This window comes from Culicoides brevitarsis, chromosome 1, assembly GCF_036172545.1.
Source record: "Culicoides brevitarsis isolate CSIRO-B50_1 chromosome 1, AGI_CSIRO_Cbre_v1, whole genome shotgun sequence".
Classification (NCBI taxonomy): Eukaryota; Metazoa; Arthropoda; class Insecta; order Diptera; family Ceratopogonidae; genus Culicoides; species Culicoides brevitarsis.
In genome coordinates, this window is record NC_087085.1 from 5,914,560 (window position 1) to 6,045,083 (window position 130,524).

The 130,524-nt window shown below is 27.2% G+C and overlaps 14 protein-coding genes across 18 annotated transcripts; 5 read left to right on the forward strand and 9 right to left on the reverse strand.

The window, feature by feature from the left end:
- Window positions 1-8,837: 8,837 nt before the first annotated feature.
- On the reverse strand, window positions 8,838-10,359 carry LOC134834829 (nucleosome assembly protein 1-like 1-A). The gene is made up of 2 exons (XM_063849620.1): window positions 9,271-10,359; window positions 8,838-9,056 (listed from the first exon to the last, which is right to left on the reverse strand). Exons 1-2 carry the CDS (start codon window positions 10,258-10,260, stop codon window positions 8,919-8,921), a joined length of 1,128 nt encoding a protein of 375 aa, XP_063705690.1. The 5' UTR covers window positions 10,261-10,359; the 3' UTR covers window positions 8,838-8,918.
- A 166-nt stretch (window positions 10,360-10,525) lies between these two features.
- LOC134830161 (proteasome subunit alpha type-7-1) lies at window positions 10,526-11,509 on the forward strand. The gene has a single exon (XM_063843590.1). It carries the CDS (start codon window positions 10,675-10,677, stop codon window positions 11,422-11,424), a length of 750 nt encoding a protein of 249 aa, XP_063699660.1. The 5' UTR covers window positions 10,526-10,674; the 3' UTR covers window positions 11,425-11,509.
- A 776-nt stretch (window positions 11,510-12,285) lies between these two features.
- Window positions 12,286-19,410, reverse strand: LOC134837113 (general transcription factor IIH subunit 1). 2 transcript variants are annotated; one of them, XM_063852435.1, is made up of 5 exons: window positions 19,263-19,410; window positions 15,693-15,932; window positions 13,519-14,871; window positions 12,666-12,841; window positions 12,286-12,601 (listed from the first exon to the last, which is right to left on the reverse strand). In XM_063852435.1, exons 2-5 carry the CDS (start codon window positions 15,841-15,843, stop codon window positions 12,473-12,475), a joined length of 1,809 nt encoding a protein of 602 aa, XP_063708505.1. In that variant the 5' UTR covers window positions 15,844-15,932; window positions 19,263-19,410; the 3' UTR covers window positions 12,286-12,472. The 2 variants fall into 2 exon arrangements, with proteins under 2 accessions (XP_063708505.1, XP_063708506.1); XM_063852436.1 differs by having other exon boundaries at window positions 18,886-19,395.
- A 1,692-nt stretch (window positions 19,411-21,102) lies between these two features.
- On the forward strand, window positions 21,103-24,587 carry LOC134837965 (uncharacterized). Its single transcript, XM_063853366.1, has 4 exons — window positions 21,103-21,196; window positions 21,252-21,633; window positions 21,688-21,976; window positions 24,398-24,587. The coding sequence occupies exons 1-4, from the start codon at window positions 21,103-21,105 to the stop codon at window positions 24,521-24,523; spliced, it is 891 nt and encodes a 296-aa protein (XP_063709436.1). The 3' UTR covers window positions 24,524-24,587.
- On the reverse strand, window positions 24,499-29,489 carry LOC134827255 (uncharacterized). Its single transcript, XM_063839838.1, has 3 exons — window positions 28,764-29,489; window positions 26,524-28,701; window positions 24,499-25,472 (listed from the first exon to the last, which is right to left on the reverse strand). The coding sequence occupies exons 1-3, from the start codon at window positions 29,265-29,267 to the stop codon at window positions 24,666-24,668; spliced, it is 3,489 nt and encodes a 1,162-aa protein (XP_063695908.1). The 5' UTR covers window positions 29,268-29,489; the 3' UTR covers window positions 24,499-24,665.
- Window positions 29,490-29,559: 70 nt separating this feature from the next.
- Window positions 29,560-36,857, forward strand: LOC134836725 (FHIP family protein AAEL005291). Of its 3 annotated transcripts, none has more exons than XM_063851928.1 (9): window positions 29,560-30,291; window positions 30,355-30,821; window positions 31,679-32,075; window positions 32,499-32,696; window positions 33,597-34,419; window positions 34,484-34,662; window positions 35,607-35,898; window positions 36,036-36,083; window positions 36,253-36,857. In XM_063851928.1, exons 1-9 carry the CDS (start codon window positions 30,145-30,147, stop codon window positions 36,540-36,542), a joined length of 2,841 nt encoding a protein of 946 aa, XP_063707998.1. In that variant the 5' UTR covers window positions 29,560-30,144; the 3' UTR covers window positions 36,543-36,857. The 3 variants fall into 3 exon arrangements, with proteins under 3 accessions (XP_063707998.1, XP_063707999.1, XP_063708000.1); XM_063851929.1 differs by having other exon boundaries at window positions 32,523-32,696; XM_063851930.1 differs by lacking the exon at window positions 36,036-36,083.
- A 1,000-nt stretch (window positions 36,858-37,857) lies between these two features.
- Window positions 37,858-50,200, reverse strand: LOC134838518 (proton-coupled zinc antiporter SLC30A1). The gene is made up of 5 exons (XM_063854062.1): window positions 49,915-50,200; window positions 41,148-41,664; window positions 39,127-39,273; window positions 38,043-39,021; window positions 37,858-37,936 (listed from the first exon to the last, which is right to left on the reverse strand). Exons 1-4 carry the CDS (start codon window positions 50,101-50,103, stop codon window positions 38,300-38,302), a joined length of 1,575 nt encoding a protein of 524 aa, XP_063710132.1. The 5' UTR covers window positions 50,104-50,200; the 3' UTR covers window positions 37,858-37,936; window positions 38,043-38,299.
- Window positions 50,201-60,220: 10,020 nt separating this feature from the next.
- Window positions 60,221-69,789, reverse strand: LOC134837048 (ubiquitin-protein ligase E3A). Of its 2 annotated transcripts, XM_063852360.1 has the most exons (5): window positions 69,555-69,789; window positions 65,406-65,795; window positions 62,005-63,766; window positions 61,003-61,465; window positions 60,221-60,944 (listed from the first exon to the last, which is right to left on the reverse strand). In XM_063852360.1, the coding sequence occupies exons 1-5, from the start codon at window positions 69,590-69,592 to the stop codon at window positions 60,748-60,750; spliced, it is 2,850 nt and encodes a 949-aa protein (XP_063708430.1). In that variant the 5' UTR covers window positions 69,593-69,789; the 3' UTR covers window positions 60,221-60,747. The 2 variants fall into 2 exon arrangements, with proteins under 2 accessions (XP_063708430.1, XP_063708431.1); XM_063852361.1 differs by lacking the exon at window positions 65,406-65,795.
- A 61-nt stretch (window positions 69,790-69,850) lies between these two features.
- Window positions 69,851-71,826, forward strand: LOC134837050 (T-complex protein 1 subunit theta). The gene is made up of 2 exons (XM_063852362.1): window positions 69,851-69,997; window positions 70,138-71,826. Exons 1-2 carry the CDS (start codon window positions 69,938-69,940, stop codon window positions 71,713-71,715), a joined length of 1,638 nt encoding a protein of 545 aa, XP_063708432.1. The 5' UTR covers window positions 69,851-69,937; the 3' UTR covers window positions 71,716-71,826.
- Window positions 71,827-72,812: 986 nt separating this feature from the next.
- On the reverse strand, window positions 72,813-73,943 carry LOC134837051 (aminoacyl tRNA synthase complex-interacting multifunctional protein 1). Its single transcript, XM_063852363.1, has 2 exons — window positions 73,810-73,943; window positions 72,813-73,754 (listed from the first exon to the last, which is right to left on the reverse strand). Exons 1-2 carry the CDS (start codon window positions 73,927-73,929, stop codon window positions 72,936-72,938), a joined length of 939 nt encoding a protein of 312 aa, XP_063708433.1. The 5' UTR covers window positions 73,930-73,943; the 3' UTR covers window positions 72,813-72,935.
- Window positions 73,944-73,966: 23 nt separating this feature from the next.
- On the forward strand, window positions 73,967-74,889 carry LOC134837052 (translin). The gene is made up of 2 exons (XM_063852364.1): window positions 73,967-74,126; window positions 74,188-74,889. Exons 1-2 carry the CDS (start codon window positions 74,052-74,054, stop codon window positions 74,794-74,796), a joined length of 684 nt encoding a protein of 227 aa, XP_063708434.1. The 5' UTR covers window positions 73,967-74,051; the 3' UTR covers window positions 74,797-74,889.
- A 741-nt stretch (window positions 74,890-75,630) lies between these two features.
- On the reverse strand, window positions 75,631-76,763 carry LOC134838030 (arrestin domain-containing protein 17-like). The gene is made up of 2 exons (XM_063853477.1): window positions 76,702-76,763; window positions 75,631-76,645 (listed from the first exon to the last, which is right to left on the reverse strand). The coding sequence occupies exons 1-2, from the start codon at window positions 76,761-76,763 to the stop codon at window positions 75,631-75,633; spliced, it is 1,077 nt and encodes a 358-aa protein (XP_063709547.1).
- A 3,583-nt stretch (window positions 76,764-80,346) lies between these two features.
- LOC134836787 (DNA fragmentation factor subunit alpha) lies at window positions 80,347-95,917 on the reverse strand. Its single transcript, XM_063852005.1, has 4 exons — window positions 95,650-95,917; window positions 87,672-87,884; window positions 83,360-83,595; window positions 80,347-81,804 (listed from the first exon to the last, which is right to left on the reverse strand). Exons 1-4 carry the CDS (start codon window positions 95,680-95,682, stop codon window positions 81,591-81,593), a joined length of 696 nt encoding a protein of 231 aa, XP_063708075.1. The 5' UTR covers window positions 95,683-95,917; the 3' UTR covers window positions 80,347-81,590.
- A 3,282-nt stretch (window positions 95,918-99,199) lies between these two features.
- LOC134826995 (D-beta-hydroxybutyrate dehydrogenase, mitochondrial) lies at window positions 99,200-119,542 on the reverse strand. Its single transcript, XM_063839517.1, has 8 exons — window positions 119,114-119,542; window positions 116,605-116,856; window positions 106,974-107,177; window positions 100,806-100,959; window positions 100,668-100,742; window positions 100,436-100,617; window positions 99,789-99,890; window positions 99,200-99,722 (listed from the first exon to the last, which is right to left on the reverse strand). The coding sequence occupies exons 1-8, from the start codon at window positions 119,129-119,131 to the stop codon at window positions 99,561-99,563; spliced, it is 1,149 nt and encodes a 382-aa protein (XP_063695587.1). The 5' UTR covers window positions 119,132-119,542; the 3' UTR covers window positions 99,200-99,560.
- Between the last annotated feature and the right edge of the window lie 10,982 nt (window positions 119,543-130,524).

Sequence of the window (130,524 nt, forward strand, 5' to 3'; positions counted from 1 at the left end):
AATTTCATTTGTTTATTATTAGTTGTGAAACGGAGATAATATAATGGAACATGAAATTAAAAAAAAAATACAAATACATCGATAACAACTAAAATCATGATGAAATGAACCGTACTTACGTTCGATGACGAACGAGACGTGATGAGTAAAATGTTGGAAAAAAAAATAATAATAAAAATTTAATAATAATGCGTAAGTAAGTAAGTATGTGTAAGTTTATGGCATGTCATGGCATTGATGTTTTGTTGGTATTTAAGGTTTTTTTTGTGTGTATCTCGTTGTGGATAAATAAGTAGAGTATTTGTAAGAGTTTGTCAAGTATTTTAATAGGCGCAAAGCGAAACAAAGAAATTTTTGTAATCGTTGTTTTAGGTTTAGGCGGAAATGAAGAGAAAACGCTTCTCATGGTAGTAGCTACAGCAACGACGACGAAAAAATGATGAGTTGTGACATTGTATGTGATCTAGATAAGATTAGTAAACAGTTAATGAACTTTTTTTTGAGTGCTCATTAAAGTGTAAGTTCAATGGAATTTTTTTGATAGTTTAAAATTTTTGATAATTGTCAAATAATTTTATTGAATATTAAATTTTAGAAGATTTTTATATTATTTTATAAAATTTTTAAATATTTTTTAATTAATTTTTAGAATATAAAAAATATTCAATAATTAAGATTTTTCAAAAATTAATAAAAAATTATTTCAAAATTTATTTGTATGGATTTGATTTAAAAAAGAAAAAAAATTATTAAATTCTGAAAAACAAAATTCATCAAAAATAATAAAATTAAATTAATTTTTTTTTTTAATTTTCATTAAAACTTTTTTTTTATTACCTATTATTTTTTTATTTATTTATTATTTTTTATTTTAATATTCAATAATTAAAATTTTTAAAAAATTGACTTATGAAAATAATTAATTTAAAATTATGTCATTTTTTTTAAAGATTTATTTATGGTGCATTCCATTCTAAAAAATACCAAAATCACGGTTTTGATTTTAACCGATTTCTTCATAAAACAGTTATAGAAATGAAAAACTGAATAGTTTATCGTGATGTCCATCAAAAAAGAAGAAATTTTTGCTTTGGCGAAATTTTTTTACCCTTATTTTTAAAAATTTTATGATAGTTTTAAAAAATTTTTATCGAAAAATCCGTGTAGCGAAAAAAAGGTCAAAATTTCAAGTTTATTATTTTAAAATTTTTGTTCACCAGGATTGTTTGTCATCTCGAGTACATAAATTTTTGCCATGGAACATATGGTTCAGAAAAGCCAAAAATTGATATTTTTGCGTTTTTAAAAAATTTTGAAATGATAAAAATTTTTAAAATTCGAAAATAAATGTTGTCTTAGCAAAAGTTTCTTATTTTTGGACATTAAATTAATAAGATTTTTTTTATAGGTAAATTTTTTAAAATTATTTTTTTGCACCTTATATTAAATTTTATTTATTTTTATAAAATATAAGTCTAAATTTCAAAATTTACCTAAAAAAATAAAATTTAAGAAAAATATTTTTTTTAATATTTTGAACTATTTATTTATTTTTTTTTTTTTTTTTGATTAAAATTATTTTTTTTTTTAAATTTAATTTTATTTTTTTAATCAAAATTTATTTATTTTTTATTTTATTTATTTTTTTTAAAATTTTATTTTTTTTATTTGTCAAACAATAAAATGTCATTTAAAAAAAAAAAAAACAAATTTTTAAAATTTTCTCGAAAATTCGTCATTTCAAAAATTCTCATTTTCTCATAATTTAAGGTTAAAAAAATTAAAATAAATTTTTATTTTTCTTTTGGAATAATTTTTTCTTAAATTGAAATTTATTTTTTTAAATTGAAATTTATTTTTTTTAAATAAAAATTAATTCTTTTTTTAATTAAAATTAATTCTTTTTTTAATTAAATTTAATTTTTCTTTTAATTTAGATTTATTTTTAAATTATTTTTTTTAATTTGTTAAAAATTAAAAGGTCAATTTTTGAAAAAAAAATTTTTTTTTTTACTTTTAGGTTTCAAAAATTCAACAAAAAATCAACAAGGACACCTCATTGTCGTTCCTTCACACATGAAAAAAGTTCAATGGTCTTAAAAAAATGCATCGTGAACTCTTTTTTTCCTCTTCTATCAAATAATAGTTTCACATATTTATTACTTTTACTCCAACAGAACGTGCTTCGACACCATAAAGAACAACAACGAATGAACAAATCCACACTCGCAATGTACTTGCTTTTAAAAATGATTAACTCCGTACTGAACTTGTTTCTTGTCGTAGATCGAGTCCATCTTCACGGTAAGAAATTATCTCTCTTACGCTCATTTATCGTATCACATTACTACTATTTTTCTCTTCATCACCATTTATAACAACTACTTGACTAACTGACTTACTCGAAAAAAAAAAAAATACTTTATCGCGCTTCTATTGTGCGGTGAAGTAACTGGTTTTTTTTTTTTGACGGAACTATGAACATGTGTGTGTTTTTGTGCTATCGTGTGTGAAATGAGTGATTAAATTTTTTCTGCTTTATTTTAAATTTTTGCACATCAGACAGCAAATTTATTCAAATGACCTGCGTACGAATGAGATTCCTTGAAAATGATGATGAATTTGGTCAAAGTCACGAACGAAGAGAGGTAAAGTCAATTCCCAGATAATTTATTCGTAATATTTTATCAGAATGTACACTCACACATTCGATGATTAAGTATTCGGTTCTGCTTAAGTGAGGACTGGTTTTAATAAATTTATAAAAATTATTGTTGTTTTTTAAAAAAATTTACCTTTTGCACACCAAATGCACTTAAACAAAGAAATCGATCGTCTGGAACGAGTTTGTACTTGCACATGATGAACTGAAAAAGTGTTCAAGAGACATTAAATGAACTGAAATTGTCTCTTTGAGGTCTTAAATGAAGGATTTTTTTTTCAAAATGAACCAAATATTTTTTTTAAAAGTCAAAAATTAACAAAAAATATCTTTTGAGGTCTTAAAATGAACTAAAATTATCTTAAAATGAACAAAACTTTGCTAATTGGGTCTTAAAATGAACCAAATTGATTATTTGGGGTCTCAAAATAAACTGTAATCGACTATTGGGGTCTTTAATAAATGAAAATTTTACCTCAAAGCCCAAAAATTAACTTCATTTTTCTTTCAAGAATTTAAAAATATTTTTCAAAGGTCTGAAATGAATAAAAATTTTCTATTTGGGGTCTCAAAATGAATTAAAATCGAATTTTGGGGTCTTAAATAAATAAAAATTCAACTCCAAAGCCTAAAAATTAATTTAATTTCTCTTTCAAGTAATTGAAAATATTTTTCAAAGGTCTGAAATGAATAAAAATTTTCTATTTTGGGGTCTCAAAATGAATTAAAATCGAATTTTAGGGTCTTTAAAAAATAAAAATTCTACCCCAAACCCTAAAAATTAGCTTCATTTCTCTTTCAAGAAATTAAAAATATTTTTCGAACGTCTGAAATGAACAAAAATTGTTGTTTGGGGTCTCAAAATGAATTGAAATCGAATTGTGGGGTCTTAAATAAATAAAAAATTACTTTCATGAACCAAAATTGAACAAATATTATCTCTTGAGGTCTTAAAATGAACTAAAGTCATCTCAAAATGAACGAAATTCATTCTCAAAAGATCTAAAATGACACAAAAAGGATAAAATTATCACTCATATCATTGCCGCTGATAAATTTACTTACCGGATATGGTTTGTTCATCATCAGAAGCTCACTCCAGATAAAAAAAATGAAGTTATCCAAAAAAATCAAACAGTTTTGCCGAGAGGATACGAAATCATTTCTCTGCTTCTCAAATTGTTTCCGGTCCAAACATGCACAACAGGATCGTTGTCGGTGTTAGTCACAACACAAATATTTAAAAAATATTTTTGTTATAGTTTTGTCATCACACATCCATTCATCCATATTCCGTTTTCGGTGTCTCCTTTGCCGTCTTTCTTTCTCCTTCATTGTGTGTGGGTCTCCTCTACTTAACACATGTTTCGGACAACCGAACGATACGGATAAAAAGGAGACAAAAGAGCCGTTAAAGAGTACATCTCTATATTCAGGCGAAGAAGCAAAAGTTGACGAAACAAACCGAAAGGTAGAACGAATTTCAGACACAAAAAGAACATATTTACATCTTTTTATTATATTTATTATTTTTTTTTTCGATTCCATCGCAATAAGTTGTTTAGTCACACACTCACACAAAAACACGAACAAAACAATGAACTCTCTGGCAAAATTTTCAATAAAATAACGAAGATTCTCAGAAGGACATCTTGCATGCATATCAACGCAGAGAAAATTTGTTTGCGCCAAATTGGCACGTAGACAGACGATGTCTGATTACTTATTTTAATTTTTTTTTTTACAAAAGTTCAATATTTGCATTAAAAAGCTTCCTCGAACTTCGTAACATATTTTTCAAAAAAAAAAAAAAGAAAAAAAAAATTAATTTAAAAAAAAATTTCTATTTTAATAATTTTTTTAAAAATATTATGCGACACATATCTGATTGCACGTCGTCATCGTCGTTCGTCGTTATATGAAAATTGATGCAAAAAAGCAGTTATTGGTGTACGGAACTTTCACTTTTTTTTAGGTTTTTTGAACCTACATTCAACAAATCTTGTGTTTGAATTCACCTACACAGCACAATTTGTACGCGCGCGAAGAGTAGAGTGAGTTTAATTGCACACAAACACAAGTTTTTTTTGAGAGTAGAGTGACATGGAGTTAGATATTTTTATTTAAAAAAAAATAATGTTTAGTTTTTAATGATTTTTCGTGAAAAAATAAAATTTTAATAATTTTAAATATTTAACGGAAAATTTTTTAAATTGAAATTTTTAAAATTTTTATAAAAATTAATAAATTTTAAGAAAATTATAACTTATTAAAGATATAAAAAATAAATGTTAAAAAAATTTCCGTTAACATTTTACAAATTTTTTTAATTTTTTTTTAATTTTTTTTTCTTTATATTTATTTTAAATTATATTTTAATTATTTTTTGTATAAAAATTTTAACAAAATTTCTTTGCAAAATTTTTAAAATTCGTAAATATATTTTTTTTTTAATTTCCTTAAATTTTTTTATTGCAAAATTTATGAAAAAATTCAAATTTTTAATTTTTTTATTAATCTTCTTGGAAAAATAAAATTTTACTAATTAATGTAACTTTAACGGTAATTTTTTTAAATTGACGGTAATTTTTTTAAATTGACATTTTCTAAATTTTCATCAAAATTATTAAATTTTAAGAAAATTGTAATTTTTTAAAAATATTAAAAATTATTTTTAATAAAAATTGTTTAAAAAATTACATTTTCTCCAAAATTTATAAAAAATTTGTAAATGTCAATTCAAAAAAAATTCCGTTAATTTTATTTTTTTTTACAAAATTCATGAAAAAAAAAATAAAAATTTTAAAATTTTAATGCAAAAATAAATTAATTAAATTTCCATAAAAATTTTTTGTTCACCCTCCTTCCTCATATACTCAGGTAACAGTCTGCAAAATGCATGAAAAACCGAATCACTATTGAATTATAAGCTTATTTTTTTCATCATATATATTTATATTTATTGTGATTTGCTAATACAATAAATTACTTTTTTTTTAAATGTAGTTGTACGAAAATAACTAACATTACTCCAAAAGCAATGCAAAGTAAGTAAGCAAGTAACTGAAAAGAAACACGATGTTGTTTGTGCAATAAAAATACTATAATAACAGGCCAAAACGGTATGCCACAACAACGGCATACACAGCAAAACAAAAGTTGACGTCGCATGAGTTTGAGTATCTAACGCGAAAGATACATTATGGCTGTAGTATAATATTTTAATATAGTAAAAAAAATAAACGACCTCAATTTTCACACTCAAGTGTATTGACCTTTTTACTGTTTCCATTATTTTCTTATTTATTTACTTCGTTTTTTAGTAAAAATATAAAAAAAAATAAATATTTTCATTATGAAAAAAACGATATTTTCATCGTTTTATTGGTAGTTGATTTGACACAACTGTGTTAATACACATGTTTCATTTTTTATTATTAATTATTTTTGTTTTCTTAATGGAGATTCGATGATGATGTAATGTTGACGTTTCTTTAAATAGATTTCGATGGAGGTTTTGGAGAAAAAACTACCGGGTTTCTCCATCGAATACGACAAAAATTTACAAATGATGAATATTTTATAAGGTTTAATTTTTAAATTTATTTTAATAATTTTTTTTCTTGAGAAAATTTATTTTTTTTTTTTAATTCAATTTAATTTAAATTAAAAATTTTTTCTTTAATTTTTTTAATTTATTTATTTAATTTAAAATTTTATTTTAATTGATTTTCATTTTAATTATAATTTTATTTAATTTTTTTATATTTAATATTTTTTTTCTTTAGTGATTTCCTGTAATTTTAATAATTCAATTAATTATATTAAAAAATTTATTTTTTCATTAAATTAAAAAAATTATTTTTTCATAATTAAATTAATTTAAATTTTTTAATTATTTTGTTTTATTTTATTATTTTTTTTTTAAATTTAATTTAAATTAAATTTTTAATTTTTACATTTAATTTTTTTTTCATAATAAATTAATTAAATTTTTTTTATTTAATTTAATTTTGTTTTATTTTAATTTTTTTATTTTAATTTTTTTTTTTAATAAATTAAATAAAAATTTATTTAAAAAAATTATTAAATTTTCTTACATAATATTTTTTTTCTAATTTTTTTTAGATCCAAAAACGAAGCAAAAGAAAAATACTGAAAAAGGAACAACGAAAAAAAGGACAGAAAACCCAATTTTGGCATGACACCCACTCATAAAAAAGGAAAACAATGACGTCAAACAATGCAAAAGTCTTCAATTATTCACGTTGCTTACGTTCGTACGACACCGAAATCGAGCGAAAAATTGTAACAAGAAACTGTTAGCACCAAAGAAATGTTATTAATTTCAAATGGCAAGCAACAACAACATCCAAACAAGTTGAAACCTTGTAATAACGAAAAAAAAAGTTACGTTCATAGTACGATAATGACGTCACAACTCGTCTTGCCGTACACACAAAACTCAAACGAATGTAGCGCGTGTTGACTTTTTTTCCCTCTCTCGTCGTGTGTTCCGTACAAACGAGCCAAATTCGCATATACAGTTGACGAAATGAAAAAAAAAACTTCAATGAACGAGCGAATGAATGAAAGCACGCGACCATGATAGTGTTATTTTATCTATGAGTGCCAAACAAGTGTCGACGTCACAAAAAGCGGCACTCTTTGCCTTTGCTTGCTAACGGGGCGACGACGAACATGTGTAACGTTGGGTGTTTTCTAACAAGTCTAATAATTTGTGGAGTTATTCTCTCTGGTTGTGTGTGGGATGCAAGACACAATTGCACACATTCACTCGATTCACGATGAAAATAAATTTGCTGAATAAAGACATCAAGGTTTCTCCTCGTATGACATGAAAACTCTTCGAAATGTACGTCATTCGATAGATTTTTTTTGTGGTAATTGAGTGATAGTAGAACATGACGATGCGAGATAATCTCGAATGTTTACAATGATTACAAGAGATTTCGGATGGTTTAAGTAATATTAAATTAATGAAGGTAATTAATTGAGGAAATGGGAAGATTTTTATTGTATTACAAGAATTTTTTTCATTTTTTTGTTAATTTTTTTTTTTATTTTTTTAAAGAAAATTTAACGTTTAAAGAACATTTTATATAAATGATTGTAAAAAATCATAAAAAATAAAATTTAATTTTTTTTTAATTTTTATTTTAATTTTTTTTTAATTAAAATTTTACCTTTTTTAAACTCTTTAAAATTAAACTTTTAAAATTTGCTAAAAAAAAATATAAAATAAAATAATAACGAAATTTAAAAATTTTTTTGAGTTAAAATTAAATTAAATTAAAATCTTTAATAAAATTACGAAAATTGAAAATAATCAGATAAGTAAAAAAATTAAACTTAAAAAAAAATTTATGAAATTCTTGAAATCTTGAAAAATCTTGAAATTTTGTTAAATTAAATTAAAATAAAATTTTAAAAATTTTAATAAATTTACAAAAAAAATTAAGATTAAAAAAAATATTTTAAAAAATTTTTAATGAAACTCTTGACCATAAATTTATTTTTTTTTAAATATTAAATTAAATTTTAAAAATTTCAATCAAATTACAAAAATTGAAAGTAATAATTAAAAAAAAAATTATAAAATTCTTGAGCATATTTTTTTTTACAGAAAAAATATTAAATAAATTTTGTGCAAAATCTTACAAAAAAAAATTTTTGATAAATTTTAATACAAAAATAAAAAAAAAATATAAAAAATATATAAAAAAAAATTTATGGAAAAATTTTAATGAAATTTTGAGAGTTGATAATAAGAATCTCATTAAAGTTAATAAGAATTCTTTTGAATTCAACAATTTATTTTTTCTTATAAGAATTGTGAAGTCATATGGAAATCCCAAAAAAATTAAAAAGCAATTTTTTGTTGGTTCAAACGTAAATAGTTGAATCAATTCTTTATTTTATTCCTCTTTACACAATTGAATTAATTTTTTTTTGTGATATTCTTAAAAAAGTTGAAAAAACGAAACAAGTTTATGCACATGGAGTGCTTGATTAATTAACATTTTTTGTATTTAATAAAAAAAATTCTAACTTATCTAACTTCGTTTCTTTTTTGCAACAGACTTATTTTATTTCATTTTTAGCACTTCGTTTTCTTCTTATTTCTCGATAATAATTGGTATGTATTTTTATAAAAAAAATGACGTTTGAAGTCATAAAAATAAGGAAATTAGTAAATGTACGGATAAATTTTCAATAGTAAAAAAAAAAGCTTTTAGGATTGTTTGCATTCAGCAGGTTGTTGACCATCGCCAGCTGCTTGTCCTCCCTTGTTCTTGTGTGCAGGTTTTGCAGGACGTTCATCGTCTTCATCTGAATCTCCGGTTTCTTCATCCGTTGCTTCTTCTTCTTCCTGTGAAAAAAAAATATTTAAAAAAAATTAAAATAAATAATTATTTAAAAAATTAAAATAAATAATTATTTAAAATTTTTTAAAATAATTAAAATAAATAATTATTTAAAAATTATTAAAAAAAAATTAAAATAAATTAGTATATAAAAATTATTTAAATAAAAAAAAAATTGTAAAACGTGTCGATTTAAAAATAGAATTACGTTTTACATACCTCTTCGTCAGACTCGTCATCTTCGACGATATCTCCGCAATAGTACAAAACAGCCCTATTGATGAGACGAGAGCGCAAAAAGTGCCCAATCTCAAAGTCTGTCGTCAAAATAGCTTCCGACTCTTCATCCATATTCGAATCATCAGCTGCCAAGGGAGGTGCGAAAAAGTTGAAGAACGAATCGTTCGGGACTTGCTTCGTAATTGTACGAACGGCGCCACGTGCCTTGTGTTTTTGCTTCTTTTTAATCGTTTTAACACAAACATTCTTGCCCGGCAACCAATTGATGATGCAACCCGTGCATTTGATGATTTCAGGTCCCTCGAACCCGAGCGGATCATCTTTATTCGATTCGCAACGCAGAAAATATTTCTTCGTGAGAACGGCATCTTTGAAATACTCGTTTGGCGAAAAATGGAATTCGATCGTGTACGCCATGTCGTTCGCATCGTGCACAATTTTGAGGTCTTGCAAGTGTTTCAGAATGGGCTCGTCATGCGGTTGAAGCATATCGGCGATAACTTCCGTACTTTTGAACACTTGCAACCAAAAATCGGGAATTCCGGCAACGTTTTCGTCAAATTTGGGCAAACCTTTTTGCAGATCCAGCGACATTTGCTTCAACTTCTCCGACATTTCCTCGTCTTCCTCTTCGCCAGCTGATTGGTAGGCCGCTTCCTCATCCGTTGGTTCAACATTGCCGGCAATAATCTCCCTGCGTTTATCCTTAATGGGTTGATAGAGTTCGAAATATTTGCGTTCAAGTTCGTACATTTCCTGATAAAACTTCGCCTCGAGCTTCAAGTGATCCAATTGGAGATTTTTCAGCGCTTTTATCCGACGTTGTACTTTGTCGGGCAGCGATCGCACCATTGTCTTGAGCAATTGGCGTCGCATGGATGCGGTCAAGAATGCCTGATTCTTCAGCAAATCCTCGAAGACGACGGTATCGTGATCGTGCTCGTCTCCGGACGACTCCATGGGATCCATTCTGCCGATATTTACGATGAACGCAATTGGAAATTCCTGTAAAATATGCGAGAACTCGAGAATGTGGTTCGAATCAGCACGAGTTCGGAAATTTTGACGTTAAATTAGTTCCAATTCATGCCGCATATCCGTTTTGGGGGCTCCAAACCTGTCAAATTAGCTCCAAATTTTGCCGCATTTCCGTTTTAATGTCGCTTTGACAACCGGAAATGAATTAGCACGAAGGCAATTTGTAAAGTTATCAATTTCATTCGTCTCAAAATTTGACAGACGTCAATTTTCCGCATAGTCATTTCAAAAGAGCCTTTAATTATTCCAAAATATCGAAGAAAATACGCTTCTTCCCGAAGTAAAAGAATAAAAATCTTTGAAAAAACTTTGTGATCCGCATTTCCAGTTGAAAATCTTTCAAAAATGTCTGCAAGATACGATCGTGCTGTTACAGTATTCTCTCCGGATGGGCATTTGCTCCAAGTTGAATACGCTCAGGAAGCTGTTCGCAAGGGCTCTACCGCTGTCGGAGTTCGTGGCAAAAATGTCGTCGTCTTGGGTGTCGAAAAAAAATCTGTCGCAAAGTTGCAGGAGGAACGTACCGTTCGAAAAATCTGCTTGTTGGATCATCATGTCGTCATGGCATTCGCTGGTTTGACTGCCGACGCTCGAATCCTCATCAATCGTGCGCAAGTCGAGTGTCAAAGTCACAAACTCAATGTCGAAGATCCCGTAACGCTCGAATACATTACGCGTTACATTGCCCAGCTGAAGCAAAAGTACACACAAAGTAACGGAAGACGTCCTTTTGGCATTTCCTGCTTGATCGGAGGCTTCGATTTTGATGGCACAGCACACCTGTATCAGACAGAACCGTCGGGCATCTATTACGAATGGAAGGCAAATGCGACGGGACGATCGGCGAAGACGGTTCGAGAGTTTCTCGAGAAATATTACAAGCCGGAGGATGTCGAGACGGAAGACGGAGCTGTGAAACTCGCGATTAAAGCTTTGTTGGAAGTCGTTCAGTCGGGAAAGAAAAATCTTGAGATTGCCGTGATGCGGAAAGATCAACCGCTGAAGATGTTGGATCCAGATACGATTGGAAAATATGTTGAAATTATCGAGAAAGAGAAGGAGGAGGAAGCTAATGCGAAGAAGCAAAAGAAATAAATTTAAGATTTTTTTTTTCGTTCAATTATAACTTTTTTTTGAGGATAATTCAGGCTTTTGAATAAAGTAAAAAACTGTTTCTAAATTTTTTTTTTTCATATTTTTATTTTTTTCATCCTATTACTCATCATTTCTTATTTTTTTTTCAGGAAAACAAATTTTCAGGCATTTTTTGAGAATTTTTTGAAAGGTAACTTTTGATACAAAAATGGATTTTTGAACAAAATATTGCTTCATTTTTTTTTAAAGTGTAATATTTTTTTTGAAAATTTTCATCAAATTTTATTTAAATTTTTAATTTTTGAATTTTTATAAAAAAAAATAATTTTAAAAAATTTTATAAGAATTTAAAAAAATTATTTTTATTTATTTAAAAAAATTACCTTATTTTTTTTTTAAATTTTCAAAATTTGATTTTTAAAATTTAAATTTAAGTTTAAAAAATTTTATTAAAATTTAAAAAAAATTTTGAGATTTTTTTTGTGAAAAAATTTTCATTCAAAAAAATTATTTTTCTTTTTAATTTTCAAAATTTTAATTTTAATTTTAATTCAAAATTTTAATTTAAAAAAAAAAATAATTTTATAAGAATCTTCAAAAATAATTTTTGGGATTATTCTTTGTTAAAAAAAATGTTCATTTAAAAAAATATTTTTTTAAAAATTTAAAAAATTTAATTTTTTTAAAAATGTTCACAAAAAAATAATTTTTTAAAAAATTTAATTTTTAATTCAAAATGAAATTTCAATAATTTTTAATGAAAATTTTCAAAAAAAAATCATTTTTTTGATAAATATTTCTCAGAAATCAATTTTATTGCATTTTTTGCCATATTATTTTTTTTTTCATCAAAGTCGTAAAAAAGAGAGAAGGACCTTAACATTAAAAAAAAAAACAAAAGAAACTCAACAGTACAAAAGTGAGAAATACTACAAAAGAGAGAAGCCAATTTTTGGCGTGAAAACGGGAAATTTTTTTTGGATCACGAATGTATTTTTTTGTCTCAATTTTAATATTTTTTGTTATTTTCTTTTCTCTATTTCTAAGGCTACCTATTAGATTGACGCATTTTTCGTTCCTGCCACGATACAAATTTATTTTTGGCTGCTTGCAACAACTGATTCAAATGCTGCGTTAGCGTTGCTCCGAGAGGTTGGAGTTCACGCATGGCACGATCCTTAAAAAAAAACAAAAAAATTGTTAAAAATTTGATTTTTTTGGGAAAAAGATGAAAAATTTACCTCAAATGGTTGTAATTTGGCTTGTTGAAACCTCTGTAATGCTTCGTGCATTTGTACGGCTTTTTGTTCCTGTTGCGGAGTGATTGCCGGAAAACTATTCCAAAAATGCTTCAGCAACTCGGATAATGATAAATACAAAAATCTAAGCTCTTTTTCGACGTCGGGAGGCACTAATTCTGCAAAGAAAAAAAAATTGAAGAGTTTCACGTTAAAAATTTTATAAAAATAATTAAAATTTCTTATGAATTTTATGATTTTTTTTTATAAAATTGTAATAATTTTTTTAAGTTCATTATAATTTTTATAATATAATTTTAAGTTCATAATTTTTTTTTGCATTTCAAAATTTTTTTTCAAAGTTAAAAATTATTTTCGAATTTTTAAATTTAATTTCGATTTTTTATTTTTTGAATTTAAAAATTATTTTTGAATTTGAATTTTTATTCGAATCTTAATTTTTTCGAAATTAAAATTTTTTTTTTGAATTTAGGTATATTTTTTTTGTTTTTGAATTTTTTCATGTTAAAAATTTTATAAAAATAATAAAAAATTTTAATGATTTTTTAAAAATTTCTAAATTTAAATTTTTTAATAAAATTTTTATAATTTTTTAAAATAAATTTTATTTTATTTTTTTTGAAGTTCAAAATTTATTTTTTCAAATTTTAATTTTTTTCTTTTTCGAATTAATTTTTTTTTTGTAGTCTTAAATTTTTTTTTTAAATTTATTTTTTAAAGTTCTTCTAATTTTTTTTAATTAAAAAAATTTTTGAAAATTAATTTTTTTTTATGATAAAAATTTCATGAATTTTCTTAAAATTTTCAAATTGATTTAAAAGTAAAATAAACTTACGGGCAAGAGATTGTTCCTGAAATCCGCGCATTAGTGCACCGCCAGGACTGAGTTCTCCGAGCGCATGAACCGCTCCATTTGCTGAAACGAGTGCTTTATAGGGCGTTCTTTGCATCCACGCTTCCGTACTTCGCGCCAGTTGACTACAAACGGTATTCATGTCGACATCTTGCTCGTCGTCTTCATCCGCTGACGAAGGTCCCGTCGTCGAAGGAACAGGCCCGTGCAAATATCGTTCTACTTTGGTGAGATTTAGCTGCGGAATTGTCACTTTTTCCGCCGGATCTGCTTCGAGATCTTCAAAAATGATTTTTTCCATGATGCGAGCTTTTTTGTTTTTCGGCTCGTCTTCGTGAGATGAAGCATCGAGCAAATTGTTCCCGTTATGCCCATTCGTGAGTTTATTGATGTTATTGTTGTTGATATGAGCTCCGTTTCCGTTGTTGGCACCATTTGTCGTCTTTTCGGGCGAGGTTTGTGCTGACGAGGCATTGCTATTGGCAGTTGTTGCATTGCTGCTATTGAGTGTTTTGACATCGGTGCACGTTTTCAGAACCATGAACGAATGCTGGTTGAATCGTTTGATCATGTTCTGATGCACAATGTTCGTGCTGTTGTTGCTTTTGTCGTTGCCGGCAGACTTTTCGGTGGTTGATGCCGAGCAAAAGCCCTCGGCCAAGGAACTGTCTTCGAAGAGACGCAAATCGAGCAACGGATCTCCCGCATTTTCCGAAACCGCTTGCTCCAAGGCTTTGTCGTCGATGCGACTGCATTCGGTAAAAATGTCTTTGGTTCCGCTTGTAAGGCGATCTCGGTGAAAGTAGTGTGACTGAAAGAATTTGGTCCAAAATTCCGATTCGCTGAGCTTCGTTGGCACATTTTCCATGTGTTTCTTCTTCACCGCCGGATACGTTTTGAAGATGCAGTCGATTATGTCGGCAGTCAGGTTGTATTTAAGGCCGTTGCAACCATCCGTTTGTGGCTTGATATCCGCAAGAAAGGCACCCGAAACGCCAATTTCCTGCTTTTGCGTGTTGTCTTTCTGCGTGTATTTTTTCGCGTGCGATTCCCAAAATTCCTCGCTCGTTATCACTTTTGTTATCACCAAATCCTTGTACAGTTGCAGTAGCGCCGGATTTTCCGTCAACAGTCGATTTTTCTCCTCCAATTCCTTGTCTACTTTTCGTTTGAAGTTCGGCAGTAATTGTTGCAACAACTCCTTTACTTTGTCACGATCTTTCATTTGTGCAGCTGTGCCTAATTTGTTGACGAAATGAAATGTACTCGAATTTCCATCGTGCAAGACAACTTGTAACTGTATTTTAGGCTTTCCTTCCGGTGAGATTTTTTGCACTAAAAAAGAATAAAAAAAATTAATTTAATTTAAAAATATTTAAAAAAAAAATGATATTTATTCAAAGAAATTATTATTTTGTTAAATTTTTAAAAAAAATTTTTTTTAAATTTTATTTTAAAAAATTTAATTTTTAACAATTTTTTTAAATTTAAAAAATTTTAAATTTTTTCTAAATTTTAAATTTCGAAATTTTTTTTTTTAAAATGTTTTTAAATTTTTTTAAATTTTTTTTTTATCAATAAAAATATAAATGAATAATTTTTTATTTAAAAATTTTTTTTTGAAATTTAAATAAAAAAAATATTTTTAAATAATTTTCTGAATTTAAAAAAATTTTTTGAATAAATTTCGATTTTTTTCCAAATTAATTTTTGTTTTTTTTTTGAATTTAAAAAATTTTTAAATAATTTTTTTAAAAAAAATATATTTTTTAAAATGAAATTTTCGAAAATTAAATTTTAATTTTTTTTAAAAATTTTTAATTTTTGGAAATTTTTCAAATTTTAAAAATTAAAAATTATTTATTTTATTAAATAAAATGAAATTTTAATTTTTTTTTTTAAAATTTTTGATTATTGAATAATTTTTTATTTTTAAAAAAAATTTTATTGAAGTAATTATTAAAATATTTTTAAAATTTATTTTTTTTTTTTTTTTTTTAAAAATTTTTTTTTTTTTTAAATAATTTTTATTTTCTGAACATTTTTATAATTTTATAAAATTATTTATTTTTTAAATTTTTTTGTTTTACAGAAAAAAATATGAAATTTTTGAAAAAATTTTCAAATTTATCGTAAAAAATAAAAATTTTACTCACTTTTTATGTCCTGAAACCGATGTGACGCAGCAACAGTATCTCTGTGATCTGCCATCCAGGCAATTCTCTCGCGCATGAGATACAACGTGCCATCGCCCTTTTTGAAACGGACTTCGCCTACTTGCAGCAACACATCTTCACGTGTTGTCATCTTTCTTCAGATCTGTGTGTTTGTGTTTTGTTTTCAGTAAAATATCAGAGGATGTCGCTATGGAGGCTGCGTTGGATGCACTTGAATCGCTGCAAATACAAAATTAAATGTTTTTTATTAAATTAACTTTCAATTTAATTCCATCCCCCATCATCCATCACACACGCCGCCGACCATCGAATCAAATTTGTCCCCGAAGTGAATGACATCGCGCGCACTCCAATCAACTCTGTGTGCACCAAATTGAGCGATAAAACGTCTATTTTTACTTTTTTTCAGCAAATTTTTAAAACACACACTCCAGAAATTTGCATCACACATCGCCGCAACGTTACATCTAAATAATAATAATTTTGCCTTTATTTCGGTACGAGCGCGAACACTGATGCAAAAAACGACAAAATGGTTCTCTCTGGCGTATCGATTAACGCGACTTGCTAATATTTTGCCCTTTTTCCGTAAATATGTCGGCAATGTACATGCGGAGAAGATTCACGAACGTACGACGAGTTAATAATAAAATAAATAAAATGTACCTCCATATTGTCGTATAATGTGAATATTTATATGGAAATCATAAGAATATGTAATCATAATGATGAAAAATAATTCCGAGGTTGTTTTTTGTTCTTGTTGTTGTTGTTGTTAAGTTGTTAAATGGGCATGAAAAAGAAATTCCGTTTAGTGAACAGCACTAAATAGAGGTGAGCAGAAGGAATTTGTCGAATGAACGACGGGAATTAATTAGAAAATAACAAACCATGACATGAAAATATGATTTGAAGCTTTAATTTCATTGAAAGCTCAAGTTATTGACAGGTTTGAGAATTTTTAATTTTTTTATATGATTTTTTTAAATTAAAAAAAAATTTACAAAAAATTAAAATTACAAAAAAAAATTTAAAAGAAATTTGAATATCAAAAGATTAAAAAAAAATTTAATTTAAAAATTTTTTTTAAATTTTTTAATAAAAATTTAAAAAATATTTAATTTTTAAATTTTCAAAAGATTAAAATTTTAATTTTTCTTAACTTAAAATTCAATTTAAAATATTTTTTTAAATTGCTTTTAAATTGAAATTTTAAAAAAAAAAAATTACTTTTTAAATATAATAAAATAAAAATTTTTTTTAAAAAATAAATTTAAAAAAAAAATTTTTTTTTTAATTGTTGCTAAAACAAAAAAACTAAAAATTTCATAAAATTTTAAATTATAAAAATTGTAGTCAAAAATTAATTTTAAAATTTTTTTAATTTTTAAAAAATTTTTATTTTTTTAAAAATATTATTTTTACACTTTTTTAAATTTTTATTTAAAAAAAATATTTTTTAAAAAATTTTTCATTTTTTAATCGTTTTCAAAAAAAATAAATTAAATAAAATTTTAAAATAAATTTATACAAAATAAAAATTTAAAAAAAAAAATAAATTAATTTTGACTCAAAAATAAAATAATTTATTTTTAAATTTTATTTATTTTTTTTAAAATCGTATTTTAAAAATAAATTATTTTTTAAAATAAAAATTTTAAAATTTCTTATAGAAAAAAATTCAAGTTTATCAATTTTTACCAAATTTTTAAAAAAAAATTCAAATTTTTTCGTTTAATAATTTTTAAATAAATAAATAAAAATTTTAAAAAATTTTAAAGTTAATTTTTGTAAAATTTTTAATTTTTATGAAAAACTTAAAATTTTTAAAAAATTAAAATTTGTTGATATTTTTTTAAAATCTTTTTAATGAAACCGCATATTTAGCTTTAAATCATCAAAATGAAATCATTAAGCTCTAATTTCTTACAAATCTAACGATAATCACTCCAGACAACTTATTGACACTCTTCGTTATTTATTATTACTCAAATAAATTAGAACATCACGTCTCTGCTCTATTCATTCCATTCTTTGATGAATTTTTCTTTTCTTCTATTTCCTTCTCGGGTCGACATGTCATGTGATTTTACAACTTTTGTGACATAAAAAGTTGAAAAAAAATTAAAAATGGAAATGGAGTTGATTGAAATATTGAAAAAGGAAACATTTTAACCTTTCATGACATTTTTTGTGTAAAAAGATTAAATCTACTTTGTCATGTTAGTTTGATAAAATTTTCCATAAATTACATAAATTATATAATAAAATAATTAAAAGTTTGTCTCAAGGTAACGAATCAAAATTAGAAAATAGTCTCAAGTTGTTGCGTTTTTGCTGCTTCAGCGGTAATTGTTTGACTCTCCGACGAAAATTTTCCATAATTTTACGTCATCTAAGATGTGACGCATGCTAAAAAAGGGATTTCGGAAGCTTTGTGGGATGATAAAAAATTATTTTTGATTAAAAATTCATTAAAAAAATTCAATTTTTGTCACAAAAATGTCGCTTGAAAGTTTTTTTACATCAAAAGTTGATTTACACGTTGAACGAAAACTGGTTCAACAACCGAAATTTAAATAAAAATGTCTTTGCTTGCATTTGTCTTATCATAATAACAAATATTTAATTAAATTTTAATTAATTAAATTTTTTCCATAAAAATTAAATTCTCCCGAGGCAAGTTTCGACATGGAGTCTTATCAACGTAACTTTGATTGTGTGTCAATAATAATATTTTATTTTAAAACTATGATTTTTGCCTTGAACGAGCAAATTAAAATTAATCTTTGTATAATTAAATGTCACCGAAACAAAAGTTCATACGTGTACTTTTATCAGAAATCGCAAAAACAAGTCAGTAGTTGTTTAAAAAAAAATTTTTTTTTTGTTCAAATATTTAAAGTTGGTATTTTGTGTACAAAAATGGCATGAACGATTCTCTCTACTGAACCTAAAAAATTTTCGTATTTGAATAAATACCGTGAAAAAAAATGAAATTGCGGAGAAAAATTGAATTCGTTCTGTTTTTTCAACGCAATTTTCATTTTTTTCTTCTACTTCATCGATGATTGACATTTACGCAATTCTCTTCGTCGTCGCCGTCGTTTCAAATGACGACATTTCGAAATTTCATTAAATTTCAGGTTACTTATGTAAATTAATTTTTTACCACTTTTTCCATAATTTCTTTGGATTTTCGTCAATTTCTTCATTTTTTTTAAAGCACATCACATTTTTTACGATTTTTTTTTTTAAATTTGCTGCTGTTGTTCTCCCGTGTGTCATATGCACAATGTCGAACACGACGAACACTCTTAAATGACGACGATGAAAAAAAAACCAGAGACTTGTATTGCTACACACAGAGAACAAAAATTTAGTCTCCACAGTGAAAATCATTGAGGAACAATGGTTGGTCCCGATATGTAATTCGCGTTTTTCTGCACTTTTTCACGCATTTCCGGCTCTTTTGCGGCACTTTACGGACACCGGATGCCCTTATTTGCACTTTAGACACTTTTTTGGCCATTTATCGGCACTATTTACCTGCAGTTTTAATTTTTTTCTGCAGAGATCCTCTTAACCATGTCGTAAAACGGCAGCCATATGCAATCGTTTGCACAGAAAATTTATGAATTTGGTGAGACATTTCTTTGCCGTTTCCCCGTAGAATCTATTAAACCAAAATACTGAATAGAGGACGTGAACATTGACGAACATCAAAAAAGCAAGTTACCATCGTTACTCGGCGAAATTGCCTCGAAAATTTCCTCGAGGAATTTTTTGTTCCCCTTTATTAAATTTCAACTAATTTACAAATAAAAATCATTAAAAATTTAAAAATTAATAAACTTTTAAAATTAAAAATAATTTAAAATTTTTTTGATTTTTAAAAAATTATTTTAACATGAAATTTATCGAAAAAATCACCAAAAAATAAATTTCCTTTGAGGAAGTTTTTAAGAGAGATGGCAACCTTTTCCGATACACGAATGAAACCGAAACATGTTACCGTTAGAGGAGCTGCGATCGTCTGTCATGAAAAAATCCCAATGCAAATCACTATGAGAAATTTGCTTCTTTCATGGCATAAAAAATCATGACTTGCTCATGTTTTGTCTTGATTTTTTACCAAACTAACATGATTTCGAACTTTTTACTTATTTGACTTTGAAGATAAATATTCAAAGATATTTATGATGATTTTTCGTAAAGACTTGTAGAAGAAAAATCATGAAAATATTTCATTTGAAAATTTTTTAAAAATTAATTTCGTATGAATTCATTGTAGAAGAGGGTAATTTTTGTTCAATTCAAATTGACAGTTGAGAAAAAATATTGAAAAATAATTTTAAAAAAAATATTTAAATTTAATTCGAATAATGGAAGGTAAGTTTTGGATAAAATGTCTTCGATGAACGTTCTTCTTCTTTCAAGTGTCTCCATATTCAGAAGTTTCAATCTGTTTTCATATGATGGTAATGTGAAAGTATCATTTCGCCAGCCGAGATTTCTTAGAGCAAATAGTAGAAATTGTTTCTGAAAGAATTCAATTTTTTTTTGCACATCTTTTGACAAAACCAAGAGTTTGATGACTTTCGTCGACAATTCTATAATCATTGAAGTTTAATTAAGAGTTGAACGTAAAATTGATATCAAATAAAATTTTGAGATTTGATCGACGATAGTCACGCATATTACATGAAAAATTATGTATTTTTAATAACTTATTATGAGTTTTCGATTTTTACTGGTTGCTTTTCTTTCATCGATTTCATCAAAAACTTAAATTGGTTGAGTTCTTCTTGCCATTAGGATGTCAATTTTTATGTCTAAAATGAAAAAAAAAATTTTTTGAGAGCCCATTTGATGATTTATAAGCATAAAATTGATCAAAAGTTATGAAAAATGCCTTTGGATGTCTTTTGGATGGTTCTCAAGCTTGAAAATTGAAAAATAAAAAATACGTAATTTTTTTTTGAATTGTTCAGTTAAAAAAAAATGTTCAGCTTATCCATAACAACAAATCCAATTATGACTAATTTTAATACAATAATCATAAAAAAAAGTTATCGTGCTTTACTCGTTCGTTATCATCCATTATCAAATCATTATTTTGTCCTTACCTGCTTAAAGGAGGATTTATTTGCAAGTTACAGGTAACTAATTTGTTGTATTTATTTTTATGAAAATCCGTAAATAATAAAAAATAGAAACAAGCACAAAAAGGCGTACTTATAATGAAAGTAATTGTCTTTGATTAGCATTTTAACTGCGACCTTGATAATGGATTCGCGAGTTGTTTTTGTCGTTTTTGTGAAAGGAAAAGGATATTTTTACTTTTTTCATCGTCGTGAGTGGTTGTGATTTTGATTTGGGTCAAAAAATGGTTCAAATTGTGCTTTATGAAAAGACACGTGATGAAATTCGCGAAGATAGGAAGGAGTTTAATTTAATTGTGAGGCGTTGTAACGAATTAGGTGCTTAAAATTCGCTTTTTTAAGAATTTTAACTTAATTTTTTTGTCTTTTTCAGGATTTGAATATGTTCTCAAGCCACAGGAATTCACATCGCGTGGTTTGTGTTTCGGTTCAAAACTTCCAAGAGAGGTTTTAGCACAGAAAGGACCAACATTAAATTCGTTCATGAGAGCTTTTACTCCCGAATCCAATTCAAAAGTTGGTCCAGGAAGTTATTCTTTGCGAAAACCTTCGCCGCACGTGCCAAATATTTATGGATTGGTATCGAAATCGTTGAGATTCACGCCCGTTATTGCAGATGACATCAAGAAAAAGTTCATTCATGCGGATTTCTATGAAGTTAGAGACATTGGCAAGAAACGCATCAAAAGGGATTACAAGCCGTTCGGATCTGGATGTGAATTGAGAGAAAAGGAAAGCTTCAAACAAATTCCTGCGTAAAAAATTTTGGATTTTTTAATGAAAATTTTTTTTAAAATTTATTTTTTTAGTGTTGGTACTTACAATGTTCCCCCAAAACCGAAGAAAATGTTTTATCATTATTCGTTTGGAGGCAAAATTATTCCCATTTGTCCTGTGAAAATGATTTGTCAACCTCAACATTTGGATAAATGCAGCATTTGTGAGATTTCTCCTGAAAAGGACTATTTCAAGCATGTCACAGACGAAAAATGTCTTTGTCTAAAGTGTATGGTTGCTGAAAGAGATAAAGCTAAATACAAGTCAAAATCAAAGTCGGAAAAGTTAAGGAGACTTAAGGAGCTTGAAAGTCAATTTCAGGTAAAAATTCAATTTTATTTAGAAAATTTTAATTAAATTTAAAAAATAAATTTTTATAACATTTATATTGAGTCTACTCTACGAGATCTGTTGTGACGTTATAACTCGAGAACGATGCGTCTCCGAACATATGTTTCATGGAGAAATATTATCTACTCGAGTCAGCGCACAATGTAAGCGAAAAAAATTTTTCAAAAAAAATTTCACCTAAAATTCTTAAAAAATAAGATTTTTTATAGTTTTGAAAAACTACAAAACTTAACACTATAAAGTATGAAATAAAAAAAAATATATATAAAATAAAAATAAAAAAAAAATATTTTAAAAAAATTAAAAAAAAATAAAAAAAATAAAATAATAAAAAAATATAAAAAAAAATAAAAAAAAAATATTAAAAAATTAAAATTAAAAAAAATATATTTAATGAAGCTTTCAACTTATAAAAAAAATTATATTGAGCAAAAACAAATTTATTTTTTTTATTTCCTTTCTTTTTTGCTCAATATATTTTTTTTTACAAAAGTTTAAAACTTCATTAAATATAAATATTTTTTTAAATATTTTTACCGCATTTCGAAGAAAAAATGCGGTATTAAATTCGACTTTTCGTCTGTGTGTGTGTGTGTGTGTGTGTGTGTGTGTGTGTCAGTAACGCTGTGCCCCAAAAAAATTTTTTTTTATTTATTTAAAAATCTTGGAGATTTTGATGGAAATCATCTTTAGAATGAATATTTATTCAATTTTAGGCTTAAAAGTGATCAAAAAATGACTTGCAAAAAAATCAGAGTTTGAACCTCCAAACTCTGATTTTTTTGTTACGTCAAATATCGACCCAATATGAACAGAAATGAACTTTAGAATAAATATTTATTCAATTTTAGGCTTAAAAGTGATCAAAAAATGACTTGCAAAAAAAATCAGAGTTTGAACCTCCAAAATCTGATTTTTTTGTTACGTCAAATATCGACCCAATATGAACAGAAATGAACTTTAGAATGAATATTTATTCAATTTTAGGCTTAAAAGTGATCAAAAAATGACTTGCAAAAAAATCAGAGTTTTTACTTCCAAACTCTGATTTTTTTGTTACGTCAAATATCGACCCAATATGAACAGAAATAAACTTTAGAATGAATATTTATTCAATTTTAGGCTTAAAAGTGATCAAAAAATGACTTGCAAAAAAATCAGCGTTTTTACTTCCAATCGCTGATTTTTTTGTTACGTCAAATATCGACCCAATATGAACAGAAATAAACTTTAGAATGAATATTTATTCAATTTTAGGCTTAAAAGTGATCAAAAAATGACTTGCAAAAAAAATCAGCGTTTTTACTTCCAAACTCTGATTTTTTTGTTACGTCAAATATCGACCCAATATGAACAGAAATGAACTTTAGAATGAATATTTATTCAATTTTAGGCTTAAAAGTGATCAAAAAATGACTTGCAAAAAAAATCAGAGTTTGAACCTCCAAACTCTGATTTTTTTGTTACGTCAAATATCGACCCAATATGAACAGAAATGAACTTTAGAATGAATATTTATTCAATTTTAGGCTTAAAAGTGATCAAAAAATGACTTGCAAAAAAAAAATCAGAGTTTGAACCTCCAAACTCTGATTTTTTTGTTACGTCAAATATCGACCCAATATGAACAGAAATAAACTTTAGAATGAATATTTATTCAATTTTAGGCTTAAAAGTGATCAAAAAATGACTTGCAAAAAAATACCTCCAAACTCTATGTTACGTCAAATATCGACCCAATATGAACAGAAATGAACTTTAGAATGAATATTTATTCAATTTTAGGCTTAAAAGTGATCAAAAAATGACTTGCAAAAAAATCAGCGTTTTTACTTCCAAACGCTGATTTTTTTGTTACGTCAAATATCGACCCAATATGAACAGAAATGAACTTTAGAATGAATATTTATTCAATTTTAGGCTTAAAAGTGATCAAAAAATGACTTGCAAAAAAAATCAGAGTTTGAACCTCCAAACTCTGATTTTTTTGTTACGTCAAATATCGACCCAATATGAACAGAAATGAACTTTAGAATGAATATTTATTCAATTTTAGCTTTGAAATCCATCGAAAGTTGATTAAAACTTGACTTGAAAAATTTCATGACCGTTTTTCTTCTTTTTCGAAAATGTGAAATTAGGGGTACAAAATTATGAAATATATGCATTTCAATGGAAAGTCTGTAGTTGATAAAAAGTTCGTAAAATTGAAATGAGGAGTATGAAATTGTAAAGTGAGGACAACAATAAAGATATGTATGTAATATCAAAATGCGGTATAGTATGTCGTTCTTTAGACGACTACTTTTTCTAAATATTTTTTAATATTTTTTTATTTTTTTTTTTTAATTTTTTAAAATATTTTTTAATATTTTTTTTACATTTTTTTAGCTTACCCGTTATTGCGGATTTTATCATCAACATGAAAACACAACTGCCAAAATTCGTTTGCTTGAGCCACGTGACTTGAAACTCAAACTGAAACGTGAACATTATTTGAGTCAATTCATCAATTAAAAACGGATTTTTTTGTAAATCACACCAAAAAAACGACAATCAGCCACTAAATTTATTATTTTTATCTATAATAATATTAAATTTTCAGTAATTGCTTTAAAAAAAGTTGTTAAGTCTTCGCTTAAGTAATAATACGGAAAAGTTATTCAGGTTTTTCGTCGCCTTTTCTCGTCCATTTGTCATCGGAAAGCGACGCTTCTTGGAACGCTTGTGATAAATTTCCGATGCCTTGTTGCGATGTCGATGGAATTGCTGCGTCTCCATTGTTTGCCGACAAAATGCTCTTGAATAAATTCACACTTGTTTCGATATCGCCCAATTTCAGTGCCGTATCGAGCTCTTTTTTGTCAGGCTGTGAATCTTTCGCGGCACAAAATCCCGCAGCAAACATGGATTTATCGTCGCCAAGCCAAGCGAAATCTGCGCCGCCCGCAAAATCATCTTCATCCATATCAACTACGGTGTTCAAATCCCTCTCGAATTCGTCATCTGGATCAAAGTCGTCATCTTCATTCTCAGCTGTCACGTCGAAAAGTCGCGCTTTGAGTCGTTGACTGATTTCTTCGAGCTCCGTGAACTTTCGTTTGAGTGCTCTGCCAAGTTGATTCGTGAAATCGTTGTCGTCAGTTTCGATCGCAAGCGGAACGTTTGACGGGACTTCGGGTTTTTCTCCTCCGCGGATTTGAGATTGTTGATATGATTGATTGGAAAATGTGTTGGTGCCGGGAATTTTACTCAAAAGTCGAACATTTACGCGAATTTGCCCGTTTGTTCTGCCGGAAAAGTCGATTACGTTGTACCAACTTGAAATATCGGGCACGCCAGAGATAAAAGGGCGCAAATTGACAGCTGTAAATCCAATAACGGCATCTTGCAAAGGAGTTGGAAGGGGATTTGTATCTGATGGGTTCGATTTTCGCCAAATTTTCAGGATGAAATTCTTTTCAGTCTAAAAAAGATTAAAAATTTTATTAAAAAATTAATTAAAAATTTTGAAATTCTTTAAAAAAAATGAGAAAACTATAAAATAAAAAGAACTGAGTGAATTTTAAAAATTATAAAAAAAAAAAAAAAAAAATATTTAAAAAAATTTTTTTTTGAAAATTAAAAAAAAAAAATTTAAATTCTCATCCAAATTGTGAAATATTAAAAAAATATATAAAAAAAGGTCGATTTGAAATTAAAAATCTTAAAATTTCTTAAAAAATAAGAAAAAAAAATTAAAATTATAAAATCAAATGAATTGAGTGAATTCATTAAAATTTTAAAAAATTATGAAACAAAAATATTAAAAAATTAAATTTTCGTAAAATTTGTGAAAAATATGTGAGTTTAATTTTTTAATTTTTTTTGAAGCATAAAAAAAATCATAAATTAAAATTTTATGTAAATAATAAAACATAAAAAAAAAATTCAAAAAATTAAAAAAAAAATTATGGAAAATTGTTAATATTAAAAAAATTAAATTTTCACAAATTCATTTTTTTTTAAACTATAAAATATCAAAACAAAAAAAAATTAATAAATTATGAAAATGTGAAATTAAAAAAAAAAAATAATAAAAATTGTGAATATTAAAAGAAACAAAAATATGAAAAATTGTAAAATATGTAAAAATTAAATTCTCATACAAATTGTGAAATATTAAAAAAATATATGAAAAATGGTCGATTTAAAAAAAAATAATTTTTTTTTTATTAAAAATTAAGAAAAAAATGAAAATGTAAAAATAATAGAATTAAATGAATTGAGTGAATTATAAAAAAATTATGAAACAAAAACATTCAAAAATTAAATTTTCGTTAATTAAAAAAATATGACAATTGTGAATTTAATAAAAAAAATGTTTTTGAAGCATCAAAAAAATTCATAAATTAAAATTTTACAAAAATAATAAAATACAAAAAAAAAAAAATTCAAGACAAAATATCGAAATTTAAAAAATAAAAATTATGAAAATAAAAAAAAACTTAAATTTTTAAAAAATTAAGTAAACTTACATTCCACAAAATATCCGCAGGAATGGAAACTTCAAAAGTTTTCTGCCACACAGGATCACAATTTTGTTCTATCACGTGCGTGGCGTAAACAATTCCCTCATGAGACTTAACTTCATCCGCAACGGGACCTCGAACAGCTTCAAATGTCACATACGCACTCGGTTCAACATCCATTCCTCCCAATTTCCCCTTTCCCTTGTTATTTTTCTTGTTCTTCTTACTCAATCGAATTATCGGCAGTTTCCGAGCACAATCGATCTCCACAGCGATGCGAATGTATCCGGGAGTATCTTCAACAATTTTATTATTCAACGCATTACTTTGCGCCGTAAGAGATGCCAACGGAGTTGGAGGCTTGAAAGGCGTCGGAGTCGGAATTGCTTCAGAAAAAACGTTATTTTCAACTGTTGGTCTCTCCGTCAAAGCTTTTTGAAGCATTTCAAGCAGATCTGCGGTATTTCTCTTCATCTCGGGACCCGATCCATTCAAATTCGGAGCTTTTTGATTGACATCCGGTAATTTATATGCCAAAGATTCGATGAAATTCGACAATAATTTGCTCGTTTGTGTATTTTTCAGCAATGGAGGCGCTTGAATCGCTGCCGGAGGAACATTATTCTCGATTTGTGGCGTTGACATGACCGTTGGAAGGGCATTCGTGGATAATCCTCGAGAAGTTTTGAGCGTTTCAATTTGAGTTTCGGTGCCAACTGCCAATAAAACTTGCAATTGACCGAAAACTTGATTCGTTCCTTCCGTGGAAATGAGATTATTCCATCCATCGATTGAAATTACGGGCAACTTGGCTTTGCTTAAATGCGTTTTAATGTCATTGTCGCGAAAAGCGATGTAAAATTGGTGCAAGGGAAGCTTAATTGTGGCTACTTGCGTCGTATACTTGAAAGCTTCGACCAAAATGTAATTATGTTTCATCTTGTTCAGGAACTCTTCGTTGATGAAAACGGGAAAAACCTTCAAAAAATTGAAAAAATTCCCGGATGAGAACTCCGTTCGTATTTGTTCGTTCGTGAAAAGATCAAAATACGACAAATAAATCTCGAGATCTTTCGTTTCGAGCGCATCTTTGACACCCCCAAAGTACAACAAACTACTCATGATCTCGTCACTTTCCATTTTTTGCGTTTCTGGATGAGGATTTACTGCAACGATCGAATTTTCAGTCGTTTGATTCTGACTTTTTGGTCCTGAACTAACATTTCTACCAACTTGCGACTGTTCCTCATGCGTTTTTGTGACGTCCTGCGATCGTTTTTCTCGATTTTGACCATCGTCGCCCTTATCTTGTGCTGCTATCTCGCTCCCAATTGATCCAAAAAGAGTTTTTCGACATCCAAGTTCCGCATGAAAGCTTAAAACTCCCACTGTGACGTCAGTATTGATGATTTTTATTGCCGTTTTTGCACTATAACTCAAATTTTCCTTCAAAACTTGTCCCAATGGAATTCGGGAAGCACCCAAAATGTATGAAATTTTCGACTTGCAATCTCGGATCCACAAAACTATGGTTAATCCGACATTTTTTGAGCTGAAAAACGTTTTTGGGTCTTTCAATGCGCGGAAATTTTGTTTGTTAATGTTGATTTTTTCGATTAAGTCATCTTGTTTCAAGGGTTTCGAAAGGAAATACATGGTATTGTTGTCATTAGCCTTCGTTGGACCCGAACTAATTTGACATTCGATCGCTAAATTGAAGTTTTCCATGTTGTTCGAGGAGAAACGCTTCATAATTTCTTTAATTCCATTTTTGGTTGCGACAAATCCATGCACTGCGAAGCGAATTGAGTCGAAATCTTTTAAAAATTTTGATTTGTTGATGTTTGGAAGGGGTTTTTGAGAGTTATCTTCTTGCGTTAAGATATCCATGAGACTCGCAGCGGGTGAAATGTTCAAAATTTCCTTCAAAATCGAAGATTCCGTTTCTTTTGGGACGTTTTTGCCCAATAAATAGTTCATTATTCCTCGTTTTTGGGGTTCGCTGTAGTCCTTGAGCGATGAAACAGTGGTGTATGTGTCACTCGAAGTTATTGAGGGGACATTATTTATCACGAAATCTGAGAAAAGGGAGTCTTTCGTGGGTTTTTCTCTCATGATGAACGTATTATCCAACGGGATTTGAACAGGATCACGTTGAGTTGGCATGATTTCTTGAATAATCGACTAAAAATGAAGAATTTTCATTAAAAAATTGACTTTTTATGATAAAAAATCATAAAATTTACCTCGTCGTCTGATTCCTTCTCCTTCAAAGGCGTCACAAGATGCACCCTGATACTCCAAACGACACTTCCGAGAATAAATCCTTGTGCACTGAAGATGGGACTTGCGCCGTTTCCAATTATTTTTCCAACTACGTTCGGTTTGAGCTCCCTTACTGCATCCGGAATCGCAAACGAGCAACTTCCAATCAAGTTATTTGTCTTCGTTGACACCAATTGCACTTGTACCGGCTCCGAATGCTTCAAATACGATCGAAACAGCTTCGATGTCGTCACAATGCGATATTTTAAGGTCTCTGGTTCACGTTTTCCGTCGAAATTGAACCAAATTGCACCCGTTTTCTGGCTGGCTTGACCCCAAAACTTCACTTTCGCAATGAGCAAGTTGAATTTTTTGTTGCCTCGCCACTTGATATCGTCAATTCGCAGCTCCAAGTATCCGTTGTAGGCACCTTGAACGTCGGGCGGCAACACTAAAGTCGGTAATTTCTTGTTTGTGACAGACATTTTATCTCTTGAGACATTTTCCTTGGCAATTTACACAAACAGGCTCATAAATTATGGATGACTGTTGTTTGCTTTTATCCGTTTTCGATGGATTTGATGCGAATTTTCAACTTTTTCGAGTGAATTTTTTGTTAAAAATTACTTTTCGCAACAAAAATTTAGTTTTTTTGGAGTATTTTGGGAGTTTTTCATGTAAAATTTAAAAAAAAGCTCCAATGTTTTTAGTTTTGAGTGAATTAAAATAGTGACTGGATTGCAGAAAAATTTTGGCAAGTCAGTCACGCACCTCCGATTGACAGATAATCCAAAAGAAACAATTGCGAGCTAATAAAATGTAGTTTTTTCTACTTTCTCGCCCTTATTTTAACTCTAAAACGTGCAATGCAGTAACTTTACGCCGCATTTTCATCGGAAATGATTTGTGATAATCGTCTCGACATCGAAAACTAACAAAAAATTAACTTTGTAACGAGTGAAAATAACATACGTCGTACTTCGTACACACGTAAATCGAGTGATTGGAGCACTTTTATCTTGTTTTATTTATTATTCATCGCTCTCGTCGACTTGGAAGAGACTTTCGCAGCAGAAAAACGTAGAAAGACACGAGCTGTGGTGCCAAAAAGAAATATTTTACACTCTCTCGCGGGAAAATCGGACTAATTACGCTCCATTCTATGCTAATTACTTCGTTCAAACGCTGCGCTGTGAGAATTGAATGAATTGAATTGCAGAAAAGTAGAAAAAGAAATTAATTTACCGTGAAATCTGTGTCTGTCTATTTAGTAGCGTCATCGTCAGTCAGCGACAAGCAACGACACATGCTCTGAAATTGCTCAAATTCGTTTTCTAAACTCACAAAAATAGAAGGGAAAGTATGAGTTGGCTTCGTGGCTCGCCGTTGCGACAAAGTTTCAAGCGTGGGCGTGCGACACTTGACTCATCGACCATCGAATGCGATCCAAAGGCGTGTTTCGACAGTTTTCGCAAACATTGGCAACAGGCGTACGATGTCATGCAAAAAGTAAGAACGGAAATCCTCTTTTTTATTTTTTGATAAGCTCTAAAAAAATTTTTTTTCTTTTAGTCGAACAAACGCCCGAGTCATGAAGATGTTTGCGGTGTCGTCCTTCAACTCGATCACATGGTCACACTTTTGCTCGTCGAACTTCACAACAGCAACAAACTAAAATTACAGAATCAAAATGTCAATGCGCCGTGCTTGGAATACGCGTTGAGCGAAAATTTGCTTGATAAATTGTACGAATGGGGAACGACAACGGGACGATATTCGGATGCTGTGAGATTAGAACTTTTAAAATTGTTTGAATTGCTTGTTAGTCATTCGAGGCATCAACTTCTCGTGCATGAACCGTTTCTTCGACCTTTATTGAAGTTGTTGGGATCGAGTCAAGATGAAATTTATCCGCCGGATGTTGAGAAACGACTTGTTATCTTGTTGAATCAACTTTGTGTACTTCTCATGCAAAATGTCGATTTGCTGGATTTGTTCTTTTTTTCGACGTCACAGCATCAGCAGCATGGAAAAGCAAAGTAAGATATAAAAATTTGTGTTTTTAAGAAATTTTGAAGTGAAAAATGTGTCTTGGGATAAAAATTTAGAATTTGCATTGGGCAAAAGTTTAAATTTTTGCATTGGGGAAATTTTTTAAAATAATCTTTGAATTGAAAATTTAAATATTGCTTTCAAAAATTATCAAAATTCGAAAAAAACTTTTTAAAAGGCAAAAAAAATATTTTTTTTTCACATTTGTTTAGAATGTGCATTGGGTCAAAATATAAAATTTAAAAAAACTCAATTTCAATGAACAAATTTTAATGAAATTTGAAGCAAATATTTGTTTGGAAAAAAATTTAAAATATACATTGGGTTAAAAATTAAAAATTTGAATTGGGAAAATTTTCAAAATGTGTATTGGGTTAAAAGTTTAAATTTTTGCATTGGGGAAATTTTTTAAAATATTCATTGGGTTAAAAATTTATTTAAAAAAATCAAAAGTTAAAAAATGTGCCTTGGGATAAAAATTTAAAATGTGCATTGGGTTAAAAGTTTAAATTTTTGCATTGGGGAAATTTTTTAAAATATTTATTGGGTTAAGAATTTATTTTTTTTAAATTAAAAATTAAAAAATGTGTCTCGGGATAAAAATTTTAAATGTGCATTGCGTCAAGATTTTAAGATTTGCATCAGGTTCAAACTCAATGTACAAATTTTTATGAAATTTAAAGCAAATTTTTGTTTAGAAAAAAAAATTAAAATATACTTTGGGTTAAAAATTAAAAAAATTGCATTGGGAAAATTTTTAAAATGTGCATTGGGTCAAAAATTAAAATGCGATTTAAAATTTTTTCATCATTTTAATCTAATTTTTACCTCTTTTCTTTTCCAGTTTCATCATCTTCTCCCTTCTCGTGCCCTTTGTTCATCGCGAAGGCTCCATCGGGCATCAAGCACGTGACGCTCTCTTACTTTGCATGTCATTATCGCAGAAAAACAGCAACGTTGGCGAATACATTGCCAAACAATCCTCCATTTGTCCCGTTTTAGTTACCGGCTTGGGAGGTCTGTACTCTCGTTTGCCAAATGTTCTTGAGATTTCGACGCCCGATTGGCATCGCATCACGCCCGATGATGTCACGGAGATCAAAGAGCTAACTCCCTTCATGAACTCGTTGGAATTTATCAATGCTGTTGCGCAAGTCGCTCATCCGCTGATACGAGAACAACTTTTGGAGTACATGTATCGCGGATTTCTGATTCCCGTGCTCGGATCAACGCTCTTACAGGTAATTTTTCCCTCGTTTTTGCGAAAATTTCTTGCTTTTGTGGTGTTAATGGAGAAAGGTTAGTGTTTTTATTGCTAAATTCTGTAAATATTTCGTGTTCAAGTCACTCTCAGGTAACGTTTCATCTCTTTTATCTCTAAAATTTATCTCATCTCGTCTTGTTTTTCACTCATGTTTGTACAAAAAATGTCACACGACACATTTATTTATTTACAAATGGATTAACACGGCACCGTAAGTAACGTTTTAGGTGAAGGCAAACAAAAAATTAACTTACTTTGTGTGTTTGTTAGAATAGTCATGGCAAAAGGTATTAACCCCGATAAAAAATTTTCAAAAAAAAAAAAAATGTTCGGATCATTGTCCGTGGAAAGCACTAACCAAAAAACCCATTAACACTCACATTGTGCATAATTGTTGCAGATATTTAACGGCAACCATTTCCAGACAAATGTTGATTCGCAAATTTCGGCGATGGCTTATCTAGATTTGATTGTGCGCGCTGTGACGGAACCAGGATTACTCGAGGTTTTTATCAAATTTCTCTTGGATGACGGAGTTTTTGATAATCAGCGGATGTTGGATATTCTCGTTGAACGATTGAATACGTCAGATAGTCGAGTAAGTTATTTTTCTATTAATTTTTTAAAAATTTTTAGTTCATTTTGAAATGATTTTTTTGAAATTTTCAAGATTTATTTTATTTTTTTTTTAATTTAAAAATTATGAAATTTTTTTTTTGTAAGTTAAGTGACGCTCCCGATTTAAAAAAGATAAAAAAAGTTTAACTGTTCGCGCGTGATATTCAACCAAAATTCTAAACTTAAAAAAAAAAATTTTAAAAAAATTTTAAATTTTTTTTAAAAATTTTTAAATTTAAAAAATTTGAATTTTTTAAAAAATTTCAAAAAAAAAATTATGAAATTTTGCGGGAGCTAAAAAAAATTCGAAGAAAAAAAATAAAATTGAATTTAATAAAAAGAAATTTTTTTAAAAATTATTTCAAAATTTCCCTAAAAAAAAAATGAAAAAAAAAATGAGTTTTTGAATTTGAGAAAAGAAGAAATTTTTAAAAAATTTTTTGAATTTATAAAAATAAGAAATTTTTTAAAAAAATTTTTAAATTTAAAAAAAAATTAAAAGTTTTTTGAAAAATTTTTCAATTTTAAGAAATAAGATTTTTTTTGAATTTAAGAAAAGATAAAATTTTTTAAAAAATTTTTAAATTAAAAAAAAATTATAATTTAAAAAGAAATCTGGAAGTAAATTTTGTTTTAAATTTAAAAATTTTTTTTTGAAATTTTTGAAAAATTTTTTAATTTAAAAAAATAATTTTTAAAATTTTTTTTAATTTCAAAAAATGAAAAAATTTTTTGAAAAAATGAAAAAAAATTTAAAATTTTTAAAATTAAAAATTAAAAATTTTTTTAGATGAAAATTTTAACAAAAATAAAAATTTAATCCATAAATTTTCAATAATTTCAATTTAAGTAAATAATATTTTTTTTTTCAATTTTTCAGCTTTGTGTCGTAACATTAGCTCTCTTCGATACCTTATTGTCCTTGAACAACGAAAATCTCGTTGTTGCTTTAGTTCTAAAGTATCTTCTGCCATGCCATCATGTCCCGCTCGCTCACAAACGCAAAATCAACGAAGTCGAGCCGTATTTGCAAGCAAGCGAATACTTTTTTACCCTCTCTCCGGAAATCATGAAGACATCACACGCACTTGCCTCTGCGCAAAATGACGAAAACTCTTCGTCGCTCGTTCCTAATGCTGCCAATTCGTGGAATAATTACGGACTGAACATCACAGATTCGCTGTATGCCGACTATTATGCGTACACGTTCGAAGCACATCACAAGATCGCACAATGCAAGAAAATCGTCGATCGCTGGCACAACAAATACCAAAAATATCAAAGACGTCGCGAGAGCAACAGCAACCCCGATCAAACTCTAAATAATGAGACCAAAAAAACAATTTCAAGTCAAAAAGTACAAATGATCAAGCAGATTTTAGAAGAAATAGACAACGTTGGATTATCGACGCCGTCGCCCTTAAGTGCCTCATCGGATCCGGAAGCGCGCAATAAGTTGCATGACAGTTTGCAATCCATCGGCGAAAGTAGCGGATACGAGAGTTTTCGCTATAGACCCGATGACGATGAGCAATCGGAGGAAAGTGAAACACTTGCCACGAGCAAAATTGAAGATTTGAGTTGTAGTAGCAGTAGCAAATGTCCCGTTGGCGAACCATGGAAGATTTCTAGTCAGAAAATTGAAGATACTTTGATCCTTGAGGCTGCCGAAGATTTATTTACTGCAGGAACAGTCAATTTAGGTAAGATTTTTTTTTTTAATTTTTCATGAAAATTTAATTTTAACATTTTTTTTATGTCTTTTAGGTTCCTTCATTGCGGCGATTTGGGGAAAATTACAAACTTTTACAAGTAATTCAGTGTACATCAATATCCATCTTACGGGATTAATATCACGTTTGGCGCGTTTTCCCATCAGTGTACTTCATACAATACTCATTCGTCCTGATATTCCGACCACGTCAGATGTTCCGTCGTTTCATCAAGTAAGAAATTCTTTTATTTTTAATAAAAAAAAGTAAAAATTTTCAACCCATTTTAATTTTTTTTTTCAAATTTTTTTTCAAATTTCTGAAATGAAAATCTAATTTTTTTTCTCGAAAATAATTATTTGCATTTTCATAAAAAATTAATTAAAGTTAAACAATTTTGCGAAAAGTAAATATTTTAAAATTAAAAAAAAAAATTTAAAAAATCATTAAAAAAATTAGAATTAAAATTTTCATAAAAATTAAAAGTTTAAAAAAAATTAAAAGTTTTTTTAGTGAAAATTTAAATATTTAAAAATAAAAATTATAAAAAATAATAATTTAAATTTTCATGCTCGATTTTCACGTGAAAAATTTTTAATTTTAAAAAATTAAACAATTTTTTAGAAAATTTTAAAAAATTAGAATTTAAATTAAAAATTTACTTTTTTTGTAAAAAGTTAATTTTTTAGAAATTAAATTGAAAACAAAACGTATTTTTTTAAATTTTTTTTTCAAGAAATCATTTTTTTTATACAAAAAAAAGTAGAAATTCTTTAACAAAATAAAAAAATTAATTTTTGAAATTAAAAATTTTTGTAAAGCTCAATTTTTTTTAACAAATTTTATTTATTTATTATTATTATTTATTTATTTATTTTTTTTTTTTTTTTTGAAAATGTTAAACAAAAAATCTTAAAATCGAGATTTAAAATAAAATTAAAATTTATTTGTTTCGAGAGAAATAATAATTGAAAAAAATCATAAAAAATAGAAATTTTCATAAAAATTTAAAATTTCAAAAAAAAAAAAAAATAATAATAAAAAAGTGAAAACTTTTTTAATGACAACTGAAATTTTTAAAAAATCATAAAAAATAATTTTAAAATTAATATTTTTAATTAAAATATTTTTAAAAATTTCATAAAAATTTTTTTTTCATATAAAATTTTTAATTTCAGGTACTCAAAATCCTCAAACAACAAATCGATGCAGAGCTGGGCAACACAGAACCATCCTTGGAATACGTTGATATCGCACGAACGTATTTAGTTGAACGAGAACATCGTCTAATAAATGCACGAAAAAATGCAATTGATGCCAATAAAAATGGAACACGTAACATGAACGCGAATTCTCAACAACTACAACTTACGCCGACATCGTCTTATGATCCCTTTAATCGCGGCGAACGAAGTAAAAAGAGTATTTCGAGTACTCTGACGACACTTTTTAGAAGACCTGGATCAGCAGGTGAGTTTCTTAAACTGAAATTTTGTAAATTTTTCGCACAAAAGTTCACGAGATTCGAAAGTTTGTTTGAAAGAACAATTAAATGAGCGTTTGTTCTTTATATTATTCTCTTTGTCTCAACACGTATCGCTAAATAGTGCAAACAGCTACTTCTGGGTTAACACAAATATTTGAGTTTTTCACTGGTAAATATATCACAAAGTGTTCCTTTTGTCTTTTGATGAAGTGTTGCTTTATTTTTTTTACAAAGTTTTTGATTGTCATCTTTTTTTTCCTTAAAAAGTGAAATTGCATGCACTTATTTTTCAATTTTTAAACAAAAAAAATTAAAAAAAATTTTTTTTACCCTCATAGGAAGCCCATCAATCACAAATGGTCGCCCAATTGCTGAACGTCGTGACTCGAATCAAGAACCAACCTCCATTGAATCGACAAATTCCCCATTTTCTTCCCTCACATCGACGTTGGGCACGATGGCTCAGACCCCAAACACGAGTGTTACCGATCGCGAACAAAATTTGGCAATTTGCGCCGTGCTACTTGACGAATGGCTCAAAGAACTGAGTGCAATATCGCAGGAACAGTATGTCGTAATGTTATCGGCGAACGATTTGCCGCTCAGAAGGAAGCAAGTTGCGTTGTGAAAATGCTTGAACGATTTTTTGATATAATTTTACACGACATTTGGACAAACATTTTGTTATTTTGTTATAATTCCCCCGATTTATTTTTGATCAATTTATATTTTTTAGTGAGATAAGACGTAACACAAGTAGAAACGTAAGAAAATAGATGTAAGGCATGGGCATGTGAAACCAATTTTTACCATTTTTAGGATGGTTGATCGAATACCTTGTGATTTTTCTAACAACTTTCCTCTACTAACCAACCCAAAAATAAATTTTAAAAATATTTACAAACAAAGAAAAAAACGAAAATTCGATATTTTATGAAAAATGCACTTTTTAGTCCCGAAACTCAAAGTAAAGTAAATAAATTTATTAGAACAAAAATTTTATCGAGTATATTTTTGAGCGACAAATAAATTATTATTCAAAGTTTGTAGAAAAGAAAAAAATTGTTTTTCTTTAAATGAGCCTCAAAAAATTAATAAAACAGGTGAGTAATGTTCAACAATGCTTTAAAAATTTATTTTTTAATTTTCGTCGATTTATTTTATTTTTTATTATACAAATATTTTCTTCTTAAATTTTATCTTAAAATTATTTTGGCTTTTTTTTTATTTCTTTTTGATCATTTTCACAACCTTTCTAAAATATATTTTTTTACATTTTTTTTCTCTAAATTTATAAGCGGGTTTTCTTATTTTTAAAATAAAGATTCTTAATTATTTTAAGGAAAATTCATTAAAAAAATCAAATTTTACAAATTTTTTTATCTTTAAAAATTTTTATATTTTCAGAATGTTTTATTTAAAAAAAAATTCTAACAAAAAAAAATTTTTTTTTTCGAAAATTTTTTAATTAAAAAAATTATATCAAAAAGATTTTTTTCAATCTTAAGGAAACTTTTTAATGGAAGAAAAATATTTAAAATTGATTTTTTTGAAAAAAAAAATCAAAATTCAAAAATACAAAAAAAAAAAAAAATAAAAAATAATATTTTATTCTAAATTAAATATAATTATAAAAAAAAAATAAATGGAAGAAAAAAAAATTCAAATTTAATATTTTTGAAAAAAATTAAAAATTCATGAAATTTTTTAAAAGAAGAAAATATTTAAAAAAATATTTTATTCTATTTTTTTATAACTTTAAAAAGAAATTTATATGGAAAAAAATTCAAAATTATTTTTTTTAAAAAAAAAAATTCAAAATTATTTTTTTTAAAAAAAAATATAAAATTAATTTTTTTGAAAAAAAAGATTAAAAATTAAAGAAATTTTTTAATAGAAGAAAGAATAAAAAAAATTTTTTCTAAAATTTGTGGTAAAAACTCATTTTTTTTTTAATTAAATTCTATTTAAAATGATCTTGTGACGAGTGTTTTCAACTATGGAAGCTGCCTTGAAATACTTCTAAAGATAATAAAATTTCGTTAAGCTTAAAAATAACATTTTTATAATCTTATCAAATTTTGTCTTGTTGACAATCAACACAAGTCAAAATTTATGATTTCATTACCTGAAAACATGTCCTCAAAAACTATTTTACGACTAAAACTTAAAATATGAAAGGCGTCTCCATTCACTAAATTTCGAAAGACTTCTTATCTACACATTTAAAACTATTTTTTGGATTTTTCTCAATTGACTTTCGTACAATTGACAATTTCTACTCTAAATTTTTACATTTTTTTTTCGTCATTGACTTGAACTGGCCTCTTGAGAATAAAATTTTTTTCACAAAATAATAAGAAAATACTAAAATTTAATCAAATCCTATAACTTTTCTCGCATAGGAACGTCATCAGTCTTCTTAACCATAATTTCGCCTTGACATCCTTTGGCTTCGCATTCACCTTTCAAGCAACATTCATTCGTTTTTTCACTTTCGTCGGTTTCTTCTTCGCTTTGTTGTATCAAAATTCTCTTACTTTGACTAGAATCGTCGTTTTCGCTCATTTGCGACTTTGAGGGAGACGACATCACGGAAGAAGAGGTGACGTCGTTCAAACTGATGCACGACAGAACGGTATCATTTTCGGATATCACAGCACTCGAGATCTCCGAAAGTCTCAAAACTTGCGTCGTTGAGCAGATTTCGCTGTGTGTCGGGGAATTTGCACAAGAATCGAGTCCCGCGAGAATTGTATCGGGAAGACAGCAGATTTTCGGATGACACATTTTGTCTTTGCACGGCATGAGACACAATCCGGGAGTGATTTGAGCCTTGTTGCCGAGAAATTCCGGCTGAATTGTCACAATTGTGATGCCTTGATCGTGAAAATAGTTCACGACGTCGTCCATAACACGGCAATAAATCTTGTAATCTTCGAAAATGATGTGAGCTGTCGAGACAAATTTGCTTCCCGTGAGTTGCCAGATATGAAGATCGTGTACGTTGATGATTTCGGTGAAATTTTTGAGGAGATCCGCTTTAAAGACGTCGATATCGATGGTATCGGGAATCGTTTGCAGCAATATCAATCCAGCTTCTTTCACTATTTGCATAATTTTTTAGCGGCGAAGGAGAAAAAAAAGGAAAAAAAACGGAAATTTGTTAGAAAAAAATAAATTGCGACGGAAAAAGAAAGGTAAATACTTACTGAACGGATACGAAAAATACAGCAGAGTGACGCACGATAAAATCGCAATCACGGGATCGATGTACTTCGGAATGTCCATATCCACATCGTTCGCAGGCACGGGACAGAAATACACGAGAATGGCACAAATGATGACAAAAATCGAACCTGCAAAGAGTTTTAGAATAATTAAAAAAAAAATGTTACTTTGTGCGAAAAATAATGCGGAGCGACATGAAATGGGTTGGACAACAATGACTGAGAAATCTTATCGCAAAAATCATTTATTTATCATGAAAATGGGGAACAATGCTGAAACTGCTGACAAATCGCTAAGCCAATATTTTTTCTCTGCATGTTTTTGTGCTCCTCGTTCAAACAATCCAACCCATTATTTATCATTATCTCTCTGTTTTCATCTATTTGTTCATTTTGCGTCTACTTCTACTATCTACCATCGAGTAGATTTAAAAGTTTTACTGATGATGGTTTTTCTATTTATTATATTTACATAGTATCAAAAAAAGGAGAAGAGACGTTCAACAAACCTACATTTTACGAAAAGAAATTGCGGAAAAAGTTAGTTTTTGGAAAAATTTATTTAATTTTTGATTTCCAAAAATTTTGAAAAAAAAACATTTTTATGAGAAATTTTTTTTTAATTCTCGCAATACAAATTTTATTTTATTTTTTTACTTGAAAAATATTTTTTTAAAAATTATGTGAATGAAGATTTTTAAAACTTTTTTAAAATTATATTTTTTTAATATGAAAATTTAAAAAAAATCTTTCTAAATCGATTTTGTAAAAAAACTAATAAAAAAAAAATTTTTTAATTAATTTAAATTTTTGAAAAATTCTTCAAATTTCAAAAATAAAACTGTTCAAAAAATTTTTTTTCTCGCAATTTATATTTTTTTAAACATTTTTTTTTGTATTAATTTTAAATAATTTAATTAAAAAAAAAATAATTGACTAAAAAAATTAATTAATAAATTAAAGAAAAATTTAAAAAAAATTTTAAAAATTTGAAAATTTACATAAATAAATTTTATTTTTAGTTTTTTAAAATTATTTTTCACGAAAAAAAAAACTATAAAATATGAGGTTTTAGAAACTAAAAATTTTTTAAAAAATTAAATTATTTATTTTTTAATTCTTAAATTTTTATAAGATTTTTTTTTAATTAGACTTTTTAAAATTTTTTTTATTAATTTTAATTTTATTTTCATTTTGAAATTTGATTTTAATATATTTTTTTTAAACTAAATTCAAAAATTTAATTAAAAATTTAATTTAAAAATAAAATTAAAAATTTAATTTAAAAAATTAATAAAAATTTTAATTTAATTAAAAATTTAATTTTAAATTTTAATTAAAAATTTAATTTAAAATTTTAATTAAAAATTTAATTTAAAAATTTAATTAAAAATTTAATTTAAAAATTTAATGTTAAATTTTATAGTTTTTTTTTCAATGAAAAATTTTTTTTTAAATTTTTTTAAAAATTAATTTTTACAAAAAAAAAAAAAAAAAAATTAAAATAAAATGATTTCAAAAATTTAAAATTTGATTAAAAATTTATAATTCCCGCAATTTTCCAACAAAAATCCTTTTTTGATGAAATGATTTAGAGCAAATATTTTGCCTTTCAAATTAATAACTTTAAGCAGTTGAAAAGACCCAATTTCCTTATATATCAGTGTCATTTGCGGTTGACAATGCTGTTGCGGTAAATCAATGATTGCTTACTGCTGCAACGAGGCTTTACATTGCCAAAAGAGACGAAAAGTGGTTTCTTAATGACTTTTGGGTTGGAAATTAATTGAATTTTTTTTTCAGATTTCTCTTTCATATTTTCGGACGATTCAAGAGACAAAGAAATCTCGAATGAGGGAAAAACAAATAATATTAAGAACTTTTCTCGAAAATTGGATTGCCTTGACACATTTGGCATGTAAACTTTTCTTATCTCGTAAATATTGGACAAACAACAACAACAAAATTTTGTTTGTTTTTCTTGATTACAGGAAAATACTTACTGCACACATCTCGGCATGTCTCGCTCAAATTTTGTCGTTTCGCAGGCACTTTAACCGCTGTCGCCTTCCGTTTATCGCCCAGTTTGACGCCTCCGTCATCCGTGATGATGGCATCGAGTATCACGTCGCCGGCAGATGTCAAACTGAGGAAAGTGCTCTGATGAAATGTGTAACCGCCAATTACGGCATAGCACATGGCATTGAGTATCAGTCCCAAAATTCCGCACAAAAACACGTAAACGGGATAGTGCATTGTGTCGCCGGCGTGATCCAAGTGCACGAGCGTTTGCAAGGCCTCGACAAAAATCGAGAAACATAACGAGGCGAGGAAAATGCAAACGATCAGCATTGACAGCACGTCGATTCGGGTCCATCCGAAGGTGTTGCGAAGGGAACGTTCTGTCGTGTTGCTGCTTTGTTCCGCGAGATTCACCTCGACAAATTCATTTTTGTCGCGACTCACAGAACGCTGTTGCCGGAACGACGAGTTGTTGCTGCTGCCGTTGTCGTCGTTATGCTGTAATAAAATTGGAGAATTTTTAATTAATCATCGTGTCGTCAAATTAAATTATAAAATAACAACGTCGCATAAATTATTAATTATTATCATTATTTTGTCTATAAATGGAACACGCACGCACAACATTCGCCAAAGGACAAGGTTGCGTGCATAACATTAAATTTGAGGATAACCTAATAAATTGGAACGTTTGTGACATGTTCGCTACTTAAACTGCGACATGCCTTGGCTAACGTGTTAATTTTGTCACTTCTCTCGCTCTAATGAAACTAATTAGCAGCGAAAAATATTTTTTTTTATTAAAATCGATACACATCGGAAATTCAATACTGCAGTTTCCCGATAAAATTTCATGAATAACCGAGTTCCGTAACGATTCATTACGATTATAATGAGGGATCAATTTCAATATTTTCGCTTGTGTAAACATTTTTCAATATTTTTCCTAATTTTCCCTTCCGACGAGAGACGACGATGGCGATGCGAAACCATGTCGCGCCATTTACTTTTATTTTATGGTTATTATTATCATTCGTTGATTATAGCAAAACAATAACAGAAAAAAGTTTTGTCGCCTCCAGCTAGACATATCAATGAATGTTTTATTATTATTACACAACTATAACAATGACATCGACAAAACAGCAAGCAGCTTCCTTTAATATTCAAGTCAAGTTCAATAGTCAATGGACTAACAAATAACTTTTTTTTTTCGTGCGTTTTGTTTTTTCATGTCGTTCGGTGCTTTTTGAGGCAAGAGGGTAGGTCACGTTTTTGAATCAAAAGAATTTGAAAAGGTTTCGAAATTGTCAAATTTTCGAAATTGCAAAGCTTTCGAAATTGTCAAATTTTCGAAATTGCAAAGCTTTCGAAATTGTCAAATTTTTGAAATTGCAAAGCTTTCGAAATTGTCAAACTTTCGAAATTGTAAAGCTTTCGAAATTTTCATGACTTTAAACTTTTCAAGCTTTCGAAATTGTCAAATTTTCGAAATTGCAAAGCATTCGAAATTTTCATGACTTTGAACTTTTCAAGCTTTCGAAATTGTCAAATTTTCGAAATTGTAAAGCTTTCGAAATTTTCATGACTTTGAACTTATCAAGCTTTCGAAATTGTCAAACTTTCGAAATTGCAAAGCTTTCGAAATTTTCATGACTTTGAACTTTTCAAGCTTTCGAACTTATAAAAATTTCAATTTTTTTATAATTTCGAACTTGTCATGTTTTCGAAATTGTAAAGCTGTTTAAATTTTTCAAAGTTTTGAACTTTCAAAGCTTTTGAACTTGTCGAAAAGAGTTTTTCAAGTATCGAATTTTTCAAATTTTCGAAATAATTTCGAAATAATCATAAGTTCGAATTTTTACAAAATTTTCGAAGAACTTTCGAATTTGTGAAAAATTTGAACTAAAAATATTAAAAATTACTTTTTTGTTCAAAAATCTTGAAACATTTCTCATCAAGTTCATAACCTACCCTCGTTTTTTCAATAAACATTCAACATTGGTTTGAATGGGACGACAGATTTTATTTATATGTAAAAATATTTTTGATTAACAAAAAAAAATTTGCAATAAATAACAATGTTTTTATTAATTAAACACATTTTTTGTTGCTTGTCCTCGCATTCGGAGCACCGAAAAAAACATTTGAAAATTGTAACGAATGCACAAAAGGTGTGGCTAATACGATTTATTTGTGATTTATTGTTTTCAAACTCGTTTCGAATCCCTGCGAATTTAAACTTTCAACCGTAATTAATGTTTTTATTGAAAAGTCATTCACCTTTTTCATCGCTGCTGAACCGATTATTTGAGACGATTATGAAAAAAAATACTTTTTTCTCCGAAGTCACGTTTTACGGAATCGTCATCATCATCGTTGTTATTAGTCCTGTTATTATTAACATTGCTTTTTATTGGGTTCGCCTTGTCACGATGCCACTTTTAGACAACATAATAGTTAAAACTTTGTCGTTATCTTCGTTCTTTGTGAACTTTTTTGCCATCAGATTCCAACTAAAATTTGATTAAAAAAGTTGTAAAACTTCAGATCGTTGCGAAACACTACAATATGCAATAAAAGTGGTAATCTCGGGTTTTGTTGTTGTTGTAATTATGCGAATCGAGCGCGCGCGGTAAAAAACTTGACTCGCTAGAATAATTTTTGTACGCGGAAATCAAATTTTATATTATTGGTTTTTCTTCGTTTGCGCTTGTTAAAGAATCGTTTTTTGATCTTTATTATTCTGTTCATTGGACCATTGATAATAAGCAATAACAATTATTTTGTGTACTGTGATATCTTATGTTGAGCACGAAAAAACTGAAAATTATGCTTAAATGAGCGAGATTTCAGGTTTCATTCTATTTTTTAATGCAGAATTAATTTATTCGTCATAAAATTAACATTTATTAAAATGTTGATTTAATTTTGATTCTTGTTTGCTTGAAAAATGGAGGAAAATGAAGTATTTGCTGTTTTTTGTTAACAAAGGTCCGTAAAAAGTTTCTCATTCATTTTTTGTTAAGGGTTGTGTTTTTTTCTTAAACAGTCCTCATCAGATGAAATTAAATTATTTTTTTCGAAAGTTCTGTTGAATAAAATATTTTATTTGTGTTTAGATAAGGTTCAAGTTTTAAGTGTTTCGGAAAGAGTTGACATTTTTCCCTTTTTTGTTTTCAATGTAAATAGCTTGAGTGTATTTTTACTCGTTTAACAAAGGAAAAGGATTTTTGGACAAAACATTAATTACCTAAAGCTTGAATTCCGTTTTGCATAGTAAAAATTTATTTGTAAAAAAAAAAATAAAATAAAATGTTGAATTGAATTAGCAAAAATGCGATTTTCAAATTTTTAACTAATTAAAACTTTTTATTTAAAAAATTAAAAAAAAATAAAAATTTGAATTGAATTAGCAAAAAGACGATTTTCAAATTTTTAACTAATTAAAAATTTTTAAAAAAATTAAAAAAAAAATAAAAATTTGAATTGAATTAGCAGAAATGCGATTTTCTAATTTTGAACTAATTTTTAAAAAATAAAAATTTGAATTGAATTAGCAAGAAAGCGATTTTCAAATTTTTAACTAATTAAAACTTTTTATTTAAAAAATTAAAAAAAAAATAAAAATTTGAATTGAATTAGCAAAAAGACGATTTTCAAATTTTTAACTAATTCAAATTTTTTAAAAAAATTTAAAAAAAAATTGAATTGAATTGAATTAGCAAGAAAGCGATTTTCAAATTTTTAACGGTCATTTTTTGAATTGACATTTATACAAATTTTAAGCATTATTTTGTAAAAATTTGACAAATTTATTAATTTTTTTCTTTTTTTAACAAAAGTTTTCATAGAAAACCTCGAAATATTTGAAACAAATGCAAAATTTAAACGAAATATAAAATATTTTGCTCAATTGCTTCTGCTTATGTAATCCTAAAATCCTCTTTTACCAAAAATATGTGAACAATACATTGAATATTTTTCAATTTCAGCAAACTATCGACGATTCCAGGAACACAACATGCCAAATTGACAAAGAGCATAAAATTCGAACAATGAACACATGCGAATCAAATTGTGCGAAAAAACACACTTGCTCGGTCCAAACAAAAAGCGGAAAATGGAAACTGAAGGACTTTTGTAAACGGAAAAGCGATTTTTCTCGAACATCAAACAAATGCCGGCTGAGGACAAATCCGAGCACAGAAAAAGTTTTAATTTTATACAAATTGTTGCATATTTAGTCGAGTTGAATAGTTGAAGAGGTACGCAATTTGTTGTGCTTTTCATAATATTATTTCCAGCGTCGTCATCATCATCATCAAAGTATGTCAAAGAGTGTGTTCAGTCGTCATTTTTCTCTCTTTGTGTCCTTTGTTTTAATACTTTTTTTGAAAAGGTAAGTATGTCATGTTTTAAAAATAAAATAAATGGGTTTCTTCTACTTTCAGCATGAAACGAGGGTTTTTTACAATGAAACACGACGGAGAAAGAAAAAAATACTTTAATGGACATGGCTTTCAACAATCTCGATAAAAACATTTGAAAGGATTAAATTTTTAATGCGAACGTTCTATCGTCTTTCTCTCATTCATTATCTTGAAAGCTTGATTAAGAGATTAAAGCAATTTTACTCGCGCGCACAGAAAATTTCAAATTTAAACTGTAAACGAACGACGATTAGCAGCGTTAATTAAATTAACACAAAATTTTTCGTATATGGGGCATTTCACGAGGAATCACCGAATTTTATTTGAAACTAATTATTTAAAATTAAAAAAAATTATTTGAATAATTTTTGAGAACCTTACGTACATTTAAAATTCGAATGCTTAAAATTTTTTACATGAAAAGTTATTAATATTTTTTTTTTTATTTATAATAAAAATTTTATATTGTTTAATTTTTTTTCATCTCAAAAATATTATTTCAAAAAACTTAAGTTTATAAAATTTTAAATTAAATAATTTTTTTTTAATCATAAATAATTTTATTTTAAGATTTTTTTTTTAAATTTTTTGTTTGAAAATTTAAATTATTTTTTTTAATATTTTTAATTTAATTTTTTTTTTATTTTTTGATGACTAAAAAAAAATTTTATCAATTTTTGAAAACATTAATTACGAAGTTAACATTAAATTAGCAAGAAGGCGAATTTCAAATTTTTAACTAATTTTTAAAAAAATAAAATTTGAATTGAATTAGCAGAAATGCGATTTTCAAATTTTTAAGCAATTTTTGATTTTTGAAAAATTGTTTTTTAAATATTTTTAATTTTTTTTATCTTTGATGACTGAAAAAATTTTTTATTAATTTTTGTAAACCTTAATTACGAAGCTTTCATATAAAAAGTTGTTCATAATTTTTTTTCATATCTTTTAATTTTTTTTTATATATTTTAATTATTTAAATTTTTGTTTTTAATCAAATTTCAATTATAAATTCTAATTTTAAATATTTTTTCAATTTATAACTTTTTTTTTGAATTTATTATACATTTTTTTTTATGATGAATTAAAAAAATTAAATTAATATTTAGATATTTAAAATTTTTTAATAATTTAGTAGTTTTTAATTAATTTTTAATTAATATTGATTAATTTTTTTTTATCTAAAAAGTTTCGCTAAAAAAAGTTTCTTATTTTTTCATGCTTTAGATTAATAATTTTTTAGATTTTTGATTTGGCAATATTGTGATTTTCCGTGATTCTTCGTGAAATGCTCCATCTACTTAAAATTAAACAAAAATCGTCTTAATTCGCATAATTTAAGTATTAATTAAAACAACAAATAAAGTCAATAAATAAGTTTTCGGGATTAATTAGCAAGTATTACCTGCTAAAATGACGACAAATCCTCTTAAATTTAATTTTCGGCACAAAGTTACCATTGACTTTTTACTCGAGTTCAGATGAAAAGTTTGCAAGAAAATTCCATTGAAAGTCATGAAAACGTTGATACCGTCAAAAAGTTCGCCAAAGTATGGTTTGAGTAATTGTCGAAACGTTACATGGCAGTTTTTAGAGGAAATTTGCATGAATTGGCGTACCCTTTACTACGAACTGGATCTCAAATACGAGAGTTTGGATGAAATTTGTTTGACGGGACTTTTTGCAATTTTTCTCGTCATCTTTTTCTTTCAAAGGATTTCTTCGACGAAAAAAACAAAAATGATTGAGGTGAGTTTTTTTCATTTTTTTTCTTCAATTTCCGTAAAAAAAGTTATTTTTAGGAGAATAAAGGAAAAATAAAGCAAGAAATTGAAGAAAGTATCGGCAATGTTGAGTTAATGTTCCAATCTGTTGCCATTTTGCGGAGGAAATACGACCGAAATTTGCAAATTGCGGAAAAATTGAGACAGATTCTGAGGGTGAAATATGGCGTCGATGAGTTTCCCCATTTACAGTATGGCGTAACGTATGACGAGACGATTGAAGCCATTGAAAAACTCGCTGCCAAAGCACTCGAATGTGCACGAGATGAAAAGATCGGAGATGCTTGAGACGGAAAACATTTTTTTTTTGTAATTTCAACTCCGCGTGAAGAATAATTATAATTTATTCGGATTTTGCTTTCAATTACGCAAAGTACCGTGTCGTCGTTATTTCCATCTTGCTGCCATGTCTAAAGGTAAATTCAATTTAATTCAAGTCATTTCACGTTAGAGACGACGACGATACACAGAAAATCCATTATCACGTGTCTTCGTTGCGCATAGCCGACTAACATACTTTTTGTCACTTGATTCGTCGTCGTCGTGTTCATGTCTCGTTGCCTTGTAAACAAATGTAGGCAGCATATGGAATGATAACAAACAGCAAATAAAAAAAAGACAACACTAATAGTGTGATAGGGAAAAAAAAGCGAATTCACAACAAAAAACTACTTGTTGCGTTGCATACCAAACATTTCTGTGGAACGAATATCGAGTAACGAACAACGACCGGATAATTTGCGGCGATAATATTTTCAAGTTATTGTATTTATTATCATATTATTTGTAAATTGTTTATTGTGTGTGCGGTAGATACGCATTTAATTTATGATTGCATTAGTTTTTGGCACTCACGGTAGTTGACAGCTTTTTACTTGCGGTTCTGACGAGACGTGTGTAATGAGCAAAGTTGACACTCTATTTTAAATAATTTAAATAAATTGTGAGAAATTTACGTTTCGCGTTGAAAAATAAAAAAAAAAAAAATATTAAAAAATTGAAAAAATTAAATTAATTTTTTTTTTAATTTAGTAAAGAATTCGAATTAATATTTTAAAAATTTTTCTTTAAATTTAAATATTTAATTTTTTTTAAAAATAAAAAAATTTAAAACAATTTTTAGAATTGCAAAATTAAAAAAAAAATTATAAATTTTAAAAATTAAAATAAAATTTGTTTTAAAATTTTTGATAAATCTAAATAAATAAATAAAAAAAAAAATAAATAATTTATTTATTTAATATTTTTATTTGAAATTTTCTTAAAAAATTCGAATAAATAAATTAAAACAAATAAAAACGCAAAAAATTAAAACAAATTTTTAAATATTTTTTAAAAATATAAAAAAAATTGGTATAAAAAAGGTAAGAAGAAAAGAAGATAAGAAAAAAATTCTTTAAAATTATTCAAAAAATTAAAATTTGAAATATTTTTTTTAATTTAAAAAAAAAAATTGAATGAATAATTAAAAAAAAAATTAAAAAAATTTTGAACCTCTTAAATATTTTAATTTTTTTTTTATATTAAATTTTGTAAATATTTTTTAAAAATTAAACAAAAATTAATTTTGTATAAAAAAAAGTAAAGATAAGAAAATAAAATATTAAAAAAAAATTTTAGAATTGCAAAATTAAAAAAAAAACTTAAAAGATTCACAAAATAAAAATTTGAAATAAAATTTGTTTTTACAATTTTTAATGAATTTTATAATTAAAAAAATTATTAATTTAAAAAATTCTTTATAATTTTTTTTTTATTTTAAATTTTTTTAAATATTTTTAAAAAATATTAGATAAAAATAAATTTTTGAAATTTTGTATTAAAAAAATTTATTTTAACAAAATATTTTTTTCTTTTGAAATTTGTAGATATTTACAGCGATGAATTCAAAAATTTAGAAACAATTCAAAAAGCAATTAAGTTAATTTTTTAAATTAAAAAAAAAAACAAAAATTGATTTTTTTATGTTATAAAAAACTAACTTTTTCAAAACTTTAACAAAAATTTTGAAATTCTTATTTTTTTTTTTTAAATTTTAAAATAATTTTTCAAATTGCAAAAAGCAATTTTTTCACAATTTCATGCCTCTGTTTTTGCCACATGACAACCATAAACTCAACTATTATCATAAATTATGTCATGTTTAAGTAGTTTGTTACTGCTTTACATTTTGCACCTTATTCAACGTGTCGTCGTCGTCAGCCGACTTGAAGAATATTTTTGCATGGCAATTACAACCAAATATGTCGATTACTTCACAATTCACTCATCAACGCTGCACGCAGACAAATTACATTTCATTGAAGAATGTTGGTTGCATAAAAAAAATATTTGAAACGCGTTCAAAATTGAAAAAAAAATAATTACACCTGCGATTTATTTATTTTTTTTACAAATCTCTCTCGGGAAAATGCATCAATAATGCAGAAACCTGTTGAATTACTGAAAAACCTTCCGCTTGATAACAATAGAACGAAGTTTCGTTCGAACTTTGACCTGAAAAACATAAAAATAAACAACAAAAAACGTACCTTTAGCGTTAAAATGCATCCTACGAGGCAAATAATGTTGCACAGCATGTGATACGCCTGCACCAGGAGAGTTAAGGCATGTGAGATGTGACTCAGGAAGAGTTGCACGAGAAAAAAAGCAATTGATAAACACAGAATTATGTACAACTGGAACGGTTGCAGTCGATACAGGATGTCTTTCATTGGCATCTTGAATTTTTATTTTATTTTATTTTTTCGTTTTTTTTATTGTTGCACGAACGAAGGATAAAGTTTCAACAAAAAAATATTTTTGTTCGATTTTTTTTTTGTGATGGTAGAAATTTATCGCACTACTCGAGTTTCGGGACGCATTTGAATGGCGAAGATATTTATTTATTATTTTTCTTGTAGTTTTGATTCACGATACTTTTTGTTGTTCGAGCGTCGAGCAATATTTTACGTGAAAAATGTTGAATCTGTAAAAAAATGAAGAATATGAATTATTAGTAATTTTTTTCATGTATCATAAATTGTTGAGTGTGATAAATTTTTGATATGTATGAAAAACGGGATGGATTGAAAATTGATGGTAAGCAAATTTTGAAGGTATGAAAGATGATTTTTCGATTTTTGATTGATTTTAATTTTTTTTCATCAAAGAAAAATATTTTTAAAAAATTTATAAAATTTAAATGTTTAAAAAAATTATATAAAATTAAAAATTTTAAAAAATATTATTGAATTTTCGAAAATTTTTAATTTTTAATTAAAATAATTTTTTAAAAAATTTTATATTTTCTAAAAAATATTAAAAAAAAAATATTTAAAAAATTATAAAAATTTAAAAAAAATTTTTTTTTGATTTAAAAAATTTTTTTTTATTAAAATTTTAAAAAAAAAAAAATTTTATCTTAAAAAAATGAAAAAAATTAAAATTTTTTTAAACAAAATATTAAAAAAATAAAAATTCCAAAATTATTAAAAAAATTTTTTTTAAAAATTTTTTAAAAAAAAAAAAAAGTTTTTTCAAAGAAAAATATTTAAACAAATATTTAAAAAAAACTTTAAAAATATAAAAAAATTAAAAGAAAATTAAATTATTTAATTTTTATTAATTTAATTTTTAATTAAATTTGAAAAAAAAATTTAACGAGAAAAAAATAAAAAATCAGAAAAAATTATCAAAAATAAGATTAAAAAAAATTATAAAATAAAAAAAATATTTTTTATCTGAAAAAAAATTAAAAATCATAAAAAATTTTAAAATTTCATAAAATTTTTAATTTCATGAGAACAAATAAACTTTTAATATTTTTCAGCATCGATAAAATTTGCTCCAGATAAAACTTTATTGAGCAAACAACGCCATTAAATCGAGTCACTCATCCATTCATCGCTAATATGTGACAAATTGATGGGAGGTCTCTTATCAGACAGGCAATAAATAACAAATATATGACTTAATTACCACAGAACACTCACTCTACTTGCTTCACGATACGAAACTGCGCGATAACAAAAGAATCTCTTGTTGTGATGTGACATTTCGTTGTCAACCGCTGTATTAAAAGGAATTAACGTTAATACTTGGTGCGTGTGATAAATAAACATCGCAAGCACACACAAAAACCAGATGAGACTTTCTCAACGCACCCGAACTTGAAGACTTCATAAATCATCTGCTTGAACACACCTACGTAATAAAAACAAAAAATGTGACAAAAAAGCCATCATATGCCCATAAAAGTCATTTTTTTTATTGCAAAATCGCTTACATTGCCAATAATCTTCTTCTTTTAGTATTCAAAAAATGGAAAAAGTGTGCCGCAATTTATTTCCCAATAGTTTTGCTCGCAACTTTTGTTTCTCTTTCCATCATCTGATCCATTTATTACATTTTGTCAGAGAATATCGAACGGGATTGAGATTAGATGCGAAGGAAACTTTATCTATCTATCGATATTTCACAAAGCTTGCGATATTTTTAGAGCAAAGGAAAATAGAGGAAAAAAAGATTTTCCTTCGAAAACAAGAGGAAAATCTTTTTTGACCTATTTTCTACTCAAGCGAACAACTTTTCCGTGTGTTGTTTTTCAGGCATTTTAATGTCTTTACGTACCTTAATAGCTTTATTGTGAAAAATTTGTGTTTCGTAATTTTATTTTTTTTTTTTGAAAAGTAAAAAATTTTTCAAAAATAACTTTTTTAATTTTCAAAAAAAAATATTTTTTTTAAATTTAATTAATTATTTAAATTTCAATAAATTTTTATTTAAAAAAAATAATTATAATGAAAAATTATTGTTTTTTTTTAATTTAAAAAAAAATTAAATCAATTTTCTTTAAAAAAAAAAATTTCCTTAATTAATTTTAATCAATTAATTTATTTTTGAAATAAAAAAAAAATAATTAAAATTAAATTTTTTTTTTAAAAATTTATAAAAAAAAATAATTTAATTTTATTAATTTTTTAATTTAATTTAATTTTTTTTAATAAAATTTACTTTAAATTTTTTTTTGTTTAAAAAAATAAAAATAAATTTTTACAAATTAAAAATTTTTGAAATTTAAAAAAATTAAATTTAAATTTAAAATATTTTTGAAAAATATTTTTTAATTTTAATTTAAAAAATAATTTTTATTTAATTATTTTAATTTAATTAATTAATTTAGTTTATTACATTTAATTATTTTTTAAAAATTAATTTATCTTTTTAATTAAAATTTATTTTGATTTTTTAATTAAAAATAATTTAAAATAAAAAAATAAAAATAATCTAAAAAAATATTTTTTTAATAGTTCTTTTTAAATTATTTTTTATTTTAATTATTTTTAATTTGTAAAAAAATATTTTTTTTTAACATCCTTCAATTTTTAAAAAATTCTTTAAAATTATTTTTTAATCCAAACCAAGCAAAAAAAAACTTTATATGACGTCAAAGAACGAACACTTGTCTAAATAAAAAATTTTTTGACACTTCATTGCTTCAAGCTTAAAATTGATTTTTTTTATACCTTGCGAAATATCAACTTCTCGCAATAAAAATACTTGGAAAAGAGTCACATATGTTCCCGTCTTCAGTATTTTTTGTGTACATCGTAGATACATCTGTTATGATAATAATAATAATAGAAGTGCACAACAACAATTGAACAAGTTCTCTCACTCACACACTCGTTCGTAAAGTCATTCGTGTGAATAAACCCAGTTCCCATGTTGTTTGTTCGGTTTGTACATTTTTGTCTGTTTTTTTCCTCTCGTCGTGTACCGAATTCGGCTAAATTACTTGCTAAAAAAATTGTTTGTGACAGATCTTCCACACACGCCAAGCCGCATGAAAAATGTGCAAGGTGTTGCTCGATAACTTTCTTACTCTCCCGGGGGGAAACGATAAATTATTCGCCGAGACAATGAGTTGCACCGCCTTGTGAACAATGGAAAATTCTCACAAGCATTTATTTAATTTTTTTTTCGCATTGAACTTCTCGAGACTCGAAGGTAAGTAACTGACATGGCAATTAAAGAGAAGAAAATAATTAAAAATTTGTCCCCATATCACAAAATTAATCAATTTTCGGCTGCCATGGAAAATTTTATCTCGTTGCTCGACCGAAAAACCCGTAGAGAGCACTTGAGTGGAAATGTAAAGTGAATGACCATTTCATCCCTTATCGATTTTCGTATTAAAACCAAAAGTTTATGTTACCTTAAAAAAAACAGAAACATAAAAAAATAAAATAAAAGGCAGGCAAAAAAGATCATATTTAATAAAACTGAAATTTTTTCGAGCAGAGAGGGAAAAACATGCGATGATGATGACGAAGACTTGTTTTGACTGTCTGTATTTCATGTAAACAGAAGCCGTAATCAGAAGCAAAGCAATTATCGTCATACAGAAAAAAACAGCTTGGAACAAATGGATGAACAAGGAAAAATAAAATTGAGTTATAAATAAATCAATTATTCGTTATTTATTTACTTTTAAACTCATTAAATTGATTATGAATTTAACAACTTTGTCACAGTTGCTGCGATGATTCGATTATTATTATGAAAAAAAAATGAAACATGAGGTTTAAGTACTGATAAAAGAGGAGGAAAAATTAATTTTTCATAAAATAACCGGAAGTTTATGACATGAACGTCTTTTTGTTACATTTTTTATGAAAAAAAAAAAAAATTAAAAACATTAAAAAAAAAAATTTTATTTAATAAAAAAAAATTTTTCAAAAAAAATTAAAAAAAATAAAAAAATTAAAAATTTAAAAAATTATTTAAATTATTTTTTTAATTATTTATTCGAATTCTTAAAAAATTTTGAAAATTCTAAAAATTGGTTTTTAATAATTTTCTTTTCTTATCTTTAATTCTTATTAACAAAATTTATTTTTTTTATATTTTTAAAAATGTTTAAAAATTTTTTTTTTATCAAATTTCTTTTCTTTATGAAAAATGAAAGAAGAATCTGCTTAAAAAAATAAAAATTTAAAAAAAATTAAAAAAAAAAAAAATTATAAAAATTAAAAAAAATAAATAAAAATTATTTAAAAAAAGAAAAATTTAGTAAATTAAAAAAAAAAAAAAAATTTTTATTTTTTTTATTAATCAAATAAATTAGTTTTTAATAAAAAAAAAAATGAAAAATCAACTGTTGAGGAGTCAACTTTTGAAAATTTTAATTAAAAAAGAAAATTTAAAACACAAAAAAAATTAATTAAAATTTATAAAAAGTTGAAGTTAAAAAAAAATATAAAAAAAAATAATAAAAAATATATAATTTTTTTTTTTAAAAATATAAATTAAGAAAAATTAATTAAATTTTTAAAGAAAAATAATTTAGATAAAATTTTTAAATTTTAAATATTAAAAAAAAAATTTATTTATTTTTCAAGCAAAAGAATTTCGTTTTTTCTAAAGAAAATAAATAAATTTTCCAATTCTTCAAGAATTTTAAATTTCTTTGTGAGAAATTCTCAATAAAAAATCATTTTTCCTCGAATCTCATTTTTTTATAAACAAATCTTTGCCAAAAGAAAATATTGCATGACAAATTACCGAATACAAATTCTGATTAAATTTATGAAATTTTTTTTTCATGTCTACAACGCACTCGTCTCATAAATATTTGAATAGGGTTTATGCTAAAGGTCAGATTTCATCAACAAAGAACGTTCATGTTTTAACAAGAGGTCAAGTCTGTTATCATTAAAAAAAGGTCCATAGATAAAATTTTTGTAATGTCACTTGATATTAATGGAATTTTTGAGATGATTCTTGTTTTTCTGACGTTTTTGCCTGCAAGTCAATAAAAGAGAAATTTATTTTATTTCGCATAAAACATTAAAAATTCAATTTCAAAAAAAAAAAATGTTTTGATTAAAACACAAAACTTTTCCGAAAACAAATATTTGCGAAAAATAAAAAAAAACTATCGTGGCTCGTCAACATTCCGTGCGTTGTAAATAGTTGTTTTTGAAAACTTTTCCAACTAAATTAACCATGATTGCCGTTTCTCGAACAATAACGACGTACAAACCGTTGTTTAACAAATTAAGGTATAAAATAACCCCGACAACAACCCGACATCAAAACCAAAAACGTGCGGAGATTAGCTTTCATTTTCTTTCCATTTCAAATAAATAATAATAAAAAAAACCTCTTTTGTTGCTCGGGACTCTTGATGCGTGCGGTGCTCTGTCAAAGCATATGGCGCCATCCATTAATGGCGTCGAAATTTAAGGGAGAATTTTTTTCCAAATTTTTGACGAGTTTCTATTAAAATTTGAATTAAAAAGGAAATAAAAATTTTGAAGAAAAAGAAATTTTTAATTTTAGTTCAAATTTCAATAGAAACTCGTCAAAAATTTGGAAAAAAAACTCCCCCGCCCCCCTTAACTTCCGAGGTTATTCATGGATGGCGCCATATAAAGCACGTTAAAACTACATTAACCCATCAGCTCGTTCTCGTTCTCGTCGCCTTCAAAAAAAAAAAAAAAAAATGAAAACTACTAAATACGTCACGTATGTCGCACGTGTGGATCATTTCTCTCGTTCGGTTGCTGGAAAGTCTCACAGGATGCGAATACTTTTTTCTGTTCGCATGTCATCCAATGACAGACTGTGCAAGATTGTAAAATAATGATAAGTGATTAAAGTTCTCGTATCGCCCTGAAAACGTGCCTGGATTTTTTTTCTTTTTTTTTGCAAGTTAAACTAATGAAAATTTAAATACGTTGAATGACTTGGAGCTTTGAATAAATAATAAATGTTAAAAGGAAAACGAGGAGCCACAAGAGATTTTCTTTCTAATTTTCTCTACATTTATTTGTTTTCAATTAACATTTTTTTTTCGACCTTCCCCTCGATAAATCCTGCGGAAGTGTATCTACTGTATGCGGCTTTTTCTTCTATGTACTTATGCATGACTTGATGATTTAATTTATTTTTCTTTCTTTTTTATTTACCGCAAACCTGTATATTCGCACACACAAACACACACACAAAAGTTATTAGTTTTCCCATCCTTTCTTCATCATCGTCTTCTACTTTTTTGTTGCGTTTCGAAGAAAATTTTAGTCAAAAAATTGATTTTTTTCATGTTTTGATGTCTTTTTTTGTTAAAATTAAAAAAAAATCTTTTAAAAAAATAAAAAATTCTTTTAAAAAAAAAAAAAAAATTAATAAAATAAATTTAAAAAAATAAATCTTAACTAAAAATTCATTTTTTTAGAATTTATTTTTAATTTTCTTCATTTAATTTTTTTTTTGAAGAAAATATTTTTTTAAGAAAATTAAAATAATAATTAAAAAAAAAATAACTTGAATTAAAATATTTATTTTTATTAAAAAAATTAAAATTAATTTATAAAAAAAATTAAAAATCTCAGAAATTTAAAAAAAAAATTATCTTAAAATAAACGTTTAAAAATTAACATATTACAAAAAATAAGTCATGAAAAATTATTAAATAATCTAATAAATAATTAAAAAATAAATTGAATTTTTTTTTTGCAAATTTATGAGATTTTCAATTTTTTACAAAATTTATTTATTTTATAAAGTTTTTTTTTTAATGAAAATAAATATTTTAATTAAAGTTAATTTTTTAATTCTTAATACATTTAATTTTCATAAAAAATTATTTCCTTCAAAAAAAAAAAATTAAAATGAAGAAAATTAAAAATCAATTCTGAAAAAAGAAATTATTTGTTGAAATTTTTTAGAAGTGATTTTTATTTTTTTTTTTATTTAAAAATAAACAATTTTTGAAAGTTTTTAATTTTTTTTCAATACTATTTAGAAAAGGACGTCAAAACATGAAAAAAAAACAATTTTCAAATAATTTGAAAAAATTTAATGAAAAAAATAATTAAAAAAAATTAAATAAAAAATAATAATAAAAAATTAATTAAAAAAATAATTAAAAATAAATAAATTTTTAATTTATAAATTATTAAGAAATTGATTATCAATTTTAGAATTTTATCAATTTCTTAATTAAATTAAATTAATTTTTATTTTTTTAAATTATTATTTATGAATTCAGAATAATTATGAATTTTGAATTTATTATTTTTACAATTTTTTTTTTAAATTTATTAAAATACGCTAAAGTTAAAGCGAATTCTTACATTTCCTTCTTCTGTATGCTCTACTTTTTTTTCGAAATTCGTCTCCTTTTAACAACAAAAAGAAAGTGTGTGTGTGTTTGTGTTTGTGTGCACAAGGACGTCGACGTCAGATTAACATTTTCATCGGTTTCTTTCTTTCTTTTTTTTCCAACCGGATACCCTCTGTACACTTTGTGTGTTCATGTTTGTCATTCACTCAACGCGCAATAGAACGAAAGAACGAAGCGACTAAGAAGAAAATCAAAATTATGCAACATTATGTTACATTAGCACGCAAACACGCACCCCAACTTTTCTTTTCTTCCAAAGAAAAATTTTTTTTCTGTCTCTCTTCGTTCGTCGTTCGTTCTCAAAGGAAATGAAAATTGTGTAGAAGAAAATTTTGAAGTTCATAAGAAATAAAAGTCTCTCTCTCACAAAATATTATTATTATCTCGTCGTGTTTCTTGCCAAGAATGTCTCTGGAGAAAGATATCTGATACTGACACAGAGAATGGCAAGAACAAGACAAAACATGAAAACATATCACCGACTAAAGTACTGTTCAAATAAATGTACGAATAAATCAAATATTTGGAGAAATTTCTTGTGTTTTGTGGAGATTATTATTATTATTTTGTGTTTTTGTTGTTATTTTTCGAAAACACACAAATAAACGCTCGATGATGATAAACAAGTGTGGATTTGCCGTTGGCATGAAAATTATTTATAATTAATATCGTTAGAAAATCGGTTTTTAATGAAGTTTCGTTCGACTTTTCTCAACTTACCTCAGGAAAAATTTTATTTTATTTTTTTTTCGTTTAAAATTTTATTTTCCCCGCAAGAACAATTTTCCTTTATTTTTAAAAAAATATTTTTTTTACATTTTTATCGTTTCACTTTTTAAACTCTCATTTGTTTTAATATTTTATCCATCTCCAGAGAATAAAATGTTTCCATTTAATATAAAAATATTTGTTTAACATTAATTTCGTTTTATTTCTCTTCACTTTTCTTATTTCTTCTCATTACACAGGAGGAGGTATTTTCTTTATTTTTTTTTCTTTCTTATCACTCACTGCTGATTGTAATAAAATGTTCGTAACACAAAAGATACAAAATTAAATTAAAATTTATGTTTGTCTCAATTTATTATTTCACATTTAAAATTATTTCCGAAAATTGACACAAATTGTCATGAAATGAATTTTCTCATCTAATCATGTTCGAATTCGACAACAACAACAGATTTGTGTCCCTTTCTTATTTTACTGCGATGAGCGTCTATATTAAATCCAACAAAAAATATTTCGTCTGAATGTCGAAGGGGGATGTTGTTTGTCGTTCGACAGCTAAATCCAAACTGAAATGTATTTTTTTGAGTGTTCAGAGTAATCGTTAGTCGTTAAATTTTGTACGAAGTATGGGGAGTACGACCAAATTGAAAATATAAACATTTATTTTACTGTGTTTTCATTCATGCTGATTGCTATGGAGGTATGACGGCATACTACAGAGTCATATGTGATTTCGTTAGTTGCGCATCTGTTTCGTTATCGTTGCGATTTGTACGAAGTCGGTTTTACGTTCATTCATTTGTAATGTTTTTGTTTAGTGATAAGAAGAAATGTGGTCTTTGAGTGTGTTAGTGGTTGTAATTTTCATTAGGGGGAAAGGAATTTTATAAAATTTAGATATTTTGACGTTAGATGGCGCTTTATTAATTAATTTGAAAATTTTAAAGAACAAAAATTGATATTTTTTTATGAATTTTAAGAGCTTTTTTTAACAAGTATGCAAAGAATTTTACAAACTTTTGTTAAATGTACAATAGATGGCGCTTAAATTTAAATTAATTTAATTTAAAACTTATTAACTTTAGTGAAAATTTGTATTCACAGTCCCTTATAATTAAAAGTTTCAGCTCCAAAAGCGAATTTTATAAGATTTTTATACATTTTGACATTAGATGGCGCTTTATTAATTGTTTTAAAAATTTAAAAAAAATGTGTTCAAGAATTTTCATTTTCTTATGAATTTTAAGAACTTTTTTTAAGCAAGTATGCAATAAATTTTACAAACTTTTGTTAAATTTACAATAGATGGCGCTTTATTTTGATAAAAATTTGAGTAAAAATTTTTAATTTTAATAAAATTTTCTGTTAACAAAAAATTGTATTTGAAAATTTTAACTTATTTATGTTAATTTGACAAGAATTTTAAAACTTTTATACATTATACGATAGATGGTGCTTTATTTTGAAATAATTTAAGTAAAAACTTTTAATTTAAATGAAAATTTTTTATTTACGATCTCTTGTTATTGAAAATTTTAACCTAAAAATATTAATTTCAGAAGAATTTTGAAGAGTTTTATACATTATACGATAGATGGCGCTTTTTTAAATTCTAATTTTCTAATTTTATTTTCTAATTTAAAAACTTTAAATTTTAATGAAAATTATTTATTTATAATATCTTGTAATTAAAAGTTTCAGCTTCAAACATGAATTTCATAAGATTTTTAAAAACGTTTAAACATTTAGACGATAGATGGCGCTTTATAATAAAAATTTTAACCTTCAAATTGCAACTTTTAATACAATTCATACAATTTTAAAGAAAATAAACAAAACTTACCTTTTTTTCGTTCAACAATCGAACAATTGAGCAAAAAATTAACCGGAAACGTTCAATAAAAACGATCAATTTTAATATTTCATAGAAGAGTTACACTTTTTTTTATTCAATTTGCTATTATCATTAGTTTCTTCCTTTTTAAAAGTCGAATTGTTTGATTGAGTCCTTTTACATTTACATTTTGCGTTTCTTTTTAAGAAATCGTGCTATATATTGATCCTTTTTCGTTATATAAGTAGATTGGAGTACTGTGTTTGTAAAGAAATTTAATAAAAAAATTTGTCAAAAATGGAATTTGAAACATTTTTTTGTTTTGTTTTGTGTATGAGTGTAGAAAGGGTTTCGAAACTAAGTCACTTAGGATTTTTCACTTTTGTTATAAAAAATTTAATATGGCTATCTCTTGTGTTTTTTTTTTGTTTGTCTGTCATGTTTCGACACAAGTCCTCTTAATTTAATTAATTAAAAATTGTATTTTATACAAAAATAGTTGTTAAAGTAATTAATTTAAAGAAAAAAAAAATTATTGAAAAAATACACCGATTTTTAAATGTACATTGTCTTAATATTAAAGTGTAAATTTTTAACAAAGTTTTGCTTTTGTTTCAAAAACGTTCTTTAAAGCATTCCGAAGCCAGTTGAGTAATTGATGGCTTTCAGAAGACGATCTTCGAGTTTTTCCTTGCTCGGGTATTCGGGCAGCAGAAGAACGTTGTAACATGTATGGCTTGTGGGCAGTCGATCAGAATCGGGACCGCTTCGGTTGATCATTAAATTTACATTGCTTAAACCGCCGACGGGAACGCGATCCGAACCTAAAAAATAAAAAAAAAATAATTTTTTTAAAAAAAAAATTTCGAAAAATTTTTTTACCTGTTGTAAATTGGAGCAATTTTCGTTTCAAATCAATTGGCAACTTGTGTACAATATCCCAAAAATCTTTGATAATTTGTGAATTCTCTGAATATCCAACGTAAACAGTTGTTTCCTCCAATTGATTGAAGTCAAAGTCTCTGCTTCCGCACACGAGCAACTCAATTTCATCTGGGCGGAAGAGTAAATGTAAAGGACTCTCATCCGTTACCATTTGGAAACCCTTTTTGAATGCCTTAAACTGCTTTTCGATGCTTTTGTTCAACATAAAGTCCGCATACAGTTCGACAAACTCAAATTTGTTCTCTTGATTCACGAAAATTGAGTCTCCATCGGGTTTCAGTTCGTGCGTTATTGTGTCGCCAAAGACATCTTGATACGTAATCTTGAATGTTTGTACAAATGTGTCTTCCATGTCGTTTTCTTCGTAGTCGAGCAATGACTTTAAACTTCTGTACAAGACCTGAAATTATAAAAAAATTGATTAATGTTTGTTTTTGTTTCGAGTTTAAAGTTTTTAAAGCAAAATTGTAAGATTTTAAAAGATATGCAATGAATTTTACAAATTAAAAAAATCAACAATAGATGGCGCTTTATATTTGAAATTTTATTTTCATTCTTTGACTTTAAGTTAGCTACTTTAAATTACAAAAATTTTAAAAATCTATTTTTTGATGGCGCTTTATGATGAAAAAAATTTTATTCAAAACAAATTTTCTTAATTTTAAATATTTTTAGATCTTTATATTTGTTTTTTTTCAATTCTTGACTTTGAAGCTAACTTTTTAATTTTTTACAAAAGGTTTTCTTTTGAAATGAAAAAAAAAATTTGAAAAAAAAGAATGAAAAAAGTTTTTCAAATTTTTGATATTTTGACGTTAGATGGCGCTTTATAATTTCATATGTAAGTTTTGAATTTTTAATTAAAATGATGAAATTTTGCTCTTTAGAGATCAAAATATAAAATGAAAAATAAAATTTTAATGAAAAATTAATACTTACGGGACTAAAATCTTCCAAATCTCTAAAAGACCCCTTCATTCCCATAAGTTTTCGATAAACAACCATGGGGAAATTCACGGGCAAGATGATGCTATTGTAAATGGCGAGTCCCAAAACAATTCCAATTAACGTAAATTGTGCTTCATTCTCAAACGACGTCGGATTGAACCAAACATTATGCGAATCAAGATTATGTACAAACATTCCGTAATCCGGATTGAAAATTTCCTCGACAATCAATTGGAAAAACTCCTTCGAGACACCGCCTTCGTCAATGCCCTGTTCTCCGGCAAACTCAACCTTCAATTGCTTCTTCAAGTCTTTCGGATTCGCCATCGCAAACATCTCAAGCTCAACCAGCGCATCGTCAATGATATGATCTCGTCTAACTTTCAGTCTCAAATACGGACTATGCGAATGCCCGATCGTTTGATATTCCGACAAGCGACGTTCCGTGAACATTCGCACGCGATTTCCGTAAAAAAGTCCCTGCGTTTTCGTAGCAGTCGTCAAAATGAAGCTATAGCCGAGCATAAAGCTAAAATGTGAATTTGGCTCGCTATTTTGGTTCATGTTGTTTTTGGTGTAATTCAAGTAGTCGTGCGCCATTTCGACGTTATCACTGAGCGTTTCATTGTAAAACTCCTCGAACGGCATATAGGGTTTGCGACAATCGAGAATTGTAACAGCTAATTCAGCAGCTAATGGGTCTTGTGACATATTCGCTGAGGAAGATGGTTTGAAAGCTTTGTTCCACGAAAGGGTGTGATCGTCGTCGTCATCTTCGTGCATGGATCTCGCATGCGTGTCAAAGGGATCATCTTCCCGATATTTGGGAGGCTCGATTTCGCCTGCTAACATATTCGCGTAATAGACAATTTTCATGACTTTTGTGGCATTGGCGACAATTTCGTTGCTTTGGATGTGATAATCGCCGAAATAGTCGACTTGTATCACTTGAAGTGTCACGAGTTGTTGCAAATTTATCAGAATTTGACGGAGATCTTCTTTGCAATGTTCGGCCCAGATACAGGCGAGACGTGCCTGAGCCCAAATCGGTAAATGGGCACAAGCGCAACAGATGCTGGGCAAGGCAACTTCCAAAAATTCGGATGCGCCATTGTGAATAAGCTCGAATACGATGACAAAAACCGTGATAATTTCCTCGATTTTTTCCTTTTTCGTGAGAAGTCGAATTTCGCAGGACAGAGACGTGCCGAGATTTTGCAACGCCGTATTCAGCGGATCGAATATCAGACTAATTTCGAAGAGTTTCTTCACAGACCGCTTTAAACTAGGTAAATCTACGGTTGTATAATGAGGTTGAGGCGGTTCTTCTTTGCTCGCGAGACAATCTTCGTCTTTGTCGGGATCGTTTTCGAGCGCACGCAAATCCTCCTTTTTCATACTTTTTAAATCATCGGGCGCCTTATCGAGCATCGCATCTAACGTCGATTTGCTACTTTTTTGGAAACTCTGTGCGATAAGTTCGCGCGATGAAAAGACTTCGCCAAGGGTACGGATCAAGAACGCGTATGACGTCTCTTTTTGGCATACTTCGATAATGCTGTACAAAATTGGCTCCGTTAAACAGGTGGGTCCGAGAGATATCGCTGCGGGAGCTGAGTCTACAGTAGTACTATTATGACTAGATTTACTACAGGAAGAAGCAGATGAACAACTGGCATCCGAGTCATTCACACTTCCAGCCTTATTGGTTGTTGAACGTGTAAAGTCACTGTATGGTGATGTGTAATTTGTGCTAAAAACAGAAAAAAATAACATTAATTTGTCATCATGTCATTTGCAATTTAAAAAAAACGCAAAAATTCGTTCATATCGTTCAACTTGATTCACATCGCCTAAATAATTATGGAACGATCTGATAAATTATAAAGAAGAAGATTTTAAATGATTCGAATTTTACAAACAAAAAGTTTGAAAACAATTGATTTCTTAAAACTTTTTTAAAAATGAAAAGACCTATTTCTTTTACATTTTAGCTTTTAAGATTTGTTGTTGTTTTTGTTGTATTTTTTTCCATCATTTAGATGATATATTCACTTTTTTGTGTTCTTAATTTGGGCTAGTTTACTATATTTTAATGTTTTTAATCACATAATCTTTTGCTCTTTTTTTAAGTTGATTGATTTTAAGTTGATATTGCTCCATTATAAAATCCATTATAAAAACAGATTATAAAATCTCCTTTTTGAGGATCAAGTCGAGAATATCATCAATAATTTCAAGCCCAATCACGAGTACAAATCCATATACGTTTCTTTTTGGCACTCCAATTGTTTTTATTTTTATTATTTATTTATTTTATTTACATGTTTAGATGAATTCGTCATTGTCAAGACATTACATTCATTCTTTTTATTCAACTTTGAGTCAAACGTCATCAACAGTTTTTTTTTCATTTCGCAAATTGAAAAAATTTTGCAATATTCTTTTTCCTCGAAAATTCCGGAAATTCTAAGCAATTCTTCCATGAAGGTTTCATCTCCTTTGTTTGAATTTCCATCATTAATTTCAATTATGTCATCTTCCAGAATATTTTTCCATCATTTTGTTGCGATTTCTCAGCTGCATTTTAATAGGTGTTCTTTGTAGGCTCATTTTAATAAATTCGTTAGACAAAATGTGTAGCTTTGTTTTTGAATTTAGAATGGAGTTAATAACTTATTAAAAGTGCTTTTATTTTTTAAATTAAATTTTCATTAGCAGAAAAAATTTAGCATCTTAGCTGATCTCGCGTTGATATTTTTGGCCTTTTTAGCTATTCACGCTCATATTCCATTGGGCTTCGTTGACGACTCTTTTTTTGAAAGCCAAGCCAGTTGCTTTATCGAGGTATTATTATTGTATGATTATTAAAATTTTTCAAATGGAATTTAAAATTTTATTATTGGATTTTCCAACCATATTAAGGCTTCTTCAGAAAGGTTGTAAAGGTTGTCCCGTTAAAGCGTGTTAATAAGCATTCAAAAATTAAATGTTGCATTGTTTGTATTGTTTCTGCACTCGCATCGTCTGTTATTCTCCATTTATTTAAGAGATATTTACATCTTCCATGGTTACTTCTGAGGTATTGAGCATGGCTGATCGCAATGACGAAATCGGTCTTATTTTTCTTTGCGATCTCGATGAGACGCGCTTTGAGGGGAGCATTATTTGTGAACTCGCTATCGTGTTTTTTGGTTCGGTCGAATGGAATAAGGCTTTATATCCTTTTAAGTACTTTTTTAAAAGCTTTAATTTTTAGTGTTTTTTAACATTTAAGAATTTCAAATATTTTTAAATTTTTTTCCTAAAGTAAAATATAAATTCATGAGTAATTTTCGGTATTCATAATTTTTATGCGCCTGATTTTGTACCCATTTACGCTCAAAAATTACCTTCCATTATAAATATCACTGCTGCTTGATGACGAAATGCTATCGCTATCCATCGAATTGTACGTTGTCTTTGCCAATTTGGTCGGATGTGAATCGCACAACTTCGCTTCTTGCAGGAAAAGTGTGAGTGCTTGAGCCGCTGCCTGATCTGGATTCATTTTCTTCACTTCGCCCGACGAGAAGCAAAATTTGTTCGTGCATTTTGGATTGCCGCATCCATCGGTTAGTTGAAAGAAATACCGTTCAATGAGTTTTCGTGCAGCAACGCGTTTCATTTCCTCAGTTCCTTGATCGTTTGTATCGATTTTTCCGCCGCCGCCAAGTAAATTGTCACTTTTGTTTGTTGTCACTGTCGCAGATGAAGATGAAGCAGACGATTCTTCAGGGATCCTGATGACGAAACGAGAGGAAATTGACGTTTTTCCGTAATGCTTTACGATTTGTTCGAAGAACGAAGGAACGAAAATTTTTACCGCTGCGTGTCTTTGTTTGTGCTTTCCTTTCTTTATGTGCGCGATATTCTCTTTCTTTCGACATTTTTTCGTTCGCTTTTTAAAATAAACAACATTTCTCGGCAAGTAATTGACTTTGTCGATACAACCCGACGCACACAAACAAACAAATAACACATAAAGAGACTTTCCTTGTTCAATTCTATTTTAATAAAAATAATTTAATTTATTCGAAAATTCGCGTACGACGACACAAAGAGCACCAAAAATATTTTTTGTGAGTGAAAATTACGTCGTTTTTCGTATATTTTTGCTGTGAATAACCAGACGTTCTCACAAAACTTAGAAATTTCATTCACATGTCATCTCAAAAAATGTCAGTAATCTCCTTGACCTTTAATTCTTTTTTTCTTCCATTATTTTGCTTTTCGTTCATTAAAAAAAAACGACGAAGAAACCTAACCCAGTTGTTTCTAAATAATTTCTCGGGTTGGAACACAAATTGTGTCATTAAAAATGCAACGCGAACGACAAAAAAAAAGCAACAAATTTGATTTGATGGAAATGGAAAAAAGGTATTAACTGTCTGGGCAGCAAAAAAGTTACGTGATTCGCTCGACATGTCTACAAATAACATAATAACGTGTAAACTCTAATCACACAACAACTGAATATTACCTATTTACACAGAAATTCTCCTCGAACAATGTTGCGACGACGACGACGACGATGGAATGTGATCGTGGAGAAAAAAGTACTTTGTACCTGTGTGGTTATTTTCGTTACGATTAGATACTTTGTTGGAGAGAAATATGAGTAATTAAAAGTCGATGATGAGAAAAAAAAATTGAATGAAATTACATTTTTATGATATGGGATTGTTCAGTTAGAATTTTTTTCATGGAATTGAACAATTAACATCATATTTTATTTAAAATTGGTTTTGACACGAAATGTTTTTTTTTAAAGAGATGATAAAATTGATCAGAATTTTTAATATTTTTAACAATTTATTTAATTTAAAAAAAATATTTTTTTAAATTTTTATTTAATTTATTTTCAAAATTTATTTTATTTTTATTTTAAAAATTTATTAAATTTTTATTTTTAAAAAATTTTATTTTTTTTTTTCAATTTTTTATATTATTATTTTTTTTAATTTTTGAACTGTTTTTTCATTTTATGTTCAACTATTTTATTTTTAGTGCATGAATTTTGTTAAAACATTTTTGAAAAAAAAATTTTTTTTTTAAATATTTTTAATGTTTCATTTCAATATCCAATGAAAAATCATCAAAAAAATTACGTAAAAAATACGTAAAAAAAATACGTAAAAAATACGTAATTTTTTTTTGAAAGAACTTATTATTTTTTATTTGATATTCATTTTAAAATTTTAATTTTTTTTCAAAAAAAAAAAAAAAAAAAAAATTTTTTTCTTTTTTTTTATTTTTGGTTATTTCTTCTTCTTCAAATTTTTAAAATAAATTAATAATTTTAAATTATTTTTTTTTTTGTAAAACCAAGCATTTAAAGATTAAAATTTTGCAAGTCATGTTCAATTTTTTTAACTTTTACTTCCTGATTTTATTTTTCATAAAATAAAATTTTCAAAATACGATTTTGACAAAATCTTGAGTTTTCTATTGAGAAATTCTCACGAAAAAAAAATAAATAAATGAGCTGTTAAGAATTTCTCCTCTCATTTAAAACCTATTAAAAAAAAATCCATAAAAAATTAAATGAAAACAGATGACGAACGCACAAAACATCTGTTGCACGAAAGAAAATATTTTTTGAACACTCAAAAAAAGTATGTTATGAAAATGGAGACGCCCGCTTGTTTACAAAAAATAGATTAAAATTGAATTCAATGAACTTTCATTGATAAAACTGTAATAAAATTCCATTTGCTGCACTCTGACGATTGACGACGAACGCATGTTATCTAAATATCTGGTTATTTGTTGAACTAATATTTGTTTACTATATGCATGTACTTTATAGATAGTGATTAGTAAATTGTTACAACATTTGAATGAAAGCGAAAGTGATTAAATGCACGTTAAAATATTTTTCAGAGAGAAACATTTTTTTTTCATTCATTTAAATACTCATGAGACGATTTTTTTTGTTTTTTATTTATTTTTAAAAATTGAAGGTTATTGCTATCTTCTTAACAAGTCCATGTGTACAAATGTTTCTCATTATCATTTTTTTTTATTTTTGCGAAGTTTTTTTTTCATATGAAACAATTAAATTTTCCGAATAAGAGACAATTTTCAATTAGTTCCGAAGGTCACACGTGTTAAAAAATTCAATTGGCGTTGCAACGAAAATTCGTGTCAATATTTGAAGAGTAATGCACTCGTTTGATTGATTGAATCGATACGAATTTTTCTATTATTTGTTTAATTTTGCACTCATCAACACACACCTCTCTTAGAATTTACAAATTTCAGATTATTTTTTGCTTATCAGTCGTAAAATGGCAATTGCTGATAACAAATTGTGGAAGGTCGATCGTCACAAGTTCAAAATTCGATGAAGAGCATGGCGATGAGGAGAGAAGGAAACCCCAATTGACGACCTTGCCACGTACGAAAGGCCTTGGAGATAAGGAAATCTCCTCCTGTGGGCGAAAAAAGGGTGAAATTGACCCCTTAAGAGGTCAAATTAATCTCTTTGGAGAATAATTTACCTCTTAAGGGGTCAAATTTACCTCTTAAGGGGTCAAATTTACCTCTCAAGGGGTCAAATTTATCTCCTAAAGGGTTAATTTGACCACTTAAGGGGTTAAATTTACTCTTTTTTCGCCCATTGGGCTCAGGATGATGATAAGGAATTTTTTTGCAAATTTTTTTCCTAAAGAAGAACTCGAATGTTGACTCAAAAAATTACATCCTGCTTGCATTCCGGTTTTTTTTATTCACGCCGCCGATATTGTTTGCGTTTTTTGTTATAGAATTTCTCACAAAAACAAACGAATTAACACACACGAAAATTAAATTGGGTACAAAATAAGGTCAACTAGATAATAATTTTTTGATTCGCTCACTTACGTTTTCATTTTGAGAATTTTTTAAATTTTTTTTATGTGTGCGATTTTTTTTTTATTTTATTTTTTTTTCACTTTTTCAGATTTATTTTGTGTTTTTTTTTAATCGACCGACATTTCCTTTGGAAATGTTATTTTGAGTATTTTTGGATGTCTTGCTTCGACGCTCGACAAAACCAAACTAACTAATCAAAGTATGACGGTCTGTTGAGGCAGGCAGTTCAAAACAATAACAAAGACCGTTGTACGCATTAATAAAGGAGGAACAAAAATACACAGACAACTTTTATTATGACGACAACGCGAGACGTACACACACACACAAAATGAATGGCTAACAAGAAAAACCAGTCATCGCGAGCACAAAAAAAAAGAGTAACTGTTTATGTTTGTACGCGAGTCGTAATGAAAATATGAAAAAAAAATCAAACAATGCAGAAATAAAGAAGGAATCGCACACTTGAGGTGCAAAATTCACGAATGGCGAAAAATTTTTTCTCGAATTTTCGTTTCCGCGATTTTTCTTTGCGAAATTTGTGTCCCGGAGAATTTACGAAAAAAAAAGAAAGCACACGCGAGACACTTTGCCGACGGAAATTTTCGCTCCTTCAGTTATTTTTAAAATTAAAAAAGTTTTACCTTGAAGATGGATACTTTTTTTGGCTGTCGTTCGACATCAATTCTATCGCAAATCCTTACGGCGCTTTTTGGTCCGTTTTAACACATGAAATCCGGAATTTTTTGCAATTTGACGCACGGATGTGTTGATTTCGGGTCTCAGGAACGCCTTTCTGCCGTTTCCAACGATGAAAATGAGCGATTTTACGATGATTTTTGGATTTTTTTTCGCACTTTTTGTCCGTCGTCTGTGAATTTCGGGTTGTGACACTGACATTTCATGTCGCTGAGGGTTCGGTTGAATTAGAAATGGCAAGTTATCAATTTTAAACGTCTCACGGGCACTGAGGGAAGTGTCAAACGTTCTTGGAGTGCGAGAAAAATTTACATCTGAAACAAAAATCATGGCTATGCACATTGGAAAAGTCCCTGGGTTCCAGAGTTATCTCAAGGAAGGCGCCAAAGTGAGTAAATATCCGATGCAAAATGATGTTTTTCCGCAAATCCAAGTACTTTGCGAGAAATTCATCATTTTATTCGGCACCATGTGATCTCGTACACTTCCATAGATGATTCATGGTTACTTTAAATTTTTCATTTTTAGCATTATCAAGGCTTGGATGAAGCTGTTTATCGTAATATTTCGGCGTGCAAGGAGTTTGCCAATAGTTTACGTTCGGCATTCGGTCCCAATGGCTTGAACAAGATGATCATCAATCACATCGAGAAGCAATTTGTGACTTCGGATGCAGGCACCGTCATGCGTGAGATCGATGTTGAACATCCCGCTGTCAAATTGATGGTTTTGGCCTCACAAATGCAAGAAGCTGAGGTCGGCGACGGCACAAATTGGGTCGTTATCTTTTGCGGTGCCTTGTTGGAAGCAGCTGAGGACTTGTTGCGTTTGGGCGTTGCTGTTACCGACATTTGCGAAGGATATGAACGTGCATTGGACAAAGCACTCGAATTATTGCCTTCTTTGGTGTGTTACGAGGTCAAAGACTTCCGTGATATTGAAAAAGTGAAGGAAGGATTACGTACCGCTGTGATGTCGAAGCAATTGGGACACGAAGACTTCCTCGCAGAACTCATCGGGAAGGCATGTGTCTCAATTTTGCCCGAAGATACGACTTTTAACGTCGATAATATTCGTGTTTGCAAAATTTTGGGCTCCGGATTGCAACGATCTCAAGTTGTCAATGGCATGGTTTTTAAACGCGAGACCGAAGGCGATATTACACAAGTAAAACAAGCGAAAATTGCTTTGTATTCGTGTGCTGTTGACATAATTCAAACCGAAACCAAGGGAACTGTCTTGATTAAAACCGCCGAAGAGCTTAAAAACTTCTCGCGTGGCGAGGAAAAACTCTTGGAGGATCAAATCAAGGCCATTGCTGACACAGGAGCGAAAGTTATTGTCGCAGGAGCAAAATTCGGAGACATGGCTTTGCATTTCATGAACAAATACGGCTTAATGGCAGTTCGATTGAACTCGAAATTCGATTTGCGTCGTCTCAGTAAAGCCGTTAATGGTACCGTACTTCCTCGTCTCACGCCTCCAACCACGGAAGAGCTCGGATATTGCGATAATGTCTTTGTCGATGAACTCGGAGACACAACAGTGACAATTTTCCGCTCGGAAGGCAACGATAGTCGTATTGCAACTGTCGTCATTCGCGGTTCAACCGACAATTACATGGATGATATCGAACGTGCGATTGATGATGGAGTCAATACCTTCAAAGGCTTAACGCGCGATGGGCGATTCTTGCCCGGTGCAGGCGCTACTGAAATTGATCTTTCGCAAAAACTCGCCGAATATGCAGATACGTTGCCCGGCTTGGAACAATACGCTGTTCGGGGATTTGCAACTGCTTTGGAAGTTTTTCCGAAAGCTTTGGCCGAAAATACGGGCGTTAATGCCACGGAACTTGTGAGTAAGATGCACTTGGCTCACAAGGCAAATGGAAAAAATGAAGGTTTTGATCTTGATGCGGAGCAACCAGCAACTGTTGATGTAACAAAGACAAAAGTTTTTGACTTGTTTGCAACGAAATGGTGGGCATTGAAGTACGCCGCAACAACTGCTTGCACAATCCTGAAGGTAGATCAAATTATCATGGCGAAACGTGCAGGCGGACCCAAACCGAGAGCGCCTCAAGGAAGCGATGACGAGTCATAAAGAGTTTTTTTTATAAGCTAATATACGTCACGTACTCACACTTCATTAAAATCATTTTAATTAGTTTTCACACAATTAATCAAGTATTCTCACGCTTTTGGGCGGGTAAAATTAATTATTTTATTTTTTGTCTCATTTGAAAAATTTTTGAAAGAAAAAAAAATTTAAATTTAATTTTGTTCTTATTTTTAAAAATTTTTAATTTTTGAAAATTTATGTTCACTGTTCATGAGAAAAATTTTTGTCAAAAAATAGAAAAATGAATTTTAATTTTTATGAAAAAAAGATAATTTTAATTTTTATAAAAAAAAAATTAATTTTGATTTCATGAACAAAAAAATTATTTTAATTTTTATGAAAAAAAAAAAATAATTTTAATTTCATGAAAAAAAATTATTTTAATTTTTATGATAAAAAAAATTAATTTTAATTTCATGAAAAAAAAATAATTTTAATTTTTATAAAAAAAAAAATTAATTTTAATTTTTATGAAAAAAAAAATAATTTTAATTTCATGAAAAAAAAAAATAATTTTAATTTCATAAAAACAAAAAAATAGTTTTAATTTTTATGAAAAAAAAATTAATTTTAATTTCATGAAAAAAAAAAATAATTTTAATTTAAAAAAAAAAATTTAATTTTTATGAAAAAAAAAATAATTTTAATTTTTATGAAAAAAAAAAAAATAATTTTAATTTCATGAAAAAAAAAAATTATTTTAATTTTTATGAAAAAAAAAATTAATTTTAATTTTATGAAAAAAAAAAAAATAATTTTAATTTTTATGAAAAAAAAAAATAATTGATAAATTAATTAATTTTATTTTTAATTTTCATAAAAAAAAAAATTTTAATAATGAAAATTTTAAATTATTTTTTAAGCTAATTTTTTGAAAAAAATTTTTTTTTTCTAAAATGATAAAAAGAAAATTTTTTAAGTAAAAGTAAAAGTTTTGATTTAAATCACGTGAATTTTATTCAGGTTTCTTGAAGGTACAAAAATTTGTTCAAAATTTTAATTTTTTTACAAATTTTTTTTTTATTTGAAAAATTCAAATGAGAAAAAAAAATGAAATTTTAATTTTACACCATCTTAGAATTTATTTCAAAGGAACAAAAAAAAATTAACACTCATTGCTTGTTTCATGTTGCTTTAATAATATAATTAATTTCACATTTCTGCAAACAAAAATCGAAAAAAAAAATAAATAAAGAAAAAACTCATTTTACATGAACATTCTTGAGTGTTTGTGCAACAATTGCTCCCTTTTCAGGAACTTGCAACTTCGCTCCCTTATAACAAGCCTCCAAATTCCCATTCGTCAAGAGATCCGGAGCTACCGTTTCAAAAATCTTCTTTTTCGGATTCATTTGCGCATCAGGTTCTCGCGGAAAACCTTCGCAATGAATCAAATCGCCGGGCACAGATCCAGCTGGCGGAGCTAAAACTTCAACTTTTTCGGGTGTCGATGCGCACATTACCATTCCTTCAGATAACACGCCGCGCATCTTCACGGGTTTCAGGTTGCAAAGAACGACAACCATGCGATTTTGCATTTCTTCCAACGGAACGAATTTCACGAGACCTGAAATGACAGTTCGAGGCGCTGCTTCGCCAACGTCGATCTTTTCCAAGTACAATCCGTCGGCATCGGGATGCTTTTGACATTCGACAATTTTGCCAACACGCAAATCTAAGCGACGGATGTCGATGGGAGCTTCTTCCGCGGGAGCTGCTGGTTGTTTAGCGGGCTTTGCTTTCTTTTCTTTTTGAGGTTTGTCTGATTTTTCAACTTTTTCTTGTTTTTCCTCCGTTTTTTGAGGTTTTTCTTGCTTCGCAACCTTCGGAGGAGCAGATGTTGGCACACTTGAACAACTCACAGCGGATTCTCCGGGCAGCGGGATTTGACGTTTGCCATTAGCGACTTCTAAACTGATAAGTTGGGCTTTTGCTTTTTCAATTTCTTCTCGTAAAGCTTCATTTTCGGCTTGAATCTCCTTGAATTTGCGAGCAATTAATTCATTTTTCACTGCTTCAACCTAAAAAAATATTTTTTTAATGAAATTTTTCTCATTTTAGATGACGAAAATTTACCTCATGCTCCAAAGATTTGATTGTGGCTTCAGCGAGACGATTATTCGCAATTATACGTTCCATTCTGAAGGGGATTCTACCTAAAAATTGAAAAATTCTTGCCGGATTGAGGAGAAACATCCAACGTGGATTGCAATGTTTTGATAAAATGACACTTGAAACGTCAAACGAACCAAAATTCAAACATTGCCGGCATTTGTTTTGATTTTTGCTGCAATAAAAAGACGAATTTTTGCTGAAAAATGGCTCATTGGCGTGCAGAAGAAGTATTTGATGCTTTTAACGTGTACATGAACAAAGAACAAGAAGTTCGTGAAGTAAGTTTCCTTCAAAATTTTAAAATTTTTCGAAATTTCATAAATTTTTTTCATTTTTTAGCAAATCCGTGAATGCGTCAAAGAACTCGATACGCTGAGCAAACAAACAGTAACCAAATTACAAATAATTCATGCAGATGTTAAACAAATCCCGGATGCCTGTAAACAAGCTCACGAGCATTTTTCTCGTTTCAAAGAAATTTACGCGAAATTAGCAGCTCTCGTGCCTCAAGGACAATATTATCGCTACAACGATCATTGGCATTTTGTTACGCAGCGAATTGTGTTTTTAATTGCTCTCGTGCAATTTTTGGAAAAGGAAGAACTCGTGACACGCGAAGTTGTTGGCGAAATTTTGGGCATTAAAGTTTACAACGAAGACGGTTTCCATCTCGATGTCGAAGATTATTTGTTCGGATTGTTGAATCTCGCGACAGAATTGAGTCGATTTGCAGTAAATGCCGTCATTGCGGAAGATTTTGAACGTCCCTTGAAGATTTCCAAGTTTGTGGGAGAACTTAATTCGGGATTTCGCTTGTTGAATCTCAAAAATGACGGATTACGGAAGCGATTTGACGTGCTGAAGTATGACGTGAAGAAGATTGAGGAAGTTGTGTACGATATTTCGATTCGAGGATTGAAAAATGAGGCAGCAAAAACGAATAATTGAAGATTTTTGTACTTTTTTGATCCGTTTTGGGATGAAAACATGAAAATAAGACATTAGTGATGTAAAAAAAATAATTTTTTTTTTGAAATTCTATTTTCGAACTTTTTCTCGTCGTTCTTATTCAAGTTTTAAGGTAAATTTTCAATTTTTGAAATTTTCTTCTCACGCCTTTGGGCGAGTAAAATTAATTATTTCACTTTTTGTCTCATCAGAAAAAAATTTTGAAGAAAAAAAATTAAAAATTGAATTTTGTTTTAATTTTTAATTTAAATAAAAATTAATTTAAGTTTTTATGAAATAAAAAAATTATTTTTATGAAAAAAAAAATAATTTTTATTTTTATGAAAAAAAAAAAATAATTTCATAAAAAAAGAAAATAATTTTAATTTTTATAAAAAAAGAAAATAATTTTAATTTTTATAAAAAAAATTATTTTATGAAAAAAATAATTAATTAATTAAATTTTCATTAAAAATTTTTTTAAACTTTTTTAGACTTTGAAATTTCAACAGTAAAATTAATTTTGTTTCAATTAAAAATTTGAGCTTAAAATTTAAAAAAAATCTCTAAAATGATAAAATTTTATGTGAAATTTTTATGAATTAATTTTTATTTTTTTAATGTTTTTTTTTATTTTTTTTTTAAATTTAATTTTGAATTTTTTTTTTTTGAAATCAAAAAAAAGATTTAATTTAATTTTTTTTTTTTTATTTTTTTCACATATTTTATTTTAAAATATTAAAAATTGATGAAAAATTTAATTTTGTTGAAAATTGAAAAAAAAAAAATTAATTACCTAATGAATTAATTTAATTTTTAAATTAAAAATTTTTTTTAGTTCTTTTTCGGAATCAAAGGAGTCTTTTCTGAAGTTGCATCACTCGAATCGCCATCAAGCATCGATCCCCGAATAATTTTCTTCATGGAAATATCTTTTTTCACGTTATTTTTCAATGTTTCAGCATCATCGAAGGGTTTCGTGCCAATCATTAGTTCAATTTCGTTCTTAACTTGTTTCGGATGCCCGAAAATCACGCCAGTTGTCTTGATAAAATATTTCACATCAATTATGCCGCATCCGTACAACACTTTGAACTCATATTCGGGCTTCAGCGTCAAATTTGTCTGAAAAAATCTATTTTCTCCGGCGGGAATTCCGTTAAATTTGTGCTCCCATAACAAACGAACGACTTTTTTCGTGTCTAAACGAGGTTCTAACGTTGTAAAAGTCATTATTTCGTAAAATTCGCATAAAACGCTTTCCATGGACTTTTTGCTGTTGTTGTCAATTTCGATAAAAATTGGAATTTTATCGCCGGGAACATATCCGCCGCATGGTACAACAGTTAACATATCGATAACGCGCGATTTGCAAAGTGTGATGCACGAACAACACTGACATCCGTAAATTTCCTTCGTCAAACTATCAACTTTGCACTTTAAATTTGGATAATTATTCAAGTCGAGTTGCGATAACACCCGAAAGTCTCGTAAAACTTCCTTTTGCTTGATTTCATGGGAATTTGTTTGCACTTGAACATTCACACTGTAAACAACTTGTCCGTAGAGCGACTTCATGGAATCAGGCAAGTGCGACGGAAGTCGATAATGACAATCGAAAGCGTAAATTCCGGGTTTCACAAGTTGTTGAGGTCCATTTTGAACGCCAAAAATGTACTGAAAACTCGAAAAATATTGTTCGTGCCCGTTAAACTCTTCAATGCCGCAATCTAAGGTTTCGTTGGTCCAAAAAGTCTTGGCACGCCCCTTAAATTGCACGGAAATGCTCTGGATTTGGATGTTTTCGTCGACTTTTAACATTACTTTGCACTTGACTTGTTCTCCGGGACTGAAAAAAAAAATTTTTAATTTTGTTAAATTTTTTTTTTATTTTTTGAACCTTACAGATAATGCTCATGAGGTAATTTATCGAGCTGAAGAGTAATTTCAGAAGTAGGATATTGCATTTTTAATGAACTTGACGCTTTGAACACTCAGAGAGAAATGAGTCAAAGTCATAAAAGTTTCAGGAAAGAATTATCTGAAAGGAAATTATGATTCAACTTCCGATTTTGATAAAATTTTTACTCATTTTCATCAGAAATTGACCTTAAACTAGCAGTTTTGAGTTGCAAAATGATTAAAAATGATAAATTAGAGCCCTCTGACAAATTTCAATCCATTTGGAGCAAAATTTGGCAAAAATAGCTTTGACACAGTTTTTGACACAGTTTTTTTGCTCTTGATTTAGTTTTTAAGTTTCAATTTTTTGGCAGTTTTGAGTTATAAAATGATAAATTAGAGACCTCTGACAAATTTTTATCCATTTGGAGCAAGATTTGACAAAAATTGCTTTGACACAGTTTTTGACAACTTATAAAACAAAACTATGTCAAAGAAAAATTTTTTTTTCAGTTTCAATTTTTTGGCAGTTTTGAGTTATAAAATGATTAAAAATGATAAATTAGAGCCCTCTGAAAATTTCAATCCATTTGATTTGGCAAGATTTGACAAAAAGCTTTGACACAGTTTTTGACACAGTTTTTTTGCTCTTGATTTAGTTTTTAAAACAAAACTATGTCAAAGAAAAAATTTTTTTTCAGTTTCAATTTTTTGGCAGTTTTGAGTTATAAAATGATTAAAAATGATAAATTAGAGCCCTCTGACAAATTTTATCCATTTGGAGCAAGATTTGACAAAAAAAAGCTTTGACACAGTTTTTTTGCTCTTGATTTAGTTTTCAAAACAAAACTATGTCAAAGAAAAAATTTTTTTCAGTTTCAATTTTTTGGCAGTTTTGAGTTATAAAATGATTAAAAATGATAAATTAGAGCCCTCTGACAAATTTCAATCCATTTGGAGCAAGATTTGACAAAAATAGCTTTGACACAGTTTTTGACACAGTTTTTTTGCTCTTGATTTAGTTTTTAAAACAAAACTATGTCAAAGAAAAAAATTTTTTTCAGTTTCAATTTTTTGGCAGTTTTGAGTTATAAAATGATTAAAAATGATAAATTAGAGCCCTCTGACAAATTTTTATCCATTTGGAGCAAGATTTGACAAAAATAGCTTTGACACAGTTTTTGACACAGTTTTTTTGCTCTTGATTTAGTTTTTAAAACAAAACTATGTCAAAGAAAAAAATTTTTTTCAGTTTCAATTTTTTGGCAGTTTTGAGTTATAAAATGATTAAAAATGATAAATTAGAGCCCTCTGACAAATTTCAATCCATTTGGAGCAAGATTTGACAAAAAATTGCTTTGACACAGTTTTTGACACAGTTTTTTTCAGTTTCTCTTGAGTTTTTAAAACAAAACTATGTCAAAGAAAAAAATTTTTTTCAGTTTCAATTTTTTGGCAGTTTTGAGTTATAAAATGATTAAAAATGATAAATTAGAGCCCTCTGATGAATTTCAATCCATTTGGAGCAAGATTTGACAAAAATGGCTTTGACACAGTTTTTGACACAGTTTTTTTGCTCTTGATTTAGTTTTTAAAACAAAACTATGTCAAAGAAAATTTTTTTTTTCAGTTTCAATTTTTTGGCAGTTTTGAGTTATAAAATGATTAAAAATGATAAATTAGAGCCCTCTGACAAATTTCAATCCATTTGGAGCAAGATTTGACAAAAATAGCTTTGACACAGTTTTTGACACAGTTTTTTTGCTCTTGATTTAGTTTTTAAAACAAAACTATGTCAAAGAAAAAATTTTTTTTCAGTTTCAATTTTTTGGCAGTTTTGAGTTATAAAATGATTAAAAATGATAAATTAGAGCCCTCTGACAAATTTCAATCCATTTGGAGCAAGATTTGACAAAAATAGCTTTGACACAGTTTTTGACACAGTTTTTTTGCTCTTGATTTAGTTTTTAAAACAAAACTATGTCAAAGAAAAAATCCATTTTTTGACACAGTTTTTTTGCTCTTGATTTATAAAAAATTTTTTTTTTCAGTTTCAATTTTTTGGCAGTTTTGAGTTATAAAATGATTAAAAATGATAAATTAGAGCCCTCTGACAAATTTCAATCCATTTGGAGCAAGATTTGACAAAAATAGCTTTGACACAGTTTTTGACACAGTTTTTTTGCTCTTGATTTAGTTTTTAAAACAAAACTATGTCAAAGAAAAAATTTTTTTTTCAGTTTCAATTTTTTGGCAGTTTTGAGTTATAAAATGATTAAAAATGATAAATTAGAGCCCTCTGACAAATTTCAATCCATTTGGAGCAAGATTTGACAAAAATTGCTTTGACACAGTTTTTGACACAGTTTTTTTGCTCTTGATTTAGTTTTTAAAACAAAACTATGTAAAACAAAACTATGAAAAAAATTTTTTTTCAGTTTCAATTTTTTGGCAGTTTTGAGTTATAAAATGATTAAAAATGATAAATTAGAGCCCTCTGACAAATTTCAATCCATTTGGAGCAAGATTTGACAAAAATAGCTTTGACACAGTTTTTGACACAGTTTTTTTGCTCTTGATTTAGTTTTTAAAACAAAACTATGTCAAAGAAAAAATTTTTTTTCAGTTTCAATTTTTTGGCAGTTTTGAGTTATAAAATGATTAAAAATGATAAATTAGAGCCCTCTGACAAATTTCAATCCATTTGGAGCAAGATTTGACAAAAATAGCTTTGACACAGTTTTTGACAGTTTTTTTGCTCTTGATTTAGTTTTTAAAACAAAACTATGTCAAAGAAAAAATTTTTTTTCAGTTTCAACAGTTTTGAGTTATAAAATGATTAAAAATTAGCTGACAAATTTTATCCATTTGGAGCAAGATTTGACAAAAATAGCTTTGACACAGTTTTTGACACAGTTTTTTTGCTCTTGATTTAGTTTTTAAAACAAAACTATGTCAAAGAAAAATTTTTTTTTCAGTTTCAATTTTTTGGCAGTTTTGAGTTAAAAAATGATTAAAAATGATAAATTAGAGCCTTCTGATAAATTTTTCAGCCATTTAGAGCAAGATTTGACAAAATTAACTTTGACACAGTTTTTGACACAGTGTTTTTGCTCTTGATTTAGTTTTCAAAACAAAACTATGTCAAAGAATAAATTTTTTTTTCAGTTTCAATATTTTAGCAGTTTTGAGTTTTAAAATGATTAAAAATGATAAATTAGAGCCCTCTGATAAATTTTTATCCATTTGGAGCAAGATTTGACAAAAATTGCTTTGACACAGTTTTTGACACAGTTTTTTTGCTCTTGATTTAGTTTTTAAAACAAAACTATGTCAAAGAAAAAATTTTTTTCAGTTTCAATTTTTTGGCAGTTTTGAGTTCCAAAATGATTAAAAATTCCATTTGGAGCAAATTTGACAAAAATATATTTTATGAAGTTTTCAACTTCTAAAACAAATTAATATTGAAAATAAAAAATTAATAAAATATGTTTGTTAGTTGTAAAAATTACCTTTTTAATTTTTTTTTCTTTTAGGAAAAATCTGAAAAATCATTGTAAAATTGAAAAAAAATAATTTCTTACGCAAAAACTTTTATTTTTCAATCAAAATCTCATCACAACGCTAAATAATGCTTGCTTAACAGTTTCTTCTAATGTTCATTTTAATTCACTTTTTCTCTAATCTTCTCAAAAATTGGCGTTAATGCGTTCCATTTTTGTTATATTTTTTCTTAAAACTCCTAAAATGATAATGTTTTGTGCTGTTATGGGGGATTAAATTCTATTTTTCAACAAAATTCTATAATTTTTTTCTTATTTTCCTTTAAAATTCCGTTTCTAAAATTTTTTAAATGCATTTTACTTGTATCTTGGGTTCGATTATTTATGTGGTTAAAACTACGGGTGTGTTAATAAATTCATTTTACTTTAATTTTAATTTTATGTGTTATGTAAGAAAAATTACAGCAATATATTTATTAATTTTATTAATTAATTAACTCTCACACAAAAATTTTCTTTTTTTTTAAATGACTTTTTTTTTGTCAAAATTATTTTTGTGTGAGCGCGTATTTTTAATTAACAAGGATACACTTTTGGGGTTAACATTTAATGTTGTAAGTCATAATTTTATTATTTATCGTCCATTTTCTTTTAAATTCTCATCCCGTAAAAATGGTTCAAAAATCTACAGGGATTTTTTTTTCTGTTAAAATATTAAAATTTATTTTTTTGGCTGTTAATTTTTTTAATCATAAGATTTATTATTTTTTTTTTATATAAAATTTATAAATATTTTTTTTTAATGAATAAAACTTAAAATTAATTTTTTTCCTGATTTTTAATAAATCGTGAATTTTTTTTCATAAAAAATTTCAATATAAAAATTATCATCATAGGCAGTCAATTTTTTTTAGAAAATTTTTAATTTTTTTTAATTAAAATAAAATTTAAAAATTATTTTTTTAGAGCGACGCCTTTTTTTTGACTAAAATTTTAATGTTAACATTTTCATAAAATCAATTTTTATTTTTTTTTTAGTTTTTAGAGCGTAAGTTTTGGCTAAGTTTAATTTTTTTTCTTTTGTTGTTATATTCGGCAGTTATTACATTTTATTGGCAATGAAACAATTTTTAAGTGAGGAATGGATTTTTTTCTTAAAATTAATCAATTTAATGAGATCATGTAGCGCTTTCTAACTAAATGCGGATGTGTGTGAATTATTGATGGAGGCGTCTTGTTCTTTTTCTTCTAATCTGCTCTAATTTTGTGTTTTAATGAGTTTTTCAGCTATTTACAACATTTTAATAACCTTTTAACATTTTTTTTTTAGATTTTCAATTTTGTTGCAAAATTTTAGCTTTTGATGATATTTGCAACGAGAAACAATTGTCAGAGATTCGTTTGGTCTGATTGATCGGAAGTGTCGGATGTGCCGGGACGCTCAATGGAATACGTTGTTTTGGCGGTTGTTGGCGTGCTGCTGCTGCTGGACGATAATGTCGTTGTTGTTGAAGTTAATGGCGACGATGAAAGAGACTTTTCGCGTGCAATTAACTTTAACAAGTTAATTGCGTCAAATGCCTGTCGCTTTTCATACAAGAGTCTGGAAAGAGAGAAAAAAAAAGGGAAATTACTTTTTGCAAGAATTTAATTGAAGTTTGAGAAGCAAAAGAAAAAAAAAGATGAAAGAGAGTGAAAAAGTTGGAAAAAAGCGGTTTGAGATGCAAAATGGCTTCTACTTGAGGAAAATTGACGAACGAGAGAGAAAAAGGTAATTAATATTCACAACGTGTTTTTGCGTCTTTGGTAGGCGTTGCTAATGAAACGAGACAAAAATTCGAATAATTCATGAAGCTCATCAGAATCTATTAACACTGATATTTATTTATTTTCTTTTTTCTCACGGATTTCGAGAAAATTTTCAAGGTCTTTCTTTGCTTAAGAAAAAAATACTTTTGACTAACAAAAATTTCAGAAGTGAAAAAAAAAATTGATTTAAAAAAATTGTAATTTGCCATTTTGCTAATTCAGTTTTTTTTTAATAAAAATGTAATTAATTATTATACCTAAATATTTAAAAATTTTAGAAGTGAAAATTTTTTTTATTAATTTCAAATTTGTAATTCGCCATTTTGCTAATTCAAACTTATTTTTTTTTTAAATATTTAAATTTTTTTGAATATTTATGAGTGTACGAGAAAAATTTACAAAAACCTTGAAAAAAAAATTTCAGAAGTGAAAAAAAAAATTCTTTATTAATTTGAAATTTGTAATTCGCCATTTTGCTAATTCAAACTTATTTTTTTGTCGAATAATATTTAATTAATTATAAATATTTATGAGTGTACGAGAATTATTCGATGAAAAATCACGTCTTCAAGCTTCTGAATAATAAATTATTTATTATCATTGTGATAAAATTTCAAATAGAAATCCTTGATTTTCATTAAACTATTATTTCTTTGTGATTTCAAGGCGAATTTCTCTTGACAAAGAAGTAATAATGTATCAAACCATAGAAAATTTTCAACAAAATGAATATTTTATCTTGTTAAACGTAAGTATTTGTCAAATCCTCTCGCAAAAGGACAAATGTGCTTTAAATATTAAAACAATTTAACATATCACATTACATCGTGTGAGACATTTTGCATGCGATATTAACACGAAAATGCTTTTATAAAGCTCTCACCGACAAATTTATCGCACAACTGGAACACATGTTAAATATTACAAAACTTTTAGTAGTAATATATTCTCCTTGCGGAGTTGCTTTCATTACGTTATAAAAGCATGATCTTGACCTTGCACCAAAAGCCTTGAGTTAACTTTTTAATGATGTTTAAGGCGTTTTTTTTCATAATAAAAGGAGAAAGCATCACAAAGGAGATGAAAAAATATTTTTTATGCATGAGATGCACGAAAAAGTTTCGGGTCACGTTCATGCAGAGCAATATTTTTGTCAACATTAGACATGAAGAGACAGTTTGTTGATTTTGAATGTTCAAACATAATATTTCATCATGTCCCGGAGACATTTATCAGAATTCTCAATAAATAAGTTTTCATGACAAAGAGAAATAAAATGATAAAAAAACATCGAGACATCCACTTAGATGGGGAGAGTCCCGCATCTTTGCTGGTCTCCTCCCCCTAACCTGCCTGAAGCTTCCTTCAGTTGCTCGATAAACTCCTTGCCCGTAACGTCAGCAACGTGATTCGGATCCATGTTACTCAGCAACTCCAAATCGGGTTCACTTAGAACGGAAACGTTGCAAATGTTACTTTTCATCTGCTCTACCAACTTTTTCAAATGGATACGCTGAACTTCGGCATAACTTCCGTCTGTTGTGTCGCTGTTACGATGCGTCGTGATTGTAACGTAATGCGTTGGCTGAAATGAGAAAAAAAAGAAAAAAAGTTAAAAAATTTTTTTTATCCCAATGCAAATTTTAAAATTTGCCCCAATCCACATTTCAAAATTTTTTCTCAAAGCATATTTTTAATTTTTTAACCCAATGCAAAGTTAAAAAATTTTGCCCCAATCCACATTTTAATTTTTTTTCCCAAAGCATATTTGAGAATTTTCATCCCAATGCACATTTTTAAGTTTTTTTCTTAATTTTAATTTTTATTTTTTTTTTTAATTTTAATTCTTTTTCTTAACTTTTTAACTATTTTTTCTTTTTATCCCAAACTTTTCATTTAAAATTTTGTCCCAATGCATATTTTAACTTTTCCTTTATTAAAATTTTTGCCCCAATGCATATTTTAACTTATCATTTATTAAAATTTTTGTCCCAATGCATATTTGAAAATTTTTATCCCAATGCATATTTTAAAAATTTTTACCATACAACACTGCAAAAAAATCATTTTCTCTTTCAATACAAATCAAAATGCGTCAAAAATGTTAATTAAATTGAAATTTATGATGGGATTTTCGCGTTTCGCTTCCAAAGGACGTCACGTAGGACATCGATAAATATTTTGAAAACGTGATTTGCGTTATTTTTTGTTCGAAATACACAAAAGTATACATTCAATGTTAATTTCGTGTCTGTATGCGACATCAACTCAGTCAAATGAAATAAGAGATAAATATTTAACTGAAATTTTACAACAGAGACTAATATCATCCGGAATGCAAATGGATTCGATTTTGGATGCAAAAGTTGCAAAATTTTGATGGTTGTCGGAAAAATGACAATGAAAAATTTGTCCTCGAAGTTTTGTTTTGCTGAGTCAATTTCACGCCTACTTGAGCTCTCAAAACCCAAAAGGTTGAATTTAAATCCTTTTTCATTATTTTTTGTTTGTCGTTCGACAAATTTCTCGTGAATTTTCTCACATTTTTTGTCATTTTTAGGACTGGAGGGAAACACTCGTGCGAGACGATAAAACAGACAAGAAAAAAGGATCAATGACAGTCGTATTGTCCCACAAATTCAATTAAGAGTGTCAGTCGTGTCTTTTGTTTCGCCATAAAGCGGCTTTTGCACACAACTACCGTAAGAGAAATTGTCATAAGGATTCCATTTTATTTATTAAATTAAGTTTTTTTTGTCTTTATAAAATTTATATTGATTTTGCTCTACAAAAATTGTGCCTGAGAAGTAATCTCGAAAACTATGCGTTTCCGAGCATATGTTTCATGGAGAAAAGTGATTCTTATACTTCCTTGAAGGTTTAGCGCGAAAAAAAAAATATCAAAAAATTTTCATTCATCAAAACTTCATTAAATAATTTTTTTTGAATTAATTTTTTTTTTTTTTTTTTTTTTTTTTTGAATTAATTTTTTAAAAATAAAATATAAAAAAAATTAATTCAAAAAAAATTTATTTAATAAAGTTTTCATGAGTGAAAATTTTTTTAATTTTTTTTTTTGAATTTTGTTTTTTTTATTTCAGATGAAGATGATGCCAGACAACTTTTTCTTCTCTAATGGTGAAATAATAGCTTCCAACAGTTCTGGTCGACGTCGACAACGAGAATGCGGAAAATATTTGAATAAACAAGATAAATATGTGTCACAGGAGAATAATGCAAAAGAACGTTTTCTTCCTTCCTCGTGCTTTGTTGTTGTTGCGGATTTAAAAGTTTTGCTATAAAACTTTCGAGTTTGGTCGTTGACAGCTTCTTTCAACAGATGAGTGTCTTTTAATTAAATTTTCATGAAAAACTCTAATTAATGAATTTTTTTGTTTTTTTTTTCTTTCAGACGCACTTGAAATGATAAGATCACGTAAAAAAACCGCATGGAAAATGGAAATTCAAATTGTCTGTCAAGTATCATAAAATTTATGATTTTTTTTTCCTTTTTTTTTTCTCCGTAGAACAGAAACGACATTGACATGAAAATTTAATACAGCAAAGTGATATCGTATGAATTTATGAACTCACTCGCACACGTCGCTCGTCATGTCTTCTCGAGAGTTATAAAGCTAATAGAAAATTATTCTGTCGTGCTGTGAAAAATGTGCCTGCCTGCATGAAAAATGACAAGTACTTGTAACGTTTTTGTTGTTATTTGTTGTATTTCGACGAAGAAGTTGGTTAATTATGCATTTGTTCAATGTCCGAAGGGAGATTTCTTGCAGCAAAAACTTTTCGGTAAAAAAAATTAAATTTTTCTTGTAATTTTCATGTCGTGTCGTTGATCTTTTATTCACAAAAGGACGATTTTTATTTTACGAAAAAATTCTATTGGGAGCTTCAAAGGAATTTTTGTCAAAAAAATCAAAAAATCTCTCAAGGCGATGAATTTTCAGGACATTTACTGTGTCATTGTTACAAAAAAAAAGTTACTTTGTGACCTCAATTACTTCACACGAGTGTCCTTGTACGAGAGCAAAAATGCTTAAAATGCAGAAAAAACTCCCCCAAGGAATATAAAAGTATCCTAAATATTTTATTTGTTCATTTCAACACAAAAATTTTTTTTCCGGGTTGCAACCACAATTTTTAAATTTTTCTCTTCGTCAGGTGAGTAATAAACTTTCAACATGAAAAAAATATTAGCAAAACTTTAACATTCAGGCTGCATGTTTTGTCGTAAAAAAAAAACATAAATTCAATCAATAAATTGCCGAAAAAGATATAAAAAAGTAACACATGCTCTTAACGTAATGAGCTTTGGTCGATTAACATACTTCGCAAGGACGTTGAATATGATGACATTAACATAACTTCACATACCTAAATATAACGAGGCTGTTACAATAATCGAAAATTGTTTTAGTTTTCACAAATTTTCGTTAAAAAAAATATTTTCGAGAAATTCTTTGTTCATTTCATTAAAAAAAATTCTTTTCGAGATCTAAAAATTTTATTTCGAGAACTAAAAATTTGTTCATTTCGAGAAATTATTTGTTCATTTCGTTAAAAAATTCATTTCGTTAAAAATTTCATTTCGTTAAAAAAAATTCATTACGAGATCTTAAAATTTCTTTTCGAGATTCTAAAAATTTGTTCATTTCGAGAAATGATTTGTTCATTTCGTTAAGAAATTCATTTCGTTAAAAAATTTATTTCGTTAAAAATTCATTTCGTTAAAAAAAATTCATTTCGTTAAAAAAAATTCATTTCGAGATCTAAAAATTTCATTTCGAGATCTAAAAATTTGTTCATTTCGAGAAACTATTTGTTCATTTCGTTAAAAAATTCATTTCGTTAAAAATTCATTTCGTTAAAAAATTCATTTCGTTAAAAAATTCATTTCGTTAAAAAAATTCATTTCGTTAAAAAAAATTCATTTTGAGATCTAAAAATTTCATTTCGAGATCTAAAAATTTGTTCATTTTGTTAAAAACAAATTCATTTCGAGATCTTAAAATTTAATTTCGAGATCGAAAATTGTATTTTGAGTTCTAAAATCACTTTCGATAATTGTAACGGCCTAAACATGAACATATTTTAACCAACCAACCAACAACTTTAATACCATCATGATCATCGAGAGACTTTTCATTCCCTCTCGTTTTGTGTGTGTGTTGTTACAGAAACTGGATTAATATTCACATACAGAAGATTTTTGTTGGCAAACTTTGGATTGCTTTTCTAACCTACACCAATATTCATGAGAAAATAATTTCTGCTTTTCTTTTTTATGTGTCGAAAATTTATCTCTAAAGTTCGTTTGGTTCGTGTTTTTTGAGTGCGAGACAAAGCTAAACTGGGTCACATATATTCTGCACGATTTATTTTTATTTCAACATCTTTTGCTCCGTCTGACCAATTCACAGCAGAATTCGTTTATAGCCTCAATGAGCATAATGAAAATATTACGTTTCGAGATTTTTTTCTCATCATCGCTTTTTTCTTCATAAAAGTGCATCCGAAAGTTATCAAGTGTTTTTCTTTTGAACTTTTTATTTTTTCAATTTTATGCAGCGCGTTTGTTGATAAAAAGTCATAAAAAAAAAGTTTTTCTTCTTGATGAGTGCCATTTGAGGAGAAAAATGTACTTACATCAATCCAATCTTCGCCTGGGAAAACGGCAATCAATTCGGTATTCGGTTCAAGCGTTTGGAAATAATCCTCGTCATCAATTTCCGTGCCGTCGCAGTCCAAGTGAATGTTGGGCAAGTCAATTTTGTCGAATTTTTCCGCCGATTTTCGACGTACTTCGTCGAGCGTCGAGGCAACCAGCGATTTCTTTACCGCTCGAGTAACGTCTTTGATCTGAAAGATAAGAAAAAAGAAGATTATTAGATTTTGTTTCCATTTTGATTTTTCTCTGATATCATATTTCAATAAATGTTTCATTTGGCTAAAAGGATTCACAACAGATCCTTTTTTTCTCTGTGAAAAAGGGATTTATTTACGGTTTATAATGGAATGGTACTTTGACGAAGTGCTTGAAATCTTTAATCTTTTTATGGTAGAATTGTTGCTTTTTAAGCTCATCAATCACATGTTTATTTATTTGGAAAATATTTCAACAGGCTTTATGTTAAAAGCTCTTTAGTAAATAAAATGTAAATGAATTTTTGTTTGAATTAGCTTGAAAGCGATTTTCAAATTTTAATCGGTTAAATTTTTTTTCACACAAATTTAATTATTTTAACAAAAATTTGTAATCTTAAGCCTCTTTTGATATAATGAAAAAGATTTTTCAATATTTAAGTTTGAATTAGCTCGAAAGTGATTTTCAAATTTTAATCGGTTAAAATCGGGTAATTTTTTTTTTACACAAATTATATCATTTTTACGAAAAATTTATATTTTTAAGCCTCTTTTCTAATAATGTGAATAATGTAAATGATTTTTCAATATTTAGTTTGAATTAGCTCGAAAGCGATTTTCAAATTTTAATCGGTTATAATCGGGTAAATTTTTTTTTACACAAATTATATCATTTTTACGAAAAATTTATATTTTTAAGCCTCTTTTCTAATAATGTGAATAATGTAAATGATTTTTCAATATTTAGTTTGAATTAATTTTTTTTTTACACAAATTATATCATTTTTACGAAAAATTTATATTTTTAAGCCTCTTTTGCTAATAATGTGAATAATGTAAATGATTTTTCAATATTAAAGTTTGAATTAGCTCGAAAGCGATTTTCAAATTTTAATCGGTTATAATCGGGTAAATTTTTTTTCATACAAATTTTAGCATTTTAACGAAAATTTTCATTTTTAAGCCTCTTTTCTAAAAGTTTTGAGTGAAAAATAAACATTAACAATGAAAAATAGTAGATTTTAATCTATTTTTCTCCTCTTTCATGCTCTTCTATTGTGAAAAGTATGCAAAAATTGCCTTAATACCCAAAATATGCAATTAGGATTATTTTCTGCCATAAATCATATACTTTAAGCATTCAATTCTCAGTTTTTTTGTTCAGCGTGTCACGATTTACTCGTTTTTCATCTTTAATGACATCGTTTAAAGCCCGCCGCTCAACTATGAGCCATCAGCAAAAAATTTTCAGCTGCTATCTCCCGATCAAGATAAATGTGTCTGTTTGTGAAGTCGCTCCTTCTCCCGCACATAACATTGTTATTTTTATCGAATTGTTAAAATTCACTCGAAAAACCTCTTCCAGATAGAAAATACAATAAATTTATCACTATCACACTTAATGTGGTTTTGCGGATGAAAATATATGCCCGAAAAACACACAAAATGATGACGCAAACTTCATTGTATTAACTATGAACTGACCTTCGATATTCGGGCGAATTTGCCAACAGCTGAAAAACAATGAAAAATTAATCCTGACTTGTGACATTCGCATTTGTCAAAACACTTTGCGTCATTTGGTCAGTCACTTCATTTAACATATCGATACATCACTTTTCACGTTTTTATTGCTTTTTTCAGCAAAAAAAAGTTGTTCTGATCGATCACACAAGTTTTTTTTTTAGCTAAATGTCAAAGCAACATGATACGATTTCCTCACACTCTATTTCTCTCATTAGCTGCTGCCATTAGTTCGCTTTCCTGTCACGCAAAAAATAAAAACAAGAGAAAAAATATTATCACAACAGCTGGGACCTTTATTTGCTGTTTTTGCCGCCATGCTGCGGTTTTGCCATGAATTACCGATAAAATGAAACCGTAAAGAACCGCATCACAGGTGAATATAATGGAAACATAATTGATAACTTTTAATTAAATATCAGTAATTAGTGCGCAAATTGGCAGTTTTTCCAGATAAATCGTCTCGAATTTCAACTTAATGAAAATTTATCGAATTTATTTTCTTGCGAAACCAATGAAATAGAACAAAGTCAACGACATTTTTATAAAATTAAAAAGTTGTCTAGACCTAATAAATCATCAAAGCGAAGCCCTTTTGTTTGAGAAACGAAAAGTCAACAACTTTGTCTTCGTTTGTTGGCACGCATCAAGAAATTTTTAATCACAGGAGAAAAGAAAAAACTTTTCTTTCGTACAGAAAAGAATAATTTTTCAAGCCATTAAAGCAAAGTCAGCAATTATAATTTTTATTTTAATTGACGTATGTCGGAATTCTTTTGCTTTCTTTCTTTTCAATTTGTCTTTGTGCATTTTTTTTAATTATAATTTTTTCTTTTCTTTTCAGAAGCAGAGAAAAAATAAAATATTTGAAAAAATGGGAGTTCATTATAATTTCAAGAGCACTTGTGAAAATTGTTGAGATGATAAATTGCTAAAAAAAGGATATTTCCCGTTCATAATTGAATTACGAATAAAATTTGAAAATAATGATGTTTCAATGATGTGCTCGGCAGCTCGTGTCAAGGATTATTTAGGTAGCATTTGTGTACACTTGAAATGGGGTTTCGATGCAAACTTTTAGGTAAATATTAATATTTCATTAATTGGACGAGACAGGTGTGTGAATATATTGAAAAATATGATTTTTTTTTCCTTTTTTAATAAATTTTCATTTTTTTTTATAGGATTCTTAGAAGGATGGATGTGAAGGTAACTGAAAATATGTTATTTTAAATATTGAAAAAAAAAATTAATTAAATTCAACATTTTTAAAAGTTAAGCAGGTAAGGAAAAATATAAATTTTATTTTTATTTTTTTAAATTAAAAATAAAACTAATTTTTAAAATAAAAAAAATAATAAAAAAAAAAAAATATTTTTTAAAAAATAAAATTTTTTTAATATTTTTTTTTTGAATTAAAAAAAATTTAAATATTAAATTGAAAAATTCGAGGAAAAATTAATTTTATTTTTAAAAATAAATTTTAAAAATTAAAAAAAATTATTTTTTAAAAAAGAAAAAATATTTTTTTTTAAATTAAAAAAAAATTAAATATTAAAATTTTGTTGAAAAGTTAATTTTTTTTTTTTGTAAATTTTTTTGAATTAATTTTAAAATTTAAAAAAAAACTTAAAATTTTTAAAAATATTTTCTTTTAAATTTTATTGAATTAATTAAAATATTTTTTTTCATTTTTGACCAAAAAAATACTTTTTTAAATTAAAAAAATTTTAATTCAAAAATTTAAATTAAAAATTAATATTTTAAAAAATTATTAATTTTTTTTTTAAATTTAAAAAACTGAATATACAAAATTAATTTTTTGAATTATTTTAATTTTTTTTTTACATTTTTGACATAAAAAATTAACTTACGAAACAAATTGAAAATTATTTTTGGTGTCATAAATAAAAATCCATCACTTTCATTGATAAATTTCACACAAAATTGACAGCACTTTATGTCAAATTCACACTTTCGATATCTTTCGTGCTCCAATCTTTCAAAAACAATTTCACTTGATGATAATAAATTTTGTTTATTCCAATTATTTCTCAGAAGAGATTTTTCTCTGTCAGACATTTTTTTCTTCCAAGGATGAGACGACGCAAACTTTATACTCTTTTAAATTATCATCGTTACAAATCAGTGGATGATGACAACATAAAAATGTTGGAAAAATAACTACCGACGAACATTCTACAAATTATTACAAATTGCTGTAAGGTGCCTCATGCGAATGCGAACATAAATTAGCAGAAACTCATGCTCCCTTATTTATTGCTGTAATCATGTAGGAACAAGGTTTTTTGCTCGTCACACGCAGTAAATTCTGTCTGACGGATAAGCACAAGAGGAGATGCTGGGAAAATTGTCTTTGTTTTGTCTGAGAGACTGACAGAGTGTGTTCAGTCATGCAAGTAATTTTTAGATTATTTTTTCACGGAAAAATTATTTTCCGCACGAATCGAAGGTCAGACATGTCAAACGCATTGTCTGTTAAAATAATGAACTAAAATATAATTAAAATTTATGAAAAATCATTTATATTCAAATTGTTATTAATTTTATGAATTTTATCGCAAATTATGAGAAAGGTGCACATAAAATTCATTTTTATAGTTTTCTCGTATAACGTACATTAATTTAAAAGAGGAAGTGAAAGAGAATAAAATTAAAGCTCCATGGGGATGCAACTTTTCTCGTTATTTGAACAACGGACTACAACAAAGGTAAATATAATGAAATATGACTTTAATGAGTTTAAGAAAAGTTTCCATCGAGGATGTTCGTTTGATAAAACATAATAACGTTTGAATAAATAAAATACAAAAGACTCATGTTTTTGTATAATAATCCCATTGTTGAAGCCAAGACGAGTATTTATCATGCAATTACCATATTTCTTATTTTTTTCAGTTTTTATCAACAAACTTAGCAACGACTTGATGCTTATAATATTCAAAAAAATTGTAAAAGAAGAAAATTTTCTATAGAAGGCAGAACTGAAACCTTCGTCGTTCCCTTTAGGAGAACAAATTACAGGCAACATGAGCCCGTGACATGGATGTGTCGACTCCTGAACAAAATAATTAACCTTTTCTCATTGACAGTTTCGCTGAACCTGGAGAGAAATTTTAGTTTCGGAGTCTCAAGGAGTAGATTTAAGCAAATGGCGATTGAAATGGCAACATCAGACTCGCTGTTGAATTTTTGTTCTTTTTGTATCTTTTTATGTTTTATGTCATGTCAACTGTAACGCAAATCGCATCAAAATTTTTTTCATGAAAAGTTTGACAATAAGATCAAGAAAAATATTCTAATTTGCCAAAAATGCTCTCTAAATCATAAAAGAAGATTTTTCTGAACGTTTTACGCCTTTTGATAATTTTACATTTTTTGAATAATGTTACGCCTTTTGATTGAAATTTTTTTTAAAATTTTATTTTTTTGATGGAAAAAATGGATTCAGATTTTTTAAAAATTTAACTAATTATTTATGGATTTTTTACAATTTTCAAATAACGATCCAAATTATTTTAAAATTATTTTTTTTTAAATTAAAGATAAATTTAAAAAAAATCTTAAAAATTACTTTTAGAAAAATGTTACGCCCTCTAACGTCAAATTTTTGTCGATAAGTTCGTCGAAAATTTCCAAATAAAATCATTTCTCGGAAAAAAGTAAATGCTTCTTATCCCATTTAGTCAAAAAAAAAAGAAAACTTGAGACTTGTAATGTAAACAAAACAAAAGGAAGCAAGTCAATCAATGTGTGACTAAAAAAATTTCATAAAAAACGCAAACACGCCATCTGCGTACGATTTATATGAAAATGTCCTTGAAAAGAGAGAAAAATTTTTATAAAAGTTTTTACCTTCTTCTTGCGAGCAATAACGACATATTGTTGTGCATTTGTTTAACGAACACGATAATGAAAGTTTATGGCATCTTTAATTGGATAACAAAGAACGTAACTTTAATCGGGAGAAAAAGTTTTAAAAGTTCTCTTTCTTTATTACGGATTATTATTTGTTTTATGCTCCAAGTTTATTTGACTAACTTTGACTCAATTTCCTTTTGAAGAAAAAAAAATCTTTTTTATTTATTTGTTTTGGACTCCTTTCGAAAATTTTCACTCTTTGACAATTTCGTGGAAATTTGATGATTTCTCTACAAAACGAAAATTGTTGAGACTTGAGACAAATATTGACTTTACTGTTGTTCGTGCCGAAATTTGCAAAAAAGTATCGTCTTTCATCTCTTTTTGCTTGATTTCACAAGCACCCTCATATAAGAGAATTCTTCTTTTCATCAGCAAAGTTCATCAAAAGTCGAAAAATGTTCAAACACTGACTAATCATCGCTTGACATGGGTTTCTTGTCACCCTCGGAGTCGCCTTTGATCTAAATTAATCGAAAAATTTACATTTTTTCACATAAAAAAACAACAATGTCACTTTATTTTTCTTTCGTTCCGAGTAAATATCCTGACAAAGAGAAAATTTTTCATTTCCGTGGCATTTAAATAATTTGACACTGAACATTCGGTATCAAAATTGTATTATTTTTGACATGACAAATGAATGAATATCAAATTAATTTAAATTAATTGAGTTTGGATTAGCGGGAATTCATTCGGCGGAGGATATTGCCCAAAAATGACGAGTTAATTTATGAGAAAAGTTCGAATGACGTCAAATATTTACTTGAAAGGCAGTCAAAGGATGAAGCCATGTCATGTCAACTTAGCAACGGGTGTCTTCCAAGAAAATATTTGACGTGAAATTGCTTGTGAGACAGAAAACAACAAAAAATTTTTCCCTCGAGGTATTTTTCTTTAATTTAATCAAACTTTTTTTTTGGAAAAGAGACAAAATTCGTCATTTCATGTTAATTACAAGCAATTTTGGGATGATTTTCAACGCATAACGAGCTATAATGATATTGCGATTTTCAGGAGCGTGACTGAAGTTAAGATTTCAAGAGGCAAAAAAAAATTTTTTTTATAAAATTCTCTTTAGTTGTTATTTCAGATGTTCAATAAGAAAAAATTCGTGTTGAAAATCAATAATTGTGAAATTTTTCAACGAGCTAAAGAAAATTCAGGTATGTAAGCTCATAAAACAATTTAAAGTGTTTTTCAGTTAATCCAAACCAAGCATATAAGAATTATTAATTCAAAAATTTAATATTTGAAATTTCTCGAAAAAAATATTTTTAGACATCTAATTTAAAATTTTGCTCGAATTTCAACATTTTTTCAAAATTGTATAAAAAAAAAATTTATTAAAAAATTTATACAAAAAAAATTATTAAAAAATTTATAAAAAAATAAATAAGAAAATAAAAGTTTTGAAATACTTTTTCATACAAAATGGCAAAATTTATACAAATTTTGGTCATTAATAAATTTTTTTGTTGAAATTTCTTAATTTAAAATTGATCTTAAAGTATTTAAACAAAAATAAATATAAAAATAACTGTAAAAAAATTTTGAAAATATTTTTATTTTTAAAAAAATTTTTTAAATTCCAAAAAATGGACAAAAACATAGAAAAAAAAATTAGAGCGGCTTAATTTAATTTTTAACAAAATTTTCAGAATTTTTTTTAATAATTTTTTTTTTCAAGAAAAGTTCAAAGTGTTAATACAATAAAATATCATTCAACTTCATTCAAATATTTCTTCGAAAAAAACCGAAATTCCTTCAGGGCACTGTCTCTCTCATCTCGCGTCTCATTGTCTCGCAAACAACTTTATTCTGTGTGTAATTTCGTTTGCGATTTTTGTTGTTTTTGTCGTGAATTAACCTAATTTCGTACAAATTATCTTCGTCTCTGTCTCTCTATGGATTTGAAGAAATTATCTGAACGTAATTTAATTATTATCGTTATTTTGTTTTTCTTTCGTTTTGCTATCTCTCATAATTTTTTTGAGATCGATATTAAATTACACTAATGATTTTGGCTCGTTACAGATGTTCATTTTCACTCAAAAATAAAAAAAAATTTTTTTTTCTTTAAAATCCTTTTAAAATCTCAGCAGATAATCGAAAGCGAATTTAAACGGCAGTCAAAATATAATAAAATAAGCTAATCACAAAGATAATCCCTTTGTTTTATGAGTTGTGCGTGCGTTTGCTCTCATCATTTATTTTACGTTTTTTGACGTAAATAATAGATGCTGCTTGTAACCTTAACACAAATTCTCGCAAAAACGACGACGAGACTTCTTACCTTGTATGGTTTGTTGTTCTCCTCCTCAGCCATGCTCGGAATATTTTATGCGAGTTGCGAGCTTATCACTTGAGTTCGTAACACAAATATCAATTAAAAAGTTTGTTTATAGTCACTTTGAGTTTTGTTAACGGATATTTTTCCACTTTTATTTAGACTTTGGGCAGCGAGACACACCTTGCACGACGTGTTTTTGTCTTTTTCATTGAAATTAGCAGCGAAAATGTCACAAATTCCTTTGCTTTTTGCGCAAAATTGTGTGTTTATCGCAGTGTTGGCGGACGAAGAATGACATTTGGAGCAAATTACATATGTGTGTGAACTCCGCTTCGTATAATATTCGTACAGGCAAAAAAGAGGGGAGATGCGCAGTGTTACCATGATGCTTTTTTGCAAAATTTTTGCATAAAAAAAATTTTTTTCAAATTTTCAAAAAATTAATTTTTTTTAATTTTTAAAAAATGTTGAAAAAAATTTTTTTTTCTTTTAAAAGGCAATATGGTAACCCTTACATACCTTCTATACATTAATACACACAAAAAAGCTCTGAACGCATACAAGTAACAGTCAAATGACGTTTCTCTCGTTTTTTTCTCGTATTTGCTGTCAAAGAAAAGGACTTTCCTCGTTAGTAACCCAAATACTCTCATACCATCTCATCTGTTTTTCTCCTTTTTCCCTCCGTACGCAGACGACATAATTTCGGAAAAGTGTGTTAGTGATGCAAAGTGTCTCTATATCTCCTACTTTATCGCTGCATCTCGTACCTGACCTAAGAATAAGTGATTTTTTTTTTGTAGTTTTATAAATAAAATGCGCCGATGCCTAAAAATAGAACGGAAAATATGATTTGCTTTGAGGTTTTTTTTGCTGTATGAACATCAAGGATCAATTCGTACGTGTCGAGAAGTACGAGAAATGACACTTTTGATAATTAGTCAAAAGCCATGAAAGCTACTTTGATGTGTGAAAGTGAAAATCCTTTGATGATGGCTTTGGAAAAAAAATTGAAAGATTTTTTTTATTTGATGAAAGTTGGGGAAAAAGGACAAAAAATTTGCAGACGAAGGAAAATTGAAACAAAAAAGTTACCTTTTTGTCTCTTGTTTTTATGGCATTTTTAGATTAATTTGGAAAAAGGTATTATTTATCTGTCGGGAGTCAATTTTTATCAAAATCGAAATATTTTAAGTTTCTTGAAATTTCTTCAATTAAAATAAATAAAAATTTACTTGCTTTTCATTAAAAATTTATTTTTGAAAAATTAAAAAAAAAATAAATTTATTGAAAAAATTTCTGCAAAAAAAATTAAAAGTTTAAAAAAAATTCATAATAAAATTTTCTTCGCTTTTCAATATAAATTTATTTTCTGAAAATAATTCGAAAAATTAAAAATCTTCAAAAAAATATTTCGCTTTTTATAAATTTCATTAATGAAAAAATTGAAGAAAAATATTAAAAAAAAATATTTTCGATTTTTAATGTAAATTTCTCTTCTGAAAAAAAAATTAAAAATGAAAAAAGTAAAAAATTAAAAATCAAAATATGTATTAAAAAATTGATAAATTTAAAAAAAATATTCTATTTTTAAATTTCTTGAAAAAAAAACATGAATTAAAGAAAAAAAATTAAAAAATGAAAAAAATAAATTAAAAAAATTCGAAAGAAAGCTGAAAATTTTCTTATTTTCGAAAAATAAAAAAAAAATTTATTGAATTTATTATTTTTTTCGCTAAACATCTTAAACAAAACATCTTAAATTTTTTTTCGCTTTTTTAAATTCCTTAAATGAAGAAAATAGTAAAAAAAATTTTTTTCGATTTTTAATGTAAATTTCTCTTCTGAAAAAAAAAATTAAAAATTAAAGTATTAAAAAAATTTGAAAAATTAAAAAAAAATCGATTGAAAATATTCGAAAAAATTGAACAAAAAAAATTCTTGAAATTTCTTGAATGCATGAATTAGAGAAAAAAAAATAAAAAAATGGAAAATTATTTTTAAAATAATAGAAAAAGCTTTAAAACAACAAGAAAATTGATTTCACATTTTAAACTTACATTGAAATGCTATTAAACTGATACTTTTCTCTTTGACTTTTCATTATTCATTTCACGTTTGAGACACGAAAATTCGTTTTTCAAATTTTTATCGCTTTGAATCACTTATGGGATTAACGTCTAGACAGTTTGTTAATGTATTTATCGTTCTCATCCAAAGTGACGTGTGTGTGTTTGAGAGACAGATAAATTGGTGAAAAGGATAAAAACGGTCCCTTTTTGCACACAAAAGATTCCATTGTCGTCTCGCAAAGCATTTTTCATTTACATATTGCGGTTCGAAACTTTCTTAATTTCCGTTCTGTGTGGAAATTTATTCATAATTCGGTTACAACTTCTCCTTTTTATCCGTTTCCCGCGCGTAAAGTTCTTCTGATGACGTCAAGCTTTTTACAAGGATTCGAGTTCATTCACCTTCGCATTTTTACATCTACAGATGCATTTGTAGTTCCAAGTGTTGCCATTCTCGATATTTTTGCATCCAACTCCCTTTCGCTCCTCGATGATGACGATGATTATTGCAAATGTATAAGTAGGTTAAATTTTATATCCGTTGCGAGACGCATGCGTAAAATTTTTATTACTTCTCAGACTCAGGCTCGAAACAATGGGAATGAAGTTTGTTTATGCGAGAGAACGTTTACTGCTGCATTTTAAGTGACGACGACGAGATGAATATGTTTTTGTCGCTCGCAAGTGTGTTGATGATGAAAAACAGGAAGAAGGGGATGATGATGTTTACTTTTAGAATATTCGTTTTTGCATGTGTTATTGTTGTTTTGTTGATGAAAAATGATCCGACTAATGAACGGATATTGAAGCAAATGAACGTGTCAGTGGTTTTTTGTTGATGAGTTTTCCTAATTAGGCGAAATAATGAAGGAATTTTAATGAAATGGAGCTTTCAAAAATATTTTTTAAAATATTTTTTTTAATATTTTTTTTTTAATTTTTTTAAATATTTTTTTTTTTAATATTTTTTTAAATATTTTTTTTTTAATATTTTTTAAAATATTTTTTTAATATTTTTTAAAATATTTTTTTAAATATTTTTTTTTAAATATTTTTTTTAAATATTTTTTAAAATATTTTTTTAAATATTTTTTAAATATTTTTTTTATATTTTTTTAAATGTTTTTTAAAATATTTTTTTAATATTTTTTAAAATATTTTTTTTTAATATTTTTTAAAATATTTTTTTTAATATTTTTTTAAAATATTTTTTTAAATATTTTTTAAAATATTTTTTTAATATTTTTTTAAATATTTTTTTTAAATATTTTTTTAAAATATTTTTTTAAATATATTTTTTTTAAAATATTTTTTTTATATATTTTTTTTTTTTTTTTGAAAATATTTTTTTAATTTTTTTTTTTAATATTAAATAATGAAAATACTTACATAAAATATTTTTAAATTAACTGAATTTCATTAAAAAAAAGCAATAAAATTAAAAACGCACGACAGAAATAAATTGTTCACAACCACATTTTATTGCTGTTCTACAGAAAAAGTTTACATTTTATAACAAATTTTTGCGACGTTTAATAATTAATTGCTGTTACAGTTCAAACTTTTTATTTATTCACAAGATTTTGGTATTTTTTATTACATTTTTAATGGCATGTCGCATACAAATCGACCTAACACAGTTTTTATGAGCAATATTTCCGATATGCAGGTGTGAGAAACACAAAAATTGGAAGATACTTTCTTTCGAACGTGTCTCCAAAACTATAACTAAGTGCACTAAATAATATATAAAAGCTGTCGATAAAATTTTTGGTGTTCCTATAAAGAAGAATTTTTATTCGTTTATTTATTGAAAAAAAAAAGTGTCGTGAGAAATTTAATTTATTTCTTGCTGTAGATGACGTCGTAAACCGAACGTGGGAAATATTCCGCACTGAAGGTACGAATTTTCTCGGAGCGCGTAACAGGTGTGTAGCGCTGCAATGGGAAAGTTCGAGTTGTGGCATCGACCAAGCATCGAACGACGGGCGTTAAATCAGCTGGCTGTAAAATTTATTTATCATACAATTTTATGGCATGTAGTTAAAATTGTAAATTGACTTTGCTTACGTATTCTGTGAACTTTTCCAATGAACGTAACGCTGCTTCGAAATAATCTTCGCCGTAACTGTGACGTTGCTCTTCGCTGAGTTGTTTCCACATTACTTTCGCCTAAAAATTAAAAATTATTTTTTTTTCATTAAGAAATTTTTTAAATTGTTGAAATTTTTTTTTTTAAATTGTTAAAAACTTAACTTTTACGAATTTCGAAATTCATTTAAATTTAATTTTCAAAAATCAAAAAATTTTCAACTTTCGAAAAAAATTTTTAATTCGAAAGTTCATAAATTTTATGATTAAAATTCTTATTATATAAAGAACTACAAATTTTTTAAAAAATTTCGAATATTTTTTGAAATATTGTATTAAATAATTTGAAAATTGTATTCAAAACTTTACAAATTTTCGAAAATTGTATTCGAAGCTTTACAAATTTTCGAAAATTGTATTCGAAGCTTTACAAATTTTCGAAAATTTTATTCGAAGCTTTACAAATTTTCGAAAATTTTATTCGAAATTTTACAAATTTTCGAAAATTTGTTCAAATTTTCATAAAAAATTCGTAATTTGTTAAAATTTGTTAAAAATTTCGAAACTTTGAAAATAATTGAAAATTGAAAATTTTCTTAAGAATGAAAAAAAAAAGTTTTGTTTACTTGTTCAATCATGGATTCATCGCTAAGCCACGCCGTTCCGGCAGCCAATTCTCCCGCAGCGACAACTACTACATCGACATTACGAGGACGAAGCTCTTCCTTTAAACATGAAGCCAAACTCTCAACTGCAGCTTGTGTCGCACAATGAGCTCCTCGAACAGGGGATGGGATTTTCGCCAAAGCTGTAAAAAAAATTTAATAAAAATTTTCTAAAAAAAATTTCAAAATTTACCTGAAGACATGAAAATTACTCTTCCATGTGCACGTCGAATCAAAGGAAGCATAATTTGTGTTAAACGGGATGCTCCTGTGAAAAAAATTCAATGTTAAAATTTTTAAACGGAAAATTTTTTCAAAAGAAAATCCTTACCAAGAACATTAACATCCAAAGCTTTCCGTAACACGGGAAAAGGAATCCATTCAAGTTCGCCCAAAGCACTAAAGCTTTCGCAATGCAACAATGCCCATAGCCCGCTGGCGCCATCTGGTAGATTTTCCGCGATAAACAACGAGGCTTCCAACATCTGCAAGGCCATTCATGTAAATAAATGAGAGAAAAAAAGTTATTATAAAGAAAAGTGACGTCATTCGTACATGTTTCTACCCTTGTGCTGCTCATTGGCATGTAAATAGCGGCACACACACACACAAACACGCAGCACGCAAAAAAGATAAAACAATTGAGAGTTAGCGCAACAATAAATATAAAATTATGATTGCCGAGAACTTGTCTTCGGCGTTCCTTGCGGTGTTTTGTGCCGAGAAAAGGAAGAAAAGGTCAAGGAATTCCGCCGCATGTACGAGACAATTAAAGTAGTTTTTTTTTATCTTTTGTCATTGTTGCATACTAAATAAATTCTGCGACACAAAATAGGACAAGGTCACAAAAAAAAATTACTTCCTCGAAAAAAAAATTTTTTTTTTGTCATAACTCGAGCTCATCATCAAAAAAATAAATAAAAATAAATTTTATGCATTGCCTGTTTCTCAAGTCATGCTTTGCTCCGTAGGTACATTCTTTTTCATTAGGTACATGACAAGGGTTCTTCTTTTCGGAGTACAACAGGTAGCATTTTTTTTGTGTGTTTTCGCATATTGTATTGCGCACGTGTGAATGTTTCGTATCTATTTCACATTGTGAATGAAAAGTTTTCGCAGCAGCTAAAATTTATTGTTGTGTGTGTCTTGTGAACAAAGAAGAAACGTAACTATCTGTTTTACGTCATCAAAAATGAATGTTTTGCCCGTCGCACAAAATATAAAATAAAAAGGAAACGCCAGAAAAAGCGGAAAATTGGATCGAGGCGATTTCGAAGGAAATTTATGGAGGTTTCTTCGTGATGCATGGAAACGTCTGGTTATTTATTTATTTTTCGGATTCGACGAAAATAAACATCACTCACAACAAAATGTTTTTGCTTCGTTCTATGGGCGAAAAACGGGTCAGATTGATCCCTTAAGGGATCAGGTTGATCTCTCAGGAGTCAAATTGATCCCTTAAGGGAATTTTTTGATCACTTAAGGGATCAATTTGTTCCGTTAAGGGTTCAATTTGATCCCTTAAGAGATCAACCTGATCCTCTTTAGAGTTTGTTATTCATAGACCCAAAAAATTAAATTTTTTAAGAGGTCATTTTGATCCCTTAATAGATCTCCAGGAGGTATCAAATTGACCTCTTGAAGAGATCAAATTGACCTCTTAAGGGTTCATATTGATCTCTTGAAGGGTTCAAGTTTTTGGGTCTATGAATAAGAAACTCCAAAGAGGATCAGATCGAACCCTTAACGGAACAAATTGATCCCTTAAGTGATCAAAAAATTCCCTTGAGGAATCAACCTGATGCTTTAAGGGATCAATCTGACCCGTTTTTCGCCTATAGGGCAAAATCTCTTTTTTTCATGAAAAGCATGGATTGTAAGAGGCTTAACTATCCATAAAATGCTACAACGAGTTGTTTATTTACAAACATAGACTTTTCTCTTACACTCATACATGTAAAAAAGGTATGTTTGTTGCTTTTATTGCATTACTACTTTTTACCGAGAAATGGTAGGTAGAACTTTTATGATGACAAAAAAAACCTGATTCAAGGGCAATTTTTTGATGGAATGGAATGATCTCCTTTCTTTCTCTGTGATTCATTAAAAGTTTTTTACTCAGGCATAAAATTCCTATTTTTTTTTGTGAGTCATGCAATGATGTTTCAGAAAAAGTTGTGAAATTCGATGAAAATTGAAATGAAACGAATTCTCGGTAAAAACTTCAATGTCAGTGATTACTGAGAAAATTTAATTTTGATATGCATGTGTTGTTGTTGAAAAGAGATGAAAGGCTTTGTTCGTTCAAACAATTCATGTTTTTCATTAGAAAACTTGTTAAACTTTCTTTACATTTTATGTTTTTTTTTCTTTTAATTTAAGGTTAACAAGGATCTTTTTTGATCATTCAACGTAACTGCTGATTTAAAACGCTTGAAGCGCCCTCTGATGGTATAAAAAGGAAGTAACGAAATGTCAAATGAGCATCAAAATTCAAAATCCGCCATCTTGGATTGACATGAGGTACACAAAAACACGCGGAAGGTAAAAATAATTAAATTTTATTAATTTTTGATTAATTTTTTTAAAAAAAATTATTTTTAGACTGACGAAAATAGTTAAAGAAGTTTGAGGATTCAATGGAGATCGAACTGAAGGATGACTAAAACAGCAAAAATGAACAAAATATGTGACAGGAAGATAGATCAACGCAAGGAAGGATCGCGAGGTAAGTAATTTATTTCATAAATACACGTTCTAATTTGGAACTCTTCACGGTATTTACGCCAAGAAGAGTTTCGTGATTTTTTTAGGAGCAGAAACGGGCTGAAATCAACTGGAGGATGAAATCGATTCGAGCAGAACAGGAAAAAGGGGTAAGTTTTCAAATCTTTAGATCGTAAGTTAAGCAAATTGCACGCACTTTCCGTGTTAGGTTAGTTATTAAGTTTTTTTCAGCTAATTTTAAATTTAGAGCATTTGTCGCTCTAATAGGGCAAGATTTTTTTTTTAATTCAGGGAAAGCTTCAATTTTTTTCGTAACAGGATTTGTAATCCGCAATAGCTTTTAAGGGATTCTGCTATAGAGCGTTAGGTAGTTTTAAGTTTTTTTCAGGGATTCGGAAAGTGCGTAACAGCTCAGGTTAAGTTAGGTTCTTTCACATAAAAAAAATTGAAGAAAGAACTCTTGGGCTGTTTTTTGGAATAATTTCCATGAAATTGCCTCGTATAATGCTAAATAAACTTGATGACTTTGTGAAATCACTCAAGCACATTCAATTTCACAAATTGCATGGTTTTTTGCCGCACCAAAAACGTGACTCACGAACGAATTCCAAATATATATCAAATTATTTACTACTGACACAAGTCTTCATTCATCCTCCCATTCATATTTCGCTCGAAAAATAAATATTTATTGAGGAATATAAATTAACACACACTCAAAATTCTATCTCTTTCTATTCAAACATTTTTTTTTGCTTCGTTACGATACGAAACCCACACCGAAAATTTTCATGCACATCAATAGCGAAACATTTTTTTTTCTTGTATATTTTTAAAAGGAATTTTTTTTTCCTCTAACAAGCAATTTGATACTGAATGTACAGGTCACCTTAAAAAGGATAGAAATAAATTGCATATATCGTTTATTGTCGTAAATGGAAACGAAGAAACGAACGAAAAGCGATGATAGCTGTTGTAGGAGTCATCGAGACACATATGAATTGAAAAGTATAAAATAAAATAAAAATTTACAGAAACATTAAATGATTTATGATATCTCTTCTGTTCATTTTTTATTTTATTTTTTTGTCATCGCACAGAAAGAACTAACTTTCCAACATTAGTCACAATTTTTATTAATTTTATCGGAAAATGCGTAGGTGTCGTTTTGGCATTATAAAAATCTGTTCATTTGTTCATTTCCTCGCAGCACGAGGGGGTGCGTAACTTTTTATTTGACTTTGAATGAGCAGCTTCGTGTGTATGGGGGGAATTTTTATGAATGAAATTTGTCCATTCAGTTGTTTCGGAAGTGTTTTTTGTGTGTTGCTATCTTATGTTGAGATAGGATGGGTAGAAATTTGGGTCATTCAGTAATTTTGTCGCTTTTCTTTCTCGTCTAATCTAAAATGCACTCCACGACGAGGAGCTATAATGACATTACATTATTTGGCTTGCATTCTGCAGTTTTCTGTGTGGGCGAGAAAATCTTTAAATTATTGGCAAACTTTTACTATTTCATTCATCCCACAAAGGATTTTAGTTCTATCTTGTGTGTTTTTGTATTAAAAAGATTCATTCAAAAAAAAAAAAAAAATCATTGACGACAACTTTTTCTTTCTTTATCTCATCAGTGTCGATAGTATATGAAAAATGACATGCTGAAATGAGTTCTTTTACATGTTTTATGGCACAGTCGAAGAGATCTGAAGATAAGTTCAACGTTAGTTAATATTTAATCCAATTTTCCCAAGCTTTTATCGTCGTTCGTCGTCGTGAAATTGATATCGCAATGTCGTCATTAACCATAAAATGACTCAATTTTCTATTCTTCGCACGTCCCATAATGTAAATATAACATTTTTTCTTTTTTTCTCTTTTGTCTCTTCCATCATTATTATTTTACTGGCTTATTAGAAAGTAGTGCTTTTATATGCAGAACACCCCCCGAAAATTATGCAAGTCATAATTCTCGTGTGTGTGCTCAGTTATCTCTTATCCGCATCGAGCACGAGCAGCTCGTCGTGTGTGTGGGCGATTTGAGTAATTTGAGATAATAATGTGAATAAATATCGTTTTAATGATGCAGCTTGACAGGACATTCTACGAGCATTTGTCTGACTTGTGTCAATTATTAAATTCTGCGTTTAACATTCACGAACGGTTATTTGATAAATTTTGTATGTTTAACAAAAGGGTCGCATTACTCATCAGTTTCAGCTCGCACACACACAACCTTGTTAATTAAGTCACATCGTGAACCTTAATCAAGAAAAATCATCTTGGGACCTCCGACAATCTTTCATCCTCCCGCACACAAATTTCTCGCCTTTTCTTCACGTTGCCTTTATCATCGTCGTCATTAAATATCATCATCAGCATAATAATAATTGTGCGAAAAATTAAGGCGCGTAGCTTGTGTGGCATCTATCTACCCACATTAATGCCCCGAAAAAAGATCCATAATTGAATTTTCATAAAGTCGCCTTTTTAATTAAAAAAACAAAAACAACTTGATTGGTCGAATTTTCCGATGGAAATATATTGTTTGATGTGCCATTTTGACCAATATCTCGTAAACAATTCATAAGTTTGGCAATTTTTTACGTTCATTGAAAATTTTCTGTAAAGCGTGTCATTTTTCAGTTAGGTCGTTCCAATTTTTAACGATGTTGATACAAAAAAAAAAATAAATAAATAAAAAAATTAAAAAAAAAATTAAAAAAATGTATTTAATGAAGTTTTCATGGGTGAAAGTTTTTTAATTTTTTTTTCGCGCTTAACCTTTCTTGAGTCATAAGAATCACTTTTCTCCATGAAACATATGCTCGAAAACGCATAGTTTTTGTCATAAGTGCTTAGTTTCAAATTTTGTAGGGCAAAATCAATATAAAATTTATAAAAAAAAAAATCATAAAAAAATAATGTCAAAAAATTAAGAAAAATACTAAAAAATTAAATAAAAATTAATAAAAAAATATATTAAAATAAAATATTTAAAAGAAAATAAAAAAAATATTAAAAAAATATTAAATTAAATATAAAATAAAAAAAATAAAAAAATTTTTGAAAATATTTTAAGAGAAGAAAGTTCATGTCAAATTTCGTTTTTTAATAAAAAAAATTCTTGAAATTTTAAATTATTTTAAAAAAAATTTAAATTTCTTGAAAAAATATGAAAAAAGACCAAAAAGCGGTATTTTTTTTGATGAAATTTTTAATTTTTTTTTTTATTTTGCCCCATTGTATTTTCGCCTTTTGAAATGAGGCATGAGACAAAAACATCGAAGAAAATTTGGAGCGGCTTTATTACATTAATTAATTTCAAAGAAAAGTTTAACAATTTTAATTGAATTTAAAGTAAGCGAACGCAAAATTGACATTTTTCTACCTGTCTTCCTTGAAAAATTATAATAGAAGGATTTTACAGTGATAAAGTTAGCTCAGGTCAAGGTCACTTTCCATTGAGAGAGAAAAGAGAAACAAACTATAAATATTTTCTTTTCTCGGCGTTTTAAAAATAAATTCAACTTTTGATACTTTTTTTTTGCATTTCTTTACAAAATAAAAAAAAATGCACTTGACGTCGATGACAAGTTTCCATAGCAGAGTAATCTTCTTTACTTCTGTTATCAGATTTAAAAATGTTATCAAATTTATGATAATGCAAAAAACATGTTTTTCTCGTAAAAATGCTCGTTTTCACATCTTTCACAGCAATAAAGTTTCGCGTCAATTCACGTTTTATGGCTTTTTTTTCGTCAAATCTTACCTGAACTTCTGATGTGACATCCAATTGCAAGACTCTCAATCGCCCTGAGCACTCGTCCTTTAGTATCTCTGCATCGGATGAGCCATCAAGCTTCGGGAATGCCGCAAAAACAGCAAATCCAATTTCATCGAGTTTACGTGCCAATCGCCATGCTAATGGCGAATCACATCCCGTTATGAGAACAGCTTTACCGGGTGCTGACACCTAAAAGAAGAGAAATATTCAAGAGACGTGATTCACTTATTTACGTGTGTGTCGTTTACAGATTAGGATGAAGATGCGGATTAAATGACGAGAAAAATGTTCGACTAACATGACTTGCTGTTACGACATCGGTGTCTTGACATCCTCTTTTTTTCTTCGTCGGTAAAGTCGTTATTTTTATTACATGTACTGCTGTTGCGGACGATACTCATAAAAAAATATATCTTCATTTTTTATCGCATTTCGAAAAAAAAATTTGGAAAAAATGCGGATATGAAGTTTTTATTTTATTTAAAAATTTTTATGAAAAGTTAAAAAATTTTGAAATAAAAAATAAAAAAATTAAAAAAAATATTTTTTTTTTTACAAAAATAAAAATCTGAAATTTTTTCAAATTTTAATATTGACTTCACGAAAAATTGAACACTTTAAAAACTTAAAAAAATTCTTTCAAAAAAAAAAATTTTTTGTATAAGATTTCAATATTCGCTTTTTTTAAAAGTTAATAAAAAAAATTGAAAAAAATAAAATGGTTCTCTGATACATATTTTTGTCTTTAATTAAATATTATGGAAATTTTAAAAATTAAAAAAAATAATTTTTCTTAAAACAAAATTTTTTCGAAAATTTATATAAAATTTTAATATTCCCTTTTTTAAAATTTAAAAATATAAAAAAAAATAAATTAAAAAATTCATTTTTCTTACAAAAAAAAAAATCTGAAATCCTTAAAAAAATTAATATTAACTTCACGGAACATTAAAAAATTTTAAAATAAAAACAAATTCTTACAAAAAATTATTTTTAGAAAATTAAACAAAATATAAAAATTTAAATTTTTTTTATAAAAATAATAAAACAATTTTAAAATAATTTTTCTTACAAAAAAAAAAAAAAATTTAGAAAACTTTAAAAAAGTTTTAAGTAAAAAAAATTAATTTCTTAAGAAGATTTCATTAAAATGCAATTTAGCTAAAAAAAAAACCTTTTCAATTTCGTTTTTTTTTTCGACAAAGTAGGAAGAAATTTCTGCCAAACACATTTTCACCTGTTTCTAAAAGAAGACTGTGTATTATCATAAATTTTTATAAAAGAAAAAGAAATCCTGAGGCTGACATCGTGTTTGTCTAGATATTTTTTTTCGATAATCATAAATAAATAAAAAATATATATGAATAACAATCTCATCATACAAATTGGCTTTTATCGAAGGGAAAAACGGAAACAAGTCATTTCCACACTCATTCAGCCAACAACTTGTTATTACAATATTCGAAGAAAATTCTCAATGGGAGTTTCATTTTCTATCGTCTGTGTTATTTTTTTTCTCCTGTATCTCCTGCGTGATTACTGCGAAGATTCGATTTATTTTTGTCGTCCGTGAAACGGCGTACTTGACATTTCTCGTGATCTCTCGTGACCTTTTGGCGCAGAAAACAACATGTCGAGTCAATTGTGACTTGATTGAGATCTACGTTAAGTGACATTTTGTGTTGAAATGAGTGCATTGTGTGTGTGTGTGTGTGTGAAAAAGTGTGTCAATTTCCGATTGCCTTTAAATAAATCACACGAAATTTTATTTATTGGAGGAGTTGTTCAAGGAGCTTTAAATGTCACGCGTGAGATAAAAATAAACTGTATCTTCTTGCAGGAAATTTTCGAGGCAGGTACGGGCACGCGAGTTACGCTGTAGAGCTCTTCTTTGGAATATTAAAATTGTTATTGTTTGCCTTTTTAACCTTTTGCACTTTTTTTTTAAAATATAAAAGAAAAGAGACGACAAGCGAGAATAAAACAAACATGATATGAATAATAGAGCAGCTGCGTTTAACAGTCCTTTTGTTTCTCTCACTTTGAAACAGTGACGGATTATTTGTTATGTTGACAAGGTTCTTATCATGATATTAAGAAAAATTTCTTAAGAAAATTTTTCAATTTCTTCACAAAAATTTCTCTTTTGTTCAAAAAATTATTCAAATTAATCCAAACCAAAGCATTTAAATTTTTTTCTCATCAAATAAGGCGGTTTAAAAATTTTTTTCGATGTTTTTGTCCCAAAATTTTTTTTCTAAATGGGGCAAAATAAAAAAAAAATACTTTTAATACTTTTTCAAAAAGAAATAGAATAAAAAAGAAATAGAAATACTTTTTCATACAAAATCACAAAATTCGAAAAATTTTTGATCATAAATTGATATTTTAGTTGTTTTTATGGTAAAAATATTTTTTAAGTTTAAAGTTCAAACAAAAAAAATTAATAAAAATAATTTTTAAAAAAATTTGAAAAATAATTTTTTTGAAAAAAATTTTAAGAGAAGTAAATTTCTGTATTTTAAAACAAAAAATCAATTTTTAAAAAATATTTTATGTTAAAAGTTTAAAATCATAAAAATAATGTCAAAAAATTTTTAAATATAATTTTTTTGAAAATATTTTTAGTAAAGAAAATTCATGTTAAATTTTGTTTTTCAATATAAAAATTCTTGAAAATTGAAAATATTTAAAAAAATTTTTTTAAAAATCATTTTAATTTTTTTAGAATTTTTGTATTGAAAAACGAAATTTAACTTAAATTTTCTTCTTTAAAAATTTTTTCAAAAAAAAAAAAAATTATTTTTAATTTTTTAAAAATTATTTTTATTAATTTTTTTTTGTTTGAACTTTAAACTTAAAATATTCTGAGATAAATTTTAAATTATCAAATCTTAAAATTCTTTTAGCATAAAAACAATTAAAATATTTATTAATGATCAAAAATTATTTGAATTTTTTTTCATTTTGTATGAAAAAGTATTTAAAATTTTGCCCCATTTTGAAAAAAATCTTTCGGGACAAAAATTTAAAAAAAAATTGGAAAGGCTCGAACGACTAAAGGTTCAAAAAAATAAAGCCATAACTGATCTTAACCCCCGATTGTCTTCTTAATGGCTTTGTGATGCACTGCGAAGAGAAAAATTGAGGTCTAGGTGAAACAAATTGAATTTTTGATGGCAATCGATTTAACGATGCGAAGATTACAACAGTCTGAATTGAAATTTAAAAGCCATTACTCGGCACACAAACAGAAAAGTTATTATTAGCTACGGCAAGACATGGCACAAGAAGTAGCGCGTCGAAGAACGTGACAAGCATCCTCAACGAATTTACTTACTCGGGCTAACAAAGAGAAATGATGACATCATTGTTATCTGTCACTCGACTGTGTTGTTGAAGATATTTCATTCATATATTTACTCGGATCGGAGAGAGAGTGCTTGTTATATTTATTTTATTTATGTTTGTTCTTGCGTAGAGATGAGTCATTCATTCATCTTGCCATTCAACGACATCGAGGCACGACGACAAGACAATGCCGATGACAAACAAACATAAAATAATTGCTGCTTCCAATACAACTTTGCTTGCCAATAAAGTGCATTAATAACGACAACCAATTTTGCAAAATACACAAATTATTGGCAACGAGTGAATATTAATAAGTCAAGAACCTCGCTCGTTGTCATTATCTTTATCTCCTCGCAATTTTTGACAAATAGATTTTTCTGCTGTTGTTTCGAGCAAAATAATGCGAAATTTTATGTTTTTATTTTTGAAATGAATCAGAATGGTTCCATCCCAAAAAATAATTTATGTAAAAAAATTAAAAATAAACAATTTCGATATTTTTTCTCTCTCTCTTATCATCGCATCGTAAAAACCTCGTGCGATTATAAAACCAGACAAAATTGGATTATTTATTGGAATAAATAACATTTAAAAAAAAATCCAAGTAAATATCGCTGCGATGCGAGATCAACAAGAAAATAACATGTGGGTTTTTTTCTTTAAATTAAATTTTAAAATATCGTACGACAAACGCAGAAGCTATGCTCGTGTTGCGTGCAGCGGCAAAGTTAAGACTTAAGAGCTTGTTTGCGAAAACGTCTTTTAATAAAAAATTATATGTCTGTCTGAAGAAAAAACGAGAAGAAGGTATTATTTATGTTCACTTAGCAATAAACAAAGGTAGAAAACACAAAACGATACCGGCAGGCGAGCACGGAAAATGATTGCGAGTTGTCGTGAAATAATGTTAAAAAATACCTGTCGTCTCCATTTTATGGTAATTTTATTTCTTAAGGTCGTTACATTTTTTTTCGAACTTTTTGCCTCAAGAACTTTTTTTCAAAATGTGTCAAAAAAATAAAAAAAAGTTTTGAAATACTTTTTCATAAAAAATGACAAAATTTTAACAATTTTTGTTCATTATTTGTTTTTATGGTCACAATATTGAGATTTGATTAAAAGATTTGAAATTTTAAAAAGTAATTTTCTTGAAAAAATTTTTAGAGAAGAAAATTAATGTTAAATTTCTTTTTTTGAAACAAAAATTCTAAAAGAAAAAAAGAAAATTGAAAATATTTTAAATTTTTTTTGAAAATTTCTTGAAAAAATATGGAAAACGACCATTTGCCTCAGAAGATGCGGAAAATGTGAAATTAAACGAAAGCTTCGAATACTTCAATTTTTCAAATTTTTTAGATTTTTTGATTAAAATTTTCAAAAATTGAAAAAAAAAATTAAAAAGAAAATTAAAACATTTTTTTTTTTTTTGAAACAAAAAAAAAATTTTTTAAAAATTGGAAAATTAAAAAAATTTTGGTAAAAAAAATTTTTGATAAATTTTTAAATATTCTGAATACATTTTAATTTTCTCAAATTTTTTTTCTATTTTTCTTATATTTTTTTTTAATTTAATTTTTTTTAAATTTTATTTTTTTTTAATTTTTATTATTTTTCTTTGTTATTTTATTTGTTTTAAAATTATTAATAAAAAAATCAAAATAATTTGAAAAATTTAAGTATTTTCATTTCTTTCCTTTTATTTCATATTTCCCGCATCTTTCCATTAGATTTTTGACTTTTAAAATGGGGCATGGGACAAAAAGTTCAAAAAAAAAATTTGGAGCAGCCTTAAACAAAAATTTAAACTCAAAAACTGTAAAAAGCGAAAATGTAAAAAATTTCAAAAAAATTTTTTCGCTTGAAATAGAGCATGAATCTTTAAAACTCGTAATTGAATGTTTTCTTTCTGTGATGCATTTCCATAGAAAAGCAGAAAATAAATAAACAAGATGCAATATCTCATAAAAGTGTCTGCACATAAAGTTTTGATTAACTTATGTTCCCTTTTACATTACCAAAGAAAATGGAAAAAAAGGAAACTTTTCTTTCTAGAAGACTTTTCAATAGACTTGCACATTGTGCGTCGCACAATAAAAAAGAGGAAACCTGTGGATTCGGAGAAAAAAAGCACGATGACAAACAACTGATGATTCCCATTTATTTTGCCATTACTTACAGCGCAGAAAGTAAGTGATTGTAAAAGTCATTAAAACACGAATGAAACTTTCCAAACTGTCAAAGTTTACTTTAATACCTTCACAGAAGGTGTTAAAAATGGCTTATTTTTCATTTTGCCGTTATTTAAGGCGAATTTCATGAAATGGAGCGTCATTCATCAAAAGTAAAAAAAGTTCTTTATCTGACAATTAATTAGGGGTGTCGAGAAAAAAAAGTGCATTCCAATGAATAATTGCAGCGAAAGTTTCAAAAGTACATTAGAAGATAATTCAAAACTTTATCATCGCATGTCAGGAGAGCAGGCCAAGGTGTTAAAATGAATGAATGAAAAAAAAATTAGAAAACTGCTTTTCATGTCTGAAGGTGAACGTACATGACAATCATGCCAATTGAGCACGAGGACGAATAATTTTCAACATGTCAACTTGTAACAAGATTAAAATACTACTGTATCTCCGTGCGTCGTTGTTGTCAGTCAGATAGTTCTCCCAAGATAGTCTACCTTTTCAATTCAAGACATTTTTGTTCATTGAAAAAACATTTTTTTTTTGATCCATCTAAAATTTGGTCCATTACATAAATTAAAAATGTAAAAAAAACTTGAGAGAAAATCTAAAATTGATGAAAAAAAAATCCAAATCCGCTTAAATTGTTCGAAAACTTTTTCATTTTTTTTTTGTTGTAACAAATCAACTTTATCTAAACATTTACCGAACTAAGCTCTGTATCATCCAATTTCGTTCGTCTTTTGTCAGTGTGTCTTGCGTTTTGCGACTCAGCTGCATTCGCATGATGAAGCCAATAAGAATGAGAAACGAATAAAAAGGTAAATACCTTTTCGGCTTTTTCGCCAAGTTATCTCTCAATAATAAAATAATATAATTTTGCACACAAATTCCCATGGAGAAAAGAAACCCATCGAATTGAATTGTGTGCGCACTAAAATAAAATGAGGCCGTTCCAAATTTTTTTTTTTTTTTTGAACTTTTTGTCTCATGCCCCATTTCAAAAGTTGAAAATTTATTTGGGCAAAAAAAAAAAGATGAAAATTTCATCAAAACATTTTTTGGCCTTTTTCCATATTTTTTCAAAATTTTTTAAAAAATATTTTCGATTTTCAAGAATTTTTGTATTGAAAAACGAAATTTGACATGAATTTTCTTCTTTAAAAATATTTAAAAAAAAAATTTTTTTTAAATTTTTCGACAGTTATTTGTATGTTTTTTTTTGTTTAAATTTTTTACTTAAAATATTCTTTGATTAAATAAATAAAAAATAAAATTTTTAAATTATTTGAATAAACTTTAATTAATTAAAATTAGAATAATTAATTAATATAAAATAATTTTCAAAAAATGAATTTAATTACATATTTAAATTTAAAATAAAAAAAAAAAAATAAAATAATCCTCTTTACAATTTTTTTTAATTTTTTTTAAAATTTTTTAATTAATTTTTAAATTTTAAACTTGAAATACACTTTGACATATTATAAATTATTCGAATTATTAAATCAAATAAAATAAAAAATTAAATTTTATAATTTTTAAAATTAAAATTGAATAAATTAAAATAATTAATAAATAAATTAATATAAAATAATAAATAAATAATAATATAAAAAATAATTTATTTACAATTTAAATTTAAAATAAAAAAATTTTTTGAATTTTTTTTTTGACAGTTACTTTTTAATAAAATTTTTTTAAACAAAAAAATTAATAAAAATAAGTGTCAAAAAATTTTGAAAATTTCTTTTTAAATATTTTTAGAGAAGATTCAAAAAATTCAGATTTTTTAAAGAAAATTCATGTTAAATTTCGTTTTTTAATACAAAAATTCTTGAAAATCGAAAATATTTTTTAAAAAATTTGAATATATGAAAAGTGACCAAAAAACGTCAATTTTGATGAAATTTTTAACTTTTTTTTTATTTTGCCCCATATTGGATTTTCGATTTTTGAAATGAGACAAAAAGTTCAAAAAACAAAAATTTGGAGCAGCCTAAAATAAAAAAAAAGATGATAAAGAAGAAGAAGAGAAGGAAAAAGACAACGAAATTTAGATTGTCACGTTCAACAATATGCCTTCTATTTGTTGTGTGAGTCACACAGTATCCACGGAATGAATGAACAAAAAAAAAGCTCACAAAAGAACAAACTTTGCTTACCCGAGTCAGTCAATGCACAACATAGACCATCGTGTAGTTGGAAAAAACGTGTACAGAATAATCTTTGGGAAAATCAATTCGGGTTTCTATTTTTAGCATCGCATAGCGCTCACACACCGCACGAACAGGACAAGAAAAAGTTCACTAAATTCGGTTTTATTCTCTTTTTTTCCTCGTTCTTCGTTTTTCGTGTTATTCATATTGTATAAATGAATGGAGATTAGACGTTTTGTTGTTTTTTTTTGCTCCTCTCCGCTCCGTGAATGACGAAGCAAGTAGTGTGAGTTGTTTTAGTGCCGAGATATATTTTTATACATTGACTTGTGGTTCGGGTATGCTGTCAATGTCAATGAATGAAATGATCTTTTGTGTAACTTGTACCCCCTTCTCACTCTCTTTAGTTTTATTTTATTAGTTTTGTTCTTTTTTTATCTCGCAAAAAAAAAACTTTTTTATCCTCTTTGTGAAATTCTGTGAATGAATGAACAAAATAAATGTAAATCATTGTTTATTTTGTTTCGGTCGAAGTTGTTTCACACACAAAACTAAATTTAATTATAGAAAAACAACGAAATTTATTCAAATCAAAAAAACAAATAAGAAAATTTGGGGTTGATTGAATGACGTCACACTCGAGTGTCCTTGAGCACTTTCTTCTTTTTTTTTTTGACAAAGGGATGAAGTTTATTTGATATGTTTGGTTTCAAATTTGCCTAAATTATTGTTGGGAAAGGGAGAATTTATGATTCCTGTCAAATTTTGTGTCATTTATTATCCGATAATCTGTCTGGAGACCCCTTCTCTCCATCTTAATTATCATGCTAATGAAATTCGTTCGTCATTTCGGATGAGCAAACCGAAATTGACGTGAAATCGGAGAATATGAATGAAAATTTATTCTAGCGTGTAACTATTCTAATGAGCTGATAATGTCACGCTGATGAAATAATGAGTATCTGACGCAAACCAACAACAACAAAAAAAAGGGAATTGATAAGAGAAAAATTATGAAGAAGTAAGGAAGTAAGTGTCATTATCATAATTTTCTCGTTCGTCATTGTACTAAATGACACTGAACAACAAAAAAATTTTATCTTCAATTTTTGTGAAAAAAAAAATTGAAAAAAAGTCAAAAAGATAAAAAAAAAATTTCATTAATTCTAAAAATTTTAAAAAATTTCAGAAAATTGAAAATTCATGATAAAATACAATTTTCGATTTTTTTTTTTTTTTTGAATGTCTTAAGCTTGAAAATTTATAAATATGAAAAACGTAAAAAATATAAAATTAATAATATTCAAAAAATTTTTGAAAATTTCTTCAAATAATTAAAAAAAAAATTTAAATAAATTTTAATTAAATTTTAATTTTTTAAATTTTTTAAAAATTAAAAAAAAATATTTTTTAATTTTGAAAATTTTATTTGAAATAATTATTTTTTTTTATTTTGTCCTAATATCACGATATTGACATTTGAATTTTTTTTTTAAATTTTAAATAATTTTTTTTTCAATTTTTAATTAAAATTTAATTAAATTTCTCATTTCGACAAATTTTTTATTTTGTCATTCAGTTCTCCCAAAACAGTAACTTTTCGGGAAAATCACGTCAGAGTTTTCCTGTTCACGCATCAAAAATGATTGATATATTACTGGACATAATTTCACGCTCGTTTGATTTCTCCAACGACGTCACCTGCCAAAAAATTTCCATGTGCTCATCATGTTGGCGATGATTTTGTCGAAGAAAGATAATTGCTTTAAGCAATCACTAAATCATTCATTAAGTTATCTGACACATTTATGATTGTGTTGATTTGCGGTCTTGTTTAAACGTGTATTTGACGACGACGACGACGTCGATGAATAGATATAATGATGTTACCTTTTTACATGAATGGAATGAATTGCTTACCTTCAAATGATGATAAAATAGCACAGCGCCAATGGTTGCAACGACAAACCAACAAAAAAGCGCGAAGGCGGATACCTGAGAGATACGCAAAAGATTCAGCAAGCCCGATAGAATGATTGCTGCTGCCTGACAGCAAATAATTGGCACAAGTAGGCGATCAAACAAATCCCATGGTACTTCTTGTTGATCGCGCGTTGCCTGTATAAGTGAGCTACGACGCAGCGAAATGCGACGTTTCGCCAACGATGGTCGCTGAAATTAAAGAAAACATTAATTTCTTGCTTGAGGTTTTAGCAAAAAAAAAAAAAGAAAAAACCTCAAAGGACGACATTCGAGCTGAATAATAACATAAATTTATAAATTTGTCGCAAAATGACACACACACGCGCAATCATGCATCTTTTGTCGAGCATCTGTTATTTTTTCGTGTAAAAAAGGTACGACGACACATCATTTGATCTATATTAGGAAGAAGATGAGATTTCGCAAAAAAAAAATGAAGACGTAGGTTGATGAAGTCGTGCTTTGGTAAAAACAAAAAATTTTCACAAAATGTTGACAGGTGGCTTAGCAAGTTTCGAAGAACATTTTCGGTGACATAATGGAGTCGTTTTATTTGACAAGAAAGAGGAGCGAAAAAAAAAACTTTTTCTTCGACCCTCTTTTTTTTCGATAAAAATAAACATTTATTGCTGATTTTGTAAATAAATGTTGCGACAAGGCATAATCGAAAAATTTCGCATCATGTAACCCAAAAATATTTTCGAATGCCGGAACAACGAAGATTTCCAACAAAGTTTGTAAAGTGTATTTTCCTTGTTCGGGGAAGTAGTACAATATTCCCAATTTTATCCATCGCCCACACACACAAAAAGAGCAAAAACACACGGAAAGCAATTTACGTTGTAAGCAAAAGGTTTATCATCAAGAGACAAAAATTTACATGATAGAAACTTTCCTCTTATTTACGGGAAAAAAACAAAAAAAGGGGAGAAAAATAAATAATGAAAAGCTTTTGACGTTCATTTATTGGCGCATGGATTCAAGTTTGAAAACACAGCTTAAAATCTTTTTTTCAATTAATCCAAAATTCAAAAAATCTTTCTAAAAGTTGATTTTTCAGGCAAGTTTTAATTTTAACAGAAAATCATAAAATTAATTTATTTTTTATTTTCAAGGATTTTCCTTACAGAAGCTACAAATTCATCCAGCAGTATTTATTTGTAATTATACAATTTTCATCAGACAGATATATTTTCAGTTTTTAAGCCCAAAAGAATTTATCCATCAAAATGTATACGAGAAGCTAACTAACTTATTATAATATACATGACAGCAGATTCTTAAAAGCATCGTCAAGAAACTCACATATATAGGATCTACCATAAAAGAAAATTTAAAAAAAAAGTTGAAAATTTCATCAAAAATTACCAAATATTTTCATAATATTTTAAAAAAAAATTTAAAATATTTTTTTTAATTTTTAATAATTTTGTTACTTAAAAAATTGTATTTTGACATTTAAATTTTCCTTCAAAAATAATTTTTTTAAAAATTTTTGAATTTTTCTTCAACAAAATTTTTACAGTTATTTTTATGATATTCATTTTTTTCCAATTTTGAATATACAAATATTAATGTAAAAAATTCAAAATAACAAAAAAACTTGATTAACGATCGAATTTTTTTTTTAAATTTGGCATTTTTTTCTATTAAATTTCATTTGAATTTGGATTTGGTTTCATTATGGCCTAATTTAATAAAAAAAATTATTTGGATAAAATTTAAATTCAATGTTTTTTTAATTTTTAGACATGTGCGAAATTCATGCCAATCAGCTGAAAATGTTTCGATTTCTCGTTTCATTTTGTGTTTCACTAATTAATATTGATTTCTCGGTAAGCCATCGTTTAACCACGATACCTTTGTGCGTAAAAATTCATTAAAAATTAAAACTGAAAAGAATCGTTTTAAAACAAAATTAAAACGTTCAAAAGTAATTTCATTTGAAAATGTCCCGTTTTAGAGCAGTAGAGAAAATTTAAATGAAAATTATTTATTAACATTGTTCCGTAAGTCCTTCTTTAAATTTTAATTAATACTCGTTTAATGTCTTCTCACACAAAATATTTGCACGGAGAAAACTTTTTTCAAAGATCAATATTTTCGCAAAAATTATTTTTATAAAATTTTCATTCAAAATTTTTTTTTGATTCCAAAAATAAATTTAATCGCACGAAGCAAAAAAAAAATAAAAACAAATAATTTTTGTCTGTTCTCCAAATTAGTTAATTGCCATTTTTATATCGCGCCGCAGATCTCGCTCGATGATCGCCGCGACGCCAAAAGTTTTCAATCAACGGAATTAACATAGATAAAATTATTGTAAGTGCGTGGGCGGTGCACTCAAATCAAACTTTGTCCATGACTTGGCAGGTAGCACAGCAATTGAACGTCGTCATAATAATAATAATATTGACTTACAAGCTGAAAAAAACGAGCTACTTACTCTTAATTGGCTTTGCATTTTTTAAAAGTTTTCCGTTCACAAACTTCTGTTTGAATAATAATCTAACTTTTTATTACTTCTCTCTCTCCCACGAAACGATTTTTTTTTCTTTCGAGAGTTAGTGTGAGTGAATGACGAGAGTTGTTATCTGCTGTCTTGCGAAATTAATTCAACTTGTAATATTTTTAGTTCTTAATATTTAAATATTGTTGTTCTACTGTGTTTTTTTCACAATTTCCGACGATTTTTTTTTTTACAGTTTGTGATTTGCAATTTTTTTTTTTTGCTTGCACTGATGTTATTCTTACACCTTTTATGCTTGGATGCTACTTTTTTGTACTCTTTTTATTTTTTTGGTAAAAATTATTATCTCTCTCTTGAAAAAAAAAGCAAAAAAAAAAAATTTCTAAGAATTTTTCATCACACTACCAATTTAAATGAAAATGAAGAGGAGAATTATTTCGTTTCAAATGTAAATTATGTCTTAAAAGTTACTTCAAAGCTAATTTCTTGTCGTTGTTGCTTCTTGTAGCGTGCTGTTCGCGTAACAATAAATGAAGAATTAACCGCTTGAGAGACACTTGGAAACTGAGTGAGATACATGCAAAGCGCCACAATTTTCATGCAGATGAGAATATTTATTTTTGTTTGTCTATTTTTTTTTCGCTTGCCACTTTTTGATGTTTTTTGTTTGTGTTTCATACACGTTAATACATTTGTAGCGCAAAACCGGAGCAAATATTATCTGTGATGTTTAAAAATATTTCTGACTCACATAAAATATTTAAAATTTCATTGTCAAGATTTTTCGATAAAAAAAAATGCCAAATAAAAAGACTTAATTTATTTGTCTATTGACGAACTGAATTAAAGTCATATCGCACCTTGGGTCAACAAACCATTGTTTTCACATCACTGACAAAGAATTTTATTTTTTCAAATGCACTCACAATTCGCCAGACAAACAAAAATGTATTAATAGAGAGATGTTTCCAAATCTATTTTTAGTTTTAACTTGAAATTTCGTTCATAATAATTATGTAAATTCGAAAATATTTTCGCTCACGTACTTTTGTGAGTGAATGTGTGTGTTGGAGCGGAGAAGGAGATGAAACAATAATAATAATAATTATCTCTCTTCAGTTCATCATCTGCCTTGTCGCACACAATTTTCCATTTCTCAAGTTTATTCGAGTTGAATTCGTCGAATTAGTCGTTTAATGACAGTTTTAGTTGATTGGCAATCATGACGATGTTTATTTGTTCAAGTTTAATTACTTCACAATTACGCGAATTGCAGTTTTGGAGGTTATGTTGATTTTTTGAACAGATGCGAAAAATGGCACAAAAATTTTAATTGAATTTAAATTTTTATTATTTTACAAAATTTTAAAGAAATAAAAATTCATAATTTGCATCGGGAGAAATTTAAGAATTTGCATTGGGTCAAAAATTTAAAATGTGCATTGGGATTATTTTTAATTGAATTCAATTTTTATTGTTTTACAAAATTTTAAAGAAATAAAAATTCATAATTTGCATCGGGAGAAATTTAAGAATTTGCATTAGGTCAAAAATTTAAAATGTGCATTGGAATTATTTTTAATTGAATTCAATTTTTATTATTTTCATTTCATTTTAAAGAAATAAAAATTCAATATTTGCATCGGGAGAAATTTTAGAATTTGCATTGGGACAAAAACTGAAAATGTGCATTGGGATTATTTTTTTAATTGAATTCAATTTTTATTATTTATACTTCATTTTCAAGAAATAAAAATTCGATATTTGCATTGGGAGAAATTTTAGAATTTGCATTGGGACAAATATTTAAAATGTTCATTGGGATTTTTTGTTTGAATGCAATTGAAATGTGTCCTGCAACAATTTAATGGCGATTAAAATCATTAAAAAACAATTTTTTAAGTTTTTGTTTGAAACTCAGGTGAAGCGGAGTAAAATTTTCAATCAACCATCGAATAAAATTGCTTCGAATAAAAGTTTTTCTTCGGTTATGTGTGCAGAAAAATGAGAAAAAATGTTTTTAATCAATGTGCAAGAAGAACAAAAAAAAACTTTTCTGTTTTGTTTCGAAGAAAATAAACTTTCTTTTTTCTCCCTCTTTCTATCTCTAAGTACAATGTGGCTTTTTTTTCTTGAACCAGCCTTCAACTTTTCAACTCTCGTGTAAAAGCTGAAATTGTATGCAAATGTAATTTATTGCCACGTTTTAAAAAATATTCGAAACTTTTGCAAGGATTCTCCTCTTAATGAATAGAGAGATCTTAGAAGACTCAAGACAAATGGAAAAATTAAATTTTTTCAAGAAAATCTCATGTGTGGGAGGCGATAGTTCTGCAAAACCGAAGGAGTTGACCTCATTCTTAATATTCTCTTAGGCACACAGAAAAACACACAAATAATCTCCCCCAACAAACAAATCTTTCTTTTTTTGTGTCATGAACTAAATAATAATTTCTCATTTGGATGACGACTTTGGACAAATACTTAACGAACAAGACGCGCCAAAGTACTCGTCAAATACTTTTTGATTATCATCATTGCCGTTGTAATCGTAATGAAATTCGTGTTAGCTTCTGTTCCGCCACAAAAACACACAAAAAAACAGCAGAAAAATGTTTGCTGTCCAAAAGAATTTTCGTATCGCATACTTGACGAAAATATATATTTTTGTTACGTCTCTAATAAAAGTATAGATAAATATTTATGCATTATTTGATATTCTGTTTTTATTTTATCCATATCATCATTCGATCGCCTACGCATCTTTTTTCTCTCCAATTTTTTTTTTGTAGCTTGTAAAATTGTCTATTCTTTTTGTTGTTTCTGTCGAAGTTGAAGGAAATTTTTCTTCTTCAATTCAAATTCAAAGTGAAAATAGAAGTATAAGTCAGACAAGCGAACACAAAGATAATTTGGAAAAGTTTTTTTTTTCGAGCTGTAAAATAAATATTTAGTTTTGAGCGATAGGTAACAGGATAGAAAGCGCATTTCAGGAATTGACATAAAAATTATATAAAAAAAAATTTAAAAGAAAATATTTAAAAAAATAGAAAAAAAAAACATTTTTTAAGTTTTCAACTTCTAAAATAATTTTTATATTTTTCAAAAACAATTTTTTTTTATTTTGATTTTTTTTTTTTAAATATTTTTTTTATATTTTTAAAAATATATTTTGTAAATAATTTTTTTGAAATAATTTTTTTTTAATATATTTTTTTAAAATATTTTTTTTTAATATTTTTTATAAATATTTTTTTTAATATTTTTTTCGCGAAAAACATCGGGCTCGTCATAACTAACATTTTTCTCCATAAAACACATGCTCTGAGACGTATAGTTTTCGAGATTACCTCTCAGGAACAAATTTTGTAGAGCAAAGTCAATATAAAAATTAAAAAAAAAAATCAAAGTTCTTCAAGAATTAGAAAAAACCTAAAATCTTATAAAAATTTTAACCCTTGTTTGAATTAGAAGCGTCTTAATTTTCACTAAATTTCAATTAACGAATCCCAAACATTCGGATTCTATGGAAAACATTTCTTTGAAGAAGACATTCAAAGCCAAATAACGTCTTAAACAGACATTTTTGTGAAGTCAAGAGCCTTTTGTTCATAACGACGCGCCGTAACGCACTTTCAAGAGGCACAAAAAAATCATTTTCTTTTAAAATGAATATTTAATTGGTTTTTGGTCTTCTTTTTTACATTTATTTTTGTTAAAAAGAAAAAGAATTCAAGTTTCTCTCTTGAACAAATTCAGACGATATCCGATTTCACTTCTCGTCTTGTTCTTGTTGACGAACAAAGTTCAAGTGTGCAAAATCTCAAAAAAAAAAAACGAAAAAAGGCCAATACCATTATTATTCTTATTGTTATTCTTATTATTCGACATGACAATTGGATTATTGTTCTCGTTCATTTATTTACAAAATCTCGTAAAAAAAATTGGGATCATGGTCACGCATTACAATAAACACAAAAAATAATAACAAAACAGAAAATTATTATTGAAATTTTACAACTGAAAATAAAAATTTTGAACATGACACAACAACTGCAACGATGACACTTTTCAAAAAATATGAAATGGAATGCACGGGTTTTTTTTTCATTACTTTATGGATTAACACATTTTTCTTTTTTACTAACAACACCTTGACAAAAAAAATGAATCAATCAACAAATTCTTCGTCACAGAAATTTTTCCATTAAGGTACTTCTATTGATGGCAGGAGGCATTCAAGAAAAGAAGAAAAAAAAATTATGAATATGAGGGGGCGTGAATTTGTAGCTAAAATAAGAAAGGTAATAAAATGGATTTTCAAGGAAAATAGAATAATATTTGGAAAAATTGACGAAAATCAAGGTTGAAAAGTTCCGAGAAAAAAAATTTTCTCCTCGCTGACAAATCAAAGCTGTCATGAACATGATAATAATATAATAATAATAAAAAGAAAACATTAAATATTTTTTTTATTTCTGAAAATTTTCGTCATCGTTGGTTTTTACAATTTTTATATTGAGTTTGACCTACAAAATTTGTTGCTGAGAGGTAATCTCGAAAAATATACGTCTCCGAGCATATGTTTCATGGAGAAAAATGTTAGTTATGACAAGCCTGATGTTTTTTCGTGAAAAGAAATTAAAAAAAAATATTTAAAAAAAAAATATTTAAAAAAAAATATTAAAAAAAATAAAAAAAAAAAAAAAAAATATTAAAAAAAATATTAAAAAAAATAAAAAAAATATTAAAAAAATATTTGAAAAAAATATTTAAAAAAAATATTTAAAAAAAAATTTACAAAAAAATATTTGAAAAAAATATTTAAAAAAGAAATTAAAAAAAAATATTTAAAAAAGAATTTTTAAAAAAAATATTAAAAAAAAAATATTTGAAAAAAATATTTAAAAAAAAAAATAATAATAAAAAATATAAAAACAAAAATTTTTTGAAGTTTTCAACTTCTAAAATAATTTTTATATTTTTATTTATTTTATTTTGAAAAATGTAAAAAATTTTTTAGAAGTTGAAGAAGTATTAAATATATTTTTTTAAATACTTTTTATAAATTTTTTTTTATTTAGAAAATCTTGCGTAGTAAAGGAGATGTCCGTAAATGGATGAACATTAAGGAAATGACTATAAAATTTTGATTAAAAACAAATGAGTCACGTTTTTATGCTTCTTATTACATCATTATACCTTCCATTAAATCTGAGTCTTTTATCTCTTGTTGTTGTTGTTACTGCAAAAAAAAAGACAAACCAGAATAACCATTAATATTATTCTAATATAAAACGACGCCCACACATTGTGTAATATTTTTCATTTTTCTGTTTCTTCCTTCTGCTCGTCTCTCGCAATAGAAAAATTGTAAAGAAACACTGCAATGATGAATGTAGCTCGGGAAGAAGAAAAGATAAACTCAGCCGAAGAAAATCTGTATAAAATCTAACCTTTATCCCTTCTCACATAATCCGTAAGCCATAAAAAAAAGCGCAAAAAGTAAGACAACCAAGCAAAATTAAGAAGAGATATTATTAATATTATTGTATTACACTTTGTTTCTTTTCACTCTGTCTCTCTGATGAAAATATCTTCGTTCGCGTCACCATGTAATGTTCTTGTCATATCAGATATCCTTTTACATTTTTACTCCCTCGTAAATGCCATTTGATCATAGAAAAGCGCCGAAAAAAAAATATTATTACATTGTGGCATGACGACACACGAGGAGACAGTAAAATAGCAAAATCGCCCACTTTTCGCAGTAAAAATTCCATGACATCCATTTTTTTTTGGCGAGGTAGTAATAGAAAACAGACTTTTAGCACCTTTTACGTGTATAACGGTGTGACATGCACTTTTGTTTCCCATCTACGCTGTCATCCTGAAATACAAAATTAATTATTTTATAGCACCTGTTGCGTTTTTTTGTGGCTGTTTTTCAATTTTGTGTCTGAAAAAATGACGCAGTAATTAAAAAAATGGAAAAATTCATCCATTTTTTGTCATTTTTTCAAGCTTAAGGCTGATCCAAATGAAAATCAAAAATAAAGCTCGATGCCTCATTTTAAAAGTCGAAAGTCCAATGTGACAAAATAAATAAAAAAAATTAAAAATTTTGTCAAATATGACCGTTTTTTGGTGTATTTTTATAATTTTTCAAAAAATTTTTACTCGAAATCGAAAATCATATTTTAACATAAATTTTCTTCTTCTTTTCTTTCTTCATAAGGCCGCTCCAAATGAAAATCAAAAATAAAGTCCAAATTTTTTTAAAATAAAATGAGGCAAAATGGGGGGCAAAATAAAAAAATTTTTTGAAATACTTTTTTCATACCAAATGACAAAATTTTATCAATTTTTCGATAAATAATAATCATATTTTAACTTATAAAATTTTCTTCATTCAAAAAATTTTGAAAAAAAATTTCTTTATAAATATACTTATGATAAAATATATTTCAAAATTTAAATTAACTAAATTACTTTGCAAAATATATTTCAAAATTTTTAACAGTTATTTTTTTTTTTAATTTTTTTCTTTAATTTTTTATATGAAATATTTTAAAATAGCAAATCTCAAAGTAGAAAACATAAAAATTATTATTTAATGCTCAAAAATTATAATTTTTTTGTCATTTTGAATAAAAATAGTATTTCAAAATTTTTTTTATTTTCAAAAATTTTTACACTTTATTTTTGATTTTCATTTGTATCAGCCTAAAATTGTATTTTGTAAATTTTTTCTTCACAAGGATTATTTTTCATCATATTCTCCTTGAAACATGTTCATAAGTTTTAAATTGCATCAAAAATGTGATTTTTCATAACTCAAACTGAGAAAAAAAAATATTTTAAAATTTTTTTCATTTATTGAATTTTTCACTTTTTGTAATTTTTTGTGACTGTCAAGTCAACTAAAATTAGGATTTTTTCATGATTTTTCAAGTTTTCATGACAAAAACTAAAAAAAATGTGATATAAAATTTTATGGCTATTTTTTTATAACATTTCCATGAATTTTGTTATGACAAAACTTTCCATTCATGTGTTTCTCCATTCATAACACATTCATAAATACACTTGAATGACAACAAAGCCCATTGGGCATAATTAAACTATGAGTTAATCTTGATGATAACTTTCATGCCAGTTGATATTATAGCTTATAAATTGAATTGCGGTTACAACAGAGAGACTGTTGCTGTTCCGTATCAGGAAATAATGAACACGAGCGATGTTTTGTGTAATTAAATGATGATAATAATAAAAAAAAACGTTGATCATGCGATTCATTTCTCGGAATTTAATTGTCATCCACTCCTCTCTGAGCACATTTCACGAGTCATGACGTGTGAAAATTTTGAAGAAAAGCTATTTCTGTTCGAACTCGAGTTACTTTGTCTTCATTGAGCAAAAAAAAAAAAGAAAAAAATGGAAGGAAGCTAATGAAACGAAAGTAATTGTAATCTAAGAAATTGTTCGCATAAACATCCATTTTATTATTTTGATATCATTTATCGCTCCCACACACAATCGAGGCAGAGTAAGTACATTAGGTTGTTGTTAATTATGTTTCAGCTAGGATTTTTATTACTTACCTCTTGAAAAAAGTATTCGATTTTATGTGTTTTCTCTTCTTATCCCACTCGCGGCGCCGCCGCCGCCGCCATATCTGAAACGAAATACAAGACAAGCATTTATTAATTAAGCGAGGTGAGTTAACACATAATTTTCAGTTAATTCCGTATCTCCGTAAGTTTTAATGGTTAAATGAGATTCTTTCAACTACTATAATAAAAGTTTATTTTTAGAGTGAATGAAGTTCGAGTGGGCATTCTGTTTTGACGTTCTTTTTAACTGAAAATTAGTCTTTGGGGCATTGAAAAATTATTTTTTTATAAAATACTCGAGACTTTTATTAAATTTGTTAAAGTTTAAGAAAAAATATAAAATTTTTATTAAAGTTGGTAAATTTTTAATCAAAAATGATTTTTTTTCTCAATAGATTTTTTATTTTTTGAGAGAAAAACTATGTTCGTTTCTCAAATATAAAATCAAAAATTATTCTAAAAAAATATTTTTAACAAATTCAGAATGAAATATCGTGAAAAATATTGATATAAAAAAATTCAATATTTAAATATTTTTTTTTTATTTTATTTTATTTAGAGTGAATATTGAAATTTTATGACAATTAAATTAAATTCATAACTAGTTGAATGTTCAAAGGTCATGGTAACAATTAATTGCTATTTACAGGTTTCTTTCGTAAAATTTTATTTTAATTGAAATGAAAAAAAAATTAAAGAAAAATTTTAAAAAAATAATTTGTGTAAATAAAAACATGTAAATTTTTAAATAAAAAAATTATTTAATTTTAAAAAATTATAATGAATAAATTTGTAATTTTTTTTTTTAATTTGAAGAAAATAAAAAATTCGATTTTAATTTTTGGCATGTTTTTTAATTTAAATTATTTTTTTAAAACCATTTAAAAATAAAAATTTATCTCAAAAATTACTTTGATTATTTAAAAGAAATATTTTTAACAAATTTAAAATAAAATATAATTAAAAAATTTTTTAAATATTTTTTTTCACATTCAGAGCAAATATTGAATTTTTCTGACAATTAAAGAATTTTTTTTTAACTTTTTGTCAAATGAAAAAAAAAATTATCAACTTTTATTGACAAGAAAATTCACTCAATGTCCCATTTAACTCAAAAACAGTAAAATATTGTTATGAAAGCTTTGTCATAATAATCACAAAATGATAATTTTTTCTAATTGTTTGCTTTTTCTTTCATTTAAATAAAGAAAAAAAGGAGAAAAATTCAATTACCATTTCATCTCCTTTTCTTATTAAAACGCATTAAAAGTGTCTGTCTTATCTTGACGTCAGATCATTGACCGAGCACTCTTTGCTACTCACAGCATAAAATCTTATTAAATAGACAAACAACACAAGAACAGACATAAACGTGAATATCCGGCTTGACAGACAGTCCCATTGCAATGCCGATAGCAAATTTTTTTTTTTTTTGCATTTTCTTTACATTTCACGTACGTTGAATTTGAATTACCTAAAAAGGGAGGAAAAACAACAAAAAATTGATGTGTTGCTCGTAGATATTTTTGACATCTAATATTCTTCGCAGCAAAATCAACAACAACAAAAAATAATACAAAAACAAAACAGAAAACGAACGAAGGTGAAAGATACAATTTTTTTCTCGGCAAGTAATTTCACATGAGAGCGCAGGAAGGAAAGCGTTTGCAATATTTTTGAAAAGGTTGAATGACTTGTTTGTTTCGTTCTTCTTGGGCAGCAAACATTTTTTGAAGTGTTTGCGAAAATTGTCTCCGGGAATTTGAAGATTACTGTTTTGATTATAATTTGTAATTTAACTCGTCGTTAAGCAAAACTCGTTATTTGACGCTCGTCGTACAACGCATTGAACCGGGCAATCTTTGTCCATGACTGTAGCCGAGAACGAAATGCACAACCTTCACCTTTCATTGTCAAACAAGGTTCACTATACCAACATTGCGCTTCGTATGAAAATTTTGTACATGAAAACCGAACAACGCTCAAGTGCAGCAAAAAAAAAAAGGAGTTACTGTAGCTACATGACGTCAGTATTGCAGCAGCTCTCTTCCTGCTTTTACAGCATTTTGTGTACGCGTGTAATCCTTGAAAATCCCGAAAACGAAGATCTGAGTTGTATGGCAAATATTTGCTTAACTAGTTGAATGTGCAAAGGTCATGGTAACAATTAACCGCCAATTACAGGCTTTTTTTCTCATTAAATATTTTATTTTAATTGAAATGGAAAAAAAATTAATCAAAGCGTTTTTTCATTATTTTTTCGAAAATTAAAAAAATCTTTTGAACTCATGTTTTTTCATGTTTTAAAAGTAAAAAAAAAATAAAATTAATTTAATTTACGAATTCAAATTGAATAAAAAATTACCATAAAATTTCTTATTTATTATCTAAAATATTTTTTTTAAATGAAAAAAAAAAAATATTTAAAGCATTTTTTTCATTTTTTTTAATTAAAAAAATCTTGAACTGAAAATTAAAAACAAATTAATTTGTTTTTTTTTTTCATTAAAAGATATTAAAATTATTAAATTGAATTAATATAAAAAAAATAATTTTTAATATCTATTTTATTATTTTTTCTTGTTTGAAAAGTTAAAATATTTTTTTAAAAATTAATTTAATTTTATTATTTTTTTAAAATTATTTTAAATGAATTTGATTAAAAAAAAATACCAAATTATTTAAACAAAAAATAATAAAAAAAAAATATTTAAATTTTTTACATGTTTTTGAAGTTAAAATAATTTTTTAAAAATTAATTTAATTTTATTATTTTTTTAAAATGAATTTAAATAAAAAATTATCATAAGAATTCTCGAACAAAAAATAAAAAAAATAATTTATTTTTTTTTTATTTTAACAGCTATTAAAATTAATCTATTTTTTCGTGTTTTTAAAGTTAAAATATTTTTTTAAATATTAATTTAGTTTTATTATTTTTTTTATTATTTTAAATAAATTTGATTAAATTATTATAAAACAAAATTATTAAAATTTTTTACATGTTTTTGAGGTTGAAATATTTTTTACAAAATTTATATTGTTTGAAAAAATATTGAATTAAATTAATTTTTAAAAAAATATTTTAAATGAATTTGAATTGAAAATTCATTTAATTTACATTTTTATAAAAAACAAATATATTTGAATAAAAATTACCATAAAATTTAATTTGCGGAAAAATAACAAAAAAAAAAAATGTTTTAGACAGGAGAAAATTGAAACAAAAAAAAATCTGCAAAGGAGTTTTTTTTTGCATGATCAAAGGAATTGTTAGTCATCTTCAGCAAAAACGATGAAATTTATCATGTGATGTGTATTCAATTTACTGCCGACAACGACGAAAAGCATGTTCACTCGTCGTTGGTTGTTCCGTGTCTGTAAAAGCAAAAAAGAAGTTGTTCCCTTAAAAATGAATGACTCTTGTTTATTTTGTGCCTCGAACGACGACACGACATACGACACACACGCATTGCACATCATTATCAACGAGGAAAAAACGAACGTTCGGCTTTTCCTCCTCTCTGTGTCGGTTCGTGCGAAACGACGAACGAACAACTGCTCTGCGCTCGAGTCATTGTCGGTTTTCGCTTACGTCAAACCGAAATTTGCGTGGGTGTATGGCGCATCCATTCAACTACTCTCCGGTTACAGAGTCGAATCAAGGTAGACTCACTGCATGTTTTATCTCTTTCATCTCGTAATTTTTGTCACTTCTCCTTCTAACACACATGAAAAATGTTTCAACAGTGTGCGAGAGCATTCAGG

Excerpts from the sequence above, each read along its gene's own strand:
- LOC134837113 (XM_063852435.1), bottom strand. The coding sequence starts at position 15,843 with ATGACAACACGTGAAGATGTGTTGCTGCAAGTAGGCGAAGTCCGTTTC. Across the intron at positions 14,872-15,692 it reads TCGGTTTCAGGACATAAAAA|TGCAAAAAATCTCACCGGAA; the intron begins GTGAGTAAAATT and ends ATTCTTTTTTAG. Across the intron at positions 12,602-12,665 it reads CCAAATTACAACCATTTGAG|GATCGTGCCATGCGTGAACT; the intron begins GTAAATTTTTCA and ends TTTTTTTTTAAG.
- LOC134838030 (XM_063853477.1), bottom strand. The coding sequence starts at position 76,763 with ATGCAATATCCTACTTCTGAAATTACTCTTCAGCTCGATAAATTACCT. Across the intron at positions 76,646-76,701 it reads TTACCTCATGAGCATTATCT|TCCCGGAGAACAAGTCAAGT; the intron begins GTAAGGTTCAAA and ends TTTTTTTTTCAG.
- LOC134836725 (XM_063851928.1), top strand. The coding sequence starts at position 30,145 with ATGAGTTGGCTTCGTGGCTCGCCGTTGCGACAAAGTTTCAAGCGTGGG. Across the intron at positions 32,697-33,596 it reads TGAATACGTCAGATAGTCGA|CTTTGTGTCGTAACATTAGC; the intron begins GTAAGTTATTTT and ends TCAATTTTTCAG. Across the intron at positions 34,663-35,606 it reads ATGTTCCGTCGTTTCATCAA|GTACTCAAAATCCTCAAACA; the intron begins GTAAGAAATTCT and ends TTTTAATTTCAG.
- LOC134826995 (XM_063839517.1), bottom strand. Across the intron at positions 100,960-106,973 it reads ATGTCACATCAGAAGTTCAG|ATGTTGGAAGCCTCGTTGTT; the intron begins GTAAGATTTGAC and ends ATGGCCTTGCAG. Across the intron at positions 99,723-99,788 it reads TGGAAAAGTTCACAGAATAC|CCAGCTGATTTAACGCCCGT; the intron begins GTAAGCAAAGTC and ends TAAATTTTACAG.
- LOC134827255 (XM_063839838.1), bottom strand. The coding sequence starts at position 29,267 with ATGTCTGTCACAAACAAGAAATTACCGACTTTAGTGTTGCCGCCCGAC. Across the intron at positions 28,702-28,763 it reads AGAAGGAATCAGACGACGAG|TCGATTATTCAAGAAATCAT; the intron begins GTAAATTTTATG and ends CTTCATTTTTAG. Across the intron at positions 25,473-26,523 it reads CTGCGGATATTTTGTGGAAT|ACTGAAAAGAATTTCATCCT; the intron begins GTAAGTTTACTT and ends AATCTTTTTTAG.
- LOC134838518 (XM_063854062.1), bottom strand. The coding sequence starts at position 50,103 with ATGCCAATGAAAGACATCCTGTATCGACTGCAACCGTTCCAGTTGTAC. Across the intron at positions 41,665-49,914 it reads GATGCATTTTAACGCTAAAG|CATAACGACGACAACGGCAG; the intron begins GTACGTTTTTTG and ends ATTTTATTACAG. Across the intron at positions 39,274-41,147 it reads GACATGCCGAGATGTGTGCA|GTTCGATTTTTGTCATCATT; the intron begins GTAAGTATTTTC and ends AACTCTTTGCAG.
- LOC134836787 (XM_063852005.1), bottom strand. The coding sequence starts at position 95,682 with ATGGCTGAGGAGGAGAACAACAAACCATACAAG. Across the intron at positions 87,885-95,649 it reads AGAACAACAAACCATACAAG|ATCAAAGACGTTACTCGAGC; the intron begins GTAAGAAGTCTC and ends CTTATCTTTCAG. Across the intron at positions 81,805-83,359 it reads CTGAAGGAAGCTTCAGGCAG|ACTCTTGTATGAAAAGCGAC; the intron begins GTTAGGGGGAGG and ends CTCTCTTTCCAG.
- LOC134837052 (XM_063852364.1), top strand. The coding sequence starts at position 74,052 with ATGGCTCATTGGCGTGCAGAAGAAGTATTTGATGCTTTTAACGTGTAC. Across the intron at positions 74,127-74,187 it reads AAGAACAAGAAGTTCGTGAA|CAAATCCGTGAATGCGTCAA; the intron begins GTAAGTTTCCTT and ends TTCATTTTTTAG.
- LOC134837050 (XM_063852362.1), top strand. The coding sequence starts at position 69,938 with ATGGCTATGCACATTGGAAAAGTCCCTGGGTTCCAGAGTTATCTCAAG. Across the intron at positions 69,998-70,137 it reads ATCTCAAGGAAGGCGCCAAA|CATTATCAAGGCTTGGATGA; the intron begins GTGAGTAAATAT and ends TTTCATTTTTAG.
- LOC134837048 (XM_063852360.1), bottom strand. The coding sequence starts at position 69,592 with ATGTCGAACGACAGCCAAAAAAAGTATCCATCTTCAAG. Across the intron at positions 63,767-65,405 it reads AGTGATATTTATAATGGAAG|CACAAATTACACATCACCAT; the intron begins GTAATTTTTGAG and ends TTCTGTTTTTAG. Across the intron at positions 60,945-61,002 it reads ATTGCTCCAATTTACAACAG|GTTCGGATCGCGTTCCCGTC; the intron begins GTAAAAAAATTT and ends TTTATTTTTTAG.
- LOC134830161 (XM_063843590.1), top strand. The coding sequence starts at position 10,675 with ATGTCTGCAAGATACGATCGTGCTGTTACAGTATTCTCTCCGGATGGG.
- LOC134837965 (XM_063853366.1), top strand. The coding sequence starts at position 21,103 with ATGGTTCAAATTGTGCTTTATGAAAAGACACGTGATGAAATTCGCGAA. Across the intron at positions 21,634-21,687 it reads AGCTTCAAACAAATTCCTGC|TGTTGGTACTTACAATGTTC; the intron begins GTAAAAAATTTT and ends TTATTTTTTTAG. Across the intron at positions 21,977-24,397 it reads AGCTTGAAAGTCAATTTCAG|CTTACCCGTTATTGCGGATT; the intron begins GTAAAAATTCAA and ends ACATTTTTTTAG.
- LOC134834829 (XM_063849620.1), bottom strand. The coding sequence starts at position 10,260 with ATGGATCCCATGGAGTCGTCCGGAGACGAGCACGATCACGATACCGTC. Across the intron at positions 9,057-9,270 it reads ATGACGAGTCTGACGAAGAG|GAAGAAGAAGAAGCAACGGA; the intron begins GTATGTAAAACG and ends TTTTTTTCACAG.
- LOC134837051 (XM_063852363.1), bottom strand. The coding sequence starts at position 73,929 with ATGTTTCTCCTCAATCCGGCAAGAATTTTTCAATTTTTAGGTAGAATC. Across the intron at positions 73,755-73,809 it reads TCAAATCTTTGGAGCATGAG|GTTGAAGCAGTGAAAAATGA; the intron begins GTAAATTTTCGT and ends ATATTTTTTTAG.